Raw genomic sequence first — 144,179 nt, forward strand, 5'->3', positions numbered from 1 at the left:
TACATTTTTATTATTGAATTGCCCCTTTAAAGAATGATTATACTAGCAGGCTTAGGGCATCCAAGCTGCTTGTCTTAATTATGGTAAACTCTCAATCATGCCTTTTGTATCAGCAATATGCAGTAAAACTGTTTGTACTTCAATTGAATTTTCCTTTAATAAAGCCATATAAAAAATAAATTTAGAACACAATGAGATTGTAAAAGCATAACTGTGTTATGCACATTATCTACAAAGCATAAATCACAAAAATCATGATTAAAATGCCTGATTGTTTTACTGGTAGAACTGCACAGACAGGTCCGTCCCGTTTTGTCCGTGCAGTCTTGATTTGTTCTCCTCCCATTCCTCTTGTAAATTAGACTGTCATTTTTAGGAGATCACACGCTTTCTTACTACAGTGAATTGGACCTTACCTGTGCTGCACGAAATCCACTAAATAGAGGTGAGTTCTACACAACGTAATTTAAACTGAAGGGTTAACAGCCTTTCTTGACCTTAGCTTTAAGACTCCAATCTATCCCAATTTACTTACAATAGTCTTATGTTTTCCTACTGGAACTCTTTCCCTTGCTTAATTTGTTTTACTGGAATGACACACCTGATACACCTGAATTAAACAGTAGCATATAAAGTAATTTTCAACCAAAATCATCCCTCCCACCCAAACTAGCAGAATTGTGGGGTTCCCATGACTTGGCACCCAGCAGATTGGGAAAAATCACCCCCACCAGAGCTGTAATTCTTTTTGTCCCGTAATTCTTTTTGTCCCAGTGTTGACAACTGGGAGCAGTTCTTGCTGTCATAAGGCTGTTTAAACCTCTGTTCTTGAGTTTTTTATTGCCTGGACAAGAATCCCTGCAGCACAGGCTGGGGTGAGTTTACCCACACTGCAGTTGGTGCTCTAGGCAACTGCCTAGCTTTGATTAATAGTAGCGCTGGTTCTGACTGTGCTCTATATCTGAAAGTTATGTTTGAAGCCGTAAAAATACTGCAAATAAAAAAAAAAGCACAAATACTCAATAAGAACAAAAGAAAGTCAGATATATGTATAAAATGGTAAATTAAAAAATCTAGCACTCTTAATTTTATGCATAACTCCCAACATTTCAGTCCCCGGCAGTGGGACAGGGTGCATGGCAATGTCACAACATCTCCCTTCTCCCCCATGTTCCCACTCACAGGTCAAACATATTCCCGGGCAACACAGAGAGACAGAATCCTAGAATCAGGATTGTCCCGCTAAAATCGGGACAATTGGGAGGTTTGTTTATGTGAAAGAGAGCTTGACAAATACTGTAAAGAATAGCCTGTATACTTGTTTTTATGCTTATATTAGTACACAACAGGTAAAAGTCAGTTATTTAAAACATTGTTCCTAATGAATTATACTCCCATAGAGACCAGATATCATCCAATAACTCACAAGCGTTATACCTTTATACTACTTAGCAAAGTGAGATATTTAATTTAACACTTAAATATACCCTGCCCAGTGTCATGCCTGGATTACTGTTATTAAGCCCTATGTTACAGAAGGGCAGTCTGGCTTTTTCACAAGTTAGAATTCCGTAAAACTGTGCATAGATATGCATTTTAGGATTCAGACTATATAAAAAAATTTTTTTAAAAAAGATTGTGCGCAATACAAAATCCAAACTCTAGTCTCCATATTACATTCAAACTGGAGATAGCAATAACTTTTTTTGCTTAGCACAAAAATCACAAGGAAACTATCATTAGCGGGTTTATTTTTTTAAGAAGGTTTCTGATATTCTACCGCTGCTGTGAGAAAACCACCGTTAGCTGGGATGGTGGTTACCCTCCGTGAGATTCAACTCACCCAGGTAGACCAGAATATATCTAAAATAAGGCTTTATTACTACAGCACAACACTATAAGATGTTCACAAAGTATAGGATAAAGTGTGTACCCTCCAGCAGCCTCTTGCAGTCAGCACTCACGCACACAGACACTGTCCTGGGAGGGTTGTACACCAGGATCCTCCAAGCTCGAATGAATCTAGTGACATTCTGGTTTCCTTATATTCAGGCTGTCTACACAAGGAGTAGGGTCAATATGTCCCAATCCTCCCCCTTTCATCATGGGTCTATCAGTGGACCCTTTAACTGTTATACATACTGGGCCTGAGTCATTATGGAGAGAAAAGCATAAAAAGGAGTAACTTTGCACTTTGGCAAAACCATGTTGCATTTGAGGGGAGGTACATTTAAAATGTGGGGACAGATTTATAGTTGGGATAGGGCATGTCCTAGATCAGCTTTAAATTTCAGTGTGAAAATAAAGCTATCAAGAAATTGTGTGCTGCATGAAAAAATAGCCAGTAATTAACTTATATGTAAAATAATAAACTAATTTGCACCCCTTGCAATTTAACATGGATTGTCCAGGAGCAAACTTACTCCTTTTTTTGCTTTGCTCTCCTTAATGACTCAGGCCCACTGTCTTTGTTACCTTGATTACACCACGGAATGGCTTGACTGAAGTAGCTATTTGGCTGGATACACTTAACATAGGGTTACAAAATTAAATAAGGAAATTACATGACACTTCACACTTGCGTGAAAAATGAAGACATTTGACACATTGTATCTGCAGCATTAAACAATCTAAGCCTGAGACAAACTATATGGACAAAATATTCGGATGCTTGCTAATTACTCCAACAGGGACTGTAATGAAATTTTATTCAAACACATATACTTTAACATGGAGTTGGTCCCCTTTTTGCAGCGATAACAGCTTCCACTCTTCATGGAAGTGTTTCCACAAGATGTTGGAGTGTTTCTGTGGGAATTTGTACCCAATTATTCTGTAGAGCATTTATGAGGTCAGGCACTGATGTTGGATGAGAAGGCCTGTCTCACAATCAAAGGTGTTCGAAGGGGTTGAGGTCAGGACTTTGTGCTGGCCAGTCAAGTTCTTCCACACCAAACTCATCAAACCATGTCTTTGTAGTCCTTGCTTTCAGTACTTGGGCACAGTCATGTTGGAGGAGAAAACGGCCTTCCCCAAAATGTTGCCACAAAGTTGGAAGCATCGTATTGTTGTCTCCCCCAGATCCTGCCAATGGTATATCATCTGACAGACACAGGTCTGACAGCACTAACCTAGTTGGGGGTGCCCCTGCAGTTATGTACATTTCATTGGAGGACAACATCTTTCTGCTTTTGCTACTGCAACTGCATCATTGTATGTCAAAGATAGAACCCAAGTACAGACAGACGGTCACCTGTCAGTATAGTTTTAGAAGGATTTCCCTCCTAATATTACAACCTTCTGCAGAGGAGTAAGATAGCATTAGCTAAGTATAAACTCTTCAGTTATTTAATGTATATCAGTCACCTCGATAAGACACAATCATCATCAACATTTATTTATATAGCACCAGCAAATTCCGTAGCGCTTTACAATTGGGAGCAAACATTTATAAGACAATACTGGATAATACATACAGACAGAGAGGTAAGAGGGCCCTGCTTGCAAGCTTGCAATCTATGGGACAATGGGAGATGGAAAAACAGGGGCATGTCCTACATCATATTGCACATTGGAACAGCTAGAATGCAAAGGTAAAAAGTGTTCAGTGGGCTGTGTGATCAGTCACACAGCAATGTTGGTGAGAGGGTTGTTGTCTTGTGTTAGCTGTGTAGAGGGTGGCAATAGGGTAACCTAGGGAGATTAAAATGCTGGTTGAGGAATATTATAAGCTTGTCTGAAGAGGTGGGTTTTCAGAGAATGCTTGAAGATTTGAAGACTAGAGGAAAGTCTTACTGTGCAAGGGAGGGAATTCCACGAAGTGGCTGCAGCCCGAAAAAATTCCTGTAACCGGGAATGGAAGAATGTGATGAGAGCGGAGGAGAGACGCAGATCTTATGCAGAATGGAGGTGTCGAGTTGGGTGATATCTTGAGACAAGTGAGGAGATGTATGTCGTTGCAATTTTGTTCACTGCCTTGTATATTAGTAGAAGAATTTTATATTGGATTTATTGAAATATAGGTAACCAATGTAGAGACTGACAGAGTGGCTCAACAGATGATGAGCGGTTTGCAAGGAAAATCAATCTAGCCGCTGCGTGCAAAATAGATTGTAGGGGTTCAAGTCTGATTTTGGGAAGACCAGCAAGGAGGGAATTGTAATAGTCGATGAGGGAGATGAATGCATGAATTAAGGTTTTTGAAGTGTCTTGTGTGAGATATGTGTGTATTCTGGAAATGTTCTTTAGATATATGTAACATGATTTAGATATAGAGTTTGAGTTGGCAAGCAGACATCCAAGATGAAATGGCAGAAAGACAGTCAGTAACGTGAGACAATACAGATGGTGAAAGATCAGGAGATGATATATAGATTTGTGTATTATCCGCATAGATATGTTACTGAAATCCAAAGGAGCTTATTAGTTTTCCAAGAGAAGTGTTATAGATAGAGAATAGCAGATGACCTAGGACTGAGCCTTGTGATATTCCAACTGATAAAGGAAGTGGAGCAGAGGTGGATCCAGAGAAATTAACACTGAAAGAGCGATTAGATAGGTAGAATAAGAAGCAGGATAGGACAGTGCCTTCAAGACCTATTGATTGTAGCCTTTGTATGAGGAGAGAGAGGTCAACAGTGTCAAATGCAGCAGAGAGATCCAGGAGAATTATTAGAGAGTAATGGCCTTCATTTTTTACTGTGATCAAATCATTGACAACCTTGGTCAGCGCAGTCTCTGTGGAGTGTTGAGAGTGAAAGCCTGAACAGAGAATCCAGTAACTTGTTTGCTGTAAGAAAGTGTGTGAGGTGAGTGTAGTCTATTCTGTCGAGAAGTTTGGAGGGGCATGGGTGCCAAGAGATGGGCAGTAATTTTAGAGAAAGGTTGGGTCAGAATTTAGTTTTTTCAAAATAGGAGTAATCACTGCATGCTTGAATAGTAATGGAAAAATACCAGTAGAGAGAGAGAGATTACAGATTTTAGTTAGAGGTGGAATAAGCACAGGAGACAGGGACATACCAATTTGTTAGGGAATGGGATCAAGAGGACAGGAGGTACAGTAGGAAGACGAGAAGAGAGTAGAAACTTCCTCTTCATTTGTGGGATCAAATGAAGAGAGAGTGTCAGAGGGTGCTACAAAGGAATTGAGCTGATTGCTTGTCGAGGGAGCTGATACCATTTCTGTCTGATCCTGGGCACTGTTGGTAGTCGGAGGGTTTGGGGTGGGAGGATTGAGAAGAGACTTTTTATGTATATTAAAGTTAAATACTGGCTTTACTTGCTCGTTAATATCCAGTATATTGTTGGCGTTAGTTCAAAAATGATTATGTGTGTCACTTATATACTTGTACTTAAACAAGTCAACTTATGAACCAATCATAGCACATGACACTATTTAACCTCATTTAAGACTTTTGTTTCTTTACTTTAATGAGTGTCATATGCAAGCTATAAAACTGCAAATATGTGTTTTTGAATGAATTCCTAGTAATAGCTTGATGTGGCTCAGAGGTGCTTGGTACAACCAGGGGTTAAAACCTTAAAACTGAATCTGAATAAATGTATCCCTTTGATTTTGTTAAACTCATCTATTCTACCCAGGGTGGTGTTTGTAGATAATAGAGTCCAGACCCGTTGTTACTTATGAGCACCCTGTATCAATTTATGGTACTGGTAACAAAAGTTGAAGTTTTTGAAAATATCTCTTCATTGAAATGCAACAAACTCAGACATCTCGACTGCTGAGCCAGGCAGTTGGGTTAAATGTTAATGACAAGCTAGTGAAATAAGGACACAAGAAAATATCATATCATATTTTCTCTAATATCATACTTACAAGAGGCATGAGTGGTATGCAGATGAAGGGAAGCTTATGACCTGTTGTGTGGAGGTAAAATTATATTTGCAAGCTATTATAGTGAGAAGTTAGGACAGGATAAATAAAACCAGACTTGTAGAACTACAAGCACCAGCATATCATGGCAGCCAGGACATGCTGGCACTTGGAGAAGCACAAGTGCCACCATACCCTGACACCCAGGGCCCGCTGTGTCCTGTAGCACCACAAAATAAAATATTAAATAAAACACTGCATTAGTTTATAAAAAATAAAAAAAAAGCTTCAATAAAGCACAACTCCCTTTTTAGAACCACATCGCTTAATTAAACACAATAAAATCCCAAATAGTTACCATCAGATGTCATCATTTGAATGGGATCCAATCTTCTAAGCTTTCAATTCAATAAGGCTTGAAACCATACCCAAAACAAAAGCAAAGGGTCCTGTAGCTGTTCAACATAAATACCATTTCAGGTCCAGGTGTAGTTAAAAAAAAATAAAGCCCAAAATAGTTCAAAAGGACCCCATAATATGCCAAAATGGCTTGGAAAATCTTCTGTTGTTCAGTCCCAAGAACCCCATAATAACTCCACTGGAACAAGCTTGGCAAAAATACAAACGACTGGCCTTTTGCTTCTAAGTGGAGGAACACGCGAAATTGAATGAAAAATAAACAGATGCAAGCTCTATTTATATTCTATTTATACTGTTATGTTTCCTATAACAGTGTGGGCAATTCCTCTATAGTATAAATAGACCTATAAATCCCTTTAAATCAGAAGCAGATAGATAGGTGTATGGCAAGTCATTGTTTCCTCTGCTATTCAAAGCCCCAGTGCACAAAGGCTTTTAGAAAATAGATGAAAAATGGAGTGTGAATTATGAAAAGTGATATATACTATGTTTATTCATCACCCCCCCTGATTCCTGGTTACAGGTGCACAGTGGTCCCTGATGCAGTGGGACTTTTGATTATAGGTGCTATTCCCACTTGTCCTTATGACCTATTCTCTCCCCCTCCCCTAGCATTTTTCTACCAGCCGGGGCCTGAGGAAAGAGGCAACAGAGTGATGGCATCATCGTGCTGGTGAACAATGAAGTCATTGAGGTGGTGGAACTAGACCATTGCACTACAAAAAAAAATCTGTATTACAGAGAATGGGGGAAAGGCACTAAAAGAACCATATCTACCCATCCTGAGACCTACACACTCAGGGATACCTCATTTCAAGAAGGGACCCTCTCTTTCAAACTATAAGGCCCTACAGAAGTTATTTTTTGTGTAATCAGAAAACATTAAGGAGGCCAGAATGAGGAAAATGTTTGGTAATGAGCATCATGGCTCCAATAAACTATGGAGACCTCTCATTTGAGTGATGATAGTCCCCTCTTTCAAATTATGAGCCCCCTTAGAAATGTTCTGGTTATCTCCAGACAATAATACCCAACACTACAGAAAGCGTTAAGAAGTTCAGAGATTGGTGGTTCTAATTCCAAAATACCACTACTGTATATGTTAAATAAGTGAAATGGTGAGATATTTTTATTCCAAAAAAGTGCAATGACATCAAAAAAATTCTCACTGCTACTGGCAAAGTGTATCTTTCACCTGTGCTGCTCGAGGGCCCGCTGCCCTCTGCAGATTCCACGGTCAGCAGGGAACTTAAAGAGCTATCTACTGTGTGACTTCTAACTCTGGGAGAGGAAGGGTGTGCCTACCTAGAAACCTTGGTAGTCCCTATAAAATGTTGCTATGTTGTCCTCAAAGTTGTAGTTAAGCCTCTGGTTGTACTACTGATACAGAATTGAACCTAAAAATATAAACGATTTTGTTTTACATTTGATGTTTTATTTTTATTTGTTGGCTAAAATACACAGTATAATATAAATAAAATACATTAATAAAAAAATATCATGTTTCAGGATAAAATTGCACGTTTCATGATGTGGCTCCCTCTGCTGGTGGTGTTGGCTCTGATCTTCCTGTACAGATGGTACAGACAGAGTCAGATACTGGAGAATCTGTCAGATAAATATGTATTCATTACTGGATGTGACTCAGGATTTGGGAACCTGCTGGCGAGGCAGCTGGACAGACGTGGAATGAGAGTTCTGGCTGCTTGTCTGACTGAGACAGGGGCTGAGAACCTGAAGAAGGAGACCTCCAGCAGACTGCAGACTGTAATCCTGGAAATTACTGACAGCGAAAGTGTGAGCTCTGCTGCCAAGTGGGTATCAACCACTGTTAGAAATACAGGTGACTTATTTTTACTTCTTTAATTTTGCTTTTCTAGTCCTATTAGAAACATCATGGAAGTTTAGGGTAGAATAGAAAGTGGAAATGTGTTAACCATTTGTGACATTTAACCTTTTTCACTGTGTTATATGCATTAGATGTCTGATATAGTCAAAACATCTAAGGGTGCAAAAATGGTGGAATGCTGCAATCATTTTGCCTGGGTGTGTGCAGGGTGTAATCAAGATAATTTTTTGTTAAATGTACCTATTATGCCCGCAATTTGAAATGGATTAACTATACTGTGCCCCTTACAACCCAATCCTATATCACGCTAACCATAATCAGGGCTGCCAAAAGGAATTTCGGGCTCCAATACAGCAACTTCTTTGGGCATCTTCTATAGCTGCTGAAGGGGATGTGACCTCACCAGGTTGGTGGCTCTTCCCTACGCAGGCATGTCAGGGCCCCGGTACTTTGTACCTGCTCCCCCCCTCTCAGTCACCCTGGCCATCAGGGGCGGGTTGGGAACTTAAAGTGGCCCTGGAAAAAATTCTTGAAGTGGCCTCATCTGGGTGGGACCAAATCAACTGTAGGTGGGGCCAACACAAAAGTAGGCAGGATTTAAATCTACTGGAATTTGGTTGTAATAACATTTAGGAAAACCTATTTGTGATGACTTAAGACACAGTGGGTCATTTCTAAAGCAATGCAGGGCAAAAGCTGCCAGTCCTGGGTTATAAAAATACATGAATCATTTTGCACTATCTGAGACTGGTTTATGCCTCTGTGCTCAAACTTGTTTAGTTGCCTACTAACACATCCTTCTAATATTCCCTTCTTAGAAACATATCTGACTTTGTTTAATAAGTTTAACTATAACAAAACATAGAGCAGCATATGAGCCCATCACCGCACTGTTGTATCTTCCCCTGATGTAATGAGATGCAGACTACCAGTCATTCTACTGTTTAATATATAAAAATGTATATTGTGTGTCAAAAAGTGCATCAAAAATAATCCTTATAATTACTGGCTATCCAGTGCAATCACCACAAGGGTGAAATGCTTCAAGCATCTGCAAGAAAACACTTGTTTTGTAACAATTGTGTATGAGCCCTAAATGTGCCCAGTGATTGGGGGTGATTTGAATTAATAAGACTGCAGGGAGGGTTGGCAACAATGGCATAAGTGAAGAGGAGAGCAACTCCAAGGGCTTGCTGGCGATATAGTAAGTGCAAAAGCAGAAGGATTAATTATATTGTTAGTGCAATGGTAGAAAACAGGCAATGGAATCAATGCAAGAACCACTAAAGTATCACAAGAGCTGGAATAAGGCTCTGGGGGGCCCGGTGCACTTAAGACAGGGGGCTTATCATTTTAGATAATTTTAAACAAATACACAGGCAAAACTGTGGGCACTTCTGTTAGGTACACACAGCTCTGCTTTCACGAGCAGTACAGTGTGAAGCAGGACATACCTCCCAACTGTCCTTGTCTAACAAAATCCTGACAGACACCCAAATTCGGGACTGCTCCACCATGCAGGATAGTTGGCAGACTGTCCTGCTCTTTCTTTCACTGTTCTTTTCACTTTGACCACCTGTGGCTGCTGGTTTCTTTAGATCAGTTGCTGCTTTTCTGGATCCTGGAATGTTGGAGGCTCTATTTGGGAAAAAAAAATAAAAATCGGTAAATGAAATTAAGAAAAGTCCAACCAGTCCCGACATTAAATTAATGGCACCCACATTTAATAATTAGGCCTCCCTCCAGCCCCAGCATTAAAGTAATAGTACTCACATTTATTAAATAGATCTATTTCCCTCCAACTAGCCCTGACATAAAATGAATAATATACACATTTAATAAATAGACCTATTTCCCTCCAACCGACCCCAACGTTAAAGTAATAGTATTCCCGTTTAATAAATAAACCTATTTCCCTCCCTCCAAACAGCCACAGCAATAAAATAATAGCATTTACGTTTAATATAACCATTTCCCACAACCATACCCAGCATTAAATAATATTCACATTTAATAAATAGTCCTCCTCCCCAAACTCAGCCCCACATTCAACTAATATCCCCAAACCACCCCAGCGCTAAATTTAAGATCCCGTCACCTTATCTTAATTTAATAGACTCCAGATTTAAATTAAATAGCCCCACCAATATTTAATATTGCCCCACCACCACCCCCCCACAAATATAATAGCACTCATTAAATTCTAAATCCTACCATTAAATTAATAGCCCACTTCCCACCCATGTACTATTAAGACAACCGTCCTCTCTTCGTTCATATCACACAATATATTAAGACCCCACCCACTCCCTTACACATTATAGCAGTCCCCCTCTGCCCTCCTTCAGACATATCAGCCCCCCTCCTATGACCTCCATCACACATATCAGCCATCCCCCTGCCCTCCATCATACATATCAGCCCCCCCCTCTGCCTTCATCACACATATCAGCCCCCCCTCTGCCCTCCATCAGACACATCAGCCCCCCCCCTGCCCTCCTTCACACTTACCTTGTTACAGCTGCTGCTGCAGTTGTTGTGGAGACTAATCTCTGTACACATGGGAGGGCACCTGTCACATGGTGCATGTCCCATGTAACCTCTGTACAGAGACTGCAGCCAGCCATAGAGGTAAGGGAAAGAGGGAGGGAGGGACGGATCAACAGATCCTTGGCCACATTAATGAAGGTGGCTGGTCCTGGAGGAGGGCCAGCTACCCACTTACCCACCCTCCGACACATGGTCCGGGAGGGGGGGTGGGAAGAGCAGCGCTACACATAAATAATTAATTTTTTATAAAAAAAAATTTAAACCTCAAAAAATACATCAGACGGCCTCCTGAGGCCACCAGCCTACTGGGAAAAGTTCCGGTAGGTTATATGGCCAATCCGCCTCTGCTGACCATAATGCATTCCTTATGCTGCCAATCCACCCATGAACTACTTTAAATTTACAATCCAGACCCTTTACTTAACTGATCTTGTTGAATACTCTAGGGTTAAACATTTTCTTATCCAGGATACATAATCAAGTAAACTTTTAAATAAATTGCTGGAAAGCCTTCCATAATTTTGAAATGGACAACTGTGTTACCAACAACGTGACATTGAGTTTTCTTAGTTTATCAATGCAACTATGTGCATTTTACTTGCTGTGAAATCCAATAAATAGTTAGAGACTTCTATCCCTATTTAACTTATTAATATTGTTGCATATCTGGTCTGGTTTTCAAAAAATAAAATCAAATATAAATAATTTGATTTTAATATTTCCAGCAGCAAAACACATAAATGTCCCTAATGTGGGAGATCTAATGATTTAGAATATGTCAAAGTTGCCATTATGGTTGCATGTTATAGGTATTTTGAAGAAGTGAATTTGAAATATTTCAATGAGAACACTTAATAATGAATGGGAAACAGAGCCGGATTTAGACCTCATGGTGCCCTAGGCAAGATATTGGTTTGGGCCAAACCCCCCACCCCCGCCGCTCTGAAACAATCCATAGCATTATATTTTTTTAAGCATAGCATATACTCCTATAGTTAAGTAGAAGGGTAAACTATGTGCCGCCGCACATCACGCTGCGCCTCCTGCATCACCATGCGGCCCCTCATTACTGTCCCTCTCATCACACTGTGCCCTCCTTTATCATTACACTGCATCACACTGTGGTCCCAGCAGTTAAAGAATTATGTCCATGGACCTCATATTTTGTCAAAGGATCTACCAGAATTTTGAATTATGCTGGTCATATACTCCATACAATGAATATTAAGCTCAGTGGTTGAAGTGGAAGTTTAGAAGTGGCGGTATGAAAAATGTAATGAGAATGTAAACAAGTGAATGGAATTTTATTATTTTACAATGAAGGCAGTATGAGAAGTAGCGGTATGGCCTACTACCATATACACCCCACTTCCCCCACTGCTTACCTTTCAATTCACACAAATTGTACTTTATCTTTAATTAAACTTAGGTATTAATCATAATTAACATGTCAAGAAACTGCAGTTCATGGTTAGCAAGCCCAGTAATAAAAAAACAGCAGTCTCCTATCACTACCACGTCACAGACCGTCCGCTACTACAGTTACTGACTGCAGCCCTCTACCTACAGAAACATGAAAAAGCGCTGGAATGCAATAATCATGTTAATATGTCAGTCTTCTGCATGAATCCCATAGTGCAACATTTAAACAAGTCAGACCTCCTCATAATATAAATCCCACCAGATTCAGGATAGTTGGCAGAATGCCCTGCTCTCTCCTACCTGTTCTCGTCACTTTCACGGTTTGTGGCTGCTGTTGTCTTTAGATCAGCTGCTGCTTGTCTGGATCCTGGAATGTTGAAGGCCCTATTTGGAAAAAAAAATGGGTACATGAAATTTAGTAAACTACAACCAGCCCCAGTTTTAAATCAATATAGCACCCACATTTTATAAGTAGAACTCCCTCCAACCAAAACATTAAATTAATAGCATACACATTTAACAAATAGACCTATTTCCCTCCAACCAGCTCCAACATTAAATTAATAGTGTTACCATTTAAAAAATAAACCTATCTCCCTCCCCCAAACAGCCCCTCATACACACACATAATATGCATACACTGGCCCCTCACACACACATAATATACATACACTGGCCCCTCACACACACACATAATATACATACACTGGCCCCTCACACACACATATTAATATAAAGGGTGCCTCTTTTCATTTTGAGGTAAATGGTGTCAGGACTGAGGCAGCGGGTCATGTGAGGGAATAGATAATGAGCACGTGTCATGGGGAATATCAAAGAAAAGATAGTGAGTGTTGTAAGGGTATGGTTGGCTGAGGAGGAGCCGTGTGGGGAAAAGACTTCTAACTCACATGCCCCCCCTCTGCCCAGCACCTTCACACATGCCCCCTCTGCCCAGCACCTTTAGCCACACATGCCCCCCTATGCCCTGCAGCTTCCATCACACATGCCCCCCCTGTGCCAGCGCAGCTTCCATCACACATGCCCTCTGTGCCAGTGCAGCTTCCATCACACATGCCCCCTGTGCCAGCGCAGCTTCCATCACACATGTCCCCTGTGCCAGAGCAGCTTCCATCACACATGCCCCCCATGCCCTGCAGCTTCCATCACATATGCCCCCCTGCAGCTTCCATCACATATGCCCCCCTGCAGCTTCCATCACATATGCCCCCCTGCAGCTTCCATCACATATGCCCCCCTGCAGCTTCTATCACATATGCCCCCCCTGCAGCTTCCATCACATATGTCCCCCCTGCAGCTTCCATCAAATATATCTCCCCTGCAGCTTCTATCACATATGCCCACCCTGCAGCTTCCATCACATAAGCCCCCCTGCAGCTTCTATCACATATGCCCACCCTGCAGCTTCCATCACATAAGCCCCCCTGCAGCTTCTATCACATATGCCCCCCTGTAGCTTTCATCACATATGCCCCCCCCTGCAGCTTTCATCACATATGCCCCCCCTGCAGCTTTCATCACATATGCCCCCCCTGCAGCTTCCACCACATATGCCCCCCCTGCAGCTTCTATCACATATGCCCCTATCCAGCTTCTATCACACATGCCCCCCCCAGCAGTTTCAATCACACATGCCCCCCCCTTTAGTTTCCACCACATATGCCCCCCCTGCAGCTTCTATCACATATGCCCCCTCTGCAGCTTCTATCACACATGCCCCCCCCTGCAGCTTCTATCACACATGCCCCCCCCAGCAGTTTCTATCACACATGCCCCCCCCCTGCAGTTTCTATCACACATGTCCACCCCCTACAGCTTCCAAGTACCCTTCTTCTTACCTTTTTCCACATGAATGATGACAGGAACAGAAGAAATGATGGAGCTCCTGCACCGACCACTTTAGAATTCCAACAACCCGCCTTCACTGTGTACCATGTGACCGCTGCGATCACATGACCCTGATGCCATACACTACTGGTATATTGTCACTACTGCCTCTACCCCTAGTTCTAACACCAGCCCCTCCCCCGATTCGCGGCAAACCATAACCCCCCCACCCCGCGCGAGTCGGGGAAGGGGCCGATTTTTTTTCTTCTCCATTGTCCCCCCAATCTGGGCCCCCTGAGAGCCGCTGGGCCCTAGGCAGGTGCCAAGGTTGCCTAGCGGTAAATCCGGCCCTGATGGGAAATACAAATTCCATGTCACATGTGAGTGCTTCACCTGTGATCACTATATGCAATTGTAGAAAATCATGGGTTGACATAATTGGAATTTGCAATGATGCTTATAGCTCCATTCCAGGTTTGCTGTGTAAGATATTGTCCACAATTTTCAAATGGCTACAGAGATAGGTGTGAGCGAGAGGACCAATAAGTAACTAATTGCCAACTCTGTGATTGTATTGCATTGTGCAGCCACACATCTCCTCCACCACGTCCTAACACCTCTACCTACCACTTCCATTACTGAGACCCGAGGGCTACTCCATGCTGAGCTTTTCCTGGTGCTCCAGTGAGGGGAGTGGTGAGTAGGGTTTTATGATTTGTTTGTTTTTCCGCAACCCTATCTGAGAATGCAGCTTTAAAAAAGATTTGCTGACTTTTCTAATTAACACTAGAAAGTAATTGATCTGATGTGGCGCTCCACTCAGTGTGCAGCCTGATGTATGTAAAGGAGTATCCACTATTCTCCACAGATTAAGCACAAACATAAAATACAGTTAACATACACTAAGCGCGCACCTTCTCACATACCCCAGAAAAGGGGGATTTCTGTATTCCCTTCACTGGATAGATGACCCTTGTTTCTCTCCTCAAATGGAGTTCCTATAGTCTGAAAATCAGACTCATGGGAATATAAAACAAATGGAGAAATAATAGTGCAGATTGTCTAAAATATAGATATATAAAAGTCCACAAAGTTCCCGGTCAGTAAATGTATTCTTCAACCTCGTGATGAAAACGAAGAAATACCACCGCAATTCATGTGACTTTTTACACCATCTCCCCCAAAGATGTATGCTTACAAGATGTTAGCTTTAATAGGACATCTCTGATAATCCTTCCTGTATATCGCTTACAAGTTCCTCCGCAGAGTATGAACATGATATGTCAGAAAGAAAAAATAAGAACCATCTGGTGCAATATCATAAAACACCATTTAATAAAAACATATTATCTCCAAAAACATAGAGATCTATACATATAAAACATGACATCAAGGTTATCCAAAAATGGTAATGTGTAAACTCCTACCAGATGAATTCAGGATATTCACAAGAAAATCTCCTCCATGATGTCAATTCCCCAATGTAACGAAATCCCGCTTACACTTATCCTTCCAACGCGTTTCGACTCTAGGTTAGAGTCTTTTTCAAGGTAGGATAATAGTGTACTATCACCGTTATATATATCCATGTTTGTAGCGTGATTTTCATAGTAAGCTACGCCCTACTTCCTTTGCCATCATAGCGAGGCTTGGAAACAAGACTCCACGTCACTTCCGGTATACGTGCGTCCCATACCGAGTCTAACTATACTTCCTTACCAACCTGGAAACGAGGCTTGGATATATTCCAAAGGCACTCGTCACTTCCGGTGTAGAGTGTTATAGACCTGAGAACTTTATTAACAGGGAACAAAAAAATCTTAGTAGATTTCTTGTTGGCTCAAAAAAACGGGGATAGAAACAGCTAAATCATCTGTTTCAATTGCTGTCATAATTAGGACTACTTAAAAAGAGATAAATATGCAATCATCCTTGATTTCATCTGAGGGTACACATTTACCATGAACATAAAATAATAAAATACAAAATATAAAATACAGAATATGAATCTTTATATTTAAAAACAAAGTAAGTATAAAAAAAGGTTTAAACACACCTATATCAACAATCTGAGTGCAAAACAATCTACACAACAATACACATGTATAAATATACATATACAGATATGGGAGTATAGGCGGGTAAGTAAGAATCCGGATCTCTTAAAATCTGTAGATCTTCCTTTTTCTCTTTAATTCTCATCACATTTTCTAATACATTTCAAACAGATTTCCTCAGACAAATGAAAGATACATGGAGAGAGGAAAAAGACAGGGGCTTAATTAGAAATGCAGTCAAAAGATTGTTTATATCATAAAGCTATTCCATTCTTTATTAACTCAAATAGAGGTTGTAATCATATAAACCACTTCAATTCAAACTCTATATTGAGACCCTTAGGGGTTAAAGTCTTCAATAAAAAAATCCATTTCATTTCAGCCTTTGAAAGAGAACCAGCCGTATCTCTATTTTTCCAACTACTCTCTATTGCCTGTATGCCACAAAATTGTTTGATATGTTCTGGATTACACATATGTTCAGTTTTAAAATGATTTGACACTGAATGGGTGTCCAGACCTTTTCGAATGTTGTATATATGTTCCCGAATTCTGGTTTTTAGAGGGCGGGACGTCTTCCCTACATAGAATTTACCACATAAACACTCTATAATGTATACAACATTGGTCGTGTGGCATGTAATGAACTGTTTGATCTTAAGTTGGTATCCATTAATGTCAAGACATGTAGTCTTACTTGATTTTGATTTTACTGTTTTGCAAGCCAGACACACTCCACATCTGTGGAAACCAATAGTTCTTATTAATTTTCTATTTTCTTTTGGTAATGAACTTCTTACTAATTGATCCTTAAGATTAGGGGCTTTTCTGTATACAAAAACTGGTTTTTCTGGTAATGAACTTCCTATAATATTGTCCCTTAACAGAATACCCCAATATTTTGTAATAATTCTCTCAACATGTTTAAACTCCCTATTAAACTGAGATATAAACGCCCAGTTATACTTATGACTTCGATCTTTAATAAGTTTCTCTTTTGGAATAAAAAGACTGTCTCTATCAATTTGTAACACTTTTTCTTCCACTTGACTTAATGAATTAACATCATAACCTTTATTAGCAAAAACAGTTTTAAGATCTTTAATCTGTTCTCTACAAACATGATCATCACTACAGTTACGTTTTATTCTTTTCATTTGACCATAGGGTATATTGTCCAACCACCTATAATAGTGATGACTGTCATACTGGATATATCCCATGGTATCAGTAGGCTTCTTATAAGTTTTAGTTTGGATACCTTTCTCATCTATATAGATGGTGATATCCAAAAAATGTATACATGACTCACTAAAATTGAAGGTGAGTTCAATGAACTAGTTATTCCTATTTAAATGCTCACAGAAGACTTGGATCTCCAAGTGGACTTTTATATATCTATATTTTAGACAATCTGCACTATTATTTCTCCATTTGTTTTATATTCCCATAAGTCTGATTTTCAGACTATATGAACTCCATTTGAGGAGAGAAACAAGGGTCATCTATCCAGTGAAGGGAATACAGAAATCCCCCTTTTCTGGGGTATGTGAGAAGGTGCGCGCTTAGTGTATGTTAACTGTATTTTATGTTTGACTTTTCTAATTGGTAAGTTTATTTTATAACTCTTATTTTCTGTACTGCAGGGCTCTGGGGCCTGGTGAATAATGCTGGTTATGGTTTTTGCCTTGCTCCTAATGAGTGGCAAAAACTGGAAGATTTCTCGAAGGTTCTGAATGTGAATTTGCTTGGTACGATCAACATGACACTGCACTTGCTGCATCTTGTCAGAAAGGCCCAGGGTCGCATTGTTAATGTAGCCAGTTGTGCGGGAAGACTGTCTATTATTGGCGGAGGGTATTGCCCGTCTAAGTATGGTGTGGAGGCCTTCTCAGACAGCCTAAGGTGAGTTAACATAGTCAGAGAGTTGAAGGCTACTAACTAGTGCTGGGTATATGTACCAACAAGTTATGGTAGTTTACAAGGAAGAATGCAGATAAACATATACTCCATAAAATACTGTAATATGTAAATTGAACATTGCTCAAGCCAAGATAACTTTTTTAACTTTGTTCCCATGCAAACCCATAACTGTGTCTCAAGCATAGAGGTAATACCAGGTGAGCACATTAGATTTCCACAAATGTATGGCTGATTCACTGTATCTGATAAAAGCTTGTGAAAGAGAACACTATTACTGTGTAGCTATTTGATTTAACTTGTGGTACTAGAATATTGTGTGACAAGCACTGCATTTTATATATTTCACAATATCTGTAATGTTATTGCATTATTGGAGTACTTTAGCATTACTACATGATATTAGTCATTGTTGACACAATATTGATAGTTCGGCCTGACTGGTGCACTGTATGAAGGGATTCAGTGTTACTCTTTGGGCTCCAAGATGCTGTTCTAGCTCAGAATAGAATATATTGCACGTTTTTCTGCCATGTGAGGGGTCTATGCATATATTTCTACATATGAAACCCAAAAAAGGACAGAGGGATTTGGGTGCATTATAGAAAAATGAGGGTGGCATGTTTAGATTGTAGACTTTAAAGGGCTGTGTGTCACAAATCGGGATCTTAGTCGCACTTACCTCGTCCGCCGCTATCATATCACGGCTACCTGGGTCCCTTCTGGTCGTCTGCAGCATTCCCGTCCTCCACACCTCCGTTTGTAAACACATACTGTTTGTTCTGCTGCATGGGCGTGGCCATCTTGGATGCAGTGAGGTGATTATTCCAGACCAACCAGATTCAGTAGCTGTGATCACATGAACTGATCAGCCAATAGTTGTTTGGGACACCCTATTTAAACCTGCTGCTGTGATCTGTTCATTGCCAGAACAACACACTTCTCTCCAGAGGATAGTTCTTGGCTCCAGGTTCCAGTGTTCCTGTCTGCATTTCTAAGTGCACAGTTCCTGTCTGCATTACAAAGTGCACAGTTCCTGTCTGCATTACTAAGTGCAGTGTTACTGTCTGCATTACTAAGTGCAGTGTTACTGTCTGCATTACTAAGTGCAGTGTTCCTGTCAGCATTTCCAGACTGCTCATTCTCCTGCTATCTTCTACATTCAGCAAGAACATGAGCAGGAAGATCATCCAGGCTGCTAGTTTCTGTTTCAGTCCTGCTCCAGCTAGGCCCAAGGGTCCTGAATCGGATCAAGAAATTCAGACGACCGTGACACTGTGCCATCTCACCATCCATTTCAACAGTATTTTATGTCAGTGTTTTACAATTTTAAGGTGCATTAAATGCCATTTACATACCACACAGTTTAATTATGTGTGCAAGTGCACCTACTTCTATCTATTTAAATCAAGGTTCAAGTCTGTTTCACGAACCTTGGAAGTGTTTCTGAAAATGCAGCTTTGCAGATACAGCTGAAAATATTCATGGTGGAAAGAAGGGAAAGTTTTCTGTTGTTCTGTTGTTTATCCACATTTATGGTTCAAATTAAACATGAGACTGAGGGGACATTTGAACTGTTTTTATCACGTTTCACTTTTGTGTGTTGGAAGATTTGTATTAAATTGTTTAAAGTGTGCCTAGAAATGTGTCTGCTACCATCTTGACCCACAAAGCCTTACACTTCCCTGTAAAAATAAATGAATGTGATGTCACCAAACTGCATTCTAAATTCCCCGCTAGTCGCCGCCATCTTCACTCGGGCATTGATCAGGGTAGAGGGAGGGTGTGTTAGGTGGTCCTCTGTCCAGCTATATCTCGTGCTGTGCTGTGCTGTGATGTGATGTGATGTGCTGTGCTGTGCTCTGTGTTCTGCTCAGTCCAGTGGTGCTGTGTCCTGTGCTCTGTCCTTCTGAGTTCAGTGTTGCTGCTGGGTCCCGTGCTGTGTCCTGTTCAGTCCAGTGGTGCTGTGTCCTGTGCTCTGTCCTTCTGAGTTCAGTGGTGCTGCTGGGTCCTGTGCTGTGTCCTGTTCAGTCCAGTGGTGCTGTGTCCTGTGCTCTGTCCTTCTAAGGGCATTGTTATTTCCCCATTATTCCCAAATTATAAAAAATTTCAAAAAAGTAATTATAAAAAAAATAAAAATATCCCAAAACAATCCTGCAGTATAAGTCCAGTGGTACTGCAATATTACAAAGTTCACTCATTCTGCAGTATAAGTCCATTGTTGTTACTGCCATATTACAAATTTCACTCATTCTGCAGTATAAGTCCAGTGGTACTGCTATATTTCAAGGTTCACTCATTCTGCAGTATAAGTCCAGTGGTACTGCTATATTACAAAGTTCACTCATTCTGCAGTATAAGTCCAGTGGTACTGCTATATTACAAAGTTCACTCATTCTGCAGTATAAGTTCAGTGGTACTGCAATATTACAAAGTTCACTCATTCTGCAGTATAAGTCCAGTGGTACTGCAATATTACAAAGTTCACTCATTCTCTAAGTCCAGTGGTACTGCAATATTACAAAGTCCACTCATTCTGCAGTATAAGTCCATTGTTGTTACTGCCATATTACAAATTTCACTGATTCTGCAGTATAAGTCCAGTGGTACTGCTGTATAACTCCAGTCCAGTGGTACTCTCCTGTGCCGCATATAATTTTTAAAGGCTTTGCCGAGTGTATGTGGCTTCGGGGTACACTCTCTAGTGCTACATATAATGCAGAACAAAAATTTGGAGGATAAAGTAGGGAAAGATCAAGACCCACTTTCTCCTAATGCTGAAGCTGCTGCCACTAGTCATGACATAGACGATGAAATGCCATCAACGTCGTCTGGCAAGCCCGATGCCCAATCTCTTAGTACAGGGCATGTAAAATCCAAAAAGGCCAAGTTCAGTAAAAGTAGCAAAAAGAGAAACTTAAAATCATCTGAGGAGAAACGTAAAGTTGCCAATATGTCATTTATGACACGCAGTGGCAAGGAACGGATTAGGCCCTGGCCCGTATTCATGACTAGTGGTTCAGCTTCACCCAAGGAACTAAGCCCTCCTCCCCCCCCTACAAAAAATTTAGGAGAGTTATGCTGTCAGCAACAATACAGCAAACAACTCTGCCTTCTAAAGAGAAATTATCACAAATCCCCAATGCGAGTCCAAGGGTGTTGGTGGTTGCGAAGCCTGACCTTCCCATCACTGTACGGGAAGAGGTGGCTCCTTCCACCATTTGCAGCACGCCCTCTGCATATTCTGGAAGGATCACCCACAGTCCAGTTACAGATTTGGCTAATGAAGGTGTGAATGTTGTACACCGGGAGGAGGATATTGATGTAGCTGGCGCTGAGGAGGAGGATGTTGATGATTATGATGCAGACAGATACCAAATTGCCTTTCTCAATTTCTATTTATATTCTAGATTATATAACGGCTGAATAGTTTTCTATTTTACTCCTAGTGGAGAGGGGATCTGATGCAGACAGATACCAAACTGCCTTTGTCCATTTCTTTGTATATTTGAATTTCTAGTTCTACAGTCTATGCAGGCTGCTTTTTTTATATTCAACTACAAGTGTAGGGCGGGAGGGGGGGCATAGATAGCCACCAAAGTAACGTGGTCCATTTAATTTCACTTTCTAGCTCCACAGTCTGTGCAGCCTGCTTTTTTTATCTTCAAAGTATTTACAAACCTTGCAATCTAAATTAACAAGAGGTAGTGACGTGCTAGAACTCCACCCTCTATATGCTGCAGAGGATGGAGGAGCATCAAAAGGCCATTCAAGCCTACACAGCCACCTACGACATAGGAAAAGGAGTGGGGATGCGCCTGAGTCAAGCACACTGGAGAATGATTTCCGTGTTGTGCAAGGTTCTGCAGCCATTTGAACTTGCCACACGAGAAGTCAGTTCCGACACTGCCAGCTTGAGTCAGGTGATTCCCCTAATCAGGCTTTTGCAGAAGCAGCTGGAGAAAGTGAGGGAGGAGCTGGTACACCATTGCGATTCCACCAAGCATATAGCTCTTGTGGATGAAGCCCTTCGTACGCTTTGCCAGGATCCGAGGGTGGCCAGTCTTTTAAAGTCAGAGGAATACATTCTGGCCACCGTTTTCGATCCTCGGTTTAAAGCGTATGTTGTGTCTCTGTTTCCGGCGGACACAAGTCTACAGCGGTGCAAAGACCTGCTGGTCAGGAGATTGTCCTCTGAAGAGGACCGTGACATGCCACCAGCTCCACCTTCATTTTCATCACTGTTTGTGCAGTTCCAAAAAAGAGGAACTGCCATTTCTATTGCTACCTTCTTTCTTTCTGTTTTTCATGTGTCCTGTGGTCTGTTCTGCTAAGGGCATTGTTATTTCCAAGTTATCCAAAAGTTTAAAAAAACAAATTTATTTTTTTAAAAAAAATTATAAAAAATTAATTTTAAAAAAAAATATTAAAAAATTTTCCAAAAATAATTGAAAAAAAATATTACAAAATTTTAAAAAATCTAGCTTGTACTGCTATTTAAAAGTCTTACTACGATCATTCACTGTTGCTGTACCCAAAAATAATAGGTACTTCTATTAAAGTACAGTCCAGTGGTACTCTCCTGTGCCGTAGATAATTTGTAAAAGCTTTGCCGAGTGTGTGTAGTTATGTATCACAGGTTTTAAGAAGAGGCACAACACTGACAACCTGTTAGAGAAACTGAGAGAAATAATCTCTCTGTGGCTCACCCCACTTAGACTCTCCTGGGGATTCGAATAACTGCCATTTCTATTACTACCTTCTTTCTTTCTATATTTAAAAAAAAAAAACAACTGTCATTTATATTACTACGTTAATTGTTTGTGCAGTCACAAAAAAGAGGAACTGCGCCCTTAACTGCTATGTTGGTTTTAGACGTCCATCCGGTGTCCGCCATCTGTTCCCTGGAATTCAGACCAGTTGAGGGTTTTATTATTATATTGTGGCCCCGGTATCAAATTGGGTACCGGGGCCACTCCACTAAGCAGTCCAGATACTTGTTTGGTGGAATTCAGACCAGTTGAGGGTTTTTTTATTATATTGTGGCCCCGATATCAAATTGGGTACCGGGACCACTCCACTACGCAGTCCAGATACTTGTTTAGTGGAATTCAAACCAGTTGAGGTTTTTTTTATTATATTGTGGGGACCACTCCACTACGCAGTCCAGATACTTTTTTGGTGGAATTCAGACCAGTTGAGGGTTTTTTTAATATATTGTGGGGACCACTCCACTACGCAGTCCAGATACTTGTTTGATGGAATTCAGACCAGTTGAGGTTTTTTTTATTATATTGTGGAGACCACTCCACTACGCAGTCCATATACTTTTTGGGTGGAATTCAGACCAGTTGAGGTTTTTTTTATTATATTGTGGCCCCGGTATCAAATTGGGTACCGGGGCCACTCAACTACACAGTCCAGATACTTGTTTGGTGGAATTCAGACCAGTTGAGGGTGATATATTGTGGCCGAGGTACCAAATTGTGTACCGGGACCACTGCACTATGCAGTCCAGAAAGCTACCTCGGTGAAATGTTTTGTACTAAAAACAATATTGTGAGGTGTGAGGTGTTCAGAATAGACTGGGAATTAGTGGAAATGATTGTTAATGAATGTTATTAAGGTTAATAATAGCGTAGGAGTGAAAATAAACAAAAAAAACTTGATTTTAACACTTTTTATGTTTTTTTCAAAATAAATCCGAATCCAAAACCTTAAATCCGAACCAAAACCTTTCATCAGGTGTTTTGTGAAACAAATCCGAACCCAAAACCTCAAGCAAATCCGAATCCAAAACACAAAACACGAGACACCAAAAGTGGCCGGTGCACATCCCTATTTTTGTTTTGCTATTTTGTTTAAAATTCAATGTTTTTGGGCATAAAATAATCGAATTTAGTGCTCCACCTGTTTCTTGGATAAGTAATGTAATTGTAAAGCTATATAATTATGAAAAAAACAGTTTAATTCCTGGTAGGCCGTCATTAATTCTACACACAAAACAGATTGTCTTCCACTCCATCTATGCATATTGGCAATGCAGCCATCGTCTTTGGGTGTATATTACACCCTACACTTATAGTTAAATATCTAAAGAAATGGACAAAGGCAGTTTGGTTTCTGTCTCTCTAGGCCCCCCTCCACTTGTACAAAATACTAAAAAATTCAGCCGTTATAGACTGTACAATATTAATTGAAATGGATAAAGCCAGTTTAGGGTTAGTCTGTGTATGACACCCTACCCTTATTGAGAAATTGCCAAAACAGCAGCCTTTCAAGACGGTACGTGATATAGAAATGCCCCAAGTCCCTTTCCTATTTGGGGGTAGATTGCACCCTACACTTAAATAGAAAGTTTTAAAAACATGTTATCGTCATCATCTTCAGCCTCATCCTCACCCTCATCAGTGTGTACGTTATCATCACAGACTATCAATTCATCGTCTCTTGAATCCGCCATTAGAGAACTGTCGGTGCTTGGATGTCTTTGATGGTAAAGTCCTTCCTCGTGGATGTGGTTCATTGTTATAAACATCATTTTCTCCACATTTTTTGGAAGTAACCTTCTACGGCGATCACAGACTAGGTTCCTGGCTGTGCTGAATACTCATTCAGAGTACACACTGGAAGGTGGACAGCTTAGGTATTGCAAAGCAAGTTTGTACATGGGTTTCCAAATGGCCTGCTTTTCTTCCCAGTAAGGAAAGGGACTGTCTGACATCTCCATATCAATTAATTCTTGAAAACAATGCTCCACCATCCTTTGCATGTTAATACATGTATTGGATGGAGTTATGGGCAAGGTCACACATTTTTTTGCAAAAACCCTTCAAACCAGCCCAGATGTTAAACTGTTCTGGTCTGCCCCCTGCGTCTTCCCTGCTTCTCTTTGGAATTTTTTTTTTTTTTCGAGCAGCAGTTGCTTGAGAAACTGGAGGACATGTCATCAAGCCAAGGCCCAGTTCAGCGGATAACATGCTGAGCAATAGCTCCTTGCAAAAGTTCACATCTTGCTCATTTTGAAGCAAGGACTCATTGTGGGTCCTAAACCTTGGATCAAGCACAGTGGCCAAAACGTAGTGATCAGAGTTCAAGATTTTAATAACTCGAGGATCATTGTGAAGCGAATTAAGTACTTGATCTACAAGGGCAACATACTTTGCGGAATTGCTTGCTTTCATCTCCTCCTTCAGTTTCTCAAGCTGCTTTTCCAATAGTCTAATTAAAGGAATGACATGGCTCAAGCTAGCAGAGTCTGCACTCACTTCACACGTCACAACTTCAAATGGTTTCAGCACCTTGCACAGCATTGTAAGGATTCCCCACTGTGCAAGAGTGAAATACATCCCCCCTCCTTTCCCAATGTCATGGCTTGTGCAATACGCTTGGATGGTTTTGCGCTGTTCCTCCATCCTCTGAAGCATGTACAGGGTGGAATTCCACCGAGTTACCACCTCTTGCTTAAGTTGGCGGCAGGGCAAGTTAAACTGTTCTTGGAGCAGCTGCAATCTCCTAAATGCTGTGGCAGAATGCCTGAAATGGCCTGAAATTTTACAGGCCAAAGAAATCATCTCCTGCACCTCACTGTTATTTCAAGTTGATGGTGTTAGCAAAACAGGGAACGTGATGGAATTCACCCAGCTGTAATGCTTGCATTATATTGTTGGCGTTATCAGAAATGACATATACTGGGGAGAGTCCAAGTGGTATAAGCCATGTATTAATCACATCTCTTAGTTTTCGTAACTGTCAGCTGTATGCCTGTTACTGAAGCCGGTGATACAAAGAGTGGCCTGCCTGTGACAAATGTTACGTAGTGGTGTACATGTTGCTGCTGTTCCTGCTGGGGAAGGTGAATGACCAACCTAGTGGGCTGTCACAGTCATATAGTCTTTGGTTTGCCCACGTCCACTTGTCCACATATCTGTGGTTAAGTGGACAGTGGGCAGAATGGCATTTTCAGCCCAATTTCTACATTTGTACACACTTTTTGGTAGAGTTGTGGAATAGCTTTACAGGAAAAATGGTGTCGCAATGGAATTCTGTATCGCGGACACAAAATCTCAATTAACTGTGAAAAACCAGCTGCGTTTTTTTGTGGATACTGGACGCAGATCTAACACTAACATGGTAGCCATGGTGCCTGTGATTTGCTTGGCGACTGGGTGACTGCTGTCATATTTGCTTCCCCTAGCAAATGATTGTTTCACAGTTAATTGTTGAAATGTAGGACTGCTCTTTTTCTTGGCCTTCCTCTGGGCTGACGATTTACCCCCCCCCCCCCCCCCCCCCCGCAGCAGCAAAAGCAGCAGCAGTGGGACTAATGCTTTTTTCAGAAGAATCAATTATAGTGCAGAAGTCAACCAGCCTTACTAAGTGGGATGCAGGGCTAACTCCGAGCGCTACTGCGGATATTGATGAGGATGGTATTGTGGGTGTATTTTGTAGCAGTCGGGATGTAGCTGACCGAAGGGTCCTAGCTGATGATGGAGTGCTTTTAATTTTTTTGGAAGAACTTTCAGCTTTTCCAACACTTTGCCATGAACTCTCGTCAAATGGCGTAACATAGACGAGGTTCCAAGATGGTTAAGGGCCCTCCCTCGACTGATTGTGGCTTGACATTGTCACTCACCGGACTGTGAGTGCTTCTTCCCGTGGGTTTAGGAACCGTGGCCGTCCACCATCCTGAGGGTCTGCGCATGTGCAGCCCTTTCAAACCTTCAGTACATGTTCCTTTTAGTTAATTGGCTGATCAGGCAACACTCCCTATTTAAAGCACCTGCTGTCTATACCTCGTTGCCTGATCTTGGAGTCTCATTCCCCATGAGCCTCTGAAGGTGTTCCTGTGTTTCCTCGTGTATTCAGCTCCTGCTGATTCCTGTGGTTTCCACACCACTTCAACTCTCCTGTGGTTTCCAGACCACTTCAACTCTCCTGTGGTTTCCAGACCACTTCAACTCTCCTGTGGTTTCCAGACCACTTCAACTCTCCTGTGTTTCATCGTGACTGCACCAGCTGATTCCTATCCGCTGCCTCCGTGCACTACAGTTACCAGCTCACTTCAACTCTCCTGTGTTTCATCGTGACTGCACCAGCTGATTCCTATCCGCTGCCTCCGTGCACTACAGTTTCCAGCTCACTTCAACTCTCCTGTGTTTCATCGTGACTGCACCAGCTGATTCCTATCCGCTGTCTCCGTGCTCTACAGTTTCCAGCTCACTTCAACTCTCCCGTGTTTCATCGTGACTGCACCAGCTGATTCCTATCCGCTGCCTCCGTGCTCTACAGTTCCAGCTCACTTCAACTCTCCCGTGTTTCATCGTGACTGCACCTGCTGATTCCTATCCGCTACCTCCGTGTATCTTCAATGTCCTGCTCATCGGTACCCTCCTGTACTCCTCGTGTCTGCAGCCAGCTGATCCGCTCTCCGTGCTTCTACAGTGTTCCTGCCTGTGTCAACTCGCCTGTCTGCATTGGATCAACGCTCCGCTGCTGTCTTCTCTGCCATACCACTTCTACTCTTCAGTGATCTCCAGGTGTCCAGTTCTATATACTACTGCTTCCTGAGTATTGTTTCCATCGTTGCTGGTCTACCTACCTGTGCGCTGCACCTACTTGGTTACCGCTTCCATTTTCCTGGGACTTCGTATCCTGCCGGCCTCCAGCCGCTCAGGTATCCCTGCACCTCTTTCTGACAGCCTGCTCTTCTGAACCACGGTATGCATACTTATCATTGACTGCGCTGGTGTATTGCATACCTTGCTGGACTGAGTTGTTCTCCTCTGGAGTTGCCTATCCACTGAGACTGTTGCCATCATTTGACTGTGTTACCTTTTAGTCTGGATAGTTCTTGTGACTTTGTATATTTGTGCAGTGCTGCTCAGTTATTACTACTTTGTGCATATCATCGTGGGATCAAGTTCAGTGTGCCTGTGTATACTCTGCATTACATTTATCTCCCCGTGCTCCTCCTCACATATATATTTCAGTGGTACAACTTGCTAACGCAGACCACTGACTTCCCGGATACCTCCACCTGGATTCCGTTCCCTCACCTAGACAGCGGTACAACTTGCTAAACGCAGACCGCTGACTCTCATCACCTCCTCGTTACTTCTGGACATTCCTCCTCACTATAGCAGTGGTACAACTTGCTATCCGCAGACCACTGACTTCCCTCACGTTTCCTTTGCCCATTCAGTTCCTCGTGTACTATTACCTATATATTACCAGTGCTGCTAGTCATAGACTTTCCACGAGCATTCTCTACCATCTGCTGTCTACTGTTCCGTGATCACCCCTCTACCAGAGTACCATATTACCTTCTATACTGCTCTGGTAAGTCCATCATCTGGTGATCCCTGGGTAAAGACTCCTAGTGCCCGTGACAGTAAGATCAGGCCATGACAGACCCAGATTCAGAACCTACAGCTAAAGAGATGCTGCAGCATCTGGTTACCCGTGTGGAGCAACAGGAATCTCCAGCGAGGATTTATTCGACCTTCCACTTCTCCCGCTGGAGCCGGGTTCTTCTTTGTAAAAAAGAAGGATGGATCACTACGCCACTGCATAGATTTTCGTGGACTTAACGCCATAACTATTAAAAATCAGTATCCCATTCCTCTGATTACTGAGCTATTTGATTGCATTAAGGGAGCTCAGATCTTTACCAAGTTGGATCTTCGTGGTGCCTATAATTTAATTAGAATCCGGTCCGGTGACGAATGGAAGACAGCTTTCAACACCAGAGATGGGCATTATGAATATTTAGTAATGCCTTTCGGGTTATGTAATGCCCCCGCTGTTTTCCAGGGCTTCATTAATGAGATCTTTCGGGACTTGTTATATGTATGTGTCGTTGTCTACCTGGACGACATATTGATCTTTTCACAGGACCTGCCGTCTCATCACCAACATGTGGCAGAAGTTCTTTCCAGACTCCGGAGAAATTCATATTTCTGCAAACTAGAAAAATGTTCATTCGAGTTGCCCCAGATTCCATTTTTGGGTTATATTGTCTCCGGAGTTGGCCTGCAAATGGATCCAGAAAAGGTGAATGCTGTGTTACATTGGCCCCAGCCAACTACTCTTCGTGCCATTCAGCGTTTTTTAGGTTTTGCCAATTACTATAGACGCTTCATTCAAGACTTCTCTTCAATTTCATCTCCTATCGTGGCCCTGACTCGTAAAGGGGCCAATACTAAGCAATGGTCATCTGAGGCTCTCCAAGCCTTTAAATTTCTTAAAGAGTCCTTCTCCTCTGCTCCCATTCATTGACAGCCTGATGTGACGCTTCCATTCTTCCTAGAGGTAGATGCCTCTAATGTTGGCTTAGGAGCCATTCTCTCCCAAAGATCGGAGCAACAAAAATTCCATCCTTGTGCCTTTTACTCTCTGGGTCTTCTGACTGCGGAGAAGAATTACACCATCGGGGACAAGGAGTTGCTGGCTATTAAAGTAGCATTAGAAGAGTGGAGATACTTGTTGGAGGGAGCTCGTCATCCTGTGACAATTTTCACGGATCATAAGAACTTGTCATATCTACAGTCTGCCCAATGTTTGAATCCTCGTCAAGCAAGATGGTCTCTTTTCTTTTCTCGTTTTGAATTAATCATAACCTTCAAACCAGCTGCAAAGAACAAGAAAGCTGACGCTCTATCCCGAGCCTTTGTGACGTCCTCTGACGTTGAAGAGGTTTCCAACCACTCTATACTAGACCTCAAATGTGTTTCGCTGGCTGCTTCTTCCACTAAAGTGTTACCATTTGGGAAGACCCTCGTGCCTCCTACTCTTAGAAGAAAAATCCTGTCGTGGTTCAACTCTTCTCGTTTTTCTGGACACTCTGGTGAACGCAAGACTTTTGAGATTCTCTCTCGAAGTTACTGGTGGCCTTCTATGAGGAGAGATGTCAAAGAGTTTGTAGCCGCTTGTGAATTGTGTTCTCAGTTTAAGACCTCCTGCAGAACTCCAGCGGGTTTGCTTCAACCACTACCCATTCCGTCCAAGCCTTGGACCCATATTAGTATGGACTTTGTTACTGATCTTCCTCCTAGTAAAAATTGTAATACTATTTGGGTAGTGGTGGACAGATTTTCGAAGATGGCGCATTTCGTTCCTTTGTCTGGTTTGCCTTCCTCTTCTACTCTGGCTGAGCATTTCGTCAAAGAAATCTTTCGTATTCATGGATGTCCGTCTGAGATTGTGTCAGATAGAGGAGTACAATTCGTTTCCAGATTCTGGCGGGCCCTTTGTAAGACCTTGGGCATACGATTAGCACTCTCATCTTCCTACCATCCTCAATCAAACGGACAAACTGAAAGGGTCAATCAAGATCTTGAGACCTTTATAAGGATGTTCTCATCAGCCAATCAAGACAACTGGGTAGAATTGCTTCCTTGGGCTGAATTCGCTCATAACAACATGTACCATGAGTCATCTTCCAAAACTCCATTCTTTGTGGTTTACGGTCACCATCCGTCTTTTCCGGAATTTCCTGCCCTCCCTCCCACCCAAGTTCCTGCTGTAGAGACTGTTTGTCAAACTTTCGAAAATATTTGGTCTCGGATCAAAACCTGTTTAAAGAAGACATCTGCCAAATATAAGTCTTTTGCAGATAAAAAGAGGCGGGCTATTCCACCACTGAAAATTGGAGATCGTGTCTGGTTATCCACCAAAAATATTCGTTTGAAGGTCCCATCTATGAAATTCGCTCCTCGTTTTATTGGTCCGTGTAGGATCATTCAAGTGATAAATCCAGTTTGTTTCAAACTTCTACTTCCTAAGAATCTTCGTATTTGCAACGCCTTCCATGTGTCCTTGCTCAAACCTCTCATCATCAACCGTTTCTCGGTCCCTCCTTCAGCACCTCGGCCAGTTCAAGTTCATCAGGAGGAAGACTTTGAGATTACTTATATATTGGACGCAAAAATTTTGGTCCTGAGGAGCGTTCATGGATCAAAGCTGAAGATCTCAACGCTCCAGCTCTTCTTAAGAAGTTTTATTCCAAATATCCAGACAAGCCCGGTTCCAGGTGTTCTGTGCCCACCTTTAAAAGGGGGGGTACTGTCACTCACCGGACTGTGAGTGCTTCTTCCCGTGGGTTTAGGAACCGTGGCCGTCCACCATCCTGAGGGTCTGCGCATGTGCAGCCCTTTCAAACCTTCAGTACATGTTCCTTTTAGTTAATTGGCTGATCAGGCAACACTCCCTATTTAAAGCACCTGCTGTCTATACCTCGTTGCCTGATCTTGGAGTCTCATTCCCCATGAGCCTCTGAAGGTGTTCCTGTGTTTCCTCGTGTATTCAGCTCCTGCTGATTCCTGTGGTTTCCACACCACTTCAACTCTCCTGTGGTTTCCAGACCACTTCAACTCTCCTGTGGTTTCCAGACCACTTCAACTCTCCTGTGGTTTCCAGACCACTTCAACTCTCCTGTGTTTCATCGTGACTGCACCAGCAGATTCCTATCCGCTGCCTCCGTGCACTACAGTTACCAGCTCACTTCAACTCTCCTGTGTTTCATCGTGACTGCACCAGCTGATTCCTATCCGCTGCCTCCGTGCACTACAGTTTCCAGCTCACTTCAACTCTCCTGTGTTTCATCGTGACTGCACCAGCTGATTCCTATCCGCTGCCTCTGTGCTCTACAGTTTCCAGCTCACTTCAACTCTCCTGTGTTTCATCGTGACTGCACCAGCTGATTCCTATCCGCTGTCTCCGTGCTCTACAGTTTCCAGCTCACTTCAACTCTCCCGTGTTTCATCGTGACTGCACCAGCTGATTCCTATCCGCTGCCTCCGTGCTCTACAGTTCCAGCTCACCTCAACTCTCCCGTGTTTCATCGTGACTGCACCTGCTGATTCCTATCCGCTACCTCCGTGTATCTGCAGTGTCCTGCTCATCGCTACCCTCCTGTACTCCTCGTGTCTGCAGCCAGCTGATCCGCTCTCCGTGCTTCTACAGTGTTCCTGCCTGTGTCAACTCGCCTGTCTGCATTGGATCAACGCTCCGCTGCTGTGTTGTCTGCCATACCACTTCTACTCTTCAGTGATCTCCAGGTGTCCAGTTCTATATACTACTGCTTCCTGAGTATTGTTTCCATCGTTGCTGGTCTACCTACCTGTGCGCTGCACCTACTTGGTTACCGCTTCCATTTTCCTGGGACTTCGTATCCTGCCGGCCTCCAGCCGCTCAGGTATCCCTGCACCTCTTTCTGACAGCCTGCTCTTCTGAACCACGGTATGCATACTTATCATTGACTGCGCTGGTGTATTGCATACCTTGCTGGACTGAGTTGTTCTCCTCTGGAGTTGCCTATCCACTGAGACTGTTGCCATCATTTGACTGTGTTACCTTTTAGTCTGGATAGTTCTTGTGACTTTGTATATTTGTGCAGTGCTGCTCAGTTATTACTACTTTGTGCATATCATCGTGGGATCAAGTTCAGTGTGCCTGTGTATACTCTGCATTACATTTATCTCCCCGTGCTCCTCCTCACATATATATTTCAGTGGTACAACTTGCTAGAGGCAGACCACTGATTCCTGTTTCCTGAGTCACCTGTTTCCAGTATCCTTCCACATAGCAGTGGTACAACTTGCTAACGCAGACCACTGACTTCCCGGATACCTCCACCTGGATTCCGTTCCCTCACCTAGACAGCGGTACAACTTGCTAAACGCAGACCGCTGACTCTCATCACCTCCTCGTTACTTCTGGACATTCCTCCTCACTATAGCAGTGGTACAACTTGCTATCCGCAGACCACTGACTTCCCTCACGTTTCCTTTGTCCATTCAGTTCCTCGTGTACTATTACCTATATATTTCCAGTGCTGCTAGTCATAGACTTTCCACGAGCATTCTCTACCATCTGCTGTCTCCTGTTCCTTGATCACCCCTCTACCAGAGTACCATATTACCATCTATACTGCTCTGGTAAGTCCATCATCTGGTGATCCCTGGGTAAAGACTCCTAGTGCCCGTGACAGACATGCACTACAAATGGCTATACAACTGTTGTCTGGCTTTGGGTAGAAATAATTCCACACATAAGAAGTGGATTTTTTTGTTTTATGCCCAGGCATGACAATGGCCTTTGTCTTGTCACGCGCCAGAACTGCTGCCACTGGTGCAGGACTTACCAAACAACCTCATCATCATCAACATCCTTATTAGTGCCCTCGTCGCCTACACAAATTGCCCCCTCATTCTCTAATTCCAAAGTGGCATCCTCAATTTGTGTATTACCAGCTACACTCGGGCTGTTCAGGCACACATCAGCAGAACTGCTGAAAGGGCCCTCCTTTATGGGTACACAAACAGAATGCTCACGATTAGACATACCACTGGTGGATGGACTCTCCAGAGGGATTGGTGTCATTTCTGATTCAGAGCATACATTATCTTCTAATGCCTTACTGTTTTCTTGCAGCTCGGCTTTCACGCGTAACAGTAGCTGTGCACCACTTTTAGACTCCAAATTACTTGGTCTTGCTTGGTCACGAATGACCGTACAAGAAGAAGGCTCAGTAACATTATTTGATCTGCCGCTAATAGAGAAAGGCGAAGGTCTCATTCTTTCTTTGCCACTGCGTGTATTGAATGGCAGGTTGGCATTTTTTTTTTTATCGCCAGTTAACTTTTCCTCAGTTACACTTTTTTTGCGCTTCAACATATAAATTTTTTTTGGGGTGTTTGTTTTTTTCCCTAATTTCAAAAGACTATGTACTTTTACATAGGCTTTACCAGATGACGTACTGGGAACACTATCATAAGGACTGGTGCCAGCATCTGCTTGCTGATTCTGCTCATATGTGGACTGCTTTGAATCCATTTTAATGAGCCCAAAGCACTTGTAGTGCAAAATATTGTATAGATACTGCTGATAAATATCACTTTTGACAGCCAGAAAAATTAGTGTTTCACACTGGGGAATATGGGACACCCCAAAGCACTTGTAGTGCAAAAAATTGTAGAAATACTGCTGCTAAATATGACGTTTGACAGCCAGAAAAATTAATGTTTCACACTGGGGAATATGGGACACCCCAAAGCACTTGTAGTGCAAAATATTGAAAAAAAAAAAAGCCTCCTCTATCCTCCTCTCTTCCTGCTCTAACAATTGCTAATAGAATTGGAATTAATAATAGAATTGAATAGATTAGAAATGAAATAATAATACAAAGAATTAGGTATACAATTATTGCTCTGTCCCTGCTCTAATACAGGCTGTGACCTAACCCTGCTCTCTCCCTCTGTCAAATGGCGATGGATTGCTGTGGAAGCGGGTATTTATGCTTTTCAAATATCGCGAGAACCGAGCTCCGAGGTCCGACTACGTCATGATGACGTTTTGCCTCCATTTCGATTCCGAACGGACAGGAAAGTACTCGGATAGGCGAAGTTCGGATGGATTCGGATCTCGGGGAACCGAGCCCGCCCATCTCTAAAAACTGCATTGCAAATGCTTTATTGTGATGTAATCAGGGCCGGTGCAAGGTCTCTAGGCACCCCAGGCAAACTTGCAGCCAACCACCCCCCGCCCCCTCCTTTCCCATACTCTGGCAGTCTAAAACAAACAATAATAAAATGAATATATCAGTATTTGGTTCAAGGTGGAGTGTAAAAAATATAACAACTCTTACCTTCTCCTGGCTGGCAAGGCTGCATTCCAGATGCACTGATGCCTGATGCTTTCAACACTGTCCAAGCTCCAATTCTGCCCGATGGCAAGTTACTGCAGTAACAGCTGTAATTTATTTAAAATTGCTTACTGATATAATAATATATATTGGAATTTAAGCTATGACTTCTATTTTTGGCCACATCATTCTTTTGTATTGTTGTGTAGCTGGTAGCCTTAAAAATACAGGTGTAACCTATACAAATTTCTCTCACTGTAGGGAAGAAATATAAGAGCCCTTGGCTACACCTGTATTTTTTGCACAGCAATTTAAGCTAACTATGTGGAGAAAAATAGAAGTCATAGCTTATGAATATGAAAATGACAAATTTTCTATTTCCTGTACTTTACACAACATATACTATATAAATTTGGATTTTTAAACACATATAAACCCGGTGATGGAAGTGGGCTGGAAGATGACAAGTAAGAGGAATAGGGGAGAAGATGGTACAGAGGGGTAGATGAGAATGTCAGGGGAGAATTTTGCGTGGGGGTGGGTATATGAGAGGGACAGGGGAGAAGGTGGTGCAGGGGGGGTAGATGAGAGGGACAGGGGAGAAGGTGGCACAAGGGGGGTAGATGAGAGGGCCTGGGGAGAAGGTGGCACAGGCTGTAGATGAGAGGGCCTGGGGAGAAGGTGGCACAGGGGGTAGATGAGAGTGCCTGGGGAGAAGGTGGCACAGGGGGTAGATGAGAGGGCCTGGGGAGAAGGTGGCACAGGGGGTAGATGAGAGGGACTGGGGAGAAGGTGGCACAGGGGGTAGATGAGATGTACTTGGGAGAAGGTGGCACGGAGGGTAGATAAGAGGGACTGGGGAGAAGGTGGCACAGGGGGGTAGATGAGAGGGACTGGGGAGAATACATAAATACAATACAAAAAAAATAATCATTATTCCCCCCCTCCCCAAATAGCTTTACTTCCCCACTACACTCACTCATTTTCTGCTCCTGGATGGTGCACCCTATTTCCCAAGTTTTTTTAAAAAAAATTTTTTAATTACAATATAACATTTACTTACCTATTTTTCTTTCCTCCTGGATGATCAGCAATGGCCGCTCCTCACCTTCTTCTCAGATGTGGGGGGTGGAGCTGAGCACAGCAAGCTGGAATGGGAGGGAACGGGTCCTGAAAATAACTTTATACACACTGTCTGATCATTGTTTTGCATTAACCAGCAGCTGTTTCAATGTGCCGGCAGTGTCTCTCTCTCACTGACAGACTGACATCTCTGACAGTCTGTCAGTGAGAGACACTGCCGGCACATTGAAACAGCTGCTGGCCGCCGCAAAACAATGAAGAAAGTCTATTAGACTTTTTTCATTTAAAAAACTGGTCTGCAGCCCCCTCCAGGTCCCGGCGCCCTAGGCAGCTGCCTAATGCTGCCTAATGGAAGCGCCGGGCCTGGATGTAATATGCCTTATTTTGTGTATTTGCACACAGTTTTATGGGGAAGTTCATACATTTACATGCCATCTTGTCTGCAGGGGGCAGTAAAAAGTTTGTACTGGGCAGTGGGAGGAGTTGAGCAGCTCAAGTACACACCTTGCTAAATTTGGATTAGTTTAGGAGTGCGCCTACTTTTGCACCCATAACCAAAAAATAGATTTCATTTTGAGGGACCAGATTATTTAAATGTGTAAATTGTGTTCCCTACTATGTGCGCTGCAGTAAGTCTTGAATTTTCCAAAACCTCTGAGATAGTGGTGATCGGGTTTCATCCTATACTTTTAATGGTAAATATTTTGACACATCTGTCGTAAGCACATTTCTAAGCACATTTTGATTAATGTAATAAAGCTTCAAATATAATAGTAACTCATAATAATAAAAATGATGTCCCCCCATGCTGTCATTATTAAATACATAATTCTGGCTTACAAAGCAGTAATTTTGCAGAACAACTGAAAAGTTTAAATTAAAAAAGGGCATGATGTTAAAGTTAGATAGTAGGTAGGACTTTTAAATTATGTTTTACTGTTCCACTATGCACATAATAATGCTATAATACTTAATAGGGCAGTTTAAATTCAGCCACGTTAGTCTAGGATTAATGCAGTGTTAATACTATTACCTTTAATACGGCAATTTTAACCCGGATTTTCACTCGGGGCCCCGAGAGTTGCGATCGAAAATCAGAGTTAAAATTACCGTACTAATGGTAATACTGCGTACTTTTACTGTACTAACGGTAATATTTCGCAAGCCGAATTGAATTAGCCACAGTGTGTGAGCACCATGTAGTACCCTTTTTTACCATACAATGTCAAACAGAAGCAAGCTTTGCAATTGTAATAGCCGACGGTGTTGACATGAACTCCCAGAACAGATGGTAGAAGTCGTCGCCTATAGCAGCTGCCTGACAGGATTCCCAATATAAAAACCACTGAGAGAGCGCAAGTGGAATGAAGTGGTTTTTATTTAACACAGGTTACACAGGTTTCAGGATGCAATAAGCGTTAAGTACAAGTCAGCAGGATATGGCATTAATAGCATAATAATAATAAAGTTCAAAGAGTCAGTGTTGAGAGACCGGAGGAAAAGTCTGATTCTGAGGCTGGAGGAGCAGGTAAAATCACTGTTGTCAAGGTACCTGGATAACTCAAGAGGCACAAGACACCGGATGAATCACGTGTGTAAAGACTCAGGCACTCAGGAGGCACGAGGCACCAGAAGAGTCACAGGTGTCAAGACTCAGGATACACGAGACACTGGAGGAATCACAGGTGTCAGGACTCGGGTTACTCAGGAGGCACGAAGCACCGCAGGAGTCATAGGTGTGAACATTCAAGTTGCTCAGGACACACCAGGCACCAGAGGAGTCATGGGTGTCAGGGAAAATATAGTGGTCTGCAGGGTAGAGTACTCGGGAGTCCAGGTGGGTAGAGAGTCAGGAGACTGGATCAGACACGAGGTGTAACAACTGCAGACACAGGAGCCAGGTAGCTGGATAGCTGCTACTGACTGTAGATGCTGGAATGCTTGGGGAGCAATACACTGCAGACACTGTGACACAGAAGAGTCACACAAGCCAGGGATCAAAGCCAGACGGTCCACCACAATACCAGGGAGAAGCAGGTGCATAGTCACAGCAAAGCTGAGTCAGGGGTCACAGGAAGAGGTGCCAAAATGGAGGGACAACCAGAGGTTAAAACCAGGAAATCAATCAAGGAATACATACTGGACGACCAGCAAAGGTAAAGGCCACAGATGAACTGGCAAGGGCTGCTGGGGAAAGCAGTATTTTATAGGCCAGGGACAGGTGCTAAGCATCCCTGAGTAACAAACTTAACTCTGGCAGGTAGAAGAGCAGTCCAAGTACCACTGTGGCCCCTTTTGTGGAATAGTAGTACTTCAGGCTGAATACACATAATGGCAAAGTCCAACAAAGTTCATGGCAGACAGAAGCTGCAGAAGGCAAACAGCATCCACAAGGGAGATGCTGCAGAGCAGCCGGAGGCAGATCGTGACACAGCCTTTCCCATAGAGCTTGTTACGCTCACAGGTACTAAGATGCCCCCAGGTCTTATATTCGGCATAGTGGGAGCTTATGTACAGAAACCATGGCACAGGAGATAGAAGGAGTAACCAGAAAACAAAGACTTGCTGGGAACAGTCGAAAGGTCGTGGGTCCGAAGCAATCAGAATAACCAGGAGCACGCCAAAACCATGGGCGGGTAGCAATGAATGAGAATCCAGTAAACAGGCATAGGTCAGAGGCAATTACAAACAGCAGGGTCCAAAACAAACCGAGGTCACAACAGGTATCAATCAGAAAACAAGCATAGTATCCACAGGGATATGGAGCAGGTCAGCAAGTAGAAGCAGAAGCTATTAACCGGCAGGGAGGCTAAGCCTTAAATACACACATAGAAAAATGAGAACAGTGCAGGAAAAATGCCTAATGGCCTCCTCAGAAGGCTACTAATTAATGGCCCTTAAAAGCGCACTTGTCCGGCTGTCAGTTGCCGATGCGTGGCGCTGATTATAACAGCGTCCCGACCGTTGCCCTGAAGATGGCTGGGACAGAGAAAGGGTAAGTGATGTCCCGGTCATTATAGCGATGGCCGGGATGCAGCCAGCCAGGCAGTAAGTAATGGGCCGCGTCGTGTCTGAGCCACCGCAACTTGTGACAGTAATGACTAAAAAAAAATGGCCAATGTGACTCACTCCTAAATTCCTTAATCATCACCAGCTCTAAACAGCCTTGGATATTTTCCAGTTACACAGAATGGAGTCTCCCTCACAGTGTGGAAACTAGCACCAGGCTACGCAGCCCTCTAAAACAGGATAGCCCATGGTGTTGATTACTCCGTCATAGTAGGAACCAGTCTAGTCAGCATGGTGCTGGGATCTCTGTGGGGAAATCCTGCAAAAAATGAACGGCTCCTCCCTAAAGACTACCAGTCCCATACTGAAAAATGCTGTGGCTCATTCCATCACGCATGGGATGTGAGAAGTGGGATAATGGCAAATAATTAGGAACTCTGGATTTGCAATCCCAATATAATTCTGAGGTCTTTAAGTCCCTGGCCAATAATATAAATACAATATAAATAAGTAAATAAACACACACACTTGTAATTCAAGAGTTCTGTTAACCTGTGGTGTATATTATTAATAATACTAAGTAGAGATGCTTAAGATTACTTTAAAATGGTTCTTGAATTGGTTCTAAGGTTTTCAAACTTTAGATAAGCTAACAAATGTAAGAACAAATTCCACAATGTAGTAGCTGGTCGCAACATTTTTTGTTTATAATAATATCTTTTAACTTTGAAGCTGAAAATCTAAAATTCAAACTGTAACCTGAAGTTCAAGTTAACTAAGCAATTATAAAGTAAGGGTGTGCACCGGGCACTTTTGGTGTTTTGGGTTCTGATTTAGTTCGAGGTTTTGGGTACTGATTTGTTTTGCCAAAACACCCCATGAAATGTTTTGGTTCTGGTTCTGATTTCGGGTTCTGATTTTTTTTTAAAAAAGCATAAAAGTGCTAAAATCAATTATTTTGGTTTTTTTTTCACTCCTACACTATTATTAACCTCAATAACATTCATTTCCACTAATTTCCAGTCTATTCTGAACACATCACACCTCACAATATTGTTTTTAGTCTAAAAGGTTGCACCGAGGTAGCTGGATGTCTAAGCTAAGCGACACAAGTGGGAGGCACAAACACGTGGCCCATCTAGGAGTGGCACTGCAGTGGCAGACAGGATGGCAGTTTGAAAAACTAGACCCCAAACAGCACATAATGGCCAAAAAACAGGTGCAAGCTGGAATTGTCCTTGGGCCATCCCACCCACCCTAATGTTGTTGAAATAGGACATGCGCACTTTAACAAACCAATCATTTCAGCGACAGGGCCTACAAAACTGTGGCTAAAATGATTGGTTTGTTTGGACCCCCACAAAACGAGCTGGCAAAGAAAAAAAAAAGGTGCAAGATGGAATTGTCCTTGGGACCTCCCACCCACCCTTATGTTGTTGAAATAGGACATGCACACTTTAACAAACCAATCATTTCAGCGACAGGGCCTACCAAACTACTGTGGCTGAAATGATTGGTTTGTTTGGGCCCCCACACCAAAAAAGCTGTTCATCTCTCCCTGTACAAACTAAACTGGCTCTACTGAGGCAAGATGTCGTCCGCATCCTCATCCTCTGATTCCTCGCCCCCTTCAGTGTGTACTTCCTCATCCTCACACATTATCAATTCGTCCCCGCTGGACTCCACAACCACAGGTCCCTCTGTAGTCTCTGGAGGGCAGAACTGTTCTTGATTGAGGAATTGATAATTCATTTTTATGAACATCAATTTTTCAACGTTTTGCGGAAGCAACCTCCTTCGCCACTCACTGACCAGGTTCCCCGCTGCACTAAAAACTCTTTCCGAGTACACACTGGAGTGGGGACAACTCAGGTAAAATAGAACCAGTTTGTACAGGGGCTTCCAAACTGGCTTTTTTCCTGCCAGTAAGAATATGGACTGTCTGACATGTCTACTTGGATGGTGTCAGCAAAGTAATCCTCAACCATTTTTTCAATTGTGACAGCATCCAATGCAGCGACAGTAGACATGTCTGCAATGGTTGGCAGGTCCTTCAGTCCAGACCAGATGTTCTCAGCATCCCCGCCAGCGGGTCTTTTAGGAAAACTGAGCTTTTTCCTCGCAGCCACAGGTGTTTAAGTAAATGGAGGAGCTGTTGGCATGTCACGGCCCTCTTCAGAGGACAATCTCCTGACAAGCAGGTCTTTGCACCTCTGTAGACTTGTGTCCGCCGGAAACAGAGACACAACATACGCTTTAAACCGAGGATCGAGCACGGTGGCCATAATGTGTTCCTCTGACTTTAAAAGAGTGACCAGCCTTGGATCCTGGCAAAGCATACGAAGGGCTTCATCCGCAAGAGCTACATGCTTGGTGGAATCACAATGCTTTAACAGCTCCTCCCTCACTTTCTCCAGCTGCTTCTGCAACAGCCTGATCAGGGGAATCACCTGACTCAAGCTGGCAGTGTCGGAACTGACTTCTCGTGTGGCAAGTTCAAACGGCTGGAGAACCTTGCACAACACGGAAATCAGTCTCCAATGCGCTTGACTAAGGCGCATCCCCACTCTTTTTCCTATGTTGTAGGTGGCTGTGTAGGCTTGAATGGCCTTTTGCTGCTCCTCCATCCTCTGCAGCATATAGAGGGTGGAGTTCCAGCGCGTCACAACCTCTTGTTCGAGGTGATGGCAGGGCAGGTTCAGCCTTTTTTGATGTTGCTCAAGTCTGCGGTAGGCACTGGCAGAATGCCGAAAGTGTCCAGCAATTTTGCGGGCCACCGCAAGCATCTCCTGCACACCCCTGTCACTCTTCAGGTAATGCTGCACCACCAAATTAACGGTGTGGGCAAAACATGGGACGTGCTGAAAATTGCCCATATGTAATGCCCGCGCAATGTTACTGGCGTTGTCTGACACCATAAATCCCCAGGAGAGTCTAAGTGGGGTAAGCCACTGAAAGGTTATTTCCCTCAGTTTCTCTAAGAGGTTGTCAGCGTTGTGCCTCTTATTAAAACTGGTGATACACAACGTTGCCTGCCTTGGAACGAGCAGCCGTTGTGGAGATGCTGCTACTGATGCAGCTGCTGCTGTTGCTGCGGAAGGCGATGCATCTACCCAGTGGGCTGTCACAGTCATGTAGTCCTTCGTTTGCCCTGAACCACTTGTCCACATGTCGGTGGTTAGGTGGACAGTGGGTACAACCGCATTTTTCAGAGCACTGAGGACACTTGTTCTTACTTCTCTGTACATCTTTGGTATCGCCTGCCTAGTGAAGTGGAATCTCGACGTGATTTGGTACCGGGGACACAATACCTCCATCAACAGTCTAAATCCCACTCCACTGATGGCGGACACCGTACGTACGTCTAACACCAACATTGCTGTTATTGACGCAGTTATCCGCTTTGCCATAGGATGACTAGTGTTGTACTTGGTGCTCATGGCAAATGACTGTTGGACTGTCAATTGTTTGGTGAAAGACGTAGCGGTCTTACGACTTCCCCTCTGGGAAGATGACCGACTACCAGCAGCAACAGCAGCAGTGGCAGTAGTAGGCGTACCGCTGCAGGATTACTCGGATGAATCCCGTATTGAAGAGGACTCAGTCTGGCTGGTGACATGGCCTGCAGGACTAAATCTGATGGAGATCATGGACGAAGTTGACGAGGAGGGTGTTGGTGGTATGTATCCAACAGGACCAAGGGATTTAGGTGTCACTGGACTGCTGACGGTCCTAGCCACAGGTCCTGAACTAAACACTGAATTATGACGGTTCTTCAGGTGACGTATAAGAGAGGATGTCCCTAGGTGGCCAAGATCCTTACCCCTGCTTATTTGAGCTTTACATAAGCTACATATGGCCATACATTTGTTGTGCCCACACCGTTAATTTGGTGGTGCAGCATTACCTGAAGAGTGACAGAGGTGTGCAGGAGATGCTTGCGGTGGCCCGCAAAATTGCTGGACACTTTCGGCATTCTGCCAGTGCCTACCGCAGACTCGAGCAACATCAAAAAAGTCTGAACATGCCCTGCCATCACCTTAAACAAGAGGTTTTGACGCGCTGGAACTCCACCCTCTATATGCTGCAGAGGATGGAGGAGCAGCAGAAGGCCATTCAAGCCTACACAGCCACCTACGACATAGGAAAAGGAGTGGGGATGCGCCTGAGTCAAGCGCACTGGAGACTGATTTCCGTGTTGTGCAAGGTTCTTCAGCCGTTTGAACTTTCCACACCAGAAGTCAGTTCCGACACTGCCAGCTTGAGTCAGGTGATTCCCCTGATCAGGCTGTTGCAGAAGCAGCTGGAAAAAGTGAAAGAGGAGCTGGTAAACCATTGCGATTCAACAAAGCATGTAGCTCTTGTGGATGAAGCCCTTCGTACGCTTTGCCATGATCCAAGGGTGGTCACTCTTTTAAAGTCAGAGGAATACATTCTGGCCAGCGTGCTGGATCCTCGGTTTAAAGCGTATGTTGTGTCTCTGTTTCCGGCAGACACAAGTCTACAGCGGTGCAAAGACCTTCTGGTCAGGAGATTGTCCACTGAAGAGGACCGTGACATGCCAACAGCTCCTCCTTCATTTTCTTCAACACCTGTGGCTGCTCAGTTTTCCTAAAAGACCCGCTGGCGGGGATGCTGAGAACATTTGGTCTGGACTGAAGGACCTGCCAACCATTGCAGACATGTCTAGTGCAGCTGCATTGGATGCTGTCACAATTGAAAAAAATGGTGGAGGATTACTTTGCTGACACCATCCAAGTAGACATGTCAGACAGTCCATATTCTTACTGGCAGGAAAAAAAGCCAGTTTGGAAGCCCCTGTACAAACTGGCTTTATTTTACCTGAGTTGTCCCCCCTCCAGTGTGTACTCGGAAAGAGTTTTTAGTGCAGCGGGGAACCTGGTCAGTGAGCGGCGAAGGAGGTTGCTTCCGCAGAACGTTGAAAAAATTATGTTCATAAAAATGAATTATCAATTCCTCAATCAAGTACAGCACTAGCCTCCAGATACTACAGAGGGACCTGTGGTTGTGGAGTCCAGCGGGGACGAATTGATAATGTGTGAGGATGAGGAAGTACACCACACTGAAGGGGGCCAGGAATCAGAGGATGAGGATGAGGACGACATCTTGCCTCAGTAGAGCCAGTTTAGTTTGTACAGGGAGAGATGAATAGCTTTTTTTGTGTGGGGGCCCAAACAAACCAATCATTTCAGCCACAGTAGTTTGGTAGGCCCTGTCGCTGAAATATTTGGTTTGTTAAAATGCGCATATCTTATTTCAACAACATCAGGGTGGGTGGGAGGGTCCAAGGACAATTCCATCTTGCAACTCTTTTTTTGGCATTATGTGACCGTCCAACAGTCGTTTGCCATGAGCATGAAGTACGACAGTAGTCACCCTATTGCAAAGCTGATAACTGCGGCTGTAACAGCTATGTTGGTGTTAGACGTGCATCCGGTGTCCGCCATCTGTGCAGTGGAATTCAGACCAGTTACAGGAGGTATTGTGGCCCCGGTACCAAATTGGGTACCGGGGCCACTCCACTACGCAGTCCAGATAGCTGCGTGTCAGATATTAAACTACGTTCACTGCTGCTGCCAAATAAAAAATAATGAAAATGCCCTGTCATCATCGAAAACAAGAGGTAGTGACGCGCTAGAACTCCACCCTCTATATGCTGCAGAGGATGGAGGAGCAAAAAAAGGCCATTCAAGCCTACACAGCCACCTACGATGGGCCACGTGTTTGTGCCGCCCACTAGCTTAGACATCCAGCTACCTCGGTGCAACGTTTTGGACTAAAAACAATATTGTGAGGTGTGAGGTGTTCTGAATAGACTGGAAATTAGTGTAAATGATTGTTATTGAATGTTATTGAGGTTAATAATAGCGTAGGAGTGGGAAAAAAACCCCAAAAAACTGGATTTTAGCACTTTTTATGCTTTTTTAAAAATAAATCAGAACCCAAAACCCTAAATCAGAACCAAAACCTTTCGTCAGGTGTTTTGGCAAAACAAATCAGAACCCAAAACCTCAAGCTAATCAGAACCCAAAACACTAAAAGTGGCCGGTCACACCTCTATTTCAACCAAACGTTTGAGGTTAACAAACAGTGGAACATTTTGATCTGATCGATTAGTTGGAGCATTGCCTATGCTGAGAAGAGAGAAAAAGTAGCTAATATATTAATATTAAACTGCTCAATGTTTAACCTCCCCCAGTAAATGTAGAATATGGAAAATTAAATCTAAATTAGATGTCCTTAAATATACATCTAGCTTTCTTAATAATAGTTTATTTTTTCTCTGCAGAAGGGAAATGCGTGAATTTGGTGTAAAAGTCTCCATCATCGAACCAGGCGGATTTCAAACACAGATGACTCTCTCAATTAATAGATATGAAAATAACTTGAAGCGTCTGTGGGATGATCTCCCTATATCAGTGAAGAAGAGCTACGGCAACCAGTACTATCAGCAATGTAAGTTATTCAATGTAGATCTTATTATTCCTTCCTTAATACAAAGAGAAGGCCATTCTTGAACACTTATTTCTTATAAGCCTAATGGCCAATGCATAGGAAACCATATATACACTTCCACAACCAGAATTGGGGCAGAACGGTGGTTAGCACTTCTGTCTCACAGCGCTGGGGCTATGAGCAGGGCCGCCAAGAGAGGGTGGGGGCAGGTACTAATTACCAGGGGGCATACTAGGGGGCCCGGCCTGGGCCCTCACCCTGGCAGTGAGGGTCTTTCTTTCTTTTTTTTTTTTCCTGCGCCCCCTTCGTTGGTGGGGGGAGCAGGATACTAAACAAAAAATACTACATGATCGTGGCACCCGTGCCCCTCCTCCTTCCTCTCTGCTCCGTTTGCACTGAATGTTGGGCGTGACGTGATGACATCATGCCCGACATTCAGTGAGGAGCGGCGCAGAGAGGACCCAGAAGACAGAAGAGAGAAGAGAAGAGATGAAAGGAGCCAATAGAAAGGTAAGTAAAGGAACCAAGGCAAAGGGAGGAAAACAAAGGCACCAAGTGATGAAGGAGAGGGGGATGCAGGATGGCAAAGTGATGAAGGGGGGGTAGGATGGCACAGTAATGAAGGGGGGGCACGATGACACAGTGATGTATCAGAGGGGTGCAGCATGGCACAGTGATGAAGGAGAGGGGGAGGCAGGATGGCACAGTGTAATGAAGGGGGGGAGCAGCATGGCACAGTGATGAAGGAGATGGGGGCAGGATGGCACAGTTTAATGAAGGGGGAGAGCATCATGGCACAGTGATGAAGGAGAAGGGGAGGGCAGGATGGCATAGTAATGAAGGAAAGGGCGGGCAGATTGGCACAGCAATGAAGAAGAGGGGGAGGCAGGATGGCACAGGGGAAGAGAAGAGTGATATGTTTCATATTTATTCTACAGACCATTCTGTTTCATCATTAAGTTAGCATAAGGTGCAATCCACAGCGCAATATACATTGAAACTGGATTTGCATTGATGCACTTAAAGTCTTAATTTATTTCACAAAATATTACAGAGATCCAAGGTTTTGGGTTTAAAACATAACCTTTATTCTGAATAAAATAAAAGAATTGTCAAATTGTTTGTATTGTATCATATTTGAATTATTATATATAAAAACAGCAAAATATTAGTGATATGTGCAATAAAAACACAATTTAAAAGAATTGCTGTGTGTGATTTATATATCCGATTATTACATATAGGGTTGGTTAGCCTTTGAATAATGTGGGAATATTGTAGTATATTAATATAAAGTTCTATTTCCCTGTATTAATATATATGGCATAACCTTCCCATGATCTAACTATTTAATCCTCCTTTATTACAAATATAATTTAAATTATGACAGATATTGACCCGTCAAGATGCTAGAGAGTATTAATTAGAACATATATATCATTAATATTTTCTCAGATGTTCTATTAATAATTCTGGATACTAGTGGGCAACATGTATTTCTTTGAAGGATGGCAAAGGATAATGAAGGGGGGTTGCAGCATGGAACAGTGATGAAGGAGAGGGGGGACAGGATGGCATAGTGTGATGAAGGGGGGGCAGGATGGCACAGTGATGAAGAGGGGGATCATCATGGCACAGTGATAAAGAGGGGGGGCAAGATGGCACAGTGTGATGAAGGGGGGGTGCAGCATGGTACAGTGTGATGAAGGAGGGCCAGGTGAAGGCTGGAAAAGCAGTATGAAGGGTGCAGTGTGATCATAAGGGGGCACAGCGTGGTGATGATGAAGGGACACAGTAATGTGTGTGTGTGTGTGTGTGTGATGACACAGGGGACTTGTGGTAATGTGAGTGTGATGGCACAGGGGGCATGTGGTAATGTGTGTGTGTGTGTGTGTGTGTGTGTGTGATGGCACAGGGGGCTTGTGGTGGTGAGTTTGGGGAGAATGAGGTCTCTTTTGTTAAATGTGCCTATGAATTATTTAATGGCAGTGATGGTTGCGGGAAATAGGTATATTTATGAAATGTAAATACTATTTACTTATTGCTGGGGCTGTTTGGAGGGAGGGATAGAGGTTTATTTATTAAATGGGAATACTATTATTTTAATGTTGGGGCTGGAGGAAGGCCTAATTTTTAATCGTGGGTGCTATTGATTTAACACCGGGGCTGGTTGGAATTTTCTAAATGTACCCATTTTTTTTCCCAAAGAGGGCCCCCAACATTCCAGGATCCAGACAATCCGCAACTAAAGAAACCAGTAGCCACAAGTGGTAAAAGTGACAAGAACAGGTAGGAGACAGCAGAACAGTCTGTGAAATGTTCTGATTCTAGTGGGAGAAACCCCATTTTTGGTGAGTGTTCTGCCCAATATAAGGGGCAGGCCAAGACTGTAAACTCTTTCTGTACACACTGCATTGTTTATATACTACACTATGGTGCTAGATGTCCTGAAAGTCAGGAGTGCTGGGAGACATGTCATGCTTCGACGAGCGGGCACTGCACCCTTGTGCAAATGGTGTACACAGCAATGCAGGTTATTTTCCTGTAGGAGGTGGCCTAGCGCTTTTCACCTGCTAGCCATGCCCCAATGATGCATAGTCACTCCCCCAATTGTATGAACACATGTGCTAGCACTTTTGCGTGGTGGTGCAAACATTTTTTTTGTACATGCTCAACTGTAAGGGGGGCCCCATGAAATTGTTGTACCAGGGCCCTGAATTTCTCTTGGCAGCCCTGATCATGAGTTAAATTCCCGACCATGGCTTTATCTTGTGGAGTTTGTATGTTCTCATTGTGTTTGTGTAGGTTTCCTCTGGCTGCTCCGGTTTCTTCCTACATTACAAAAAAATACTAGTAGTTTAATTGACTGCTATCAAATTGACCCTAGTCTCTCTCTCTAGCTGTGTGTGTATGTTAGGGAATGTAGACTGAAATCATCCAATGGGACAGGGACTGATGTAAACGAGTTCCCTGTACAGCGCTGCGGAATCAGTGGCGCTATATAAATAAATGGTGATGATGATAATATATATATATATATATATATACATACTTATTTAGCTATTGAGAGATACCAAGGGGTATATTTACTAAACTACGAGTTTGAAAAAGTGGAGATGTTGCCTATAACAACCGATCAGATTCTAGCTGACATTTTGTAGAATGTACTAAATAAGTGTCATATCCAACCGCAGTTTAGTAAATCTAGCCCCCAGTGTGAACTTAAATAGACTTCACTACAAGAAGTCTGTTGTTCATAACTAAAATATATAGGGTAGGGCATCTATATGTAAGTAGCCTGTGAATTATGCTACCAATGAACAGCTATCCCAGGCGTTGCAATCATTTTTTCAAGTACTGAAACTGTAATGTACAATGGTAAAATGAAAATGTTCAAAACTTCCCCTTCATACAGCAACCTAAACACAATACAGTTTTTAGGCCCAACAGTGGGCCTGATTCATTAGGACACGTATTCTGAGCGCAACCCGCACTCAGAATATGACGTCTGTATGTTGTATTTGCATGCGCCCGAATTCATCAATTCGTATGTACCTGTCAGCGCCTGCTGAACTAGTGGCCGACATTACAGCAGCATGACCTAACTGTGTACAAAAAATAGATAAAGAAAATAAAAGAGTGTGGGGTTCCCCCTGCTAATGCTATTAACCCTAGCGCTGCTAGGATACTGCTGGTTGCAGCAAAATTGGGGGGAAAAATGCGTGACGCTGAATGAAATATAAATAGAAGCGAGGTCTATTTATACTGTACAGGGTTTTCCCACGCTGTCATGGAAAACCCTGTGCAGTATAAATAGACCTTGCGTCTGTTTATGTTCCTTTCAGCATTGCCTGTTCCTCCATAGAGGAACAAAGTGCGTTTGTTTCTTATGTTTTTTTTGTTGCCAAGCCTGTTTCTGTGGAATTAGTATGGGGTCATTGTGACTGAAGAAAAGAAGATGGATTACAAGCAATTTTGGAATATTATTGGGTCTTTGTGATTGAAGAACAGAAGATGTGTTTCATGGATATTTGAAATATTTTGCTTTGGTTGTGATTTCAAGCCTTATTTAATTGCTAGCTTACAAGATTGGATACCATACAGTTGAAGACATCAGATGGTAAGTATATGGGGTTTTATTATTTTTCATAAATATATGTGGTTTAATCGAAGGACGCATGTTTTATTTAAGGGGTTTTATAATTTTTATTAAAGTAAGGGGGTTATAAAGAGTGAGTTGTGGTTTATTTGCATTTCACTTTGTGGTACTACAGGTCACAGCGGGCACTGGATGTCAGGACATGGTGGCACTTGTGGTTCTACAAGCATCAGCATGCCCAGACTGTAAATGGCAGCCCAGGCTGGCTTGGACTTGTAGTTCCACAAACTAAAGTGGTGTTTTTCACTTATTATTACATTACACACACTTTATTACCCTACACCCACCACTCCTGGGGTGTAGGAAGAGCCCTAGTGCTTTCAGCACGGGTCTAGTTCTTCCTAGAGGGGGCCCACACAATTATTTGGACCCCACTCCCTAGGGAATCCAGCCCCCTGCTGAATAGCCTGGAATTGAATTGCTGCGTGTCCCCCTGCTATAGTGCCACCCACCAAGGCTGGTTGTCCTAGTGCTGGTTTCTGTGAAATCGGGTACACCACATATATCCCCCCGATTTTGCCATAACCAGCAGTAGTCTGGCAGCGCTAGGGTTAATAGCATTAGGAGGAGGGGACCCCTTGTGTTTTAAATCTATTTTTTGAACACAGTAAAGAGCCGGTGGATCGGCCAGTTGTAATGTCGGCCAAACCGACGACTAAGTTCCCATGTCCCATAGCTGGAGCAAGAGATACAGCTGAAATGGGAGTTTACTTCCACGGTGCACTCTAGTTTGGCACGCCCACACTGTACATTGACTTCGGACACATGCCACTTCCACGCCCAAGACTCCTGCCTCCGACCTAGGGGGTAATGACAACCCTTTCCGTGCGTTAGAGTACAGAGAAGGGCTGTTTTACGGAACGCATTTGCCGGTTCTGAATATGCGCAGAGTGATTTTGCGGAGGATACGCTCCGTCGGAGACGTGCCCTAATGTATCAGGCCCATTGTGTTTATCTTGAAAGTGTTAATATTTATCATACTGTCACAGATTTCTTATTTCTGTGTTCATGGCCTGTGAAAAGTACATTTTATATACACAATGGGCCTAATTCATTATATAACGTAAATGCTGATACTTGCCATATTTTCCATTAAATTGCACTGGAAATGGCCAGGAACTAACTATATGCCAGAGTACACAAGTGTATGCAATTCATCTTCGAATGCCAAGTACAATTACTTCAGGCTGCGATTTCATAGGCGTAACAGGGAGTGGAATGGGTGTATGCACGTAGTCAGAGTACAGTAAGGTCGTGCCAAGCTTGAGAGCATGCAGCATCCCATTCAAGTGTTGGGCATCTCTAAGGTACGTGTTTTTCAGTCATATCACTTTCTACATCTACAGGTCTGGTGTAAGTGCAGAGTGATAGTAATGACAGTCAGGTATGCATGCTAGAACATATCTTTGCAATCAAGAGCAACTGTAAAAATATATTTGATGTACAGTAGACATAAATAACATCCTGATAAATGTATTTTATGGGGGAAGAATGAAAAAACAATGTTATTAATTTTTTCATTAATTACTATTATTAACAGGTGACAACTGAATACTTTTTTTTCACGTGCGTTCTCCTGAGACTTTATATTTCAGATATATATTGTATGTATCCAGCAGTGTGTTGTGTCTGTCTCAATACGACAAGTGCAGAGCATACCTAGACCCGTATTCAACAAAAAATTTCTTCATATCCGCTTCTAGTTAAATATGGATTTACGTATGCTCAAATTCTGTGCGGTAAAACAACAAAAAAAAAAAAAAAAACAAACAGCAAAATACGTTCTATTTGTGTGCCTTGATGAATCAGGCAAAATATGTGGCTATGGGGTCTATTTGTTTATGACCCTTCATTTTTTTGACTTGATACTTTTCAATCCTTATCTCCTTGATAAGGATTGAAAAGTAACGGCTATGTATTAAAAAACTTCTCAGGGACAGCAGTGCCGATAACCTGCTGTCCCTGAGAAGTGACTCAACTGATCATCGCAGTCTTTTTTCATTTTTCAAGGCTGGGGTGATCTTCTCTTTTTTTTTTTTTTTTTCTTTTTTTTTTCTTTTTTTGCTAGTGCGCATGCACCGACCGAATAGTTGGTGCATGCGCAGTAACATCATGGCCGGCAAACTGCAGGATGATTGACAGGGAGGGATCACATGATCCCTCCACACATGCGCTGTCCAGCTCTGCTCCTCAGAGCAGAGCTGGACAGCGCGAAAGTTTTCAGATATGTTAAACTGTTGTTTTCGGGGGTTTACCACAGGAAAAATGCTTGGTAAATAAACCCCTATGTACCAAATTTTCAAGTCATTGACTTTCACATTTTTATACACAATGGAACTACTATGCGTAGGGTACCATTACACAAACATAGTAGTATAATAAAGCAGTTCCTAATCTTTTCCACATTTCATGGGTCCCCAAAAATCTCCTAAAATAAACTCCTGAACTAGGTGGGACTGTCCCGATTCTGGGGACTTTACCAGTATCCAGACATCTATAACATTAGTCACAACTGCTTTGAATGTTGGTTATATGTCTCTCTCTGTGCAGAGCAATGGCGAGCTTGTACCACATGCAGCTGCCACTGGTGCATGCTGTAGTGCAAGAGTGTTTTCGGGAGAGAGAAGGGGGTGGGGGCGCTAGACTCCAATCCATATTTCAAAGATTGCAATGTTGGGAGCCATGTAATAATGGCCTGTGCACGACCATTACACAAAAGTACTTGAAAGTATGTTTGCTTCCTGGCGAGCATTACTTTATTATAAAACTGCTATATGTAATGCTCCCCTTCAACTCTCCTTAAGTTTTATACTATAACCCACAGTGAAATATAATCATCCCTGTTACCCCAGATTATTTATTCTACCCTAATTTAGTGATCCTACCTTCAATCTGTGCTTGTTAATATATGAAACTTTAATTTCACAGGTTGAATAGCTGTGAGGCAAGAATGGCAGAATGTACCCCAAAGCGATAAGGAAGCCCAGAATAATCATCTTTATTATTTGGATATAGTTAAATCCCACCTTTTCCTTTTTAATGAAAACAGCTATACCATAAAATCACTGATTACCTCTAAATCCACCAAAGCATGAGTCATGCCCCAACTAATATGGTTTTAATTCTTGTTTCTGGTGTACTTGCAGATATGAAGGTATTGGAAGCATTAGTAAGAACTGCCAGCCCAAAAGTTCACAAGGTCACAGACTGCATGGAACATGCTCTGACTGCTGTCTACCCCTGGACAAGATATTCTCCTGGTTGGGACTGCAAGCTCTACTACCTCCCTCTATCATACCTGCCTACTGTCATATCTGACTATTTGCTGTGTCGATCAGCACCCAAACCAGCTTGTATGTAATTGTCAACAAAACACAGTACAGCATTATAATGTGATCATTTATCTCTAAACAGCATTTCTATCACCAACTAAATGTTGCTAATTTCTGAAACTATCAGTCCGATAACGTATACTATGAATTTCTTGTTTAAAGGTGACTATTTTGCTATGACTAAATATGAATAATTCAATAAAGGGCTCACTGTGTATGTTCACACAAACTTCACAACAACTTTAAACTTTAAACATTGCATGCAAATAAAGACGCGTAGACCTGGATAAGTTATTAAAAAATGGCAGAAATTTTATTGTAAGGATTTTATATTAACTAAACCTATGGTGGCGGAGAAAGGGCACTGCGGAACAGCTCAAGAGCTGATAACACAAGATCACTTAGCGGACTGGCGCAAACCGCCGTAAGTCCGTAAACCACGGGGAACAAATCCCTACATACTTAGCGCTGAGTTGGCGTCAGAGTGACTGCCCCTTACAACTCACACTGCCCTCCCTCACCGAGCCGAACAGGGACCCTCCTCACCGAAGGACCAAAAGGAGTTACTGATGCTTCAAAGGGGGCAGTGACCTACGACCAACTACCTGTGCGCCCATTAATCAGCCGCTGAACGCAGTGCCTTCCTACCCCCACTTTGAAAACCCAAATAAATTAAGGGATGGGAGGGTGGGATCTCGTGTTGCAAGTGAAGCCAAGCAGGAAGTACAGCCTGCTATATTCTATCAAAGGTCCCTCCCACGTGAGCCACCATTGGTCGGTACCCACCCCATGTTAAACCACACAAGGTAATTATTCAGCTTGTTACAAACCCTGTCGCCCTTTAAGTGCGTTTGTCCTAAAAGCCTCACTTGTCATTAAAATAAATTGTATGTTCCGTTTATGGCCCTCAAGCTAATTTTTTAAGCAACATTTTAAAAAATACCTTTTTCACCTCAGTGGGGCAAATAATAAAAAAATAATAATAACTAGACCCCTTTATTTATAAAACAACCCAAAAAAATAATGTGGAGAATCTGCTACATACATACTGATAAAATGATTAGAAAAGGTCTGTATATAATCTTAATCAACCACCCTCTAGTCCTCTAAGAACCCAATATTTCAGAGTGCATTCTGGAGTATACTATTGCTCTATACACTGAGAACAGACAGGGTGACCTATTGCAGTGAGTTCACTTTGAAATCCCTTGGCCATTACTCCCGTTATGCTTATGGCAAAATCTTGTGTAATTTTATGGGCTCAGAAAGATGACTTAAGCATGACCAAGCGAAGCAGGAAACTGAAAGAAGAAGAAAGTTCTAAATCATCCAACATGTTCTTAAATGGTTAATGGGTTTGATAGAATAATAGTGTGCAATTAGTACTGGTTCAGAAATGGTTGGCACTCAAGTATGGTGAGGAGGTAGTGAAACTAACAATGAATGGTTGAAAATCCACCTCTACTTCAACAACACCATCTAAAACTAGTAAAGGTAAATCCAGTTCTACAGAAATTTTTCAGGGAACACAAAATATCAATCGGCCTATTTCAATAAATATTAATGATCCACCATCTTGGCCAGATAATAACGATAAAGTAAAATGTTGTTTGATAGAACATGGACCTCCAACCAAGGCAAAGATACAGATTTTTGCTACTTATTGTCAGATAATGGGCAACATATTTTTATAGAATACACAGTTGCTGGATTCCCTAGGAAGTTAGGGTCTGCAAAAAAATGTGGATCCCCTCCGTAGGGGTACCGAGCCCCATGCTGCCAGTACCAGGGCTCTTCCCACACTCCTGGGCAGTGGGTGGGGGGTAATAAATGGTTACTGATAATACTAGTGCTGGTCAGAGGTAAATTGGGGGGACAAACAGTGTAGGGTTCCCACTGATTTTCCTCCAACTAGTCCTAGGCTTAGCCAGCCGGGGCTGTCAGAAATGCAAGCTCCAGGTTATAAACAGACCTGCTGGCTGTTAGAAGTTCATAAATGATCCACCATCTAAGCAGATAACGATAAAGTAAAATGTTGCTTGAAAGAACATGGACCTCCAACCAAGGCAAAGATACAGATTTTTGCTACTTATGCATTTTGCATTTTTGGCATTAAATTGTAGTTGCCACTCTCTTGACCATTCCTCTATTCTACATAGATCATCGATCATTTGTTTTATCCTCTGGTGTGTCTACCCTGTTGCATATCTTTGTGACATCTGTAAAAAGGCATACTTTCCCATCAATACCATTTGCAATATCACCAATAAAAATATTAAAAACCACTAATCCAAGTACAGATCCTTGAGGTACTCCACTTGTAAACCTTCCCCCCTGTGAATGCTCTCCATTTACTATAACTCTATATTTTCTAACCTGCAACCAAGATCTTATCCATTCAACCGCCTTAGAATCCAATCCCAAGCTTTCAAATTTATTTAACAGTCTACCATGGTGGACAGTGCCAAAAGTCTTACTAAAATCTAGATAAGCTACATCTATGACCCACCCTTTATTTATTACTTTAGTCACACAGTCAAAAAAGTAAACAAGATTTATTTGATATGATCTCCCCCAAGTAAATCTATGCTGTATGGAATCCTGTAAGTTACTGTATTTGAGTCTTTTTTGCAATTTATGGCAGTATTTGGACCTCCAGTATTCAAAGAGACAATCATAAGAGACTAACATGTGGGGGCTGATGAGTGTGTTGTTGGAAAAAGCTAGCCCATCCCCCCACCCAGAGTCTGAGTACCTACTATGAGTAATTTCTTATTGATTTTTCTGCAGGCCCAACAAGCATGGATTTTCAAAAAATAAAAGAATAAAAAGTCCATATCCAGTGTTTCCCATGCCTCTTTCCTTAATTCAAAAATACAAACATAGAACACGACAAAAAGAAAAGAAGCAAAACAATCAGTTGAACAGTATTCATACTATAAAAGGACCTGTGGTTGCGTCTCACATGCGTACGCTATCCTCTTATTCTGTTCTAAGACACACACGTTATAAAACTCGCACTGTTATGCACTTTTCCTTACACAATGGTGCCTTACTCAGTCTTTTGGCCACACTAAATAACACTTAAGCTTTACCAGGGCCGGACTGGGACTAAAAATCAGCCCTGGCATTTAAAACACACAGGCCCACCTGTTGTGGGCTCCATGCACTATATTGTTGTACACTGATGCTGGCGCAGTGTGCGTTGCTGGTGCAGTACAATATGATGTATTATGAGTGTGTGCTTTTGGGGGGTATTTATTTCTCTTAATGACCCTCAACATTACATTATTAGCACCCATATTACATCAATAAATACCATGACAATACATTATTAATAACCCAAATTACAGCAATAAATAACCCCCCACACACACTCATACTACATCGATACCCACCCACATTACAGCAACCCGCATCACCACCACATTACAGCAACCAGCATCCCCCCCACATTACAGCATCCAGCATCGCCCCCCAACTTTCCAGCAACCAGAATCACCCCCACATTACAGCGTCCAGCTTCACCCCCCACATTCCAGCAACCAGCATCACCCCCACATTCCAGCAACTAGCATCACCCCCCTCATTGCAGCAACCAGCATTACCCCCCTCACATTATAGCAACCAGCATCACCCCCCCTCCACATTACAGAAACCAGCATCACCCCCCACATAACAGCAACCAGCATCAGCCCCCACATTACAGCAACCAGCATCACCCCCCACATTAAAGCAACCAGCATCACCCCCCACATTACAACAACCGGAATCACCCCCACATTACAGCAATACCCTATCATACTTATTATCAATACTAAGCCACAAACACACTACATCATTGCCACCACCACGCCACCCCATACTACAGCAATACCACCAATTATACAGGCGCCACTGTAGGAAACCAATGTTTTGCTTTTTTGAAATCTCTCACAAAATAGCAACAACAGAATACTTACACACATATAGGTAACAGGTATCCTTTTCCCTCAATTAAATAGTAATGGCAGAATTTTTATGAATCATTCCACATGAAATAAAACTCTAACAAATATATCAGAAAAAACATAACTATTGAATGATCATTTAAACCCACACGGCCGCATTAAAAGTATTTCCATCTACAGCAAAATGTCAGAGAAAAATATTTTTTATACTACAGTAACTGGATATGCGTCTTTTCTATTAATTTTAAATAACACAGTATATTAATTAAGGGGGAAAGAGGAGGTGGGTGAGAGATAATTGGATGTGATCCATCAGTTTGATTAGAGAGAAAACATTTAGATTAATTACCTGGAGACGTCTACCCCCTTGACTCACAGGCAGGGCCGACGAGGAATTTTGGGCCCCAGTACAGCAACTTTTTTGGGCTCCTGTCATATTCAACAATGAGACTTGCCTTTGGCAGAAGTTCATATGATGCCACACCATAGTGCCCTCAGGTCATATTATGCCACACCGTAGTGCCCCTAGGTAATATTATTATTATTATTATTATTAATATTTATTTATAAGGCGCCACAAGGCATCCGCAGCGCCGTACAGAGACAAACAAAATCACAATACAATGGGAGACAGCACAGTACAGTAAACACAGCAACTCAGTACGCTCAATGCACAGCTAGAGAGGGTGGGGAAAGGGGAGGGAGGATCCGAAAACGACGGGGCCCAAGAAGGGGGGCGCGGAAGACAGGGAGACCCCCAGGGGGGAGGAGGGAGCGAAAGTGGACGTGGGGTGGAGGACCTTTGAGGAGGAGGGCTAAGTAGCTGGAGAGCAGAGTTAGAAGTGGTGGAAACAGGAGGAGAGATGGCCCTGCTCAGAGGAGCGTACAATCTAAGGGGAGGGGTGGACAGACAGAGAGACGCAGGGGAGAGAGGGAGAGTAGGGGGACAGAGGCAGAAGATAAGGTAGGAAGTTAAGTGGGAGACAGAAAGGCTTTAAGAAAAAGGTGGGTTTTTAGGGCCCGTTTGAAGCTGGACAGATTAGGGGAAGTTCTGATGGAGGGAGGGAGCTTGTTCCAGTGGAGGGGGGCAGCGCGGGCGAAGTCTTGGATACGCGCGTGGGAGGAGGTTATAAGGGGGGAAGAGAGGCGACGGTCAGAGGCAGAACGGAGAGGGCGGGATGGAGCATGAATAGAGAGGAGGGTGGAAATGTAGGGCGCAGTGGAGTTGGCGAGGGCCTTGTAGGTGAGTGTGAGGAGCTTAAAGAGGATTCTGAAGGGGAATGGGAGCCAGTGAAGGGCTAGGTAGAGGGGGGAGACAAAAGAGGAGCAGCGAGAGAGGAAAATAAGCCTAGCTGCAGCGTTAAGGACGGATCGAAGGAGATCGAGATGAGAGTGGGGGAGGCCAGTGAGGAGGAGGTTGCAGTAGTCCAGGCGGGAGATGATCAGAGAGTGGATAAGGCATTTGGTGGCATCTTGGGAGAGGAAGGGCCGGATGCGAGCGATGTTGCGCAGCTGGAAGCGGCAGGATTTAGCAAGAGAGAGGATGTGGGGGCCAAAGGAGAGAGAGGAGTCGAGGATGACACCAAGGCAGCGAAGTTGGGGGACAGGCGAGATAGAGGTATTGTCGACAGTGATGGAGAGGTCAGAAGGGGATGGGGTATGAGAGGGAGGAAAAACTATGAGCTCAGTTTTGGCAAGGTTAAGTTTGAGGAATCGAGAGGACATCCAGGAGGAGATGGCAGAGAGGCAGGCGGACACCCTAGAGAGGAGGGAGGGAGAGAGATCAGGAGAGGAGAGGTATAGTTGAGTGTCGTCAGCGTAAAGGTGGTAGCTGAAGCCGAAATATTATGCCACATAATATTACCCTCAATTCATATTTAGCCATGCAGTAGTGCCCACAAATCATATACCATACAGTAGTGCCCCCAAATTATATTATACCACAATAGTGCCCCCAAATAACATTATGCCATACAGTAGTGCCCAGACAAAAAACTCATTCACAAAAAAAAATTGGTACAGCATATCAGATACTGAGAGTGTAAGTCCCAGGAGCAGCTTAATACACCATTTACAATGCAAACAAAAATAGGTATATTGACACAATCACAGATACAATTTATGACAAGCAGTGTATTTTCCTCTTAATTAAAAGTCTTTGTACAGATAAATATGCAAGAAACATTACAGCGCAATAATGAGCAATACATAGTGTTTTAAACGTCATTGGATACACAGTAGTGCCCCAGTTCAACAAAGGATGGTTAAAAATACATTGCACACGAGAAAATATACAAACTTACCTGATTATGGCATCCTGTGTTCTGTTCTCCTACTGGGTGCGCTGGGCGATATGGGATCTGTAGCTGTCAGCTCATACAGCCAGTCGGGAGCAGGGACAGAGGACAGTGGTCAAAGTGGAAATTTAGAAGTGGGGGTATGGAAAAAATAAATGAATGGAATATGAATGCTTGAATTTTTATTTTCTTTTAACACTTGTCCCCTCTGTGCATTCCCATTCTTCATTACTACTTGTGTTTTATGATGGCTGCTTCCCTGACATTCCCATTCTTAAGATTCTCTCCCTTTACACTTTTTTTACCTATGCCCCTACATCATATTCTTCATTGTCCCTCTCACTTAACCCCCTGCACCACATTCTCCCCTGTCTCTCTTACCCTTCTTCCTGCACCCCCTTCCCCCCAGCTCTCTCACCCCTCCTCCTGCACCCCTTTCCTCCCTGGCTCTCTAACCCCTCTTCCAGCACCCTCTTCCCCTCTGACTCTCTCACCCCTCTTCCTGCACCCCCTTCCCCCGTGGCTCTCTCACCCCTCTTCCAGCACCCCCTTCCCCCCTGGCTCTCACCCCTCTTTCAGCACCCCCTTCCCCCCTGGCTCTCTCTCACCCCTCTTCCTGCACCCCTTTACTCCCTGGCTCTCTCACCCCTCTTCCAGCACCCTCTTCCCCCCTGGCTCTCTCGCCCCTCTTCCAGCACCCCCTTCTCCCCTGGCTCCATAACTCCTCTTCGAGTAATCCCTTCCACCCTGGCTCTCTCACCCCGCTTCCTGCAACCCCTTCCCCCCTGGCTCTCTCACCCCTCTTCCAGCACCCCCTTCCCCCCTGGCTCTCTCACCCCTTATCCAGCACCCCCTTCCCCCCTGGCTCTCTCACCCCTCATCCAGCACCCCCTTCCCCACTGGCTCTCTCACTACTCTTCCAGCACCCCCTTCCCCTCTGGCTCTCTCACCCCTCTGCCAGCACCCCTTCCTTTCTGGCTCTCTCACGCCTCTTTCTGCACCCCCCTCCCCCCTGGCTCTCACCCCTCTTCCTTCACCCCCTTCAGCCCTGGCTCTCTCACCCCTCATCCAGCACCCCCTTCCCCCCTGGCTCTCTCACCCCTCTTCCAGCACCACCTTCCCCCCTGGCTCTCTCACCCCTCTTCCAGCACCGACTTCCCCCTTGGCTCTCTCACCCCTCTTCCAGCACCCCCTTCCCCCCTGACTTTCTCACCCCTCTTCCAGTATCCCCTTCCCCCTGGCTCTCTCACCCCTTGTCACTCACCGGACCGTGAGTGCCTCTGCGCTGGTGCGTGGTTCTCTAGCCTTCCTGCCGGCGCCTGTCCTGAGCCGCGGCCGTCCGCCATCTTGATGGACTGCGCATGCGCAGCATCCAAGAAGTTATGACCTTTGCTTTTAATCTAATTGGAGGATCAGGCACCTCTCCCTATTTAAGGCACCTGTGCTCATTACCTCGTTGCCTGATCTTGAGTCTCATTCCCTGTTAATCTCTGAAGGTGTCTCCTGTGTCCTGCTAGTGTCTTCAGCTTCCAGCTGATTACTTGTTATTCTCCTCGGTGGTTTCCATACGCGCTACAGACTCCTGTATCCTGTTCGTGTCCTCATCTGGCTTCTGGATTACCTACTCTGCTCATCAGCGGTTCTCATACCCGCTACAGACTCCTGTATTCTTCTCGTATCCTCAGCTGGTTTCTGATTACCTGCTCTGCTCACCTGCGGTTCCCATACCCGCTACAGCCGTTCAGCGTCCCTGCTGTGCCTGCATATCCTTGTGGACAAACTTCTCTACTCATCAGCTGTATTCTTACTTGTTATTAACTATCAACTGTTACCTTGCATATCCGCTTAGGACAAGCTTCTGTACTCAGCAGCGGTATCCATACCCGCTATAGACTATTTGTTGTTACGCTGCATATCTGTTTGGAACAAGCTTCTCTACTCAGTAGGGATATGCATATTTGTGATTGACTATCAGTTATCATCCCGCATATCCGCTTTGTGCAAGCCTCTCTACTCAGCAGCGGTATACATACCGTTATAGACTACTAGCTAAACGCTGCATATCTGTTTGGAACAAGTTCCTCTGTTCTCCCACTGTCTTCATACCGTTATTGACTCTTTGCATGCCTCCATTCATCCGCACCTGAACATCTCCTCACTTACTAGCAGTGGTACAACTTGCTGTACGCAGACCACGGACTTCCCTGCTACCTACTTGCACCTGGACAAGTCTTCTCACCATAGCAGTGGTACAACTTGCTGTACGCAGACCACTGACTTCCCTGCTACCTACCTGCACCTGGACAAGTCTTTTCACCATAGCAGTGGTACAACTTGCTGTACGCAGACCACTGACTTCCCCGCTACCTACCTGCACCTGGACAAGTCTTCTCACCATAGCAGTGGTACAACTTGCTGTACGCAGACCACTGACTCTCCTGTTACCTTCCTTCACCTGCTCACGTCCACCCTGGTCTCTGTGGTTCAAACCTGCCTTTCCACTATAGATGCAAGTTGCTGACTCATCTACCAATATAGCTGCAAGTCGCTGACTCATTTACCAATATAGCTGCAAGTCATTCACTATCATCAATTCCATTGGCATCCTCTCACCATCTGCTGTTATATACGTTCCACTATTCACCCTGCTGCCAGAGGACCGCTGTGCTAACTCCGCCTCTCTGGTAAGCATAGTCAACTGGTGAAATCCTGGGCAAGACTCCTAGTGCCCGTGACACCCCTCTTCCAGCACCACCTTCCCCCCTGGCTCTCTCACCCCTCTTCCTGCACCCCCTTCCCCCATGGCTCTCTCACCCCCTCTTCCAGCACCTCCTTCCCCCCTGGCTCTCTCACCCCTCTTTCTGCACCCCCTTCCCCCCTGGCTCTCTCACCCCTCTTCCTGCACGCCCTTCCCCCTGGCTCTCTCACCCCTCTTCCAGCACCCCCTTCCCCCTTGGCTCTCTCATCTCTCTTTCAGCACCCCCTTACCCCCTGGCTCTCTCACCCCTCTTCCAGCACCCCCTTCCCCCCTGGCTCTCTCACCCCTCTTCCTGCACCCCGTTCTCCCCTGGCTCTCTCACCCCTCTTCCAGCACCCCCTTCCCCCCTGGCTCTCTCACCCCTCTCGCCCTGTGATAGTTAAATCAATATTATAAATACTCTCACCCCTCTTCCTGCACCCTTTCCCTCCTTGCTCTCCCACACTCATGACAATCTTGCCCCCGGCCGCAAGAATCGCTCCCCCCCACCGTGCGCGTAACCCCCGTGCAAAAATTGCGGTGACCCCTCGTGTGAAAATAGCAGCACCCCTCCCTCCCACGATCCCTTGTGCGAAAATCACAGCACCCCCCCTTCCCTGCAGTTCCCTCCCCATTCAGAAAAAAATAAAAACTGTGTCCACATTGCAGGGCACAGTGCAGAGGATAAGGGGGAGGGAGCAGAGGAGCCCTCGTACATTGCGCAACAGAGGTGGCTGGTTCCTGGGGAGGAACCAGCCACCAGGAATCCAAGAAGTGTCAGGCCAGCCCTTCTGGCATTTGCCAGAAGTGCCAGATGGCCAGTCCGGCCATGAGCTTTACAGAATTATTTATTCAATAACCACTGTATCTCAGCAGTACTCACAACATATGTATGTATTTAAATCAAAGTAATTTACCGTTAACACAAAAAAGCTTGTATTCACAGTTCACACATATCATAACGTTGTTCAACACAACATAGTATATCAATATAAAATTAACCCTAGGTTCACCACCATTATTCCTTACACAATCCTAGCTTTACATATGTATCCTTGATAAGAATCAGTATTTATAATATTGATTTAACTATCACAGATATCAAACAATATATGAATATAAATAGTCAAATCAACGTTACAAACACATATAACTTTATATATATATATATATATATATATATATATATATATATGTATATATATATATATATATATATCAAAAGACAAGAAAGGGCGCCAAACATAGTGTATTAAATGTGACTCTTAGTGAATTTTCCACATGCGTGTAATTCCCGTACCAGAGATCCAGATAATATCAGCTTCAATGATTGCATATGATGATCTTCTCTAGGTACCATCTAAGGTGGACATCTGGAATCAATTATAGATATTCCCAACAGTGTAACTCCAGGGTAGATTAATACAAATAAAAAACATCTTATCTGTCCTAATCCTCGTGTGTTGAAAGCATCAGGTGGGGCAATCCTGGCCAGTAAGCCCAAACTGACGACACGGGTCCTGGACAGCAAGCACACAAATCCCCTATATATATATATATTATCAATGATTCTTATAAAATCCTTGTATTCTGGATACAATTCTTGATCTGCAATGCAGGGAACGTTCCTGTAGTATAGAGTCCTTTTCTGTAACATATTGTAGGTTTTCTGTAGTATAGTGTATTCGTATCCTTTGCTGTAGTGTAGTGTATTAAAATATATATTTTCTGTAGTGTAGTATAATATATATTTTCTGTAGAGTAGTGTATCCCTATAGAGTAGTATACTGCCTTTCCTATAGTGTAATATATATCTTTTCTGTAGTGTAGTGTGTCCCTATTAACCCTTTCCTGTAGTGTAGTGTGTTTTCTGTAGTGTAGTGTGTTGTCCAGTGGCAGGCAGGCAGAAAGAAAGCAAGGGGGAGTCCCGGGTCTGGCTTTTATAGTCCAGACCCGGAAACTCCCAGCCTCCCCAGCAGCAACATGTTTGTGGTGATTCACCACACACACGTGCATGTCTGTGTGTCCAGGGTTGATGATGTCATCACCCCTGGCGGTTCTCCCCACTGTGTACGTGCTGACTTGAGTCATCACATACAGTGGGGTTCTGCTATGCAATTGGGCATTCGCCGTCGGTGTGTGCGCAGTTACAGTGTAGCCATGCACGCGCCGATATCGACGCGTGCATCGTTGGTGCTGCCGATATCGGCCGCCTGCATCATAGGTACTTGAACAGGGTTGGTCCAGAAACAAGCCAAGCGGTCAATACAGGCAACAGACAAGGCATATCCAGGCACAGGCAGTCAATCAATATGGAGTCATCAACAGCAGGCAAATGAGGTGCAGGCACAATGCTATAACCAGCTGCAGTCCAATAAGTCCTGAAGTGGCAATCAGTAACACCTATATGAGGTAGGGCTGATCACATCTGCCTTCACTACTATAGACTAGTAACTATAGATGCAGCAAACCTCTGGCAACTCTTGTAATGCACCTATACAATTTAGTTTCAGATCTGTGCTGTTCATCTGTCACAACCATCTGCTGAACAGATTGTGAGCCTAAACACTCTATAGAGATCTGCCTGCACTGCTGGTCATGAGTGCATACACACTTCTACATTTGCCTGACATCGTTCCATCATTGATAGAGATTTTTAGTCAGTTTATAAAATCAAACAATACAATGTGCTTCGGTACTGTAAATCATGACCATGGGAGCGTACACACTAATGTGATATCAGACCTAACAATTGTTTATCATGTGATTGGCCTGATAGTTGGTTGAAAAAACCTGTATTGTGTACCCAGCTATACAGTCACACAGCAATGCTGGTCAGAGGGTTGTTGTCTTGTGTAAACTGTGTAAAGGGTTCAAACAAAGAACGCTTGAATGTTTGAAGACTTAAGGAAAGTCTTGATGTGTGAGGGACGGAATTCCACAAAGTGGGTGCAGCCTGAAAAAAAACTGTAACCGGGAATGGGAGCAGGTAATGAGTATTGAGGAGGGACGCAAATCTTGTGTAGAATGGAGATGGACTGTTGGGAGATATTTTGAGACAAATGAATAGATGTATGATGGTGCAGTTTTATTAATGCCTTGTAAGTTAGTAGAATTAATTTATAATGGATTCTGTAAAAAACAAACAGGCAATCAATGTAGAAAATGATAGCGTGGAGCAGCAGTGGAAGAGCAATTTGCAAGGGAAATTAATCTAGCCACTGTGTGCAAAATAGATTGTAGGGGTGAGAATCTGATTCGGGGATGATGGTATTTTAATAGTCATGAATTAAAATGTTTGTAGTGTATTGTGTGAGATATGTGCATATTCTGGAAATGTTCTTTGGATGTATGTGACAGAATGAAGATATAGATTGGATGTGGGGAACAAAGGATAGTTCTAAATCAAGGGTAAAACCAAGGCAGTGAGCTTGTGGGGTAGGATTTATTGTCATGTTGTCAACAGAAATAGAAATGTCAGCTAGGTAACTTCTGATGGCTGAAGGGATTATTATTAGCTCTGTTTTTTGAAAGATTGAGGGGAATATTTATTAATTAACTGGGTTTTGTCCCATTAATTATCAACTGTCATTCTAACGAGGATAGATGATTTTTCGGCTCCATTTAATAAAAAGAATTACCTTAGGACAGCGCATCCAATAGGAGATTGTCCCTACGATGATTTCACTTACCTTAAAACTGCAGTTCTCTCCACTCACTATGGCAACGTTGCTTTGATCATCCGCAGAGACATACCTGTGATATAATGAATGAAGAGACATACTGTGATATAATGAGATGGCAGAAAAACAATAATGCGGGCTAACAAAGATAGTGGGAGATGCAGAGATGATGTCACTCACCGGACTGTGAGTGCTTCTTCCCGGACATTTAGGAACCGTGGCCGTCCTCCATCCTGAGGGACTGCGCATGCGCAGCCCTTTCTATTCCTCCAGTGTATGTTCCTTTAACTTAATTGGCAGATCAGGCAACCTCCCTATATTAAGCACCTGTGGTCAACACCACGTTGCCTGATCTTGGAGTCTCATTCCCCATGAGTCTCTGAAGGTGTTCCTGTGTTTCCTCGTTTATTCAGCCCAGATGATTCCTGTGGTTTCCAAACCACTTCTACCTCTGTGGTTTCCAAACCACTTCTACTACTGTGGTTCCCATACCACTTCTACCATCTACTGCATCATCGTGACTGTGAGCTGATTCCTATCCGCTGCCTCCGTGCACTACAGTCTTCTAACCACTTCAACTCTACCTTGTATCATTGGGACTGTTAGCTGATGCCTATCCGCTGCCTCCGTGCACTACAGTCTTTCATTCACATCCACTCACCTGTTCATGATTGTGACTGCCAGCTGATTCCTATCCGCTGCCTCCGTGCACTACAGGCTTCAACCTGCAACTCGTCTGTGTTTCATCATCGTGACTGCTAGCTGATTCCTATCCGCTGCCTCCGTGCACTACAGTCTTCAACCTGCAACTCGTCTGTGTTTCATCATCGTGACTGCTAGCTGATTCCTATCCGCTGCCTCCGTGCACTACAGTCTTCAACCTGCAACCCGTCTGTGTTTCATCGTGACTGTTTAGCTGATTCCTATCCGCCGCCTCTGTGCGCTTCAGTCTTCAGTCCTTGTCAACTCTCCCGTGTTTCCTGGAGTCTGCTGCCACTATTGCTACTCGCTACTCTCCGTGATCAACTGTTTCAGTTCAACTCTGCTCTGGTGTCCCATCGTTACTGCACCTGCTGGTTGCTATTGGCTACCTCCGTGTTCCCGCAGAGACCCGCTGCTGTTACTTCTCAGCGCTACGCATCCATCTACTGCTGATCCACTCTCCACGCCTTCCTGGGTTCCCTGCTGGTCTACCTACCTGTGCGCTGCACCTGCTAGACTACCGCTTCACCCATCCAGGGACTTTGCATCCTGTCGGCCTCCTGCCGTTCAGGTATCTCTGCACTTCTGTCTGACTGCCTTCTCCTGAACCACGGTATGCATACTTCCCATTGACTGTGCTGTGTATTGCATACCTTGCTGGACTGTGTTGGTTCTCCTCTGGAGTGTACTATCCGCTGAGTCTATTGCCATCATTGACTGTGTTATCTCATGCTGGATTACTTCAAGAGACTTTCTATATTGGCAGTGTTGTTCAGTCATTGATACATTTATATTGTGCATATTACTGTGGATCAAAGTCAAGGTGCCCGTGTATATATTGTGTTGCAGTCTCTCCCCGTGCACCTCCTCACATATATATTCAGTGGTACAACTTGCTAGTGGCAGACCACTGACCCCTGTTCCAGTTTCCCCTGCTCCAGTATCCTCTCACATAGCAGTGGTACAACTTGCTACCGCAGACCACTGACTCCCCGGATACCTCCACTTGGATTCCATTCCTTCACTCAGACAGCGGTACAACTTGCTATCCGCAGACCGCTGGCTCTCATCACCTCCTCGTTTCTGTTGGACATTCCTCCTCACTATAGCAGTGGTACAACTTGCTACCGCAGACCACTGACTACCTTCACGTGTCCTTTGTCCATACAGTTCCTCGCGTATTACTACCTCCATATTGCCAGTGCTGCTAGTCATAGACTTTCCTGAGCATCTCATCATCTGCTATTTCCTGTTCCGTGATCACCCTGCTACCAGAGTACCATATTACCACCTATATTGCTCTGGTAAGCCTATCACCTGGTGATCCCTGGGTAAAGACTCCTAGTGCCCGTGACAGTAAGATCAGGCCATGACAGACCCAGATACGGAACCTACCGCTAAAGAGATGCTGCAGCATCTGGTCAGCCGTGTGGAGCAACAGGATGCTCGCCAACAGCTGTTACTTCAATGTTACCAATCATTAACCTCCCAAGGAACATCTGGACAGACTGTTACAGCTAATATTGAAGCTCCTGTGCTTTCCTCCGTTTCCCCAGTGCCATCCCAGGTGTCTACAGCTCCTACGCTTCACCTGCCTACTCCGTCAAAATATGACGGGGACCCCAAAACTTGTAGAGGTTTCCTTAACCAATGTTCAGTCCATTTTGAACTCCAACCTCAAAATTTTTCTACCCATCGTTCCAGAGTGGCCTATCTTATCTCATTGTTTTCGGGACAAGCCCTGGCTTGGGCCTCCCCCCTGTGGGAAAGAAACGATCCAATTCTACAAGATAGTGCCAAATTCATTTCCACGTTCCGAAGTGTGTTCGATGAACCAGGTCGTGTGACCTCCGCTGCTTCCAGCATTCTTCGTTTGCGACAAGGCTCCCATACAGTAGGACAGTATGTCATTCAATTTAGGATCTTAGCCTCTGAACTTCAGTGGAACACTGAAGCATTAGTTGCCGCCTTCTGGCAGGGGCTCTCCGATAAAATTAAAGATGCACTGACTACCCAAGAGCTTCCTTCGTCACTAGAAGATTTGATCTCTCTTTGCCATCGTGTAGATATGAGATTTCGTGAAAGAGAGTCTGAGAAAACAACAGCTGTCAAAGCACCTCTTCGTTTAAACCCTCAATTTCGTTCAGCTCCATCCTCTGTGATTCCCATGGAGATAGGACGTTCCAAATTATCTTCAGAGGAAAGGAAACGAAGAGTAAAGAATAGACTCTGTATCTATTGTGCTGATTCCACGCATGTGCTCAGCTCTTGCCCTAAGAGATCGGGAAATGCCAGGCCCTAACTAGTTCTGGAGAGGTGAAGTTAGGGTCCCTGGAGTCCTCTCCATTGTCTATGAAATCTAAAGTCTGCGCTTTTGATGTTACGATTTCCTTTGCTACCAAATCCTTTGAGTCACAGGCATTGATTGATTCCGGAGCAGCAGGAAATTTCATTTCTAAATCACACTTGAATCAATGGTCCCTACCAGTGATCACTTTAAAAACACCCATTACTGTGACGGCTATAGATGGATCACGCCTCATCAATGGTCTCATCACCCAGAGTACGTCTCCAGTAACCCTTCAGATTGGTGTACTACACCATGAAGAAATTTCGTTTTTAATTCTTCCAGTTACGACAAGTCCGATTGTCTTAGGCCTTCCATGGCTTCAGTGTCACTCTCCCCAGATTGACTGGCGCACCCCTCAAGTTACGTCTTGGGGGTCTGAATGTCACCATCGTTGTCTCTCTCAAGTTATTCCTCTTAAAGTACAGCGATCTTCCATCTCATCTTCCTCCCCGGGACTCCCTCCTCAGTATGCTTCATTTGCCGATGTGTTTGATAAAGCTCAGTCTGAACGTCTTCCTCCTCATCGTTCTTGGGATTGTCCGATCGACCTTCTACCTGGCAAGACTCCTCCCAGGGGTCGGGTCTATCCTCTCTCGTTACCTGAAACTCAAGCCACATCTGAGTACATACAGGAGAATCTCCAGCGTGGGTTCATTCGACCTTCCACCTCTCCCGCTGGAGCTGGGTTCTTCTTCGTCAAAAAGAAGGATGGATCATTACGCCCTTGTATAGATTTTCGTGGACTCAACGCCATTACTATCAAGAATCGGTATCCCATTCCGCTGATCACTGAGCTATTTGATCGCATCAAGGGAGCTCGGATATTTACTAAGTTGGATCTTCGTGGTGCTTACAATTTAATTAGAATCCGTTCCGGTGACGAATGGAAGACCGCGTTTAACACCAGAGATGGGCATTACGAATATTTAGTAATGCCCTTCGGGCTGTGTAATGCCCCCGCTGTTTTCCAGGGTTTCATCAATGAGATCTTTCGGGACTTATTATATGTATGTGTCGTTGTCTACCTAGACGACATATTGATCTTCTCACAGGACCTGCCTTCTCATCACCAACATGTGGCAGAGGTCCTCTCCAGACTACGGAAAAACTCGTTGTTCTGTAAATTGGAAAAATGTTCATTCGAGTTACCCCAGATTCCATTCTTGGGGTATATAGTTTCCGGAGTTGGCCTGAAGATGGATCCAGACAAAGTAAATGCTGTACTACATTGGCCTCAGCCAACTACTCTTCGTGCCATCCAGCGTTTCTTAGGTTTTGCCAATTACTATAGACGCTTCATTCAAGACTTTTCATCCATTGCATCTCCCATTGTGGCCCTAACTCGGAAAGGGGCTAACACTAAGCAATGGTCATCTGAGGCTCTCCAAGCCTTTCAAATCCTCAAAGAGGCCTTCTCGTCTGCTCCCATTCTGCAACAGCCTGATGTGACACTCCCCTTCTTCCTAGAAGTAGATGCCTCTAATGTGGGCTTAGGAGCTATTCTCTCCCAACGCTCGGAGCAACAAAAATTTCATCCTTGTGCCTTCTACTCTCGGGGTCTTCTGCCCGCAGAGAAAAATTATACTATCGGGGACAAGGAGTTGCTGGCCATCAAAGCTGCATTAGAGGAATGGAGATACTTGTTGGAAGGAGCTCGCCATCCGGTGACGATCTTCACGGATCATAAGAACTTGTCATATTTGCAATCTGCTCAATGCTTGAACCCTCGTCAAGCAAGATGGTCTCTTTTCTTTTCCCGTTTTGAATTAATTATAACCTTCAAACCAGCCGCTAAGAACAAGAAAGCTGACGCTCTATCTCGAGCTTTTGTGACGTCCTCTGATGTAGAAGAGGTTCCCAACCATGCTATTCTGGACCCCAAATGTATTTCTCTGGCTGCTTCATCCACCAAAATGCTACCATTTGGGAAGACCCTTGTGCCTCCTACTCTGAGGAGGAAAATCCTTTCGTGGTTCCATGCCTCCCGTTTCTCTGGACACGCCGGTGAACACAAGACCTTTGAGATTCTCTCTCGTAGTTACTGGTGGCCTTCAATGAGGAGAGACGTCAAAGAGTTTATTGCTTCCTGTGATTTATGTTCTCAGTTCAAATCCTCCCGCAGAACTCCAGCAGGGTTGCTGCGACCACTACCCATTCCGTCCAAGCCTTGGACCCATATTAGTATGGATTTCATTACTGATTTGCCACCAAGTAAGAATCACAATACTATTTGGGTAGTGGTAGACAGATTTTCGAAGATGGCCCATTTCGTCCCTCTGTCCGGTTTACCTTCCTCGTCTACTCTGGCTGAACATTTCATTAAAGAAATCTTCCGCATCCATGGATGTCCGTCTGAGATTGTGTCGGATAGAGGAGTACAATTCGTTTCCAGATTCTGGCGGGCCCTTTGTAAAACCTTGGGCATACGATTAGCACTCTCATCGTCTTACCATCCGCAATCTAACGGACAAACGGAACGAGTCAATCAAGATCTTGAGACTTTTATTAGGATGTTCTCTTCAGCCAACCAAGACAACTGGGTAGAATTGCTCCCTTGGGCTGAATTCGCCCATAACAACATGTACCATGAGTCATCATCCAAAACTCCATTCTTTGTGGTCTACGGTCACCATCCGTCTTTTCCGTAATTTCCTGCTCTCCCGCCCACCCAAGTTCCTGCTGTGGAGACTGCTTGTCAAACCTTCAAAAATATCTGGTCTCAGGTCAAAACCTGTTTAAAGAAGACATCTAATAAATATAAGTCTTTCGCAGATAAGAAGAGGCGGGCTATTCCACCACTAAAAATTGGAGATCGTGTCTGGTTATCTACCAAAAATATTCGTTTGAAGGTTCCATCTATGAAATTCGCCCCTCGTTTTATTGGTCCATATAGGATCATTCAAGTTATCAATCCAGTATGTGTTAAACTTCTTCTTCCTAAGAATCTTCGGATTTCCAATGCCTTCCATGTGTCCTTGCTCAAACCTCTCATCATCAACCGTTTCTCAACTCCTCCCTCAGCTCCGCAGCCAGTTCAAGTTCACCAGGAGGAGGATTTCGAGATTACTGAGGTATTGGATGCAAAAATTTCGCGAGGAGTCCTCCGTTTCCTCGTTCATTGGAAGGGCTTTGGTCCTGAAGAGCGTTCATGGATCAAAGCTGAAGATCTTAATGCTCCTGCCCTTCTGAAGAAGTTTTATTCCAAAAATCCGGACAAGCCCGGTTCCAGGCGTTCTGTGCCCACCTTTAAAAGGGGGGGTACTGTCACTCACCGGACTGTGAGTGCTTCTTCCCGGACATTTAGGAACCGTGGCCGTCCTCCATCCTGAGGGACTGCGCATGCGCAGCCCTTTCTATTCCTCCAGTGTATGTTCCTTTAACTTAATTGGCAGATCAGGCAACCTCCCTATATTAAGCACCTGTGGTCAACACCACGTTGCCTGATCTTGGAGTCTCATTCCCCATGAGTCTCTGAAGGTGTTCCTGTGTTTCCTCGTTTATTCAGCCCAGCTGATTCCTGTGGTTTCCAAACCACTTCTACCTCTGTGGTTTCCAAACCACTTCTACTACTGTGGTTCCCATACCACTTCTACCATCTACTGCATCATCGTGACTGTGAGCTGATTCCTATCCGCTGCCTCCGTGCACTACAGTCTTCTAACCACTTCAACTCTACCTTGTATCATTGGGACTGTTAGCTGATGCCTATCCGCTGCCTCCGTGCACTACAGTCTTTCATTCACATCCACTCACCTGTTCATGATTGTGACTGCCAGCTGATTCCTATCCGCTGCCTCCGTGCACTACAGGCTTCAACCTGCAACTCGTCTGTGTTTCATCATCGTGACTGCTAGCTGATTCCTATCCGCTGCCTCCGTGCACTACAGTCTTCAACCTGCAACTCGTCTGTGTTTCATCATCGTGACTGCTAGCTGATTCCTATCCGCTGCCTCCGTGCACTACAGTCTTCAACCTGCAACCCGTCTGTGTTTCATCGTGACTGTTTAGCTGATTCCTATCCGCCGCCTCTGTGCGCTTCAGTCTTCAGTCCTTGTCAACTCTCCCGTGTTTCCTGGAGTCTGCTGCCACTATTGCTACTCGCTACTCTCCGTGATCAACTGTTTCAGTTCAACTCTGCTCTGGTGTCCCATCGTTACTGCACCTGCTGGTTGCTATTGGCTACCTCCGTGTTCCCGCAGAGACCCGCTGCTGTTACTTCTCAGCGCTACGCATCCATCTACTGCTGATCCACTCTCCACGCCTTCCTGGGTTCCCTGCTGGTCTACCTACCTGTGCGCTGCACCTGCTAGACTACCGCTTCACCCATCCAGGGACTTTGCATCCTGTCGGCCTCCTGCCGTTCAGGTATCTCTGCACTTCTGTCTGACTGCCTTCTCCTGAACCACGGTATGCATACTTCCCATTGACTGTGCTGTGTATTGCATACCTTGCTGGACTGTGTTGGTTCTCCTCTGGAGTGTACTATCCGCTGAGTCTATTGCCATCATTGACTGTGTTATCTCATGCTGGATTACTTCAAGAGACTTTCTATATTGGCAGTGTTGTTCAGTCATTGATACATTTATATTGTGCATATTACTGTGGATCAAAGTCAAGGTGCCCGTGTATATATTGTGTTGCAGTCTCTCCCCGTGCACCTCCTCACATATATATTCAGTGGTACAACTTGCTAGTGGCAGACCACTGACCCCTGTTCCAGTTTCCCCTGCTCCAGTATCCTCTCACATAGCAGTGGTACAACTTGCTACCGCAGACCACTGACTCCCCGGATACCTCCACTTGGATTCCATTCCTTCACTCAGACAGCGGTACAACTTGCTATCCGCAGACCGCTGGCTCTCATCACCTCCTCGTTTCTGTTGGACATTCCTCCTCACTATAGCAGTGGTACAACTTGCTACCGCAGACCACTGACTACCTTCACGTGTCCTTTGTCCATACAGTTCCTCGTGTATTACTACCTCCATATTGCCAGTGCTGCTAGTCATAGACTTTCCTGAGCATCTCATCATCTGCTATTTCCTGTTCCGTGATCACCCTGCTACCAGAGTACCATATTACCACCTATATTGCTCTGGTAAGCCTATCACCTGGTGATCCCTGGGTAAAGACTCCTAGTGCCCGTGACAGATGATAGATAAATTTGGGTATCATTGGCATGCAATGATACTGTCACGGTTTTGTAGATTTGGACCCTTGATCTTCTCAAATTAGCACTACTTCCAGCAAGGCGCGGAATCTAACGAGCAGATGGTGTTCACCAAGGACCGCCGCAAGGTGGTTTGGTTTTAGCTGCGTCTGCACCGCAGGTCGCAACCCTTACTGGGAGTACCAGAAGAGACCTATAGGGGAATTCACAAACATGAATCCGTCTGAGAACAGCAGGTTCAACACTGAGATGGTGGAGAATACACAGGAGGTGTAATAGTCTTTAGGCATCAGGTTTATCACTGGAATGGTGGAGTGTTCATAGGAAATGAAATGATCTGCAGACTGCAGGTTACCACTGGAATGCTGAAGTGTTCACAGAAGTAATAGTCTGTGGATGGCAAGTTACCACTGGAATAGTGGAGTGCTTACAGGAGATTAAATAGTCTGTGGACAGCAGGTTGCCACTGGAATGGTGGAGCGTTCACAGGAGAAGTAATAGTCTGCTGACAGCTGAAGAATCCCAGGAGATGCAGAAATCCAGCATGAGATATGGGAACCACGTCTAGGAAGGTAACTAATGAGAAATGAGGGAGGTATTAAGCTTGAATGAATTTAAAAGCTAAAGCTGGATCATTAAGCTGTAGTTAATACTCTGGAGTCTAACTAAGGGAGTACACCCATCTGATGTCATATGGGAGGGCCAGGCATAGCACATAAGTTAGATGGGCGGAGAGTTAAGCAGTTTCTTGGCTTCTGGACGTTGCCCACCCAACCTCCGTGGTTGGATGACATTAGGGCCTGCTGGGGGATGCAGGCTCTTTCTATAATGATGAGGCCGTTTCTGGTACGTATGGTGTTGTTGGTGGTTGTCAAGGATGCTGAAGTTGCCGGAAAACGCAGTGCAGTCGACAGCCAGTAGTTAGGGCGCACATTACGGTAGCGGACACTCTTAACCCGCCTCTCTTCGATAGAGTCAGCTATAGTCTTGGTCCAAGTACCACCCGTGTGAGTCGGTTTGTGGTTGCAATTCGGTAGCCCAGAAAAGTTGCGGGTTCTGTACTGTAGTGCACGGGGCAAATGCCCCATATAATGTAGATATGTGCGCCTGTGGTGTGTTGGTTGTCCTCTATCTGTGGGTGCCCCATGATTAATGCTGGGGCACCCTGGTTTGCTTGGCGGATGTCGATCTGACTGCTCTACTCTCCACTACCATACCTTAAAAAATAAAGTTCATTTTTGCCACACTAAGGTGTGTCATTTTTTCAGGAATGGTTAAAATAAGGTGAAGAGGTTAAAGGAAGTAAAGATATCAGCCGTTAAACATTTTAAAGAACAGACACTGAGTAGCTGGAGGAAGTGCCTTTTAAAGTTTGGAGCCAAATTAGCCAGCCAATGAGGAAGCAGCAGAGGAAATGAAGATGGGACGGAGCGCGGCGGTCAGCGGGTAAGCAGGTAAGTGCGCAGGGCTTTGGTTATGTAAGCTGAACGTCCGGCGCGTGAGAGATACTGATATCAAAAGGAGCTGATTAGTTTTCCAAGAGAAGTGGTATATATATATATATATATATATAGAAGAGCAGAGGGCTTAGGACTGCGCATTGTGGTACTCTAACTGGTAAAGGAATCGGAGAGGAGGTGGATCTAGAAAAACAAATACTGAAAGAGCGATTAGATAGGCAGGATTTGAACCAGGATAGGACAGTTTCCTGAAGACCTCCAAAAACATATTAGTAGGTTAATTGGCTGCTATAAAAAATTGACCCTAGTCTTCCTCTCTCTCTGTGTGTGTGTTAAGGAATATAGACTGCAAGCTCCAATGGGACAGGGACTGATGTGAATGAGTTCTCTGTACAGCACTGGGGTATCAGTGGCGCTATATAAATAAATGGTGATGATGATGATGATGATGATGATGAAGACCTCGAGCGTCTGTATGAGAAGAAAGTGGTTAACAGTCTCAAATGCAGCAGAGAGACCCAGGAGAATTAGAAGTGAGCAATGGTATTTAGATTTAGCAGTGATCAAATCATTGACAACCTTTGTCAGTACAGTCTCTGGGGAGTGCTGGGAACAATATCCTTACTGAATAAGGTCCAATAGATCATGGGCCTGGTTCATTAAGGAACTTAGGCAAGAAATTGAGTAAGTTTTCTTACTTAAGTTTTCTGGACAAAACCATGTTGCAATGCAAGGGGTGCAAATTAGTTTTCTCTTTTGCACATAAGTTAAACACTGTCTGTTTTTTCATGTAGCACACAAACACTTGATAGCTTATTTGTACACTGAAATTTAATGTTGATATTTGTGTGCTACATGAAAAAACAGACCTTATTTAACTTATGTTGAAAATATTGTACTACCATATCAGGAGAGGAGAATGTAGACATGGAAGAAAATTAATAAAGTAGTTATTTCTGCAGGTATGAAGAGACTTGGTGGAATTTGAAAGCAGAGAGGTTAAAGTGCTGGGGGAGAGCTTATAGCTGATAAGATAATGATTTGAGGGGACGAAAGTATTAAGGAAATCAGAAACTGAGCATAGTCTAGAGGAAACAAGATCAAAGCAGTGACCATCTCAATGAGTAGAGGAGTCAGTACACTGGGAGAGGCTGAGGGAGGAGTTAGAAAGTGAAGTTTGTAAGCACAAGTGAAATGTGGATGATCAATTGGCATGTTGAAATCACCCATACTGATGGTGAGGATGTCAGAGGATAAGAAATGCCAGGCACAGAAATGTTCAAGAAATTGTTGGTGTGGTTCGTGTTAGTTCATGCGCTAGGTCTATTTATAGTATTAGTGGTTTCCCACGACAGCGTTGGAAAATCCCCATATACTATAATTAGAATTAGCACATGAGCTAAGTTCATTGCGTATTGGAGCTTCTACATTGTAGAAGCTGTTTGCGTCGGCTCTCCTCTTTTTTAATTTTTTTCAAGCAAGAATGTTCCAGCATGGATCTTACAAATCTGGGGTCCTCCAGGCTGAAGAGAAGAGGACTTCAAGCAACAAGGGCCCCCCCTGGCCAAGAAGAAATGAAGACTGCATTACAAGCAGGGACTTTGGATGTACAAATTATTTTTGGACTTTTGAAGCCGGACTTTGGGAATTACAAATTTATTTTGGACTTTTTCAAGTCGGACTATTGGATACAAAATTATTTGAGACTTGGTTGACAGCCAAATATGTGGTACAAAATGAGGGTGTTTACTGTCTTCATTGTGGGTTTATTATTTTTATTAAATGGATGTGGTTTTAATGAGGGAGTGGTGGTTTATTTAACATTTTCTTTTGTAGACCTACAGGTCCCAGCTAGCTGTGGGTGTCAGGGCATGTTGGCACTTGTGGTTCTCCAAGTCCCAACATGCCCTGGTTGCCATGGGTATGCTGGTGCTTGTAGTTATACAAGTATCCGCATGCCCACACTATTTATGGCACCCTGGCTGGCTGGGACTTATAGTTCCACAAAACGAAATGGCGTCCGTTTATTTTTTTATACTTTAATAGCTGTTTTTTACCCTACACCCACCGCCCAGGGGTGTAGGAAGAGCCCTGGTGCTTTCAGCAATATCAAAACTTTAGAATGTATACAATAATAAACCAAATATCTGCAGCGCTTACTGATACTAAATATATGTATCATATTCCATATAGATACTACATACTCTTGGTCACCAAATAAATAAAATAATTTGTTTAATACATACATAAAAACAATATAAATCAATGGTTAAAATATATGAACTCACTCGAGTGATAATTACATATATGGCCGGTTCAGAAAAAATGTTGAATTCACAGTTTTTGGTCCAGACTCTGCAGTAAATGTGGCCCACAAACAATATAAACAGTATCAACAGGACCAATAAGACGATGAACACTGCTGTTAATAAGTCCAGAGAGTTAGTTTGTGAGAAATAGCTTTCAACTTCATGTAAATTCCAATTGAGAATTATCCCATGTAATCTGATGATTGATAATTAGTTCAGTATTTCAATTATAACATTTAGAAATTGATCCACATCAAAAAGGATAATAAACAATCGGTAACTGTTAAAGACTATTACTTCAAACTAGAGATGAGCGCACTCGGATTTCTGAAATCCGAGCCCACCCGAACGTTGCCGATTCGAGTCGGATCCGAGACAGATCCGGGTATTGGCGCCAAATTCAAATCTGAAACTGAGGCTCTGACTCATAATCCCGTTGTCGGATCTCGCGATACTCGGATCCTATAAATTCCCTGCTAGTCGCCGCCATCTTCACTCGGGCATTGATCAGGGTAGAGGGAGGGTGTGTTAGGTGGTCCTCTGTCCTGGTAGATCTCGTGCTGTGCTGTTTAGTTCTGTGCTGTGCTGTGCTGTGCTGTGTTCTGCAGTATCAGTCCAGTGGTGCTGTGTGCTGTGCTCTGTCCTTCTGAGGTCAGTGGTGCTGCTGGGTCCTGTGCTGTGTCCTGTTCAGTCCAGTGGTGCTGTGTCCTGTGCTCTGTGCTTCTAAGGGCATAGTTATTTCCCCAATATTCCCCTGTGTTTAAAAAAATAAAAAAAAGTTATTTAAAAAAATACCAAAAACTAATTTAATTTTTTTTAATTACCACAAAATTTGCACAACCAATCCTGCAGTATAAGCCCATTGGTACTGCAATATTACCAAGTTCACACATTCAGCAGTAAAAGTCCAGTGGTACTGCAATATTACAAAGTTCACACATTCTGCAGTATCAGTCCAGTGGTGCTGTGTCCTGTGCTCTGTCCTGCTGAGTTCCGTAGTGCTGCTGGGTCCTGTGCCGTGTCCTGTTCAGTTCAGTGGTGCTGTGTCCTGTGCTCTGTGCTTCTAAGGGCATAGTTATTTCCCCATTATTCCCAAGTTTTTAAAAAATAAAAAAAAAGTAAAAAAAAATTAAAAATTAAAAATGAAAAAAAAAATATATAACTATAACCAAATTTGCAAAACCAATCCAGCAGTATAAGTCCATTGGTACTGCAATATTACAAAGTTCACACATTCTGCAGTATCAGTCCAGTGGTGCTATGTCCTGTGCTCTGTCCTGCTGAGTTCCGTAGTGCTGCTGGGTCCTGTGCCGTGTCCTGTTCAGTCCAGTGGTGCTGTGTCCTGTGCTCTGTGCTTCTAAGGGCATAGTTATTTCCCCATTATTCCCAAGTTTTTAAAAAATTAAAAAAAAGTAAAAAAAAAATAAAAAATTAAAAATTAAAAAAAAAATATATAATTATAACCAAATTTGCAAAACCAATCCAGCAGTATAAGTCCATTGGTACTGCAATATTACAAAGTTCACACATTCTGCAGTATCAGTCCAGTGGTGCTGTGTCCTGTGCTCTGTCCTGCTGAGTTCCGTAGTGCTGCTGGGTCCTGTGCCGTGTCCTGTTCAGTCCAGTGGTTCTGTGTCCTGTGCTCTGTGCTTCTAAGGGCATAGTTATTTCCCCATTATTCCCAAGTTTTTAAAAAATAAAAAAAAAGTAAAAAAAAATAAAAAATTAAAAATTAAAAAAAATATATATAATTATAACCAAATTTGCAAAACCAATCCAGCAGTATAAGTCCATTGGTACTGCAATATTACCAAGTTCACACATTCTGCAGTATCTTGTGCTACATATAATGGAGACCAAAAATTTGGAGGATAAAGTAAGGAAAGATTAAGACCCACTTCCTCCTAATGCTGAAGCTGCTGCCACTAGTCATGACATAGACGATGAAATGCCATCAACGTCGTCTTCCAAGCCCGATGCCCAATCTCGTAGTACCGGGCATGTAAAATCCAAAAAGCCCAAGTTAAGAAAAAGTAGCAAAAAGAGAAACTTAAAATCATCTGAGGAGAAACGTAAAGTTGCCAATATGCCATTTACGACACGGAGTGGCAAGGAATGGCTTAGGCCCTGGCCCGTGTTCATGACTAGTGGTTCAGCTTCACCCACGGATCTTAGCCCTCCTCCTCCTCCCCCCCCTACAAAAAATTAAAGAGAATTATGCTGTCAGCAACAAAACAGCAAACAACTCTGCCTTCTAAAGAGAAATTATCACAAATCCACAAGGCGAGTCCAAGGATGTTGGTGGTTGTCAAGGCTGACCTTCCCATCACTGTACGGGAAGAGGTGGCTCGGGAGGAGGCTATTGATGATGTAGCTGGCGCTGTGGAAGAACTTGATGATGAGGATGGTGATGTGGTTATTGTAAATGAGGCACCAGGGGGGGAAACAGCTGATGTCCATGGGATGAAAAAGCCCATCGTCTTGCCTGGTCAGAAGACCAAAAAATTAGGGATGTGCACCGGCGACTTTTGAGGTCTCGTGTTTTGTGTTTTGGATCCGGATTTTCGTTATTTTTGGGGTTCGGATTTGTCTCGCAAAACACTTGACGAAAGGTCTCGGTTCGGATTTAAGGTTTTGGATTCGGATTTTTTTTGAAAAAAACATAAAAAGTTTAAAAATCAAGTTTTTGGCCTTATTTTCACTCCTAGGCTATTATTAACCTCAATAACATTCAATAACAAGCATTTCCACTAATTTACAGTGTATTCTGAACACCTCACAATATAGTTATTAGTCCAAAACGTTGCAACGAGGTATCTTTCTGGACTGCGTAGAGGAGTGGGTCACCACAATATATATTAAAAACCCTGAACTTTTATGATTCGCACCAATAAATGTACCTGGACTGCGTAGAGGAGTGGGTCACCACAATATATATTAAAAACCCTGAACTTTTATGAATCGCACCAATAAATGTACCTGGACTGCGTAGAGGAGTGGGTCACCACAATATATTAAAAACCCTGAACTTTTATGAATCGCACCAATAAATGTACCTGGACTGCGTAGAGGAGTGGGTCACCACAATATATATAATAAGAAAACCATCAACTTGTTTGATTCGCACCAATAAATGTACCTGGACTGCGTAGAGGAGTGGGTCACCACAATATATTAAAAACCCTGAACTTTTATGAATCGCACCAATAAATGTACCTGGACTGCGTAGAGGAGTGGGTCACCACAATATATATAATAAGAAAACCATCAACTTGTTTGATTCGCACCAATAAATGTACCTGGACTGCGTAGAGGAGTGGGTCACCACAATATATTAAAAACCCTGAACTTTTATGAATCGCACCAATAAATGTACCTGGACTGCCTAGAGGAGTGGGTCACCACAATATATATAATAAGAAAACCATCAACTTGTTTGATTCGCACCAATAAATGTACCTGGACTGCGTAGAGGAGTGGGTCACCACAATATATATAATAAGAAAACCATCAACTAGTTTGATTCGCACCAATAAATGTACCTGGACTGCGTAGAGGAGTGGGTCACCACAATATATTAAAAACCCTGAACTTTTATGAATCGCACCAATAAATGTACCTGGACTGCGTAGAGGAGTGGGTCACCACAATATATATAATAAGAAAACCATCAACTTGTTTGATTCGCACCAATAAATGTACCTGGACTGCGTAGAGGAGTGGGTCACCACAATATATTAAAAACCCTGAACTTTTATGAATCGCACCAATAAATGTACCTGGACTGCGTAGAGGAGTGGGTCACCACAATATATATAATAAGAAAACCATCAACTTGTTTGATTCGCACCAATAAATGTACCTGGACTGCGTAGAGGAGTGGGTCACCACAATATATTAAAAACCCTGAACTTTTATGAATCGCACCAATAAATGTACCTGGACTGCCTAGAGGAGTGGGTCACCACAATATATATAATAAGAAAACCATCAACTTGTTTGATTCGCACCAATAAATGTACCTGGACTGCGTAGAGGAGTGGGTCACCACAATATATTAAAAACCCTGAACTTTTATGAATCGCACCAATAAATGTACCTGGACTGCCTGGAGGAGTGGGCACTGGGCACCACAATAAAATATATAAAAAACCTTCAACAGGTCTGCATTACACTACACATACGGCTGCTCCTCCATCCTCTCCATCATATACATGTTGGAGTTTTAGCGTGTGACAACCTCTTGTTTTTGATAATGTCAGTGCATTTTGAATATTTTTCAATTTGCCCCACACCACTGAATGTACTTTATCTATGATACGCATCTATCTATCTTGACTGCGTAGTGTGGTGGCCCCGGTACACAATTTGGTACCGAGGCCACAATATAATTAAAAAACCCTCCACGTGTCAGAATTCCACCAAACAAGTATCTGGACTGCGTAGTGGGGTGGCCCCGGTACCCAATTTGATACCGGGGCCACAATAAAATAAATACACCCTCCACGTGTCAGAATTCCACCAAACAAGTATCTGGACTGCGTAGTGGGGTGGCCCCGGTATCCAATTTGATACCGGGGCCACAATACCTCCTCCAAACATGGTACAGACAATTCGTCATTGAGATCCCATCAAGTATGTTAAAGACAGACAGGGTCCAAGTGTTATTGGTTGACTTTGTAAACCAAAAAACTGTCCCTGTTGCACATTGTCGTGCAATGAAGACTGACTTTTTCATTTAAAGGCACCATCTTTCAAGTGTAGTGTTTGTAAGTCTAAGTCATATTATACTTTTGGTAAAATTGGTTTATTTTGTTCCTCTTTATGGTAACTACTAATAGAATTAAAGTATTAAATAGAAGCGGCAGTTCCTCTTTATGGTAATTAGTAATAGAATTAAAGTATTAAATAGAATTAAAGTATGAAATAGAATTAAAGTATTAAATAGAATTAAAGTATGAAATAGAGTGGTATAGAGTTGTAGTGTGGTATAGATAGAGTGGTCCCCACAATATAATAATAAAACCCTCAACTGGTCTGAATTCCACCAAACAAGTATCTGGACTGCGTAGTGGGGTGGCCCCGGTACACAATTTGGTACCGAGGCCACAATATAATTAAAAAATTGGGCATCAACTGTCACCGTTGTTTAATATCTGATACACCTAAATATGGACTGCACAGTGGAGTGGCCCCGGTAGTAAATTTGGTGCCGGGGCCACAATACCTCCTCCAACTTCCAAGTGTAGTGTTTATAAAGACAGACAGCGTCGAAGTGTTATTAGTTGGCTTTCTTAACCCTAAAATTGTCCCTGTTGCAAATATTCGTGCAATGGACAGTTACTTTTTTATTGAAAGACTCAAGCTTTCAAGTGTAGTGTTTATAAAATATAAACAACAATACAGTAGTTTTAGAGCACGTCAAAAACTCTTGTTTTAAATTATGACACGGCATTTTACTTTTGGTTTAATTTCTTGAATTTTTTAAAATTTGGTTTTACTTTTTGAACATGGCAAACGACTGTTGATTGGTCATATAATGCCAAAAAAAAAGTTCCAAGATGGAATTGTCCTTGGGCCCTCACACCCACCCTTATGTTGTTGAAATAGGACATGCACACTTTAACAAACCAATCATTTCAGCGACAGGGCCTACCAAACAACTTTGGCTGAAATGATTGGTTTGTTTGGGCCCCCACACCAAAAAAGCTATTCATCTCTCCCTGTACAGACTAAACAGGCTCTACTGAGGCAAGATGTCGTCCTCATCCTCAACCTCTGATTCCTCTCCCCCTACAGTGTGTACTTCCTCCTCATCACATATTATCAATTCGTCCCCGCTGGACTCCACAACCACAGGTCCCTCTGTAGTATCTGGAGGGCAGTACTGTACTTCATTGAGGAATTGATTATTCATTTTTATAAACATCATTTTTTCAACGTTGTGAGGAAGCAACCTCCTTCGCCGCTCACTGACCAGGTTCCCCGCTGCACTAAAAACTCTTTCCGAGTACACACTGGAGGGGGGACAACTCAGGTAAAATAGAGCCAGTTTGTACAGGGGCTTCCAAACTGCCTTTTTTTCCTGCCAGTAACAATATGGACTGTCTGACATGTCTACTTGGATGGTGTCAGCAAAGTAATCATCCACAATTTTTTCTATTGTGACAGCATCCAATGCAGCGAGAGTAGACATGTCTGCAATGGTTGGCAGGACCTTCAGTCCGGACCAGATGTTATCAGCATCCCCGCCAGTGCCTCTTTTGGGAAAACTGAGCTTTTTCCTCGCAGCCATAGATGTGGAAGAAAATGAGGGTGGAGCTGTTGGCATGTCACGGTCCTCTTCAGAGGACAATCTCCTGACCAGCAGGTCTTTGCACCGCTGTAGACTTGTGTCCGCCGGAAACAGAGACACAACATACGCTTTAAACCGAGGATCGAGCACGGTGGCCAGAATGTATTCCTCTGACTTTAAAAGAGTGACCACCCTCGGATCCTGGCAAAGCGTACGAAGGGCTACATCCACAAGAGCTACATGCTTGGTGTAATCGCAATGGCTTACCAGCTCCTCCCTCACTTTCTCCAGCTGCTTCTGCAACAGCCTGATCAGGGGAATGACCTGACTCAAGCTGGCAGTGTCGGAACTGACTTCTCGTGTGGCAAGTTCAAATGGCTGCAGAACCTTGCACAACACGGAAATCAGTCTCCACTGCGCTTGACTGAGGCGCATCCCCACTCCTTTGCCTATGTCGTAGGTGGCTGTGTAGGCCTGAATGGCCTTTTGCTGCTCCTCCATCCTCTGCAGCATATAGAGGGTGGAGTTCCAGCGCGTCACAACCTCTTGTTTGAGGTGATGGCAGGGCAGGTTCATGCTTTTTTGATGTGCCTCTAGTCTGCGGTAGGCACTGGCTGAATGCCGAAAGTGTCCAGCAATTTTGCGCGCCACCGCAAGCATCTCCTGCACACCCCTGTCACTCTTGAGGTAATGCTGCACCACCAAATTAATGGTGTGGGCAAAACATGGGACGTGCTGGAAATTGCCCATATTTAATGCCCGCACAATGTTACTGGCATTGTCTGACACCACAAATCCCCATGAGAGTCTAAGTGGGGTAAGCCACTGGGAGATAATTTCCCTCATTTTCTCTAATATGTTGTCAGCGTTGTGCCTCTTATTAAAGCCTGTAATACACAATGTTGCCTGCCTTTGCATGAGCAGCCATTTTGTAGATGCTGCTACTGATGCAGCTGTTGCTGTTGCTGCGGAAGGGGATGCATCTACCCAGTGGGCTGTCACAGTCATATAGTCCTTCGTTTGCCCAGAACCACTTGTCCACATGTCCGTGGTTAAGTGGACAGTGGGTACAACCGCATTTTTAAGAGCACTGAGGACACTTGATCGTACTTCTCTGTACATTTTTGGTATCGCCTGCCTAGTGAAGTGGAATCTCGAGGGGATTTGGTACCGGGGACACAATACCTCCATCAACCCTCTAAATCCCACTCCACTGATGGCGGACACCGGGCGCACGTCTAACACCAACATTGCAGTTACAGCCGCAGTTATACGCTTTGCAATAGGGTGACTACTATCGTATTTTGTGGTCATGGCAAACGACTGTTGGACGGTCAATTGTTTTGTGAAAGACTTAGCGGTCTTACGACTTCCCCTCTGGGAAGATGACCGACTAACAGCAGCAACAGCAGCAGTGGCAGTAGTAGGCGTACCGCTGCAGGATTCCTCGGATGAATCCCGTATTGAGGAGGACTCAGTCTGGCTGCTGACTTGGGCTGCAGGACTGAATCTGATGGAGATTGTGGAGGAAGTTGACGAGGAGGGTGTTGCTGGTGTGTATCCAACTGGACCACGGGATTTAGGTGTCCCTGTACCGATGAGGGTCCTAGCCCCAGTTCCTGAACTAACCACTGAACTATGAAGGTTATTCAGGTGACGTATAAGGGAGGATGTTCCTAGGTGGGCAAGATCCTTACCCCTGCTTATTGGAGCTTTACATAAGCTACATATGGCCATACATTGGTTGTCTGGATTTGGATAAAAATAACTCCAGACCGAAGAGGTGCATTTTTTGGTCTTCTGACCAGGCATGACGATGGGCTTTTTCATCCCATGGACATCAGCTGTTTCCCCCCCTGGTGCCTCATTTACAATAACCACATCACCATCCTCATCATCAAGTTCCTCCACAGCGCCAGCTACATCATCAATAGCCTCCTCCCGAGCCACCTCTTCCCGTACAGTGATGGGAAGGTCAGCCTTGACAACCACCAACATCCTTGGACTCGCCTTGTGGATTTGTGATAATTTCTCTTTAGAAGGCAGAGTTGTTTGCTGTTTTGTTGCTGACAGCATAATTCTCTTTAATTTTTTGTAGGGGGGGGAGGAGGAGGAGGGCTAAGATCCGTGGGTGAAGCTGAACCACTAGTCATGAACACGGGCCAGGGCCTAAGCCGTTCCTTGCCACTCCGTGTCGTAAATGGCATATTGGCAACTTTACGTTTCTCCTCAGATGATTTTAAGTTTCTCTTTTTGCTACTTTTTCTTAACTTGGGCTTTTTGGATTTTACATGCCCGGTACTACGAGATTGGGCATCGGGCTTGGAAGACGACGTTGATGGCATTTCATCGTCTATGTCATGACTAGTGGCAGCAGCTTCAGCATTAGGAGGAAGTGGGTCTTGATCTTTCCCTACTTTATCCTCCAAATTTTTGGTCTCCATTATATGTAGCACAAGATACTGCAGAATGTGTGAACTTGGTAATATTGCAGTACCAATGGACTTATACTGCTGGATTGGTTTTGCAAATTTGGTTATAATTATTATATATTTTATTTTTTTAAAAATTTTTTATTTTTTTTTACTTTTTTTTTATTTTTAAAAAACTTGGGAATAGTGGGGAAATAACTATGCCCTTAGAAGCACAGAGCACAGGACACAGCACCACTGGACTGAACAGGGCACGGCACAGGACCCAGCAGCACTACGGAACTCAGCAGGGCAGAGCACAGGACACAGCACCACTGGACTGATACTGCAGAATGTGTGAACTTTGTAATATTGCAGTACCAATGGACTTATACTGCTGGATTGGTTTTGCAAATTTGGTTATAATTATTATATTTATTTATTTATTTTTTTACTTTTTTTTATTTTTTAAAAACTTGGGAATAATGGGGAAATAACTATGCCCTTAGAAGCACAGAGCACAGGACACAGCACCACTGGACTGAACAGGACACGGCACAGGACCCAGCAGCACTACGGACCTCAGCAGGACAGAGCACAGGACACAGCACCACTGGACTGATACTGCAGAATGTGTGAACTTTGTAATATTGCAGTACCAATGGACTTATACTGCTGGATTGGTTTTGCAAATTTGGCTATAATTATTATATATATTTTTTTTTTTTTTTAATTTTTTTTTTTTTTTACTTTTTTTTTATTTTTTAAAAACTTGGGAATAATGGGGAAATAACTATGCCCTTAGAAGCACAGAGCACAGGACACAGCACCACTGGACTGAACAGGACACGGCACAGGACCCAGCAGCACTACGGAACTCAGCAGGACAGAGCACAGGACACAGCACCACTGGACTGATACTGCAGAATGTGTAAACTTTGTAATATTGCAGTACCACTGGACTTTTACTGCTGAATGTGTAAACTTGGTAATATTGCAGTACCAATGGGCTTATACTGCAGGATTGGTTGTGCAAATTTTGTGGTAATTTAAAAAAATTAAAGTAGTTTTTGGTATTTTTTAAAAAAACTTTTTTTTATTTTTTTAAACACAGGGGAATATTGGGGAAATAACTATGCCCTTAGAAGCACAGAGCACAGGACACAGCACCACTGGACTGAACAGGACACGGCACAGGACCCAGCAGCACTACGGACCTCAGCAGGACAGAGCACAGGACACAGCACCACTGGACTGATACTGCAGAATGTGTGAACTTTGTAATATTGCAGTACCAATGGACTTATACTGCTGGATTGGTTTTGCAAATTTGGTTATAATTATTATATATATATTTTTTTTTTTAAATTTTTTATTTTTTTTTACTTTTTTTTTATTTTTTAAAAACTTGGGAATAATGGGGAAATAACTATGCCCTTAGAAGCACAGAGCACAGGACACAGCACCACTGGACTGAACAGGACACGGCACAGGACCCAGCAGCACTACGGAACTCAGCAGGACAGAGCACAGGACACAGCACCACTGGACTGATACTGCAGAATGTGTAAACTTTGTAATATTGCAGTACCACTGGACTTTTACTGCTGAATGTGTGAACTTGGTAATATTGCAGTACCAATGGGCTTATACTGCAGAATTGGTTGTGCAAATTTTGTGGTAATTAAAAAAAATTAAAGTAGTTTTTGGTATTTTTTAAAAAAACTTTTTTTTATTTTTTTAAACACAGGGGAATATTGGGGAAATAACTATGCCCTTAGAAGCACAGAGCACAGGACACAGCACCACTGGACTGAACAGGACACAGCACAGGACCCAGCAGCACCACTGACCTCAGAAGGACAGAGCACAGCACACAGCACCACTGGACTGATACTGCAGAACACAGCACAGCACAGCACAGCACAGCACAGCACAGCACAGAACTAAACAGCACAGCACAGAACTAAACAGCACAGCACGAGATCTACCAGGACAGAGGACCACCTAACACACCCTCCCTCTACCCTGATCAATGCCCGAGTGAAGATGGCGGCGACTAGCGGGGAATTTATAGGATCCGAGTATCGCGAGATCCGACAACGGGATTATGAGTCAGAGCCTCAGTTTCACATTTGAATTTGGCGCCAATACCCGGATCTGTCTCGGATCCGACTCGGATCCGCAACGTTCGGATGGGCTCGGATTTCATAAATCCGAGTGCGCTCATCCCTACAAAAAATGCACCTCTTCGGTCTGGAGTTATTTTTATCCAAATCCAGACAACCAATGTATGGCCATATGTAGCTTATGTAAAGCTCAAATAAGCAGGGGTAAGGATCTTGCCCACCTAGGAACATCCTCCCTTATACGAAATGAATAACCTTCATAGTTCAGTGGTTAGTTCAGGAACTGGGGCTAGGACCCTCATCGGTACAGGGACACCTAAATCCCGTGGTCCAGATGGATACACACCAGCAACACCCTCCTCGTCAACTTCCTCCACAATCTCCATCAGATTGAGTCCTGCAGCCCAAGTCAGCAGCCAGACTGAGTCCTCCTCAATACGGGATTCATCCGAGGAATCCTGCAGCGGTACGCCTACTACTGCCACTGCTGCTGTTGCTGCTGTTAGTCGGTCATCTTCCCAGAGGGGAAGTCGTAAGACCGCTAAGTCTTTCACAAAACAATTGACCGTCCAACAGTCGTTTGCCATGACCACAAAATACGATAGTAGTCACCCTATTGCAAAGCGTATAACTGCGGCTGTAACTGCAATGTTGGTGTTAGACGTGCGCCCGGTGTCCGCCATCAGTGGAGTGGGATTTAGAGGGTTGATGGAGGTATTGTGTCCCCGGTACCAAATCCCGTCGAGATTCCACTTTACTAGGCAGGCGATACCAAAAATGTACAGAGAAGTACGATCAAGTGTCCTCAGTGCTCTAAAAAATGCGGTTGTACCCACTGTCCACTTAACCACGGACATGTGGACAAGTGGTTCTGGGCAAACGAAGGACTATATGACTGTGACAGCCCACTGGGTAGATGCATCCCCTTCCGCAGCAACAGCAACAGCTGCATCAGTAGCAGCAACTACAAAATGGTTGCTCGTGCAAAGGCAGGCAACATTGTGTATTACAGGCTTTAATAAGAGGCACAACGCTGACAACATATTAGAGAAAATGAGGGAAATTATCTCCCAGTGGCTTACCCCACTTAGACTCTCATGGGGATTTGTGGTGTCAGACAATGCCAGTAACATTGTGCGGGCATTAAATATGGGCAATTTCCAGCACGTCCCATGTTTTGCCCACACCATTAATTTGGTGGTGCAGCATTACCTCAAGAGTGACAGGGGTGTGCAGGAGATGCTTGCGGTGGCGCGCAAAATTGCTGGACACTTTCGGCATTCAGCCAGTGCCTACCGCAGACTAGAGGCACATCAAAAAAGCATGAACCTGCCCTGCCATCACCTCAAACAAGAGGTTGTGACGCGGTGGAACTCCACCCTCTATATGCTGCAGAGGATGGAGGAGCAGCAAAAGGCCATTCAGGCCTACACAGCCACCTACGACATAGGCAAAGGAGTGGGGATGCGCCTCAGTCAAGCGCAGTGGAGACTGATTTCCATGTTGTGCAAGGTTCTGCAGCCATTTGAACTTGCCACACGAGAAGTCAGTTCCGACACTGCCAGCTTGAGTCAGGTCATTCCCCTGATCAGGCTGTTGCAGAAGCAGCTGGAGAAAGTGAGGGAGGAGCTGGTAAGCCATTGCGATTACACCAAGCATGTAGCTCTTGTGGATGAAGCCCTTCATACGCTTTGCCAGGATCCGAGGGTGGTCACTCTTTTAAAGTCAGAGGAATACATTCTGGCCACCGTGCTCGATCCTCGGTTTAAAGCGTATGTTGTGTCTCTTTTTCCGGCGGACACAAGTCTACAGCGGTGCAAAGACCTGCTGGTCAGTAGATTGTCCTCTGAAGAGGACCGTGACATGCCAACAGCTCCACCCTCATTTTCTTCCACATCTATGGCTGCGAGGAAAAAGCTCAGTTTTCCCAAAAGAGGCACTTGCGGGGATGCTGATAACATCTGGTCCGGACTGAAGGACCTGCCAACCATTGCAGACATGTCTACTCTCGCTGCATTGGATGCTGTCACAATAGCAAAAATTGTGGATGATTACTTTGCTGACACCATCCAAGTAGACATGTCAGACAGTCCATATTGTTACTGGCAGGAAAAAAAGGCAGTTTGGAAGCCCCTGTACAAACTGGCTCTATTTTACCTGAGTTGTCCCCCCTCCAGTGTGTACTCGGAAAGAGTTTTTAGTGCAGCGGGGAACCTGGTCAGTGAGCGGCGAAGGAGGTTGCTTCCTCATAACGTTGAAAAAATGATGTTTATAAAAATGAATAATCAATTCCTCAATGAAGTACAGCACTGCCCTCCAGATACTACAGAGGGACCTGTGGTTGTGGAGTCCAGCGGGTACGAATTGATAATGTGTGATGAGGAGGAAGTACACACTGTAGGGGGAGAGGAATCAGAGGTTGAGGATGAGGACGACATCTTGCCTCAGTAGAGCCTGTTTAGTCTGTACAGGGAGAGATGAATAGCTTTTTTGGTGTGGGGGCCCAAACAAACCAATCATTTCAGCCAAAGTTGTTTGGTAGGCCCTGTCGCTGAAATGATTGGTTTGTTAAAGTGGGCATGTCCTATTTCAACAACATAAGGGTGGGTGTGAGGGCCCAAGGACAATTCCATCTTGGAACTTTTTTTTTTGCATTATATGACCAATCAACAGTCGTTTGCCATGTTCAAAAAGTAAAACCAAATTTAAACAAATTCAAGAAATTAAACCAAAAGTAAAATGCCCTGTCATAATTTAAAACAAGAGGTATTGACGTGCTCTAAAACTACTGTATTGTTGTTTATATTTTATAAACACTACACTTGAAAGCTTGAGTCTTTCAATAAAAAAGGAACTGTCCATTGCACGAATATTTGCAACAGGGACAATTTTAGGGTTAAGAAAGTCAACTAATAACACTTCGACGCTGTCTGTCTTTATAAACACTACACTTGGAAGTTGGAGGAGGTATTGTGGCCCCGGCACCAAATTTACTACCGGGGCCACTCCACTGTGCAGTCCATATTTAGGTGTATCAGATATTAAACAACGGTGACAGTTGATGCCCAATTTTTTAATTATATTGTGGCCTCGGTACCAAATTGTGTACCGGGGCCACCACACTACGCAGTCCATACCCTTTTTTGGTGGAATTCTGACCCGTGGAGGGTTTTTTAATTATATTGTGGCCTCGGTACCAAATTGTGTACCGGGGCCACCACACTACGCAGTCAAGATAGATAGATGCGTATCATAGATAAAGTACATTCAGTGGTGTGGGGCAAATTGAAAAATATTCAAAATGCACTGACATTATCAAAAACAAGAGGTTGTCACACGCTAAAACTCCAACATGTATATGATGGAGAGGATGGAGGAGCAGCCGTATGTGCAGTGTAATGCAGACCTGTTGAAGGTTTTTTATATATTTTATTGTGGTGCCCAGTGCCCACTCCTCTACGCAGTCCAGATACATTTATTGGTGCGAATCATAAAAGTTCAGGGTTTTTAATATATATTGTGGTGACCCACTCCTCTACGCAGTCCAGGTACATTTATTGGTGCGAATCATACAAGTTCAGGGTTTTTAATATATATTGTGGTGACCCACTCCTCTACGCAGTCCAGGTACATTTATTGGTGCGAATCATACAAGTTGATGGTTTTCTTATTATATATATTGTGGTGACCCACTCCTCTACGCAGTCCAGGTACATTTATTGGTGCGAATCATACAAGTTGATGGTTTTCTTATTATATATATTGTGGTGACCCACTCCTCTACGCAGTCCAGGTACATTTATTGGTGCGAATCATACAAGTTGATGGTTTTCTTATTATATATATTGTGGTGACCAACTCCTCTACGCAGTCCAGATACATTTATTGGTGCGAATCATAAAAGTTCAGGGTTTTTAATATATATTGTGGTGACCCACTCCTCTACGCAGTCCAGGTACATTTATTGGTGCGAATCATACAATTTCAGGGTTTTTAATATATATTGTGGTGACCCACTCCTCTACGCAGTCCAGGTACATTTATTGGTGCGAATCATACAAGTTGATGGTTTTCTTATTATATATATTGTTGTGACCCACTCCTCTATGCAGTCCAGGTACATTTATTGGTGCGAATCATACAAGTTGATGGTTTTCTTATTATATATATTGTGGTGACCAACTCCTCTACGCAGTCCAGATACATTTATTGGTGCGAATCATAAAAGTTCAGGGTTTTTAATATATATTGTGGTGACCCACTCCTCTACGCAGTCCAGGTACATTTATTGGTGCGAATCATACAAGTTCAGGGTTTTTAATATATATTGTGGTGACCCACTCCTCTACGCAGTCCAGGTACATTTATTGGTGCGAATCATACAAGTTCAGGGTTTTTAATATATATTGTGGTGACCCACTCCTCTACGCAGTCCAGGTACATATATTGGTGCGAATCATACAAGTTGATGGTTTTCTTATTATATATATTGTGGTGACCCACTCCTCTACGCAGTCCAGATACATTTATTGGTGCGAATCATAAAAGTTCAGGGTTTTTAATATATATTGTGGTGACCCACTCCTCTACACAGTCCAGGTACATTTATTGGTGCGAATCATACAAGTTGATTGTTTTCTTATTATATATATTGTGGTGACCCACTCCTCTACGCAGTCCAGATACATTTATTGGTGCGAATCATAAAAGTTCAGGGTTTTTAATATATATTGTGGTGACCCACTCCTCTACGCAGTACAGGTACATTTATTGGTGCGAATCATACAAGTTGATGGTTTTCTTATTATATATATTGTGGTGACCCACTCCTCTACGCAGTCCAGGTACATTTATTGGTGCGAATCATACAAGTTGATGGTTTTCTTATTATATATATTGTGGTGACCCACTCCTCTACGCAGTCCAGGTACATTTATTGGTGCGAATCATACAAGTTGATGGTTTTCTTATTATATATATTGTGGTGACCAACTCCTCTACGCAGTCCAGATACATTTATTGGTGCGAATCATAAAAGTTCAGGGTTTTTAATATATATTGTGGTGACCCACTCCTCTACGCAGTCCAGGTACATTTATTGGTGCGAATCATACAATTTCAGGGTTTTTAATATATATTGTGGTGACCCACTCCTCTACGCAGTCCAGGTACATTTATTGGTGCGAATCATACAAGTTGATGGTTTTCTTATTATATATATTGTTGTGACCCACTCCTCTATGCAGTCCAGGTACATTTATTGGTGCGAATCATACAAGTTGATGGTTTTCTTATTATATATATTGTGGTGACCAACTCCTCTACGCAGTCCAGATACATTTATTGGTGCGAATCATAAAAGTTCAGGGTTTTTAATATATATTGTGGTGACCCACTCCTCTACGCAGTCCAGGTACATTTATTGGTGCGAATCATACAAGTTCAGGGTTTTTAATATATATTGTGGTGACCCACTCCTCTACGCAGTCCAGGTACATTTATTGGTGCGAATCATACAAGTTCAGGGTTTTTAATATATATTGTGGTGACCCACTCCTCTACGCAGTCCAGGTACATATATTGGTGCGAATCATACAAGTTGATGGTTTTCTTATTATATATATTGTGGTGACCCACTCCTCTACGCAGTCCAGATACATTTATTGGTGCGAATCATAAAAGTTCAGGGTTTTTAATATATATTGTGGTGACCCACTCCTCTACACAGTCCAGGTACATTTATTGGTGCGAATCATACAAGTTGATTGTTTTCTTATTATATATATTGTGGTGACCCACTCCTCTACGCAGTCCAGATACATTTATTGGTGCGAATCATAAAAGTTCAGGGTTTTTAATATATATTGTGGTGACCCACTCCTCTACGCAGTACAGGTACATTTATTGGTGCGAATCATACAAGTTGATGGTTTTCTTATTATATATATTGTGGTGACCCACTCCTCTACGCAGTCCAGAAAGATACCTCGTTGCAACGTTTTGGACTAATAACTATATTGTGAGGTGTTCAGAATACACTGTAAATTAGTGGAAATGCTTGTTATTGATGTTATTGAGGTTACTAATAGCATAGGAGTGAAAATAAGCCCAAAAACTTGATTTTTAAACTTATGTTTTTTCCAAAAAAAATCCGAATCCAAAACCTTAAATCCGAACCGAGACCTTTCGTCAAGTGTTTTGCGAGACAAATCCGAACCCCAAAAATAATGAAAATCCGGATCCAAAACACAAAACACGAGACCTCAAAAGTCGCCGGTGCACATCCCTACTTCACACAGAAGTTAGATCAATGCCGTCTACTGTACCTCAAATAGGGGTTCCAATCCATGTGGCTGAAAGCTATTTAAATAGAAACTGGTTTGATCCAATGTAGATGCAACTTATATATCCTGGAGCGATCCTCCTATGGCAAACAGTACACTGGTGCATTGAAGTCAACCACTTGCAAATGTATTTAGTGCAAGTAAAAAAAATCACTTGACCAGAGTTCCGATAGGATATGTTAGATATAACCCTGACACTTTTCATTACAACTTGTAATTACATCAGAGGGAAGGGAAGTAAGAATGATGTTAAAATGTATGTTGTAAAGGACTGATGTTAAATGTACCTGTGAGAGATAAGCCCTCACCAGCTAATCCCTGATCTAATATCTTAACATAAATGCACACAGTCAGACAATATATCACCTCTATTTTGTCAGGAAAGCGCTCCTGATCCCCTTTATGTGTCACAAACCGCCCTCTGCGCACTCGTGACTTAGAAGCTTACTGCAAGGAAACACACAGGATTCCAGGCCAAATCTCACACTCACCTCTGTTTCTAAGGCTACAGATTTGCTGGTCCCTTTCCCAACACAGATACCCGCTTCCATACCTCTCTGCAAACTGCCACCATACACGGATAAAGCCCGTAGCAAACCTATGACTTAATTATCCAATTGCGCACACTCTGCCACACAGTTAGCCCCTCACACTCTGGTATCTAAAGAGCTGACCCAGCCCAGCAATTCCTCTCTTCTACACAGGCAATGGATTCATTTAGAGCAATAAGGACAGCAAAATTAAATTGTTAGATTTAATATACAAAAGGTACAATGCTTACAGAGAATAAAAAACAATTAGTTAATTTGACATACAAATAAAAAATTGCAAACAGTTATAAAAACAAATGGGATGAAAGTACAGAGCATAACTTACGTATAATAATCTGTATACCTGGGTGTGGGCAGAAAAGATGGACAGTCCATCCCTTAGATTGATCTACAAGAAACTGACAATTTGTTGTAACTGGTCTCTGCTTTTTAAAGACACCTTTACACCGTTCCTCACCTCCAGCGCGGGTTGTGGACTATGACACTTTTTTCAATCACCATTTGCATGTTGCCTGATTTACTACCCAATTCTACTATGTGATCTAACTTTCCTGTGGAGTGTCACACAGGCCCAATTTTATTATTAATAGATCCCCTATGAATTTACCAATTTATTGATCCCAAACAGGCGTAGGTACAGGGTATCAGTTGAGCTTATTCTCATTTCCTCAACTTCTGTGTGATAGAATTTTTAATTTGACATATGAGCTGCCCTTCAACACACGATTGAGGAATATGTGCTTGATCACTACTTTTATTGATTTTAAGTGGCATATTTGAAAACTGAATTATTTTGTCTATATAAAATATAGCCAAGTCAGCACATGGTCTCCTTGAGTCAGACACCATGCTGAGCGGTTCCTAAAAGTTTATTCAGGTGTCAAAAAACTCCATCCTAGGCCAGGATATAGCTCACCGCAGGGACCTTTGAAGCTGTCACTGCTATTTTATAACACTGAGATGTGCAGAGCCACCAAATACATACAACACACTCTGTGACTTCACATTTTACAGTTTAGTAGATTCATTTATCAATGGATTCAATTGATATATCATATTTACACTGCAGTTATGATTTAGGCCTTATTCCCCACAATTATGTGATGGGCTAACCCTTATAAATAACTAAGTTTTCTATGTTCCTGAAAGTACCTATAAACTTGACTGGATGCATCCACCTACTGGAAGGATGAGCCATGTAATCAGCTTAAAGGAAAATACCAAGTAATCATCAAAAGATAAAATAAAATGTATGTACATATGTCAGGATTTCCCAGGTATGACCACGGAGAGGGGATAAGTGGTTATAATGAGTTTATTAACAAACACAGATGACAAGGTAACTCACGAGACAGTTCAATGTGCAGATGAAAAACAACAGGTAACTGCAATAGTAGATTTCAACAGGCAGCGTGGAACTATAAGTCCCAGGTATAATGGTTGAAGATGCAGGAGTCCAGTAGCAGGTAACAGCAGTAGAGAATACAATGAAGTAATTTTCAGGAGTCCAGTAGCAGGTAACAGCAGTAGTGAATTCAATGGAGAAACATGCAGGAGTCCAGATAGCAGATAACAGCAGTAGAGAATTCAATGAAGTAATTTGCAGGAGTCCAGATAGCAGACAACAGCAGTAGTGAATTCAATGGAGAAACATGCAGGAGTCCAGATAGCAGATAACAGCAGTAGAGAATTGAATGAAGTAATTTGCAGGAGTCCAGATAGCAGATAACAGCAGTAGTGAATTCAATGAAGAAATATGCAGGAGTCCAGCTAACAGGCAGAAGCTGAGCACAGGGAATGCTCATAGGAATGACCTGATGATCTGGCCCAGACTGCATGAAGCAGGCAGGTTTATATAGGCCTCATGCAGGTGACACAACTCTCAGTAAACAAGGAAAATGATCCAAGTAGCACAGTGGCCCCTTTGGTGGGCAGTGGTAATACAAGTAGAATACATAATGAATCCAATAAAGTCACTGCAGACAGCAGCTGCAGAGTGCAAGTCGTGACAACATAAAAGTATGAAATAATCCCTTCAATCAAACCTGATTTCTAATGTTGGAAGGTATATAGCTAGGTAGTTGTGGAAGAGGCGAAAACCTCAGTTTGTCTGTGGCGCCCTTGTGTAGGAAACGTCATCCCATTGCTAGTAAGCACGGTGACTCTATTAGTTCGCATAAATGCCAACCAATTTCTCCATAAACTGTTTTGCCCACTGATCTTAACCAAAATAGCCATCATACCGCCAAAATACTAATTCCTCCTCAAAATTAAAATATTGTTTCCCGTGTTGAGATAGCGATGTACGACTAAGCCTGCCTTGGGTCCTGTTTCAATGAGGGCTGCTGCAATATCAAACACCAGGCAGCCAAATTGTGGCAAGATTAATAAGCCTCTAGCCCGAAAACCAGCATTAGGGAATGCCATGACACCACCCTGTGGCTCAAACTGTGCGGCAGTGCTCTTAATGAGGTTTGCAGTTATCCAGCAGGACAGGTGGGCGTGAAATGGCCTCAACCGGCCATTAAACGTATCTTTATTTATTATTCCATGCACAAATGGCTGGAGGGGCTGCAGGGTCCCTGAATGTGGGCATGAGAGGGAAACAGGGGAGGGGTGGGATGGGGGGGCAAAAAACTGAGTGACAACTAGCGGCTCCGATGCCACCTGTAACACTGCTGTCGGGCTATTGAGTGGTGGAAGGGGATGCACATCCCCCATCCACCATTTTTACTGGCCGCCTCGAGAGTTGAGCAGCATGGCTCTCAGCCCGATGGCCACTCTGAATGGAAACAGTCACCATAACCCGCTGCGCTGAACTGAACAGACACTGCTTGAAGCAGTGTTGGAGAGCGGGAAGAATGGAGGCAAGAGCACAAGTAAATAAATGCAGTGACAGGAGCGGAGTTTTCAGGGGGACTGAAAGGGGAAGGTGTTACGGACTTACCTTATCCCCGCCGCTCCGTCCAGCCGCACTTCCGCATTCGGACCATGTGACCGCACCCGGAGGCGGTCACATGACCACAACCTAGAGGCGGGGATTTTGAATCCCCGTCTGTATAAAAACCTCACTCTGACACTCGCTGAGTGTCAGAGCAACACTTACCTGTTCCTGGCTCCTGCTCTTCGTGGATTGCAGTGTCTTCCTGTTCCTGTGTCTCCTGTGTGCTGATCTCTGCCTGTTTGACTTCCCTGGCTCTCTATTCCCTGTGTACCGACCCGGCTTGCTGACCATTCTCCTATTCTTGTGACCCGTGTACCGAACCTGGCTTGTTGACTCCGAGTTGCCTTCTGATTCTGCCTGACTCCATTCCTGTGTACCGAACCGGCTCGTTGACTCCGCTACCACCGCTTCACTCCGCTGTACTACATCTTGAGGCGAACCTGGGGACCGCGACCTGCGACTCCTGGCAGCGAAGCCCACCCCGCCTTGCGGCGGTTCTTGGTGAACACCGGGGAGATCGTTAGACTCCGCACCTCAGGTAAGCCAGCGCTAATCAAGATTAGTAATATAGTATCCAGAATCTGTTACAGTTTGCTCTGACCATGGATACCACAGCTAAAGATCTGTTGGAGCATTTAGTAGGAAGGATGGATAAACAAGAAGCTAACCAAGAGCAACTTTTAAAATTCCTCAATAGCCTATCCACTCGCTTGGATGTTGTCCAGAACACCCTAGTGGCTGGTGGATCACCTGGGCCGGCAGTGGCCCCTGTACCTCAGGCAGCAGCAGCAGCTTCTTCCTCGCAGCTACGGTTACCTAACCCACCTAAGTTCGATGGAGACCCTAAAAATTGCAGAGGATTTTTAAATCAATGCTCTATACAATTCGAGCTTCTACCTGGGAACTTCCCCTCCGGAAAAACGAAAGTGGCCTATGTGATTTCGTTATTGTCCGGTCAAGCCTTAGCATGGGCTTCCCCCTTATGGGAGAGGGACGACCCCATTCTACATGACTTCAACCTCTTCTTGTCCACCTTCAAGAAAATATTTGATGAGCCAGGAAGGGTGTCCAATGCCGCTTCCGGCTTACTACGACTCCGCCAGGGAAACCAGTCTGTGGGGCAGTATGCGGTCCACTTCAGAACCATGGCCTCTGAACTTCGCTGGAATGATGAGGCTCTAGTAGCTACATTCTGGCAGGGCCTTTCAGACCGAATCAAAGACGAGTTGGTATCCCAGGAACTCCCTACATCTTTGGACGACATTATCTCCCTCTGTGTCAAAGTTGATTTGCGTTTCAAGGAACGTAATTCCGAGAAGGAACAGTCGCGGCGTAGCATGATTCGCTTGGCCCCCAACTTCCAAACCCCTGTTCTTCCCCCTGAAGAGCCCATGCAACTTGGGAGGACCCGCCTATCAGCCGAAGAGAGGGAGAGGAGATTTCGGAACAAGTTGTGTTTATATTGTGGTGAGAGTGGCCATCTTCTGAGTTCTTGTCCCAAACGCTCGGGAAACGACAGGGCCTAACGAGTTCTGGAGCTGTGTCGTTGGGCCTCTTTTCTCAGTGTCAGTCAGTTCCCAATAGTAATGATTGCCTGTCTATTCCCATTTCCCTTCAGTTAGGACAAAAGACCTTCCCGCAGTCGGCTCTTCTAGATTCCGGGGCCGCAGGAAATTTCATTTCTGCCACAGTAGTTAAACAATTCGCTATTCCCACACAAGCCTTGGAACAACCCATCTCTCTGATGGCCATTGATGGGGGAAGAATCCCTGAGGGGTCCATCTTGGTACGCACTATTCCTCTTCTACTTCAGATAGGAGCACTTCATCGGGAGAAGATTTCTTTTCTAGTAATACAGTTCTTGGTGGATTGGAAGGGTTACGGTCCTGAGGAGCGCTCATGGGTAAGAGCCATTGATCTACATGCTCCCCGTCTACTTAGATCCTTCCATAAAAAATTTCCTTTGAAACCCTATTAGGTGTTCGGAGTCCACCTTTATGGCAGGGGGTACTGTTACGGACTTACCTTATCCCCGCCGCTCCGTCCAGCCGCACTTCCGCATTCGGACCATGTGACCGCACCCGGAGGCGGTCACATGACCACAACCTAGAGGCGGGGATTTTGAATCCCCGTCTGTATAAAAACCTCACTCTGACACTCGCTGAGTGTCAGAGCAACACTTACCTGTTCCTGGCTCCTGCTCTTCGTGGATTGCAGTGTCTTCCTGTTCCTGTGTCTCCTGTGTGCTGATCTCTGCCTGTTTGACTTCCCTGGCTCTCTATTCCCTGTGTACCGACCCGGCTTGCTGACCATTCTCCTATTCTTGTGACCCGTGTACCGAACCTGGCTTGTTGACTCCGAGTTGCCTTCTGATTCTGCCTGACTCCATTCCTGTGTACCGAACCGGCTCGTTGACTCCGCTACCACCGCTTCACTCCGCTGTACTACATCTTGAGGCGAACCTGGGGACCGCGACCTGCGACTCCTGGCAGCGAAGCCCACCCCGCCTTGCGGCGGTTCTTGGTGAACACCGGGGAGATCGTTAGACTCCGCACCTCAGGTAAGCCAGCGCTAATCAAGATTAGTAATATAGTATCCAGAATCTGTTACAGAAGGTTAGAAAGGGAGGGAAGGAAAGAAACTGTGACAGATAAAGGCTGAAGGGGCATAAGAGAATATAGAGAGGTAAAGGTTAAAGGAAGCAGATGAAAAGTAAGATTTAAATGCAAAGCGCTGATACTAAGCCTGTCCTGTGTACAGGTCCCCAGAGAAAGAGGATCCAGCATGCCTTGGGAAGAGCTATATACTATCCTCCCATGAAGGGCCACCGAGAGGGGGTGGGTTACCTGGGCCCTCACTGTTCACGTGTTTGTTTTTTTTAAACGCACTTTTTTTTTTTTTTCGTTTTGTTTTTTGCGGGGGGGGGGGGGGGTTCCGCCCCTTCATTGGTGGGGGGAGCAAGGTAGTAAAAAAAAAGAAAAGATACTCATGTGATCGCGGCGCCGGCGTCCCTCCTTCCTCCCTGCTCTGTTTACACTGACTGCCGGGCGTGACGTCATCAAGTCACGCCCGACAGTCAGTGAGGAGCAGAGCAGAGAGAACCAATAACGAAGCAAGAAGATAGCAGACAGAAGGAAAAAGAAGAGAAGAGAAGAAAACAGTTAGGTAAGTAAAAAAAAAAACAAAAGGGAGAAAAGCACAGAGGAACAATGGGGGAAAAAAGGCACACCATAAGGAAAAAGGGGGGAGAGAGAGGCACATCATGTGGAAAAAGAGGGTTAGAAAGAGGCACGGTATGAATAAAAGGGGGGAGAGAGGGGCACAGTATAAAGAAAAAGGGGGGGGAGAGAGAGGCACAGTATGAAGAAAAAGGGGGGGAGAGAGAGGCACAGTATGAGGAAAAAGGGGGGGGGGAGAGGCACAGTGTGAAGAAAAAGGGGGGAGAGACATTATGAGGGAAAAAAGGGGGGGAGTGATGGAGAGGGGGGGCAGCATGGTACAGTGATGGAGAGGCAGAGCAGGATGGCACAGTGATGGAGAGGGGGGGCAGGATGGCAAAGTGATGGAGAGGGGGGGCAGGATGGCACAGTGATGGAGAGGGGGGGCAGGATGGCACAGTGTGATATATATAGTGCTACTAATTCCACAGTGCTATATAGAGAACTTACTCACATCATTTCCTGTCCCATTGGAGCTTTCAGTTTAAATTCCCTAACATACACACAGACAGAGACTAGGGTCAATTTGATAGCAGATAATTAACCTACTAGTAGGTTTTTTGGAGTGTGGGAGGAAACCGGAGCACACAGAGGAATACGCACACAAACATGGGGAGAACAAACAAACTCCATGGAAAGGAATCAAACTCATGAACCCAGTGCTATGAGGCAGAAGTGCTAACCACTAAGCCACCATGCTTACAGCTTTATTTTTCATTGTATTCGTTGTAATGTAACATGCAGCCAGATTGCTATGCAAGTTAGACTGAGGCACACTGAGCTCAGGAAACTTTTTTATCAGTCACTAGTGTACTGTAATGCACGACTGTGGATTGTGGGTTAGAATCCATATGAGACAATGCATCAAGTGAGCAAACTTCTACAAGTTAGTGTTTCTGTTTTCCTTTAGTCTGATTTCCTGCAGGTTACGATCCTCCCCTTTTATTACGTTCTGTTATTGCTTGGGAAGAACTGGCAGCTGTAACTGGAGAAAGCAGATGCAGCAGCATTCACAAATTATACAGAGGGCATAGGAGTTAGGGCATAAATATATTTTGAGACCAGATTTTGTATTGCCCGAGCACTGCTGTCAACACAGAGGTAAGGAAAGATCCCTTCAAGCCATGCCTAAATCATAGAAAAAGTTGTTGTCGCTTTGTTGATGTGCTGGTGGAAATTATTTAGCTTGCTATATCAATTGTACTTATAAGAAGATGGCCACTAAAGATTGATTATCCAGCATGGGCTTTATGTATAAAGACTGAGCACAGAAATAAAAGACCTGAGTAAATGCAATTCATAAAGCATAGGAATCTTCCATAACCAGTAAAGACCAAAAACTGTTTTGTTTTAAAAATATAATTTTAACTAATGGGATGTTGAAAACATAGCGCAGATTAGTTCATGTGGGTTATTGTACTTTTACCCCCCAATCATGTCTAGACAATCGTATTGCAAGTCTAATGCATCAGTCAGTCTATGTTTTAGAGCAGAATGTGCAGTACATGGTTGTTGTTATTAAATTTATTTTTGCCTGTATAAACAATACAATACAGACATACAAGCATGCATGATAACTACACAAATAACATACCAGCATTCTTATCATTGTGTACAGAAATTCTAGATTGATCTGTTTTCCTATAATGATTAGCTTAGCTGCAAGAAGAGACTTTTAATGAGTAGTGACTGAGAGCATTTCAGTGCTTAGTGGACAAATTATTTTTATGGGGACTAGACAAATCTAAAAATCTAAAATCACAATATTATTTAATATAAAGCAGAAAATATTGTTTTAAATGTTAACACTTGGGGACTATGGCATCCAGGCCCTAAACTACGATAAAGCTAAACTAAGAAAATTTAATAGTAGTGACTGTGTGTTTTCCAGTGAACACACAAATCTGTGAATTAGCAGCTCCACCATTTTGTGAGTGATAGCAATCTCACTCCATGATAGTGCTGAATCTGCAGCTAACCACAGGATGTGGTGGCATACCATGGCTGTATTGCGCAAGGAACATGTCAGGGGAGGGCTGGCAGACTTTGGCCTGGGGGGCAAGCACACTGCACTGGCCCATAAGTAGCGGCCCATCCTTAAAGGGTGGTTTTTGGTACAATATATATATTTATATATATATAAAAAGAGGCTATTTTAGTGTTGCTTAATCCATATATATATTTTTATGCCCAGGCCCAGAGCTGGATTAAGGCTCTGGGGGGCCTGGGAACTTTAGACAGGGTAACCACCTGTGATGTAGCATGGTTATCCATTTAGACAAATACACAGTTCTGCCTTCACGAGCAGTACACGGTGAAGCGGGACATACCTCCCAACTGTCCTAAGCGAAACAGTCACCCAAATTCTGGACTGTCCCACCAGATTCAGGACAGTTGGCAGACTGTCCTGCTCTCTCCTACCTGTTCTTGTCACTGTCACCACTTGTGGCTGCTGGTTTCTTTAGCTCATTTGCTGGTTGTCTGTACCATGGAATATTGGAGGCCCTATTTGGAGAAAAAATGGGTACATAAAATTTAGAAAACTCCAATCAGTCCCAGTTTAAATCAATAGCACCCACGTTTTATAATTAGGTCTCCCTTCAGCCACAACATTAAAGTAATAATATTCTCATTTGCTAAATAGATCTCTTTCCCTCCAACCAACCCTGACATTTGATAGCACCCACATTTAATATATAAACCTATTTCCCCCTCTCCAAACAGCCCCAGCAATAATTTAAATTGCATTTACATTTAACAAATATATCCATTTCCCACAACAATCCCAGGCATTAAATAATTCATAATCACATTTAATAAAGAGACCTCATTCTCCCCAAACAACCCCACAATCAATTAATAGCTCACCACCCCAGCATTAAATTAAAGGTCTAATTGCTCCATCTTAAATTCATAAGACCCACTATTAAATTTTATTGCCCCACCATCACCCCACAAATAAAATAGCACCCAATAATTAGCCCCCACCCGCACTCCTCGATTAAATTAACAGCCTACCTCTCACACACAATACGTTCATATACTGGCTCCCTCTCACACACAATACATTCATACAGTGGCCCCCTCACACACACACACACAATACATTCATATAGTGGCCCCCGCACACACACACAATACATTCATATAGTGGCCCCCTCACACACACAATACATTTATACATTGGCCCCTTCACACACACACACACACAATACATTCATATAGTGGCCCCCTCATGTGATACCCCAAAACTTGAGTACTCTGGGGTGTATCTATATGTAAATATATGTTCGTGTACCTTTCTGTTTAGATGTGGTTACATATGTTACTTGTTATAAGTGTTTATAAAGATTTAAAAAAAAAAAAAAGATTTCTTGAGGGAAAGTGACAGTTGGTAGTCGTTGGTGGTTGCCGGATGTGACAGAGCGAGAGGAGTGTGATACTCAGGACCGCTGAGAGAGATCCCTGTGTCTGGATAGACTGAGAGAGAAAAATAGGGACAGAATGAAAACCGGACAAAGTGATATATAAGCAGATTAAAAGTGAAGTAAGTGTAAGAAGAGAAGAAGATAAGAAGTGAGCCAAAGAGAGGTGTGAGTAAAAAGGAAAGTGCTGAAAACAAATAAGCAGTACAGAGATCTGTGACATCACACTAAACAGACTGAGCTATGTACTGAGAACAGTGTGAGAGGAGAGAAAATAGAGAGGTCTGTGAATACACACAAAAGAGACTGTGTAATACAAAAGATCATCAGTTTATTTGGCGTGAAAAAGCAATTTATGGGCCCCAACCACGTGCAGCACTTCTACAAATAATTATTGAAATATATGATGTGGGTCTTAAAGTACTGTTGAGAAATTAATCTCATAATCGTGTTAAGTTATGTATTAATGTTAGGTAATTATATATATATATATATATATATGTATGTGAAGATTAATAATTTGCTCTGGCAGAAACATCCATAAACATAGAATTCCAATAAATTATTAGTGTTATTAGTATGGTAAATGTAAAGGTTTGTCAATTGTAAATAGTTTCAAAGTGATAAGATAATGTTTAAAAATAACAGAGTAGTTCTTATTAATAAAAGGAAGTTAAGAATACACTTGTGTCAATTTAAATCTCTGGATAAATCTCCTTACCTCTCTGGTGCAATTTCAACGTATTACTCTAAATAACATCACGCGGGGTATTACAAGCATACACACACAATACATTCATATAGTGGCCCCCTCACGCACATAATACATTCATACATTGGCCCCTTCACACACACACACAATACATTCATATAGTGGCCCCCTCACACACACAATACATTCATATAGTGGCCCCTTCATACACACACAATACATTCATACACTGGCCCCTTCTCACACACACATACATTCATATACTGCCCCCCTAACATACACACATTAATTTATTATTCTGACACAAACATACACTCACCTGGTTCATCGGCGCGCTGTGCAGTTCTTCATCTGTTTGCACATGGGACGGCACCTATGACGTGGTGCGCGTCCCATTTGCCACTAGGAGGTCAAAGTTGAAGGGACAAAGATCTGCGCCGCTGACATTTGGAGAAGGTGGCTGGCCCGGGGGAGGGGCCAGTCACTATTACAGACCACAGGAACCGCCCCGAATTTATGTTTTTTGGCCCGGCCCGGGGGACATGTGTCCCCCTGCCGTCCGGGCCAGCCCGCCCCTGGAACACGTCCATTAAGGTTTCTGCCTTAATTGTAGTAATTTTATTGCTTTTTGGAGTTTGATTGTAAGAGTTTCAATCGTTTTCTTACATTTTAGATGGTGTGTAAGTGTAACAAACCTTAATCGGACATGTTAAACCGTAAAGTTTTTTGTCTATGGAATTTCATAGCTTTTTGTAAAGTTAAAATATTTCTAATTTAAAATTTAGAAACCTAGAATTTTATGGCAGATAAGAATCAATTGTCCCATCTAGTTTCCATAATATTTTTAATCCCTAATAAACAAGAGTGTTTAAATTACTCTATTATACTAACCTCTACCCCGTCTGTTGGATGCCTATCCCACCTATCCACTGCTGTTTTGGTAAAGTAGTTTTTCCTCTGATTTCCTCTAAACCTAGCATCCTCCATTTCCAGTGCATATCTTTCTCTTCCACATTCCCCACTGCCCACCAGCTTTGTGATCACATGCACACACGCCACCGCCAACTGCACCTGCTTTTTTTCTCACATCACCTCCATCTAAGGCAGTGGTTTTCAAACTTTTGCAGTTCGTGGCACCCTTAGAGTCTCCAAATTTTTTCAAGGCACCCCTCCAAAATAATTATTGAGCAGTCCTGTTTTAGAAGTAGTTGGGTCAAAAAAATGTAATAAGTATTTAGGTCAGGACAGAAATACTTATTTAGTTGTATGCAAAAATGCCCCCTCTGCATCCAGACACTCTGCCCTCAGGCACTCTGCCCCCTCTGCATCCAGACACACTGCCCCCTCTGCATCCAGACACACTGCCCCCTCTGCATCCAGACACACTGCCCTCTCTCACACTGTCCCCTCTGCCCTCTGTCACGCTGTCCCCCCTCCTCTGCCCTCTCTCATGATGTCCCCCTCCTCTGCCCTCACTCACGATGTCCCACTCCTCTGCCCTCTCTCATGATGTGCCCCCTCCTCTGCCCTCTGTCACGCTGTCCCCCTCTCTGCCCTCTGTCACGCTGTCCCCCTCCTCTGCCCTCTCTCACGCTGTCCCCCTCCTCTGCCCCTCTCATGCTGTGGTCCCGGCGCCACGCGGATTGGTAAGTTTATGTGCTCTTTGTTTTTTCCTATAGCTGGCTCGCAGCACCCCAGTGAGAGCGCCGCGGCACCCCTGGGAGCCACGGCGCCCCGCTGTCTGCCCCGCTGTCACACTCCCTCTCACTCCTCTGCAGCGAGCGAGCCATAGGAAAAAACAAAGAGCACATAAACTTACCAATCCGCGCGGCGCCGGGACCCAGCAGCCTCCTCTCTCCCGCAGCTGTCACTGAATATCGACGTCAGTGACAAGCTGCTGCGGGAGAGAGGAGTCTGCTGGGTCCCGGCGCCGCGCAGATTGGTAAGTTTATGTGCTCTTTGTTTTTTCCTATGGCTGGCTCGCGACACCACAGTGACAGCGCCGCGGCACCCCTGAGAGCCCTGGCGCACACTTTGGAAACCGCCGATCTAAGGCATATGTATGTTCTGGCAGGCAGTGGTGGGGTGCAGCATATATGTATATTCTGACAACCAGGGGTGGGGTGCAGTATGTATGTATGTTCTAGCAGGCAGTGGTGGCTGCAGCATGTATGTATTTATGTTCTGGCAGGCAGTGGTGGGTGCAGCATGTATGTATTTATGTTCTGGCAGGCAGTGGTGGGGTGCAGCATGTATGTATATTCTGACAACCAGGGGTGGGGTGCAGTATGTATGTATGTTCTAGCAGGCAGTGGTGGGATGCAGTATGTATGTATGTTCTGACAGCCAGTGGTGGGTGCAGCATGTATGTATTTATGTTCTGGCAGGCAGTGGTGGGTGCAGCATGTATGTATTTATGTTCTGGCAGGCAGTGGTGGGCTGCAGCATGTATGTATGTTCTGACCAGTGGCGGATCCAGGGGGGGGCGATCGGGGCATTCGCCCCCCCTAACAGCAAAAAGCTAGGTCCCAGCCGCCGAGCAAAACGGGAGGGGCAGGGCTAAGCGCGAGCGGGGGGGCTAAGCGGGGGCGGGGCTAAATGTGGGCCGACCAATCAGAGTGGCCCCAGTTGGCAATCAAAATGGGAGGGGGCGTGGTCAATCGCGGGCGAAAGGCAGGGTTTAACGCGGGCCAGCCAATCAGAGTAAAGGAGGGGCGTGATTATGCAAAATCGCCCCCCCTAAACATAAAGTCTAGGTCCGCCCCTGGTTCTGACAGCCAGTGGTGGGGTGCAGCTCCTCACTGACAGCATTGTGATGTGATGATAACGTCACTAAGGGAGGAGAACGCGGGAGCGAGGCACTGTCCAATCGCACTGGAGGTGGTAGTGTGCAGTGTCGGATTGGGGCATGAAGATCCATGAAATAGTGTGTGCAACGCCGCAAAGCCTGAAGGGGTGTGGCCAGCTACCAGAAGGGGGGAGGGGGATTAAAGTAACAGCCCCAGTCACTTAATCTTAGTGATCCTACTTTCCTTTGGTACAGTGTCAAAAAGTAAGAAGAATCACTCAGACTGGGGCAGTGATTCTTTTTTCCTTCCAACATAATGCATGGGACACATGAAGGGTCGAAATGGGGTAGTGCGGAGGCAAATGCAGGATTTCTAGTGGTGGGTTTTCACTTTATGCTGCCAGAGTTGGCATCACCAAACATTATTGGCTATCATTGTAGCCAATGAGAGACTGCATTCCAACCCTTTCCCATCCATTTTAAATACACGGACAATGCTGCATGCAGTACTGCTAGGTGCACACAGTTCGCCTTTCACGAGCACAGTAGTGTGAAGCAGGACACACTACCTAACTGTCCATGCAGCGGGGACAAAGTCCTGATGGAAAGTCACTCACAACAAGAATCAGTATAGTCCTATCTTTTCTTGCAACTCTCCCTTCCAGCTGCTGCCTATCTCTTAAACTCAGTATATGCTTGTCTAGATCCAGGTTTGTTCCTTGCTTGGGAAAAAGATAAATTAAATATGGAAAGTCTAGCAATGAGTGACCCTCTAGGCCTCCCTCCTCCAAACCAACCCAACGTTAAATCAATAGCACCCACATTTAATAAATAGGCTTCCTCCCTGCTACCAGCCCTGACATTGAATCAATTGCACCAACATTTAATAAACAGACCTATTTCCCCCCCAACCTGCCCAAACATTAAATATTAGTATTTACAATTAAAAAATATAACTATATGACGACCAGCAGCCCCAAAACGAAATAAAATTATTGGTGTGTGCAACACATTTCATTAGAATGTGCACCAGGGAATCCTAGAGAAGGATACTCTGCACTGCAGTTTGCCACTGGAGGTGCATGTCTAGCACCGCTCAGGGGGAAGGGTTTCTAAAAGTGCCCCCGGATTGTATTATGCCACATAGTGGTGCCCCCAGCTCATTTTATGCCACACAGTAGTGACCCCAGTTCATTCATTGTTAGCAGGGCCTTCTCACCTCTCTATCTGTTTGAATTACAAAGTATTGTTGCAGCTAAGTGGTTAGTACTTCTGCCTCACAGGCATTGGGGTCATGAGTTCAATTCCCGAACATGGCCTTATCTGTGTGGAGTTTGTATGTTTGTGTGGGTTTCCTACGGGTGCTCTGGTTTCCTCCCACACTCCAAAAACATGCTGGTAGGTTAATTGGCTGCTATCAAAATTGACCCTAGTCTCTCTCTCTGTCTGTGTATGTATGTATGTATGTTAGGGAATTTAGACTGTAAGCTCCAATGGGGCAGAGACTGATGTGAATGAGTTCTCTGTACAGCGCTGCGGAATCAGTGGCGCTATATAAATAAATGGTGATGATTGTGATTACTGTATTTCTTCTCAATTGTAAAGCAATATTGAATTTGCTCATGCAATATAAATAAATGATGATGTTGATGATATTATGTCACACAGAAATGCCCCCAGTTCATATTATGCAACACAGTAGTGCCCCAATTCACATGCCATACAGAAGTGCCCCCAGTTCACAATATGTCACAGTAGTGCTCCCAATTGCATATATACACACACATTATCATTAAACACATATATTAATAAAACATATGCTGTTGTAAATGGACCGTGTCTGTGCCCCAACTGTAATGGCTCATTAGGGAGTACCTGGGCACATACTGCACACCCTGTGTGCACAACTATGTCTGTGGCTCACTACCAAGTGCATCCTCACTCTCACACCACACATGCTTTCCTGGCATTTTACCTCCTCTAAATAGATTGACAAACCTGAATAAACTAACACAAATAGTATATAATTACATTTGCAACAGTAATGAGCTCAAATAAGGTGGTAACACTGGTGCATTGATGACTGTGACCCATCCTTTAATTGAACAGTAAAGCAGTACATGAACACGGAATAATACTGTTCCTGGTGTTAGTTCTACACTTGCCTCTAAGGTAAAATGTTTAGACTGTGCAGGAACTGTCCCAAACAGGGAAATGGTCCTTAACCTTGTTAAGTAGTTCCTGGCTACTGGTCTACTAGCAGTGTATTGCTAAATGCAAAACCCTGACTTGGAACGACAAGGTCGTCTCTCTCAGCAGTCCAATGTTCAGTAATAGTAGTTCATACAGTTACACTGTTCCAGGGTGCTGGAACTAGATCCAATTTTACTTGGCTGGAACATTTTCAGCAAAGCCAGGGAAATACCATCAGCAGATGAACATTCTCAGCCTGTGTGTTTACATTAGCATGAGAATATGGAGAGAAATGCCAATGATCAGGGGTTTTTTTTGGGTGGAGCTCAGATCAAGACTTTTAGCTCAAAGACAAGTACTAAATATCCCATGGTATAGTAGCAGCAACCAACAGGCTCACAATAACAATTAATACCATTTAGGTATAGCAATATAGCCTTCTGCCAACCAAAAGCACCAGCCCTGATATTGTAAATTGTTTATTTGGAGTTATGTACTTGCTGAAATCCCAACATGAGCTGGAAGTAAATACTGATTATTAATGGTATAAAAAAAAAGGTAAACACTAAGGGCTAGATTTACTAAGCTGCGGGTTTGAAAAAGTGGGGATGTTGCCTATAGCAACAAATCAGATTCTAGCTGTCATTTTGTAGAATGTACTAAATAAATGAAAGCTGGAATCTGATTGGTTGCTATAGGCAACATCCCCACTTTTTCAAACCCGCAGCTTAGTAAATCTAGCCCTAAGAGAGAATTACAAAAGTAGACATAGCAGTCGGTGACTAGGGCTAGATAGCATTATCCTCCCAACTGTTTTCCAATTTGGCAGTGGCCTTCCCTAATCTTATTCTTTCCAAGTAGGTATATTACATAATGAATTAAAAAAAAGATGGTCATCAGTAACATTGCTTAGTTTTTTTTAAAGTGGTTCATGTTAGTTTGTTGTCACATTGGCTCTAAAGTTTGAACATTCAGAATAAATGGCCTCAATTAGAGCTAGGCATACTTCTGTTTCAGTGGCATGAATATACTCCTGTCTATATTGCTTATGCAGAACAAATTGCATTCATATCTAGATGTGTGTGTAACATAAATGTGCGTCCCCTTGCCAATGGAGAGGCAGAACAGAGGCGATCATAAGTTCATTACTGTAAAGTCGTATAGATAGAATCATAGCACGCCCCTTAGAGATGCAACATAATTAAATATAGATGCCACATTTCTTGCAGGTACTGGAGGGATGGTATAAAAATATGTGAGGCACTATCTAACTGCTTCTGATTGGCTGATTGCATATTGATCCCTCCAGCTGATAGTGTTTAAATTATTTGTGTAGTAGCTATCTTATATCAAGTGGTGGCGTCTAGTCACATTACTTAATTGTATTTACCTTTGGACTACTGGAAAGAAGATTTCCTATTTAATTTTTAAAGGTGTAAAAAAAGGATGTTGAGGTTTTTGTCTTATACTACATTTCATATGGAAAATGGAACATTCATGTTTATTACTAACTGTCTATTGTGTACATGACATATGTTTATATATCTCGGGTCCGAGACTTAGTGCTGCACAATTTGATCCAAGTATGTACGACTGGCTGCAAGATGGCATTTTTCAAAGTCCAAGCAGTGACACAGTAGGGCATCACCCAACTAACTGCCCATCACCAGGATCCCATCCCCACCATATAGGGAGGAAAGCAAGGTAGCCAGCACAAGAAAGCTCCTGTTTATCCCCAGGGACCCAGCATAACAGCATCTGTATAGAAGTGGTGCTAATCGGTAGAAGTGTAAGTGCATATCAGCAATGCAACACAGGGCCAACCATTGTGTAGACCACTCAGCAATATATTCAAAATAAGGCTTTATTATGACAGCACAACACCATAAGACGTTCAGAAAGTACAAGGTAAATGGTAGCATGTACCCTCCTGCAGCCAACATTCGAAAATAACAGTCATTTCTCCCACAGTATTACTGGTACCATATAGCTAGACAGTTTCTATGTTGCCCAGCTTGGGATACTGGCTCACACAGAACCTGTCCTGGTAGGGTTTCATATGCCTGGCCCAGAGTGCTTTGTGCTGGTGTTACATACACCAAAATCCTCCAAGATAGAATGAATCTATTGACATTGTGATCTCCTTAGAATACAGTGGGACCCCGTTTCATCATAGAACTTATTGTTTTGTTTTTTTAAAAACACACTTATGTCGGGCATTCGCACGTCCGTATTTAGCAAGGAATGAATCTGAAGATACATGTGTGAATGAATATGGGTGTAAGTCAGCTCTACTCTAAGGGGCGTATACAATTGTTCGGCGTGACCGCCGAAAAACTCGCGCTCTAAAAGTATTATCGTTAATACGGTAATTACTCGCTGAATTTCAGCGAGTAAATTACCGTATTAACAGTTTTCTCGCGCAATATTACTGTATTAACGGTAATATTTTTAGAGCGCTTGTTTTTCGGGGATCTCGCTAACAATTGAATACGCCCCTAACAGACAAAACACTGAAGGATATGTCCAATACGTATGTGGAATATAAAGTCACAAAAGAACACACAGAAAAAAAACACACTATTCAGTTATTGACACCTGTTAATAATATAGTCATTAATGGCAAAACATTTAAAAATTAAAAAAGTTTTCCCCCCATAAAATACATTTATGATATTGTTATAAATGTCTATTGTAGATACAATGCATTTTTACGGGGGCCTGCCCTGGCAGTGATTCTAAGAGGCAGCACAATGTTGAAGCTCTGGCTCAAATCCCCTCAATTCTCCCCTTAAGCCAGGCGCCATCACAACCTGAAAGCACTAATCTGCTGGGGCAAGAGGCAAACACACTACCCACCTAGTCCACATGTCACCGGTCCCCCTCGATTCCCATGCTTTGGTCGGACGCACCAGTGAGGTTTGTCTGAATGACCGCACCTGTCACGCAGGCAGAAGCACACTACCTTCCCGCAGCAGTTTCAACTTGCCAGCACATCCTCAGGGCTCTCAGATGCCGACGTGCTGACCTGCTCACTAGATAGAGGGAAGACAGTGCACCCGTACCTCCAGTGCGTGCACTAGCACCCCAGAGACTTCCGGCAGCAACAGATCTCAATCTGACTATGGGTACATGCCGTGAGCAAGAGTCCCTGCAACAACAAAAGGACCAAATATATGGGACTCTCACTGTTTAGAGTTAGGTTCACCCTATTAGCAAAAGCGCCGTGGAGTGGCTTTAACATACATTTCCAAATGTGTGCAACTAAGACTTTTGCATTTTTATCTACAGTAGAAAAGGCAGGTCTTTTGCTTGCTATAGCAGCGTGCTGGGGGAATTTTCTTCTGTATTTGTCTGAGAGGCATGTTGGTGTCAGTAGCTGAGGGGGAGTACTGGTACAGAATTGCTGTTTGGAGGCTTCTGGGGTACCTCTTGGTAAGTTGGCTCTAAATTTAAAAACATATATATATATGTATGGCACAAATATATGGGACTCTCACTGTATGGAGTTAGGACCACCCTATTAGCAAAAGCACCGTGGAGTGATGAGTGGCTTTAACATACATTTGCAAATGTGTGCAACTAAGACTTTTGCATTTTTATCTTCAGTAGAAATGGCAGGTTTATTGCTGGTTATAGCAGTGTGCTGGGGGAATTTTCTGTGTGTTTGTTCCTTTTAGGATAATCCCATTCTTTCAAGCACCTGCTATGAGCCTATAAATTAATTGAGCAACTTCCACTTCTGTATTAGCCTTCACTGAGACACCTGAAGATGAACCAACCTACCGGTAGATTTCTGTATCTTACCATACAATACACAATCGCTGGCTCAGTGCCATATATGTGTTGCTAGACCGAATTGTATGACCATGACCACTAGATTTACAACATGTTACCCATTTCTCCTGTTGACAATTCGTGGAATACTGAGTTCATTGCATTTTGCTTCTTTTAGTGGCCTTCATCTCTGCCTTCTTTCTGTTCCTGCCTTTCTCTGCTTCCTATGCTCCCTTCTCACTCCACCCCCTCTGGCCTCACCTACTGACTGGCCTTGGTACACATGGCCCAGGTGGCCCTGAAGGAGTGTCCTGGCCACTCAAACCTTCCTTCTTCATTCTTCTCCTGCATTGTTCTGTGCTCCCATGCTCCCCTTCTAGGAAGTACCGCCCGTTGGACACATTACCTTGCTATTCTACTTGTATGGTCATCACTATGTGAGCTATTTTCTCTATTCCCTGTGCAACTCCCCTCACACTGATTACAATGAACATGTTGTTACTGACCCTGTTTATTATTATATTGAACATGTTGTGGTTTACTTTGTCTGGGGCATGCCTCCCAATTCCTCCCCAAACACCTGCCTAAACCCCCTCAAATACTCCCTTTCTCTCCTCAAGAGCCTCTTGCTAAGCCAAGCTTACTGCTTTATTGTACCTGTAGGTTCTGTCTACCCTCCCCCCTCTTTTTTTTTCTTTCTCATCTGCTCTTCTCTTTTTTCCTAACTGAAGTAACACCATCAGTTCCCTCAACCTCACCACCCCTATATTTCGCCCCTGCTTCTACTACTCTCCCTACTGGGCACCCCCCATTTGACTCCAAATTCAGCCTGCAGAGATCACCCTTAACTGTATCCTTACCCAACTGGGGATCATGGGGCTCCTCACTCTACTTAAACACGCTCCACAAACACACACATTTGTTTCGCACACTCCAAAAACTTCAAGCTGACATTGTCTTACTTCAGGAGACACACTTTCGCCACTTGGGTCATCCCTCGCTCAACTCACGTAGCTTTCCCATAGCTCTTTAATCCTCCAACCAAACAACGTGGGTGCTATTCTCCTATGAGGCATCCTCCCGCTTGAGCTCTCCTCCAATGTCACCTACTCTGGCGGTAAATATATCATCCTAACCGGTCGCCTGGGCTGGGAGGAAATAACTTTGACTAATGTATATGCTCCCAACACAGGCCATTGCATCTTTTTTTACTTTAATATTACTCTCGACCATAAACTTGACAGATTCCTTTTCACAGATAACTCCCCTCAATCACACAGTACACGTCTGCTCAAACATATGAAAGAATTAGGTCTTTTCGACTGTTGGCGCCCACTTAATCCGACTGCGCGTGACTAATACTTTTTTTTTTCTTTTAAACATATTTTATTAGAAGGTTTTTCAAGTTTTAACAGCATACAGCTTAGGACATAAATCAAACAATCGGTATATAAGGTTATTTAGAACTTATAGTAAGTTATAGTAAAAGCGATAGCATTGAAAATGGTGGGAGAGGGAAGCTTAAGAGGGGGACCAGAAAGTGGAAAAAATAACAGATTGGAGAAAAGAAAGAGAGAAGCCAAAGAACAAGAATAGGAGGGAAAGAAGGGATGGAAGGGGTAATAGAGGACAAGGGAAGAGGAAGGAAGCCCAACCTGGTGTCTTAGTGAATGTCAGATAATTAGTATGCGATTTGGGGCATAACCCATGATGCCAGTATCTGCTTCAAGAGGTATTTAATTGTTCTGCTCCGTAAGAAGTAAGACAAGGTCGGTCATTATGTACACTCGTAATATGCTCACAGCAGCAGGTCTGCCAAATTCTATTGATTATTGCAGGTAGAGCAGGGGTTCTTGTTGTTTCCAACTTGCCGCTATCGCACATTTGGATATGGCTCACTAGTGCTGTTTCGTGTTTGTCAGTGTCAGGTAATGGTCTGTGCAGGAGTGAATAGGAATGACATGGAGGAATTTGTAGCGAAGTAACTAAGGAAAAGGTTATGTACCTTTTGCCATAATCTGACCATCTTGGGGCATGACCACCAGATATGTAAGAACGAACCCTCTTGTCCACAGGATCTCCAGCAACAACTGGAAGCATCAGGGAATATAGCTGTTACATGGGTGGGGACCAAATACCACCTATATAGTAGTTTATACGCATTCTCTTTGGTCCGCACACAAATAGAGCTCTTGGCGATTCGAGTCCTGATCTCGGCCCATTCATCAATTTCCAGTTCCATTCCAAGGTACTCTTCCCATTTTAGTTCATAACGATCTTTGACAGGTTGATGAAATGCCACCAAAAGACTATAGAATGTAGAAATTAAGCCAGTAGGGAGAGATTTATTTTGACAAAAAGATTCTAGGGGCGTGAGTTGGTAGAAGATTTTAAACGCTGAGATTGAATGATATAAATGTCTTAATTGAAGATATTGATAAAAGCGCTTATGGGGAATATCATCCTGCCTCTGGAGGTCCGCAAATTCAGGAAAAATTCACATAGGGGCTATGTCTGTCAGAAACCAAAGCCTGCGACAGAACCAGTGCTGGGAGAAAGACTGTTGTTGCCCAGGGGGAAAGACTGGGTTATTCCACAGTGGAAACATCATTTCAGAATTGGCTATCAAGTGAAATGCACGAGTACTATAGTCCCAGATCTGGAGTGAGAAGCGAGTAGAGCATGGGAGCAAGGGGAGTGGTGGACGATGTTTGATTGATATCCATAAAAGGGTGTAGGGTGAAAGCAGCTGTACGAGATTAGCTTCTATGCCAACCCATAATCTAGTGTCAGGTGGGGAATGAAATATGACTAGCTGGGTCAGATGCGTAGCAATGTAATATTTAGAAATATTTGGAAGACCCAGCCCTCCCTCCAAGGTTTGACGATAAAGTGTACGGGCTTGTACTCGGGGTCGCTTGCCTGCCCAAACAAAACGAGTAATTTCTTAAGTGAGAGTGACAGTACTTGAATAAGGAGCGTCTGAAACAGATACAGAATTTGCGGGACTAGGTTAATTTTCACCGCTGTCATGCAGCCTAACAAATAGAAGTATAACTTATCCCATTTCTCAAGGTCTCATTTAAGCGAATTTAAACATCGTGGAAAATTAGCAGCATAAAATTGACTATATTGACTTGTCAAATAGATTCCCAGGTACTTCAGTTTGTCTGGTTGCCATCTAAAGTTTGACTGACGCTTCAGGGAGTCCAGGAGGTGGGACGGTAAGTTAAGAGGGAGGATTTGGGATTTGTCCATATTGATTTTAAAGTTAGATATTGCACCATATTCACTGAGTTCACTCTGTAAGGGAGGGAGGTGAGGGGTTGGTAATTGTTAGTAGGATGTCGTCCACATAAATGGAGATCTTATAGTCAGTCTTACCCACTTGGATCCCTGTGACCATCAGGTTATTAAGAACTCGAGATGCCAATGGGTCCATCATTAGAGCAAACAACAAAGGGGAGAGTGGACAGCCTTGTCGAGTGCCGTTAGTAATTTGAAATGCAGGCGACGTTGTGCCATTAGCCCATACAGTAGCTGAGGGATTGTAATATAAGGAACCTAGCCCAGACAAACATTGACCCTCAAAACCCATCGCTTCAAAGGTAGCTCTCATAAAGGACCACGAGACCCTATCAAAGGCCTTTTCTGCATCAAGGGACACCACCAGAGCAGGGACCAGTGCCCGATTAGCTGTTTCGATTAGATTAATTGCTCGTCTTCTATTATCTGCTCCCCGACGAGCGGGGATGAAGCCCACCTGGTCAGAGTGAACTAGAGTGGGAATCACTTGGGCCAACCTTTTTGCGAACAATTTAGCAAATAGGTTTAAGTCTACATTCAATAGAGATGGGTCGGTAGCTCTCACAGTGACTAGGTTCTCGTCCCTCCTTGGCAATAACAATAATATCCGCTCTGGTTGTGTCACTTTCAAAATTTTTACCATTTAAAATTGCTCCAAAAAGGGAAAGGAGCATAGGCACCAGGTCGGGAGCAAATTTTTTATAATATAATGCTGTAAGGCCATCTGGACCCGATGCTGCTGAGTTTCTAAGGGTCTTAATAGTTGTTTTTACCTCTTTCAACATAATCTCAGCATTTAGTACTGACAATTGCGCATCTGTAAGGTGTGGAAGAGAACAAGTTTGGAGGTATTCACGTATTCGTTTATGAAAAATGTCTGGGGGTCTGCATGCGGAGGGAGGTTAGATAATGAATTGTAATAGGTATGGAATCTATTTGCCATAGTCTGGGGATCTTATAGAAATTGCTGTGCCTGATCTCTAACTATGCGATTGCGAGCACATTTATTCTGCAGCCTATGTGCCAGCAGCGTGTCAGCCTTGTCTCCTTTTTCATAATAACGCTGCTGAAGCCATTGAAATGTCCTAGCTGCTTTTGCAGCAAGCAATTTGCCTAGCTGTCCTCTCAGGGCTAATAATTTGAAATACGCTGCGCGTTTGGGGTATCTCTGGTGTCGGATAGTAAGGGTTTGTATTTTAGATTCTAAGTTGGCTACTACCTGCTTGTTTACCTTTTTCTCATGGGAGGCAAGGTTAATCAAACAGCCTCGAATAGTTGCCTTATGGGCTTCCCATCTAATCATAGGAGTAGTTTCATCTGGACTATTGTCTGTTTGAAAATCAAGTACGGCTTGTCTTATCATACTGAGGTTCTCCTTCTTAAGAAACAAGTGGTCATTCAGTCTCCACCGGTATCGCGGCAGAAACGGTGGTAAGATATCAAGTGGCAAAGCAATAACCGAGTGTTCGGACCAAGGGACTGGTGTAATGATAGCCGATTTCAGGTTCTGTGTCATCTGAGCATCTACAAAGAGCATATCTAACCTAGAGTACATATCATGCAGCATCGAGTAGTGCGTATAAGCTCTGTTGTTAGGGTATAGCATTCTCCATGTGTCATATAGATTAGCGTGTGTGAGTAGGGATTGCAATTTAGAACCTTCACAAATAGTACAACATCTGCGTAACGTAGGTTGCGAGCGGTCTAATCGTGCATTTAAAATTATCCGTTTCCCCGAGAACCCACCCGAACTTTGGGTATCCGGGTACCGAGCTGAGTAGCTTGGTACTCTCCCGCCCACTCCGAATCCAAATCGAGGCCGAACGTCATAGTAACGTCGTCGGGGCTCGGTTCTCGCGATACTTCAAGATCATAAATACCCGCCTCCACAGCAATCCATCGCCATTTGACAGAGGGAGAGAGCAGTAGTCACAGGCTGATTAGAGCAGGGACAGAGAATCCAATATTCTGATTCCAATTGTTGTAACAAAAATCGCTAGAGAAGAGAGGAGGATAGAGGTTTTCTTTTTTCAATATTTGGCACTCCCCAGTGCTTTTGGGGTGTCCCCCATAATTGTGCATAAATATTTCTGGCTGTCAAAATTACTATCTGTCAGCAGTATCTACCAACTAATTTTTAGCACTCCCCAGTGCTTTTGGGGTGTCCCCCATAATTGTGCATAAATATTTCTGGCGGTCAAAATTACTGTCTGTCAGCAGTATCTTACCAAATAATTTTTAGCACTCCACAGTGCTTTGGGCTCGGAATGGATTCAAAGCAGTCCACATATGATCAGAATGAGCAACCAGGTTCTGTCACCAGTCCTGATGTTAGTGTTCCCAGTACGTCATCTGGGCAAGGTGATGTCAAACTACACAGTGTTTCGAAATCAGTTCAAAAAACCAAAAACAAAAATAAAAATTTACTGTGTTGAAGCGAAAGAGAAGTGTTACTGAGCAAAAGTTAAGTGCCGATAAAAAAAAAATTGCCAACATGCCATTCTACACACGCAGTGGCAGAGAGAGAATGAGGCCTTCACCTATTAGTGGCAGATCCCAAAAAGTTACGGAGCCTACAATTGGTGCACAACTACTGTTACGCGTCAAAGCCGAGCTGCAAGATAACAGTAAGGCATTAGAGGATAATGTTTGCTCTGATTCACAAATGACACCAATCCCTGTGGAGAGTCCATCCAACAGTGGGATGTCAAATCGTGAGCATTCTGTTAGTGTACCCATAAAGAAGGGCCCTTTCAGCAGTTCTGCTGATGTGTACCTGAACAGCCCGAGTGTAGCCGGTTATACACAAATTGAGGATGCCACTTTGGAAATAGAAGAGGAGAAGGAGGAGGTTTGTGGAGGTGACGAGGGGGCTAATGAGGATGTTGATGATTATGATGCAGACAGATACCAAATTGCCTTTCTCAATTTCTATTTATATTCTAGATTATATAACGGCTGAATAGTTTTCTATTTTAGTCCTAGTGGAGAAGGGATCTGATGCAGACAGATACCAAACTGCCTTTGTCCATTTCTTTGTATATTCGAATCTTTAGTTCTACAGTCTATGCAGGCTGCTTTTTTTTCTATTTTACTACAAGTGGATGGGGGGGAGGATCTGATGCAGACAGATACCAAACTGCCTTTGTCCATTTCTTTGTATATTCGAATTTCTAGTTCTACAGTCTATGCAGGCTGCTTTTTTTTCTATTTTACTACAAGTGGAGGGCGGGGGGGGGGGGGGGGGTGGGGGGCAAAGATAGCCACCAAACTACCGTGGTCCATTTAATTTTACTTTCTAGTTCCACAGTCTGTGCAGGCTGCTTTTTTTAATATTCAACTACAAGTAGAGGGTGTAATATACACCCAAAGGCGATGGGGGAGGTAGACAACCAGGTTTGTCTGTACAATTTGCAGACAAGTGTTCGAATTAAGGATGGCCTACCAGGGATTAAACTGGTTTTTTTCATAATTTATTAGCTTTAGAATTAGAATTATCTAAGAAACTGGTGGAGCACTAAATTAGGTTATTTTAGACCAAAAAAAATGGTATTTTTTTCAAAAATAGCAAAACATAACCAAACAAAATCAAAACCAAAACACGCAAGGGCGGTTTTGCAAAACCAAAACACGAAGGTAATCCAGATCCAAAACCGAATACAAAACCAAAACTCGGGGGTCAGTGACCATCTCTAGTTTGAAGTGCGTTTCTTAGAGCATTACAACTTGTGGAGAGTGTCGTTTCAGATACTGAATCAGTCATGGTTGATACCAGTAATAATTCGACCAAAATCGGTTGAGATGGCACAGATGGCAAGGTAAGACATCAGGCTGGGTTGTGAAAATTAAAAGGGGTGGAATAGTTGGGGGGAGCTTAGGAGAACAGTCAAAGAGAAGAAGACAGTTTGACTGGCAAGACATGTCTTCCGAACAATGGAACCAGCACATCCTGTGTACTTGGGGAGTAAGGGGGGGTGATTGTGTTGCAAAGAGGGGACATTTGGTGGAGGGGAATCCTAGGAATTATAAACCGGTAAGTATCTGTACATGCATTTTAAATAACATTCAAATGGGAGAGAGAAACATTTGAGGGAAACAATGGGATATTTTAAAGACACAGTACTCGTTAATCAGATAAATACTTGTGTCCAACAATCAACATTAACTGTAAACTATAATGTAACCATAGCAACATTCTCAGTTAAGGCACATTCGGGTTAGGTTGTCAGACCAATGCTATACTGGTAACCTAAGAGTTCATTTGCATCATAATTCGAGGAGCAGCTCACAAACTATCATGAAGTATAAGTGATCAGCCGTTCCTCAAACCATGAGGCCAAGTTTTCCTATTAACTTAGTACATATTGTAATCAATTGGATCAGCCATTTGCCCAACCCATCTGGGGCCTTAAGATTGAGGATAAGAAACTCTTATAATGCCTTTTATAAGCAAATAAATTTTACTTGTCTCTTGAGAAGTCTTCAACCTCATAGTTAGATTAATTTATCCATATTCAACAGGGCGCGAGGGCCTCTTCCAATGTAGTTTAGTAGTTTAAATACATGCGTACCTTTTTCTCTTTCTATAAAAAAATTAAAATTTACCTGTCTTTATATTCGGCCTATGTGTCGCCGGGCCAATGTCTTACAACTACACTATAAAATCATTTGCATCTTAATCTTAATCCGGGGTGCAGTTAAAAAATTATCATGAACTATAGATGGAAGGCCGCTCCCCAGGTTACGTAGCATTTGAAGAAAGTTTGGATTTAGTAATAAATATTTATCAGCATCAACTGTTAACTATAATATTACCAAAACAGTATTCCATTAACTTAAGATTCAGCAACATTCAAATTGTATTCTATATACAAATAAAGTTTACTTGTCCTCTGAGAAGTCCTTGGGCTCATAGTTGAATACACTTATCAAAATTTGACCGGGCATAAGGGCTTTTCTCGATGTGGATTAACTAAAGTCATGAGTAGCTTATTCCAGTTGCCTCAAGTAGCTTCAGAGAACTTGTAAGTAGTAGTCAATGTAGGATAGGGGCAGGGACAGCCGGGAATATTTAGGAGGTCTGGCCCCGATCAAGTAGCTGATGGCATGTGCTGATATTTTTCTCACCTCAGTCTCCACAGTGTGGGCAGAGACGTAGGCACTGTTGGACTGCCTTGGCAACCTAGACAGGCACTCCTCACTGTCCACCGAGCTCCAGTGGAATTCTCAGCAGGCACTGCTCCGGCTAACCCAGCGGAAGTGAAGGTGGCGATGGCACCCGCGGTATTCGGTTCGATGAACCGAGAAGAGCTAGGAAACTCTCCGACAGACGGCTGCTCACAAGTGAGCTCACACAGGCGAGTAGTTTAGGAAGGCACTGCCCACTCCTGCGCTCCCACCAGGCTCTGATCACGACACCTCACCACTGCCAGTAACGATGCAGTGTCCCCGGAAGATGCGCACCAGAGGACAGGCAGCCCGCAGAGCACCAGACAGAGGCTCGGATACGGCAGCAATCAGCCTTCAAGCAGGTAAGGCCAGCGGGATTCAATAAATAGGCCCTCGCATCTCAGGATCAGCTGACTGGGCTCCAAGATAGATATTAAAGTTGCCCATTAAGCCAATATGGGTCTATTTTGTACTTTTGTGGTGTTGAACGAAATCCTCCTGCGCATCCCCCAATTTCAATCTAAAGTAAAGGAGGCTATAGCAGATTATTTCGGAAACAACAATCAGAAGGATTTCTGCTCCCCTTTGGTCTAGGAGGCACGCAAGGCACCTCTAAGGGGCTGCATCATTAACTACGCTTTCCACCACAACAGGGGCACAAACGCTTGGCAGACCAACTCACCTTCCAATTGCAACTGCAGCAACCTTTTGTCAGCTAGAAGTGAACTGAATCATATTCTGGCTGAGAAAACAGATAAAGCGTTATGCTGCGGACACCTCGTTCGCTAATAATAATAATAAGGCTCACCGCTCTTGCCAGGCAATCTAATTTGTAAAAGCCCCAGATGGTACTCGCCATTATGACCCGGCGGCCATAAATAATACCTTCAAATCGTATTACGAGGCACTTTACAACCTTCAACAAACCGAAAGTGCTCTCTCGGTGTGGCCATCAAAGAAAACTTATAAAAAGGTCCTTACGGGGTGGTACCTGGTTCTCACATGCCTACACACTGTGTCCCACTGCCTCAGACGCATGTTGGAGACAGTGCGGACACCGAGGTGATTTAATGCATATCTGGTGGGCGAGCCAGAGGCTGTCCTCATTCTGGGCTGCTAACAGATCTCTTATAGCAGAAGTCACCAGGCTAGCCCTCCATCTGACTCCTACTACCCCCCCTCCTATGTGCCCCCATTCCTCATCTTGCAAACCCCCGGACAAGCTGAATCTACACATCTCCTGTGCGTCAAAGTTTCAAATACCCCACAACTTGGAAAAAGTAGTCCCCTCACACTCTAGAATGCAATTAACCATATATGGTTCATATCTCAGATGGAATACATTACCAGTCTTCATAACAAATAAAGAGTTAAAATAATTTTTTACAGTTGCTCCTGATTGCAAACATGTGTTCCAGCATGCATACACAGCCATTATCGCTAATAATCAGCAGTTACACCTGACCTGCAGCTGGTGCCAGTGATAATGCATACCTTTGAAATGCCTAAAGCTTAAATCAGATGCGCTCGAGCTTGGCACACCCTTTCTGTAAATTCCGGAACGTGCATACGCCTATTCCCTACCCCGTTCTGCACCTGAATTCTCAGTTTGTAGTAAGGGTCCTTTGTGCTCGAAAATTGGACGTTGCTTCATTCTCTGGCATATAGTTAATTTCTTGGCATGAGCAATGCGATTTTACGCACAATGTGGCATGTATCGACATTTAGGTGCCTTAATGACTTAGCCGCAGAAGCACAACTGCAGTATTTGTGGATCTACTGCAATCTTGTGGTCATATAGATATTAACAGTTAATGACACCAAAAGCGATGATTACTTAGAGGATATTCCCTTATTTTCCTGGACAATAATCAGTTGATTTCCAAACCAATTCTATAACACAGGCAACACAAACAACCTGCAGAGTATAACTATGCTACAGCCTCTTCAGAGATCATACACTATTTCACCAGACAGGATAAACAGAACTCACAACAGCAGTTGCCAACATAATTACATGCTCCAATAGAGTATGAAGAGTCAACAAGTCCAACTATGGTACCAAAGAGCAACATTTTAACCCTTCAAAATCTTATCACAGATCTAAACTGGAAACATGTCAAAAACGTTTTGCAGCGGTTTCAGAAAGACACAAACATAGACTTAAACTACCTCAGCAGAGAGTTAGAAGACCTAAAAAATAGCTATAAAGATTTCAAAATCTCAAGAATACCTTAACAACATAAGAATAAGGAACGCGCCAAAGACTGTAAACCAAAACATATATACAACATCTATTTGCAGCACTTGTTTATGTAGTACTTGTGTGAGTCAGGAGGAGTTAGTAGCATCATCATCAGTGAACCGCAAGAGGGAGGTCACTCAGTGATGTGTTCTGAGTGCCCCCCGCACTCTGTGAGATACCAAATATTTTGATATAAAGCAGGTATTGTATATGTACAGTGGTTGGACAATGAATTAGGAATTTTTTAGTTTCTTGTAAAATTTTGATAAAACTTATTTTTTTACTTATTGGCGCATGCCAGGCATTTTTTCCTCATTGTTGGTGTCCGCTTCAGTTACTTGACTGGTCGACAAGCTCTAAACCCAAACTCTGCAAAGCGAACAGTTTTTAAAGAAACATTAGCTCCTTCTTCCTTCCACATCATCATCATCACATGATTTCCTGGCACTTTTTGGTTCTCTGTTGTAATTTTCTTGAGCATTCTGTCCTGTATGGGCATAAATTTACGACTGCTTTTCCATTGGGAAGGTGATTTAGCCAGGTTGTGCTGCCACCTAGTGGAGCAATAGGCAACAAACTAACCTAAATGAAACAATTATGATGTATGTTTACATCATAGGCTATAAACCAGAACATATTTACTATATATTCACTTTTTGTGAAGTACAAACCCTATAAAAAAATAAACTTTAAAAATTCCAAATTCATTGGACAACCACTGTCTATTGTTTATACATTTGTGTCACCCCCTCCCCCTCACTTCCTGCTTCTAGCTTCCTCACCACCATTCCCTGCCACAGGTTGGTGCAAAATCTACTGTGGCTCCCTGAGCTGTGCCTGTAGCAGAGGATTTCACTCCCTGTTGCGTGTCTGTCAACAATGCATAGAACCACTCAGAGGGAAAGTGAACTATGATGCTCCCTTCCTCTCTGAGCAGAAAGTGCAGACACAGAAAGAGAAGGCCGACTCTGTGTTAAGGGCGTGTGTTCAGGTGGGGAGTGGTATTGGCGTGGTAAGAGGGTGGAATTGGTATAGTAAAAAAGATGGTTTGAAAACCCTGCTTGCCATGTGTTGTGCAGTCACTTGGATGTGGCACCCGCTGGCTGTTGCCCTCCACTTCTGCTCTGGCTACGGTGTAGGTGTTGTTATGGCCACCAGTGCGGCATAAACTCATAGAACAGATAGAAGAGGTTTTCACCTTAAGCAGCCGCCTTTCCCGTAGAGACTGGTTGTTCTCACAGGTACTCAGATGCCCCCAGGTGTTATGCTCAGAGTAGTATGAGTTTATGCTTACACAGTAGCGCACAGGTATAGGGGGTTGCATATGGAGTAGCGGCAGGCCAGATGTCAGCGGACTGGACATGGCACCAGAGGATATGGCAGGTATAGGCAGAAAGGTCAAGGTCACAGGCACAGGTTCAGGATCCAGGGACAGGCGTAAGGTCAGGGTCACTAGCAGAGGTTAAGAATCCGGGTTCAGGCAATAGATCAGGGTACGGTCATACACGGGTAATCAATCACAGGATCCACACCAAAAAATAGAACAGGAGCAGGCAGCAGTACTGGAGACAGGACGCTATAACCAGCAGTGAGGCACAGACCTCACTGCCTTAAATAGTACTAAGAGCCAATCAGGACAGATGAGGACAGGGCTGACAATCAGCCTCAGGAGGCAGCTAATTAATTACTAGCTAGAACTAGCATAGGTAATAACATAAACCAGGAAGCATGTATAAAAATATAAATGAACCAGTTTAAATCATATGAGAGCTCCCCCTGGTGTTGGAGGATGTCCCAACACCCTCCTACATCTATGCCACAAGGATAATAACAGAGCATAGAAACTAAAGCACGCGCCCGGCTGCTAGTTCACTCCAGGATGCGGGATACCGCCGCGGCTCTTGACAGGTGTTTAATACAATTAACATGATGTACAGTGCAATTGTCAAAGAACTGTTGGGCGCCAGACCAACTCACAACAAAATTATTTTGTTTTCCAATTCCTTCTCCTCCTGCACATATCATAATGATTACAATGGACATAGATTCAAACATTAAACTCCTCCAGCACAGATCAAAATGGTTACAAGCACAGTTTCCTCAAAATGCCTAGAGCACATAAACTTAAGCAGATATTAAGCTTTAAATTACTCCTTTACTCCACCTGCACATTACTTGTTTAAGTCCATTAAATATAATTGCACAGCTGCATAACTGGTGTTGCTGGGTGCAGTAGTTCCACATAATCTAGAAATACTCACTCTCTGATAGGTGTCAGCACACAATGGGCATAATTCAGACGTTCATGTTCATGCTCCAATAAGGATTAACGAACATCCCACCCTCCAGGGATTATCCTGTGCACCCCAGCCCCAGTGCTACATGTCAAACTGCCACTTTCCAATAGTATCCCAATATCCAGGGACCCTTCTTCAAAGCTGGGGAAAAAAGATACAGAACTGTGCAATTCAGGGACATTTATTCCTCAGGCAGATATTTTTAACAAATCCCACTGGCCAGGGACTACCAAGTTGCAGTGTACCCACCCCCCTCCTCAGTCTGTGGGCTTCTACAAGAGAACTCTACACAGGGCCCTCTCTCACATCACATGTGGCTTCCAGACAATCATACTCACCCTTCTAAGAGTCTGCCATTCAATGGCTCTATCTTCCAGGCACACTCCTCCAGGCAGCTTTCCATTCAGGCTCTCTTCTCTGTTACCTTTGCTGCTAGAGAGACTCTCCCCCTCTTGTCCTCTCTTATCCAAGTGCACCTCTCATGCAGTCCTGCATAACTTCATGCTCTCCCTTGCATTGGAGCTCCTTCTGGGGAGCTCCAAAGCATCAGTATCCACTCTGTCACTGCCTCTTCACTATGAGGCTTTCTTAAATTTAGGGCTGTCTATTCCCCCTACAGGGGGTCAATAGATTGTGCCTTGTAGCACTGCCGCAGAAATCCCATTTTCTGCCCCTCTGGGCTATTATTTATAATGGAACTCTTTTCCCCTTTACTGGATACTAGTAGCATATGCACCCATGGCACCTGCTGTGCACCCTCCATTTCCCAGAGACCCGGGACCACCCTCCTTCATCTTGGATCCTGGTTAAAAATGGCTGCCTCCACCTAAGCGCAGGAAACCGTATTCTTTATAGACTCTGGCTCCCATGTGGGTCTCCCATGCACTGGCACTTTCGCATCGCACGGCTAAGCTCTGCTACCACAGTAACTTGGCTGTATCCATGTCACCAGCGCCATGTTGTGTGAGACACTCGCCTCATTAAACTAGCAATTCTTCCCCGGTGATCTTGCCTGCCATCACTAGTGTAGCACTGGAATACGTTAGTGGTGTTTCTTCAAACTTGTCAACTTTTTTAGTTGTACCCAGCCCCACCCCTTCCGGGGCTGTGAAGCACAAATGTGGAGGAGGCAGAGCACCACAAATCGTGTCATTTTGGCCCCATTCCAAACAATGCAATGCTGGGGAGGTGGATGCAGGAGAAGATCCTATTCTCTCGGGAGTTTGGGAGAACTACCAGTAATTCGGGAGTCTCCTGGAAATTGCCCACCTGCTGTTGATTTAACCCCACCTACTGAAAATTTGCTCACCTCTTACACATGATTATGTTTCAGGGCCACTTTAATTCCCAATCTGCCCTTAACTGTATTCTCTTTAGCCTATTTACACAGGTATTTTACTTGGACAGCCTAACCTCAGTTGGGGACCTCTGTAAATTATTTTTACATCTGCATGGAACCACCAACACCATGACAGCACAATGGCAAATGTAAATTGACTAAATAATATTTTAATCTTTGACAGATACCAGAAAACATTATGACAATATGAAAATACTTTGCATCTTATACAATGCGGTCTCTCTCTCTCTCTTTCTCTCTCCATCTCCATCTCTCTTCCTCTCTCCCTCCCCTCTTAATTCTAGACCATAAATGCACCGGACCCCACCAAAGCCTTAATCCAGCACTGCCCACAGTGATGAGGAGATTTCACCTTAAGACAATACAGAAATAGAATTCAAATTGCATAGTGTATTCAAATGATAGGTTGTGTGTTAAAATATTTTATATCTGTGTTTGCATTGCTGTAGGAATCTTCATCATGTGGCTCCCTCTGCTGGTGGTGTTGGGCTTGATCCTGTTGTACAGATGGTACAGGCGGAGTCAGATACTGGAGAATCTCACAGATAAATATGTCTTCATCACCGGATGTGATTCTGGATTTGGGAATATGGTGGCGAGGAATCTGGACAGACGCGGAATGAAGGTACTAGCTGCTTGTCTGACGGAGACAGGGGCTGAAGAATTGAGGAAGGGAACATCAAGCAGACTGCAGACAGTAATCCTGGATGTCACTGACAGTCACACTGTAAGCTCTGTTGCAGAGTGGGTCAATGATATTGTTCGTGATAAAGGTTAGATATATGTATATACAAACAGATGTTTTTACATTTTACAGAAATTAAACAAATTATTAATTAATAATGTCATGATAAATACTAGGGATGTGCACCGGCGACTTTTGAGGTCTCGTGTTTTGTGTTTTGGATCCGGATTTTCGTTATTTTTGAGGTTCGGATTTGTCTCGCAAAACACTTGACGAAAGGTCTCGGTTCGGATTTAAGGTATTGGATTCGGATTTTTTTTGAAAAAAACATAAAAAGTTTAAAAATCAAGTTTTTGGGCTTATTTTCACTCCTAGGCTATTATTAACCTCAATAACATTCAATAACAAGCATTTCCACTAATTTACAGTGTATTCTGAACACCTCACAATATAGTTATTAGTCCAAAACGTTGCAACAAGGTATCTTTCTGGACTGCGTAGAGGAGTGGGTCACCACAATATCTTAAAAACCCTGAACTTTTATGATTCGCACCAATAATTGTACCTGGACTGCGTAGAGGAGTGGGTCACCACAATATATTAAAAACCCTGAACTTTTATGATTCGCACCAATAATTGGACCTGGACTGCGTAGAGGAGTGGGTCACCACAATATATTAAAAACCCTGAACTTTTATGATTCGCACCAATAATTGGACCTGGACTGCGTAGAGGAGTGGGTCACCACAATATATTAAAAACCGTGAACTTTTATGATTCGCACCAATAATTGGACCTGGACTGCGTAGAGGAGTGGGTCACCACAATATATTAAAAACCCTGAACTTTTATGATTCGCACCAATAATTGGACCTGGACTGCGTAGAGGAGTGGGTCACCACAATATCTTAAAAACCCTGAACTTTTATGATTCGCACCAATAATTGTACCTGGACTGCGTAGAGGAGTGGGTCACCACAATATATATTAAAAACCCTGAACTTTTATGAATCGCACCAATAATTGGACCTGGACTGCGTAGAGGAGTGGGTCACCACAATATCTTAAAAACCCTGAACTTTTATGATTCGCACCAATAATTGTACCTGGACTGCGTAGAGGAGTGGGTCACCACAATATATTAAAAACCCTGAACTTTTATGATTCGCACCAATAATTGTACCTGGACTGCGTAGAGGAGTGGGCACTGGGCACCACAATAAAATATATAAAAAACCTTCAACAGGTCTGCATTACACTACACATACGGCTGCTCCTCCATCCTCTCCATCATATACATGTTGGAGTTTTAGCGTGTGACAACCTCTTGTTTTTGATAATGTCAGTGCATTTTGAATATTTTTCAATTTGCCCCACACCACTGAATGTACTTTATCTATGATACGCAATACGCATCTATCTATCTTGACTGCGTAGTGTGGTGGCCCCGGTACACAATTTGGTACCGAGGCCACAATATAATTAAAAAACCCTCCACGTGTCTGAATTCCACCAAACAAGTATCTGGACTGCATAGTGGGGTGGCCCCGGTACCCAATTTGATACCGGGGCCACAATACCTCCTCCAAACATGGTACAGACAATTCGTCATTGAGAGACCCCAGACAGACAGGGTCGAAGTGTTATTGTTTGACTTTGTAAACCCAAAAAAATGTCCCTGTTGCACATAGTCGTGCAATGAAGACTGACTTTTTCATTTAAAGGCACGATCTTTAAAGTGTAGTGTTTGTAAGTCTAAGTCATATTATACTTTTGGTAAAATTGGTTTATTTTGTTCCTCTTTATGGTAATTAATTAGTAATAGAAGTAAAGTAGGAAATAGAATTAAAGTATGAAATAGAATTAAAGTAGGAAATAGAGTGGTATAGAGTTGTAGTGTGGTATAGATAGAGTGGTCCACACAATATAATAATAAAACCCTCAACTGGTCTGAATTCCACCAAACAAGTATCTTGACTGCGTAGTGGGGTGGCCCCGGTACACAATTTGGTACCGAGGCCACAATATAATTAAAAAATTGGGCATCAACTGTCAACGTTGTTTAATATCTGATACACCTAAATATGGACTGCACAGTGGAGTGTCCCCGGTAGAAAATTTGGTGCCGGGGCCACAATACCTCCTCCAACTTCCAAGTGTAGTGTTTATAAAGACACACAGCGTCGAAGTGTTATTATTAGTTGACTTTCTTAACCCTAAAATTGTCCCTGTTGCAAATATTCGTGCAATGGACAGTTACTTTTCTATTGAAAGACTCAAGCTTTCAAGTGTAGTGTTTATAAAATATAAACAACAATACAGTAGTTTTAGAGCACGTCAATACCTCTTGTTTTAAATTATGACACGGCATTTTACTTTTGGTTTAATTTCTTGAATTTTTTTACATTTGGTTTTACTTTTTGAACATGGCAAACGACTGTTGCTTGGTCATATAATGCAAAAAAAAAAGTTCCAAGATGGAATTGTCCTTGGGCCCTCACACCCACCCTTATGTTGTTGAAATAGGACATGCACACTTTAACAAACCAATCATTTCAGCGACAGGGCCTACCAAACAACTTTGGCTGAAATGATTGGTTTGTTTGGGCCCCCACACCAAAAAAGCTATTCATCTCTCCCTGTACAGACTAAACAGGCTCTACTGAGGCAAGATGTCGTCCTCATCCTCAACCTCTGATTCCTCTCCCCCTACAGTGTGTACTTCCTCCTCATCACACATTATCAATTCGTCCCCGCTGGACTCCACAACCACAGGTCCCTCTGTAGTATCTGGAGGGCAGTGCTGTACTTCATTGAGGAATTGATTATTCATTTTTATAAACATCATTTTTTCAACGTTGTGAGGAAGCAACCTCCTTCGCCGCTCACTGACCAGGTTCCCCGCTGCACTAAAAACTCTTTCCGAGTACACACTGGAGGGGGGACAACTCAGGTAAAATAGAGCCAGTTTGTACAGGGGCTTCCAAACTGCCTTTTTTTCCTGCCAGTAACAATATGGACTGTCTGACATGTCTACTTGGATGGTGTCAGCAAAGTAATCATCCACAATTTTTTCTATTGTGACAGCATCCAATGCAGCGAGAGTAGACATGTCTGCAATGGTTGGCAGGTCCTTCAGTCCAGCCAGATGTTATCAGCATCCCCGCCAGTGCCTCTTTTGGGAAAACTGAGCTTTTTCCTCGCAGCCATAGATGTGGAAGAAAATGAGGGTGGAGCTGTTGGCATGTCACGGTCCTCTTCAGAGGACAATCTCCTGACCAGCAGGTCTTTGCACCGCTGTAGACTTGTGTCCGCCGGAAACAGAGACACAACATACGCTTTAAACCGAGGATCGAGCACGGTGGCCAGAATGTATTCCTCTGACTTTAAAAGAGTGACCACCCTCGGATCCTGGCAAAGCGTACGAAGGGCTACATCCACAAGAGCTACATGCTTGGTGTAATCGCAATGGCTTACCAGCTCCTCCCTCACTTTCTCCAGCTGCTTCTGCAACAGCCTGTTTAGGGGAATGACCTGACTCAAGCTGGCAGTGTCGGAACTGACTTCTCGTGTGGCAAGTTCAAATGGCTGCAGAACCTTGCACAACACGGAAATCAGTCTCCACTGCGCTTGACTGAGGCGCATCCCCACTCCTTTGCCTATGTCGTAGGTGGCTGTGTAGGCCTGAATGGCCTTTTGCTGCTCCTCCATCCTCTGCAGCATATAGAGGGTGGAGTTCCAGCGCGTCACAACCTCTTGTTTGAGGTGATGGCAGGGCAGGTTCAAGCTTTTTTGATGTGCCTCTAGTCTGCGGTAGGCACTGGCTGAATGCCGAAAGTGTCCAGCAATTTTGCGGGCCACCGCAAGCATCTCCTGCACACCCCTGTCACTCTTGAGGTAATGCTGCACCACCAAATTAATGGTGTGGGCAAAACATGGGACGTGCTGGAAATTGCCCATATTTAATGCCCGCACAATGTTACTGGCATTGTCTGACACCACAAATCCCCATGAGAGTCTAAGTGGGGTAAGCCACTGGGAGATAATTTCCCTCATTTTCTCTAATATGTTGTCAGCGTTGTGCCTCTTATTAAAGCCTGTAATGCACAATGTTGCCTGCCTTTGCATGAGCAGCCATTTTGTAGATGCTGCTACTGATGCAGCTGTTGCTGTTGCTGCGGAAGGGGATGCATCTACCCAGTGGGCTGTCACAGTCATATAGTCCTTCGTTTGCCCAGAACCACTTGTCCACATGTCCGTGGTTAAGTGGACAGTGGGTACAACCGCATTTTTAAGAGCACTGAGGACACTTGATCGTACTTCTCTGTACATTTTTGGTATCGCCTGCCTAGTGAAGTGGAATCTCGAGGGGATTTGGTACCGGGGACACAATACCTCCATCAACCCTCTAAATCCCACTCCACTGATGGCGGACACCGGGCGCACGTCTAACACCAACATTGCAGTTACAGCCGCAGTTATACGCTTTGCAATAGGGTGACTACTATCGTATTTGGTGGTCATGGCAAACGACTGTTGGACGGTCAATTGTTTTGTGAAAGACTTAGCGGTCTTACGACTTCCCCTCTGGGAAGATGACCGACTAACAGCAGCAACAGCAGCAGTGGCAGTAGTAGGCGTACCGCTGCAGGATTCCTCGGATGAATCCCGTATTGAGGAGGACTCAGTCTGGCTGCTGACTTGGGCTGCAGGACTGAATCTGATGGAGATTGTGGAGGAAGTTGACGAGGAGGGTGTTGCTGGTGTGTATCCAACTGGACCACGGGATTTAGGTGTCCCTGTACCGATGAGGGTCCTAGCCCCAGTTCCTGAACTAACCACTGAACTATGAAGGTTATTCAGGTGACGTATAAGGGAGGATGTTCCTAGGTGGGCAAGATCCTTACCCCTGCTTATTTGAGCTTTACATAAGCTACATATTGCCATACATTGGTTGTCTGGATTTGGATAAAAATAACTCCAGACCGAAGAGGTGCATTTTTTGGTCTTCTGACCAGGCATGACGATGGGCTTTTTCATCCCATGAACATCAGCTGTTTCCCCCCCTGGTGCCTCATTTACAATAACCACATCACCATCCTCATCATCAAGTTCCTCCACAGCGCCAGCTACATCATCAATAGCCTCCTCCCGAGCCACCTCTTCCCGTACAGTGATGGGAAGGTCAGGCTTGACAACCACCAACACCCTTGGACTCGCCTTGGGGATTTGTGATAATTTCTCTTTAGAAGGCAGAGTTGTTTGCTGTTTTGTTGCTGACAGCATAACTCTCTTCAATTTTTTGTAGGGGGGGGGAGGAGGAGGAGGGCTAAGATCCGTGGGTGAAGCTGAACCACTAGTCATGAACACGGGCCAGGGCCTAAGCCGTTCCTTGCCACTCCGTGTCGTAAATGGCATATTGGCAACTTTACGTTTCTCCTCAGATGATTTTAAGTTTCTCTTTTTGCTACTTTTTCTTAACTTGGGCTTTTTGGATTTTACATGCCCGGTACTACGAGATTGGGCATCGGGCTTGGAAGACGACGTTGATGGCATTTCATCGTCTATGTCATGACTAGTGGCAGCAGCTTCAGCATTAGGAGGAAGTGGGTCTTGATCTTTCCCTACTTTATCCTCCAAATTTTTGGTCTCCATTATATGTAGCACAAGATACTGCAGAATGTGTGAACTTGGTAATATTGCAGTACCAATGGACTTATACTGCTGGATTGGTTTTGCAAATTTGGTTATAATTATAATATATTTTTTTTTTTTTAAATTTTTTATTTTTTTTTACTTTTTTTTTATTTTTAAAAAACTTGGGAATAGTGGGGAAATAACTATGCCCTTAGAAGCACAGAGCACAGGACACAGCACCACTGGACTGAACAGGACACGGCACAGGACCCAGCAGCACTACGGAACTCAGCAGGACAGAGCACAGGACACAGCACCACTGGACTGATACTGCAGAATGTGTGAACTTGGTAATATTGCAGTACCAATGGACTTATAATGCTGGATTGGTTTTGCAAATTTGGTTATAATTATTATATTTTTTTTTTTTTTTAAATTTTTTATTTTTTTTTACTTTTTTTTTATTTTTAAAAAACTTGGGAATAGTGGGGAAATAACTATGCCCTTAGAAGCACAGAGCACAGGACACAGCACCACTGGACTGAACAGGACACGGCACAGGACCCAGCAGCACTACGGAACTCAGCAGGACAGAGCACAGGACACAGCACCACTGGACTGATACTGCAGAATGTGTGAACTTGGTAATATTGCAGTACCAATGGACTTATAATGCTGGATTGGTTTTGCAAATTTGGTTATAATTATTATATATTTATTTTTTTTTTAAATTTTTTATTTTTTTTTACTTTTTTTTTATTTTTTAAAAACTTGGGAATAATGGGGAAATAACTATGCCCTTAGAAGCACAGAGCACATGACACAGCACCACTGGACTGAACAGGACACGGCACAGGACCCAGCAGCACTACGGAACTCAGCAGGACAGAGCACAGGACACAGCACCACTGGACTGATACTGCAGAATGTGTAAACTTTGTAATATTGCAGTACCACTGGACTTTTACTGCTGAATGTGTGAACTTGGTAATATTGCAGTACCAATGGGCTTATACTGCAGGATTGGTTGTGCAAATTTTGTGGTAATTAAAAAATATTAAAGTAGTTTTTGGTATTTTTTAAAAAAACTTTTTTTTATTTTTTTAAACACAGGGGAATATTGGGGAAATAACTATGCCCTTAGAAGCACAGAGCACAGGACACAGCACCACTGGACTGAACAGGACACAGCACAGGACCCAGCAGCACCACTGACCTCAGAAGGACAGAGCACAGCACACAGCACCACTGGACTGATACTGCAGAACACAGCACAGCACAGCACAGCACAGCACAGCACAGAACTAAACAGCACAGAACTAAACAGCACAGAACTAAACAGCACAGAACTAAACAGCACAGAGGACCACCTAACACACCCTCCCTCTACCCTGATCAATGCCAGAGTGAAGATGGCGGCGACTAGCGGGGAATTTATAGGATCCGAGTATCGCGAGATCCGACAACGGGATTATGAGTCAGAGCCTCAGTTTCACTTTTGAATTTGGCGCCAATACCCGGATCTGTCTCGGATCCGACTCGGATCCGCAACGTTCGGGTGGGCTCGGATTTCATAAATCCGAGTGCGCTCATCCCTAATAAATACAGAGCTTTGCTAAAGGATTCAGAAATGTTGAAATGTTGCTTGATTAGTGTAGCATTTTAACTGTCTACTTCTGGTTAAATGTAGACATCCATAATGTTGCTAGTTAATGTATATATATCTTATTTGCTGCTGCACATTAATGGCCATGTTAGAGCCATATTACATTACTTGATTGGAGTGTGCCTCCTATATACTGGGTCATCATCAGGAGTAAATGGGTCATGTAGTGAGCCGAGCCAGAACACCCACAAGCCAAACTAGGCTTCCACCTGCAGCCTGGTCGTAACTGAGGGGCCTCGATTTCCCTTTGCTGCTGGTCCCTGTCTGCCTCAAACTTCATACCTGCTGCATATCTGCTTCCATTACTCGCACCTTCCATCCATTATACATGCCTTTTGACTGCTCCCTTCTGTCACTGGGTTCAGTGAGTGCTCCCCTTATCATGTATGTCAGGTGATAAACATTCCTTCTTACCTCCTCTCTGCTTGGGAGTGGTGTCTATGAGGGTGTTGATAAGGAGTTTGATGGAGGAACTGTTAAGTTTATGAGTGTAGTTTCCCAACAATATAGTGGTATAGCAAGGAGATGTCAGATCTCATGAAATGTTGATCAGCCAATATAAAAATTAACAAACTGATGAGAAAATTTGTGGCCCTGGTGGGACATAGTGGTCAGGCGCATTCAGTAGAAAAGTGGCAACGCAAGCCTTTTTAACAGAGATGGGGTGCATCAGCCGAAAATTGCAACCTTACCATATGATTTGAGTTGAACACATCCTAATATACATGCCATTCAAAACATAGCAGTATTCCTGCACATTAGGAAACAAATGCATGTACCTATGCCCAACTATAGCATAGGTTGCATTACCCTGTTTGTACACAAAATAATGTAATGAAGTGTCCCAAGTATCATTTACCACTTTATTGATCCAATGAGAATCTCCTTTCCTACAGTGGTCCAAATGGAACTGATAAATAAGTAGTAAAAATAGCCAATAATGAATGAAGAACTGGAGGAGTCAATATGAATCAGCTTGTGGGGTCAATATGTAAACAGTCAATCACAAGCTGACACTGTGACTATAGTCACCCGCAGCAAATACTTTTACACCAGGCATTCAGTAACCACAAAAGATATGCCTCCTGAGAACTATATATCGAGACACATCCAAGTCTATTAAAGTGACATTTCCAGGTGGGCTTGCTTTACTTACCTTTATACACCCTTATGGTTCTACTCAATTGTAGGTTTAAGGGGCTGCAAGTCTAAGTTACACTCAAATCAAACTAAGGAAACATCTTGTTACACATATGCAGTATAGAAATGTGTTTTTTGTTTTTTATTTATGTCCCAGAAATGGACATATACGTCCAACTCTAAATGAGGCCCGTGGTGTTAGGTAGAAAGGATGGAGTATAGAAAGCTATTGTTGTGTGGCAGTCTACATAGATTTAAGAGGTTCGCTGTGCAATCATCCCTGAGGGTCTTGGTGTAAGTGTGGTACCCCAAAGCCCTGTTGAACAGCATAGAGGAGTGCATAAACGCTTTTAAAATGCAGGGCTACAAGGGGTTAATTGTGTTCCTGAAAACTTGTGCCCAGGAGTGATTGACAGGAGGAGGATGAAGGCCCTGATTGGCTGGGGGAGTAACAGGAAGAGGTTGTGCAGGAAGGAGGAGAGAGAGAGCAGCATGGTAGAAGGAACAAGAGGGAGGATGTGCAGCCGAGCAGAGAGAAGATAAGCTTCTGCCAGAACTGTGACATTGCCAGCAAAGCGGACGGAGAACAGCTGGGGACACACAGTGGGGCGCCAAAGACAGTCTCCACTAACTGCAGAACCATCTCCAGGTAAAACCCTAGCCTGCAGTGTATTGCACACACCCCAGTGTCAGAGGGAAGAGTGATGAGAGGATCTATCCAAAACTGACATTGCATTCTTGTACAAGGAAGGATTGTGAGAGCTTTTCCCCCAGATCATACCTATACACAGGCTGCAGGGAACAATTAAGACGGTCGTTTCAGCTATATCCTGTGTGTGTGTGTGTGTGTGTGTGTGTGTGTGCTGATATCTGGACATTATACCCTGCTGCAGAGTACATGTGCTGATAGAGATTCATTGACTGTTGAGAGAACAGCGCCATCTTGTGGCTGAAATGAGCAACAGCTCTGCTTTCTACTATAATACTTAACCCTTGATGGAAACCTCTGCAGGACATTGGAACACTACCCAAATTCCTGTGCACAGGTCAGCCCAGGACTGAGTGGAAAATATGGTAACGTTACCGGGGATAATATTGGTGCACCAAATGTTTTAGATGATGTTAATGTTATGTGATTTACCTAAGAATTGATTTATTAATATTGAAGGTGTGACATTCAGTGTTAGTGGTACCGCTGCAATTCAAGTTAACTCAGCAGTAGATGCTAAAAGTGGGGCGCCTGACCCATAGGGAATAGCATGGTACCCCAAACACCTAAATAAGAAGTAGCCCTCTAGTGGGCGCGGTAGTGACCGTAAGAGTCTTGATGGGTTTTTATTGATGGTTATTGCACCATCACCAGTCAGATATTGTTAACGTGAAAGTAGTAACTGTGATTACCAGTGTGCCTTATTAGACAATGTGTATTGAAGATGTTATCGTTATTCTGCCTTATACTCACCAGGTGTATGTTATATGTTAAATGCTATTGTGCTCTATGCTGATCAGACGCATTATTTTGTCATTACTATTGAGCTGAAGGGGTCAGTGGCGCGGTGGCTTACCAAAACTATCCTTACCGCATTCTCAATAAAATCAAGTTGTTTGATCAATTTTTGTCCCTTTCATTGAAGTATTTATCTCCTGACCACCGGATATCCAAAAGAGAAAAGAACCTGACTCGTATCTGGGAGACAAGGTAAGGGAAGGATTTCCCATCAGTACTCGACCACCACATAAATGTTTACCACATCGTTGGTAAGGGAGCTGGTAAAGTTATCCCCAGGGGCAAGGTCCCAAGGAGATGATGCAGTTGGTTTGGCTGACCATTGAGTAACCAATAGTGGCTGGGGGCAGTTCTCATTGGTGGTTGAAAACAGACCTAGAGTATAAACAAGTGATACCAACTGCTCTCTCCCCACAAGTGTCTGTGTCAGTTCTAGATGGGTTACAGGTATGTTACCATGTGAATGGAAGAGAGCTGAGTCGCTGCACATTTAGGGGTATATTTACTAAATATACTTGAAAAAGTGGAGATGTTGCCTATAACCAATCAGATTCTAGCTGTCATTTTGTAGAATGCACTAAATAAATGAAAGCTAGAATCTGATTGGTTGCTACAGGCAACATCTCCACTTTTCCAAACCCGCAGTTTAGTAAATCTAGCCCTTAGGGTCAATAGCAGCATGGTGATTTCTAAATGATATGTATTATGTAAGTTATATGCCATCTCCTGAGCAATGGCAGGAGATGAGTATTGCTCAGCTGCTGCAGCGATTTCTATTTGGTAAATTCTGTCAATAATTAATTATTTTCGCCATGACAAGCGGCAATGAAAAATCAGCCCAAGAAAGGGGCCTACTTAATCTCAGTAAAGCTTTGGTAGCTACTATTACCCACAGATGCAGCATGAGTCTTTTTGGTTCAATCCAACAAATGGTTGATCAATACAGCAGAGGTGTCTCAATGCAGAAACCCTGCCTTACTGCATAGCAATCCTTCTTAAATAAGTATTTCTGTATATTAGCTATTTTAAAATGGCAGAGGTGGTGTGTGAGAGTGGATGAAACATTCACAAGTCAGTCTCTTGATTGCAGCTTCTGATTGGTCCCCCATCCCATATTTTTGGCTGGTGCTGTCAGAGGAACCATTTTCCACAGTTGTATACCTCTGATCTGCTAATCAAGGCACTATGGGCCACATGCGTCATATGCATGCAGCTCTTTCTAGGCAAGACTCTTGGTGGGCTTTCTCGCAGCCTCCGCACTCACTGCAATCAGATACATTTTTTGGGCTGGCTAACCCATTCACTTCATCATATAAATTTGTGGAAAGCTTTTGCACATTTCTTTTTACCTCCAGGTTGCTGCTGCCAGTCCCAATGGTGGGAACGGACACCATCTTGGCCAAATTAGTGTCACTTTTGGTGTGCAGCTTCCTGTGTTTCTCAAGGTGATAAATATAATTTTCTCTTCAGTTGCTCTCCCCAGTCACTCAAATGGCACATTTTCACTGAAAGCAGTGGGTGGCACAGTACAAGTCCTTAAACTTGTCCTGACTATTTGGCATCCTGAGGAGGGTCAGCATATAGTCCATCAAACAGTGGGGCTGTATATTTACTTTCAACATCTGAGTCTGAGGGGAAGACAATGTACAGTAGATGAACATACTTTGCTGGGGTACATATTTCCCCCCATTATACACTCAGCTGCTGGACACAAATCTTTTGATTACTTCGAAAATGTTCCCTCTGGCAGCAGTCCACTTTGGTGTTCATGACACCACAGTCATGAAGCCTCAAGCTTGATAATCCTGGTTGGTAGGCCATCAGACTGTGTAATTTCTGTTGAGGTTGAGGTATGCAGATGTAACATTCCCTCTGGTGTTGTTATTCACACCTCCCAAAGACTGAATGTGTAGCCCGGCACTATGACCCAGAGGAGACTCACCAGGAATGTTGCTTAGCAACATAAGACTGGTGTGAGCTGAGAAGAAGTATCTGTGGATAGAGTGACAGCCAGGGACCAGAATGGAGAGGAGGAGGTTCTGGGATGCCCCTTGTTATATGGGGAACTGGTGCATCATATGCTGCCACTAGGAGCCATAGTACAACATCACAGACAGAATACAGAATGTGACTGCCCCATTAATATTCTGTCCATATACATACAGTAATTTCCAGCAATGTCCGCGATGTCCATACGCCACATCGTCAGCAATTGAAGAGCTTATTTTGCAATTTAGAGATGGTCTAGCATCCAAATAATTGAGACATCTGATTGCACTGCACCTTCAAATTACATCACATGTGTCACCTCACCTTCAAAAAGATTTTGCAAAAATAACCTGCTTGTGCGGGGACACTCTGGTCATTTACATCCACACTCAGGAGTTAGCCAGGGTGTACTGCCTAAACTGTACACCTCAACGCTACACACAGTGACAGGGGGCTAGGTGGAGATGGTCACAAAGGTTTTGCTCCTACTGGATGTACTGCATCAACAATACTTTTTTTTCAAGCTGTAACCTTTCCTAGATGATCTCATACCTCCACAAAGCGTTTATGCTCCCATGTTTGGCAGCCATTTTGTAGCTCCTTTTACACTGGTGTAATGTCATGCAGGTGCTTTTCACACATGCACCTACCTAGTGCTCTGGGTTGTTTCAGGCTGTCTCAGTTATTCCTTCAGTTATTTATTCCCTTTTCTCAGGCTCTATGGAGTTTGAAGGGCCTCTCCACATACAGTTTTGTAGTTGAGATGACACAGGTCTAGTAGTGCAGTACAAACAGTTATAAGCATGGGCACCAACCCATCCAAAGTAAATCACACTCCTTTATTTTCTCCTTAAGCACTTTCCTTAGTTGCACATTGTAAACATATTTGACATTGGTTCATAGCAGTATATCAGAGCTGATATTTACTTGTCTTGGGGATTGTCCCTCTGTCCCTTGACCTACACTGTCTCTTTCTGGGGCTGAAAGCCTGTGGAGCGAGACTCTGCTCAGCAGCCTATTAAGAACATTTTAAAGGAAAAAATTGCAGGTAGCCCAGTGACCCAACCCAAGGTAGCCTACTACTAGACCGGTTCAGAGGGCAAACACCCCCTTGCCCCCCCCAGTCCTTGGTCTCTTTAATCATCACCTCTCCTCTCTCTCACTCTCTGTTCAGGTGGGCAAAACACTTCACATGGGCTCTTGCACCTTTACTTGGTTTTCCTGTTTCTGCGTTCTTTTAGCAGTGTCAAAATTAGTGCAATATCAGTGCCAGCATGCCCTCCAGGTACTCCTGGTAAATCCTCTGATCCGTCACAGATCGCATGACACCCCAGCGGCAGCACTTTTCATTAAACTAAATTAAGGAGCCCCTATCTGTTAAGTAGTGGTAAGTCAAAGGTGTGCTCCAAACAAGAGCCCTTCTCAAGGATACCCAGTTTTGAAGTTTGGCCTCTTATAATTTCACATTTGTGCCATATCCCTTCCATTTATGTATGATGGTAGTACGCAGAGAGATTAAAAGTCTGTAATATCTTCGTATATACTTCTCCTAATTGGTACTTTCAAAACCCCTTTCTTGCATTTGCTTTGAAAGTTTTTTGATCCTTATGAGAAACCTCTTGTTTAAAACAACTTTTAAAAGTATTACTCCTATTAATTCATTATGTGATTAAGACAACTGATTACACCAGGGTTTATTTAGTTATATCTCCTAAAAATGACAACTATTTTACATAAGTAGTCATGAATTTTGTTTTCTAATTAAGAGATTTGTTTGGGGTTTTTTTTAACTCTAACATTCCAAAGTATTTTTTGTTGATCAGAGGTATTCCCAAATAAATACATTTTTAGTCCATGATTTAAGGAAATAAAATGTGAAAAATCTCAAAGGAGTGGGGTACAATTTTACAATCAATGTGTTAATAAACAGGGAGTAGTTTGTTAATTTTTTACATAATATAAACTCTTAGGTTCATGAAATTATATTATTCTATGGAATTAATGTGTTATTCTTAACTTTGATAGGTTATTGATGCAGTTTTACACATACTTTGCAATTCACTGTCAAGACTAGAGATATTTGAGTGTCCAGAAACGAGAGATTCCAAATTCTAAAACATTTCTTGCAGTGTCTCCACTATCTTTTATACAGGACTGTGGGGTGTGGTGAATAATGCAGGGATAGTTATCCCTACTGCTCGCAATGAGTGACTGACCAAAGAGGATTTTATGAAAGTATTAAACGTGAACCTACTGGGAACGATAGATGTTACACTCAAGTTGCTCCCCCTGATCCGCAGAGCCCAGGGTCGAGTGGTCAACATGTCAAGCATTTGTGGCAGATTGGCGTTTAATGGAGGAGGATACTGCATCTCTAAATATGGAGTGGAGTCATTCTCCGACAGTCTCCGGTAAGTAATAGTTATTTCTATAACAGAATATACAATATTATTAAGTAAACAATGTGGTGCATTTATGCAAATTGTTCATATAACTGTTTAGAAAAAGTGGTGTCGTCTATAGCAATGAGTTGTCTGCTTCCATTTTGTAAATTGTACTGGAAAAATAACAGCTAAAATCTGATTTCTATGGGGAATGTCTTCTATTCTACACAGCAACTGGTAGAACAGTTTTCATAAGTGACCCTCATTGTACTCCAATAACATACTAGTAGGTTAATTGGCTGCTATCAAATTGGCCTTAATCTCTCTATCTCTCTAATGGGGCAGGGACCTATGTGAATGAGTTCTCTGTTCAGTGCTGAAAAATTAGTGGCACTATATGAGTAATTGGTGATGATGATGATTGAGCGAATAGGAGAAATGTGCTGTCATTTATCTAATTGAATCTAGATTATTTATTTATGGGTGCTAGGGATTATTGCAGATATTTGCACCATGTTAAGTAAAAGCCCTACCACAGCCTTAAAATGAAGCCAGACCCAAGAATCAAACAATACTTGATAATAATAATAATAATAATAATAATAATAATAATAACTGGTTAGTGACACTTACAGTATCTTTTGCAAAATGTCATTACTGGTCCATTGTTGAGCATTTTCTGGAGGTCATTTACAAAGCGCAGTTGGGTGAACATTAAGAGTTGGACGCCTTGTAAGTGTAAGATGTA

The 144,179-nt window shown here is 43.5% G+C and overlaps 2 protein-coding genes across 3 annotated transcripts in view; both read left to right on the top strand.

Annotated features, from left to right (window-relative positions):
- The first annotated feature begins 363 nt into the window (after positions 1 to 363).
- Positions 364 to 52,804, top strand: LOC142141211 (retinol dehydrogenase 7-like). Its single transcript, XM_075199433.1, has 5 exons — positions 364 to 445; positions 7,763 to 8,096; positions 17,623 to 17,881; positions 44,944 to 45,110; positions 52,416 to 52,804. The coding sequence occupies exons 2-5, from the start codon at positions 7,781 to 7,783 to the stop codon at positions 52,628 to 52,630; spliced, it is 957 nt and encodes a 318-aa protein (XP_075055534.1). The 5' UTR covers positions 364 to 445; positions 7,763 to 7,780; the 3' UTR covers positions 52,631 to 52,804.
- Positions 52,805 to 102,103: 49,299 nt separating this feature from the next.
- The window catches only part of LOC142141221 (17-beta-hydroxysteroid dehydrogenase type 6-like), a 53,259-nt gene continuing 11,183 nt past the window's right edge, over positions 102,104 to 144,179 (top strand). The window contains exons 1-3 of one of the 2 annotated variants that reach the window (XM_075199452.1): positions 102,104 to 102,252; positions 128,873 to 129,196; positions 143,177 to 143,458. In XM_075199452.1, coding sequence (XP_075055553.1) covers positions 143,277 to 143,458 — 182 coding nt within the window. In that variant the 5' untranslated portion in view covers positions 102,104 to 102,252; positions 128,873 to 129,196; positions 143,177 to 143,276. The remainder of the gene's footprint in view (positions 102,253 to 128,872; positions 129,197 to 143,176; positions 143,459 to 144,179) is intronic. The other variant, XM_075199451.1, reaches the window with a different exon arrangement.

This window comes from Mixophyes fleayi, chromosome 2, assembly GCF_038048845.1.
Source record: "Mixophyes fleayi isolate aMixFle1 chromosome 2, aMixFle1.hap1, whole genome shotgun sequence".
NCBI classification, from domain to species: Eukaryota; Metazoa; Chordata; class Amphibia; order Anura; family Limnodynastidae; genus Mixophyes; species Mixophyes fleayi.

Coding starts and splice junctions, on each gene's coding strand:
- LOC142141211 (XM_075199433.1), top strand. CDS start 7,781: ATGATGTGGCTCCCTCTGCTGGTGGTGTTGGCTCTGATCTTCCTGTAC. Junction 8,097..17,622: donor AACCACTGTTAGAAATACAG/GTGACTTATTTT, acceptor TCTGTACTGCAG/GGCTCTGGGGCCTGGTGAAT. Junction 17,882..44,943: donor GCCTTCTCAGACAGCCTAAG/GTGAGTTAACAT, acceptor TTTTCTCTGCAG/AAGGGAAATGCGTGAATTTG.